At 43.1% G+C, this 144,179-nt stretch overlaps 2 protein-coding genes, 1 long non-coding RNA gene, 1 other non-coding gene and 1 pseudogene across 11 annotated transcripts in view; all 5 read right to left on the reverse strand.

Annotated features, from left to right (window-relative positions):
* Positions 1 to 14,283: 14,283 nt before the first annotated feature.
* On the reverse strand, positions 14,284 to 93,769 carry JHY (junctional cadherin complex regulator). The gene is made up of 8 exons (XM_087828762.1): positions 93,441 to 93,769; positions 80,272 to 80,800; positions 61,566 to 61,678; positions 42,440 to 43,102; positions 30,604 to 30,895; positions 17,371 to 17,451; positions 16,483 to 16,611; positions 14,284 to 14,868 (listed from the first exon to the last, which is right to left on the reverse strand). The coding sequence occupies exons 1-8, from the start codon at positions 93,767 to 93,769 to the stop codon at positions 14,671 to 14,673; spliced, it is 2,334 nt and encodes a 777-aa protein (XP_087684888.1). The 3' UTR covers positions 14,284 to 14,670.
* Positions 93,770 to 96,650: 2,881 nt separating this feature from the next.
* LOC148090776 (uncharacterized) lies at positions 96,651 to 116,897 on the reverse strand. 8 transcript variants are annotated; one of them, XR_015716234.1, is made up of 5 exons: positions 115,902 to 116,897; positions 102,705 to 102,798; positions 101,239 to 102,576; positions 100,053 to 100,151; positions 97,367 to 97,869 (listed from the first exon to the last, which is right to left on the reverse strand). It is a non-coding gene; the product is annotated as an uncharacterized LOC148090776 (long non-coding RNA). The 8 variants fall into 8 exon arrangements; XR_015716233.1 differs by lacking the exons at positions 102,705 to 102,798; positions 115,902 to 116,897 and adding an exon at positions 96,651 to 96,893 and having other exon boundaries at positions 97,507 to 97,869; positions 101,239 to 102,678; XR_015716235.1 differs by lacking the exon at positions 102,705 to 102,798.
* LOC107540602 (putative ribosome biogenesis protein RLP24 pseudogene) lies at positions 102,807 to 105,514 on the reverse strand (annotated as a pseudogene).
* Positions 116,898 to 118,545: 1,648 nt separating the features above from the next.
* Positions 118,546 to 118,649, reverse strand: LOC148090777 (U6 spliceosomal RNA). The gene has a single exon (XR_015716271.1). It is a non-coding gene; the product is annotated as a U6 spliceosomal RNA (small nuclear RNA).
* A 22,046-nt stretch (positions 118,650 to 140,695) lies between these two features.
* The window catches only part of GLB1L3 (galactosidase beta 1 like 3), a 33,941-nt gene continuing 30,457 nt past the window's right edge, over positions 140,696 to 144,179 (reverse strand). Inside the window, exons 16-19 of the mRNA XM_087828763.1 lie at positions 143,887 to 143,974; positions 143,473 to 143,584; positions 140,966 to 141,082; positions 140,696 to 140,823 (exon numbers count right to left, since the gene is read on the reverse strand). Of these exons, the coding sequence (XP_087684889.1) occupies positions 140,758 to 140,823; positions 140,966 to 141,082; positions 143,473 to 143,584; positions 143,887 to 143,974 (383 nt within the window). The 3' untranslated portion in view covers positions 140,696 to 140,757. The remainder of the gene's footprint in view (positions 140,824 to 140,965; positions 141,083 to 143,472; positions 143,585 to 143,886; positions 143,975 to 144,179) is intronic.

Below are 144,179 nucleotides of genomic sequence, written 5' to 3' on the forward strand. Positions count from 1 at the left end.
CTAGTGATTATATTACTTCTCTCACTTGGCATCTGAAAAATGAGGAGAGTGCCTTATAAATCAGTGAAGAATAGAGAGGAGATGTGAGGTAAGAGATACAAAAGTACCTACTGTGGGATCCTGGGTGAAAGTGCTAGAGGAAGGCGACGAAATACAATATAGATCTGGACCTATCAGTTTGGTTCTTTTTTTTTTTTAAATATCTTTATTGATTTCAGAGAGAGGAAGGGAGAGAGAGAGAGAGAAACATCAATGATGAGAGTCATTGATCAGCTGCCTCCTGCACGCCCCCAACTGGGGATCAAGCCCACAGCCTGGGCATGTGCCCTGACCAGGAATCAAACCCTGATCTCCTGGGTCCTAGGTCGACGCTCAACCGCTGAGCCATGCCAGCCAGGCTCAGTTTGGTTCTTGACATGGAACTTCGTAGGACTGTTGTAACCACAGCGTTAACTAAATGGTATTAGTCTTGTGCTCCATCACCAGCATTACAAAGGGGTTATTATGTTCCTTTCCAAGGAATTTTTTTTGTAGGTTCATCTTATTTCCTCTTTGTCAACGTCCCACTGTGTGGCCTGAGAGTGGACAGGTGGGTCCTGGGTGCAATAGTCAGAAAGTTTCCTTGAGGATGCTCCTTGGACGGCCCCTAACCTCACCCCGCCCCAGCCAGCGGCCTGCTCGCCCTGACAGGCTAATCCTATGAAGGGAGGGAAGCGAGAATTCAAATCCATGGAAACCTTCTTAAAAGATAAATAACTGCCTCTGTTTCCAGCACAGAATCTTCCAGGAAAATCCAGGATTTAAGCTTTCTTCTTAAGCTTTTAAGAAAATGTTTTAGTTCAAAAAGACACACCTTAAGAATATACCTCTGCAGCAAGAATTAGCAAAAGAATTGTTTAAAAATATTGACTAATACAACCCTTGGGGATTATCTGAATATTTGTAGCATCCATTCTCGCCCCAGCCTCCATGGCTACGCATAATGCAGTAATTACGTACACTTGCCAATATTCTAGCCAAAAGTTAAAGAGAAGCCTTTATTCTTGCCCAGGGCTCGACTGGGGCCGGGAAATAAACCGCAGAAAGCGATGGGATGAGGGGTAGAAGGGCGGCTCCACGTCCCGAGTTTCAGGTGGGAATAATTTACAAAAAAAAAAGCAAAAGCAGAATACTAATACTTTACGCTTGCTCTGATCTTTTCCCATCTATTTTTTCTCTTTTAACTTCTAAGTTCTCTATTTTTGATTTTAAAATATTTGAGCTTCACCATTACCTATGCGCACTGTTCGGAGAGTCCCGCAGCCCGGCCAGGGGCCTTTGGCAGGAGGAGCCGTGCCCTGCCCTGCCCTCCCTGCCCTCCCTGCCCTGCCCTCCCTGCCCTGCCCAGCCCAGCCCTCCCAGCCCTGCCCTGCCCTCCCTGCCCTGCCCTCCCTGCCCTGCCCTCCCTGCCCTGCCCAGCCCTGCCCTGCCCAGCCCAGCCCTGCCCTCCCTGCCCTGCCCTCCCTGCCCTGCCCTCCCTGCCCTGCCCTGCCCAGCCCTGCCCTGCCCAGCCCAGCCCTGCCCTCCCTGCCCTGCCCTCCCTGCCCTGCCCTGCCCTGCCCTGCCCAGCCCTGCCCAGCCCTGCCCTGCCCAGCCCAGCCCTGCCCTCCCTGCCCTGCCCTCCCTGCCCTGCCCTCCCTGCCCTGCCCAGCCCTGCCCTCCCAGCCCTGCCCTGCCCTCCCTGCCCTGCCCTCCCTGCCCTGCCCTCCCTGCCCTCCCTGCCCTGCCCTCCCTGCCCTCCCTGCCCTCCCTGCCCTGCCCTCCCTGCCCTCCCTGCCCTCCCTGCCCTCCCTGCCCTGCCCTCCCAGCCCTGCCCTGCCCTCCCAGCCCTGCCCTCCCTGCCCTGCCCAGCCCAGCCCTCCCAGCCCTGCCCTGCCCAGCCCAGCCCTGCCCTCCCTGCCCTGCCCAGCCCAGCCCTGCCCTCCCTGCCCTCCCTGCCCTGCCCTCCCTGCCCTGCCCTGCCCTCCCAGCCCTGCCCTGCCCAGCCCTGCCCTGCCCTCCCTGCCCTGCCCTGCCCTGCCCTCCCAGCCCTGCCCTGCCCAGCCCAGCCCTGCCCTCCCTGCCCTGCCCAGCCCAGCCCTGCCCTCCCTGCCCTCCCTGCCCTGCCCAGCCCTGCCCTGCCCAGCCCTGCCCTGCCCTCCCTGCCCAGCCCTGCCCAGCCCTGCCCTCCCAGCCCTGCCCTCCCTGCCCTGCCCAGCCCTGCCCTCCCAGCCCTGCCCTGCCCTCCCTGCCCTGCCCTCCCAGCCCTGCCCTGCCCTCCCTGCCCTGCCCTCCCTGCCCTGCCCTCCCTGCCCTGCCCAGCCCTGCCCTCCCAGCCCTGCCCTGCCCAGCCCAGCCCTGCCCTCCCTGCCCTCCCTGCCCTGCCCAGCCCAGCCCTCCCTGCCCAGCCCTGCCCAGCCCAGCCCTGCCCTCCCTGCCCTCCCTGCCCTGCCCAGCCCAGCCCTCCCTGCCCAGCCCTGCCCAGCCCTGCCCTGCCCTCCCTGCCCTGACCGCCTCACACAAGCAACAGCTTCAGGAGTGTCTGGTTGTTTCCAAATTATTTCACTGAATTGCTGCTTTTTGGTATTTTTACGGCTGCTTGTTGGTGTTTTTATCTTAGGAATTACCTAGTACTTTACGTTATAAAAAACCGAGCTTTAGTTCTCTCGCTGCCCTGCGCCTCCTCGCCCGCGGCCCCCGCCCCGTCTCAGTCCTGTGGTCGTGGTTAGTCTGTTATTACGACGTGTGTGTAACTGTCAGCTAAACTGGTTAATCCACTATGATTACTTTTCTTGTTCTGCAAGACGTTTTGTTTTCTTGGAGCTAATACGTGTCTGGTTTTATTTTTTATTTTTGACGTGCCTGTGACTAGCTTAACCCCAAGCTCGGCACCACTTGTCTCTACCCCCCCCCCCATCCGTGAGTTCTTGACGCTTCGTTTTCCTGAATCGGCCTCTCCCGAAGCCTCTGGTCTGCTTCCTTCTCCCTTCCCTCCGTCCCCGGGATGCCTTTCGCTTTATTGTTGTTTCCTTGCCTTGCTCTCTCCGGGTTTAATCTCTCATTTTGGTGAAAGAGGCTACAGTTTCCTGACCGGTGTGAAAGGCAAATGTTTTGAGATCATCCTTGTCTGAAACGTTCTTTATTCTAGTTTCACGCCTTGTTGGTTTTTGGCTAAGTGCAGAATTCTAAGTGGGAAATCATTTCTGAATACTTTGGAATAAATCTGAAGGCATCGCTCCGTTGATTTTTAGCTTCCAGTTGCCATTGTGAAGTCTAACGCCATTTTCAGTCTCGATTCTTCGTGTGTCTTGTTTCATTTACTCTTTGCTCTGAGGCTTGTAGGATGCTGTGTGTGCAGCTATTGCACGGGATTTCATAATTTTGCGCCGTGGCCGGAGGCCTGTTCTTAATCACTGTTCTGGGTACTCAATACGCCCTTTTGATCTGAAAACTCATTCATTTCCATTATGGGGAGATTTCTCAAATTCATCCTTGGACGATTTCTATTTCTCTTTTTCTATATTTGTTCTTTACAGAACTCCTGTTATTTGGATTTCACCTCCTGGGTTTAGCCCTTAAATTTATTATCTTTTTGCATTTTTGCTCTGCTTTCTGGGGAAAGTCCTCAATGGTGTCTTCTAAGCTTTGGGTTTTTAAAATTTCTGCTGCCTTGTCTCTAATTGATGAGATCGCTTCCAATTTATCTTCCTGCTTTTTAAAAAAAATGTATTTTTATTGATTTCAGAGAGAGGAAGAGGGAGAGAAAGGTCAGTGGTGAGTCATTGATCAGTTGCCTCCTGCGCGCCCCCTGCTGGGGATCGATCGCAACCCGGGCCTGTGCCCTGATCAGGAATCGAACTGCGATCACCTGGATCCTAGGTGGACTCTCAACCGCTGAGCCACACCGGCCGGGCATCTCCCGCTTCTTTTGAATCATGTTTTGTCTAAGATCCTCAGAGGCGTGGGAGTCTGTGGCCGCCTGCTTATGCTTCAGGATGAGAAACGGACAAGCTGGCAGGAAGTGAGGATGCAGAGGACTTGTTGGCTGCGAGCCTGTCTGCAGGCCGGCAGGTCGAGTGCTTCAGCTGGAGAACCTCTGAAGTCAGAAGTCTGAGCACTTTCTCTCAGGCTGGTCAGATTCTCCAGAGAAGAATTTTCCAAATCCCTGTTTGCAGGATGAAGGCCAAACGCCCTGGGGGACGCGGCAGGAGAGCAGCAGAGGTCTCTGTGTTTGGACAGGTGTGGTCGCCATGGGCTGTGTTCTTCATCCTGTGCCTCCTAACAGAGCCCCTCCTGGGTGCTGTCTTGCAGAGGGGGGCCTTGTCATTCCTGTACCCGCCTCAACGCCTTTACCCCCACTTCCAGAGGCAACTGACAGCATCCCTTCCTGAGCACTTGGTGGTGTTCTTAGTGTAAATCAGATTGCTTCTTGGTTGTCCCCTTTGCTAGGTTAGAATTTAGTATTTTTGGAATTTTCCAGTTTTTTAAAAATAACTCATTTATCTGTTTTCCAGTTTTCAAAATTCCATCCATAGTCCTTCCTCCTGTTTTTATATGCTTATGTCTTAAAAACACCCTTTACTGTGATTTTAAAGGGAGCTTGCCAAGAGAGTGAAGTAGATGTGTGTGTGTGTCCAGTGTACTGCATTTATCCAGGAACCCCAAGATTTGAATGTCATGTTATTTTGTTCTGGCTTTTCCTGTGAGTGAGGGAGGTGTTGATCAGTTACCTTGATGTTTCTTTTATGTAACTGAGTTTGTCGAGGTTCAGGAGAATTGCATCGTTATTAGAACAGATAAAAAAAGGCTGACTTCCCCGCCGAGGCACAGAATAGCCCTTCCTACCTCAGAGGCAGTGATGTGGTGCAAGTCTCTTGGGATCTATCCTTTGAGAGCACTGGAAGTTGGAATTAGTCTTTAAGAATCTTTGTGGAAGGTCCTGAATAATTTTACAGGACATTACAAATTTTCAAGGTGAGGGAATTTATGTTATTTCATTTTCCTTGGTTCAGATTAATTTAAATCCTAGGTCCCTAATTCTCTGAGTAAAGAAACAGAAGGAATACACAGAGAAAGTAAGACAGAACTACAGAAACACGCACACGCACACACACGCCTAGACACACGTACGCACACACGCGCACAAACACACGCACATGCACATGCCCAGACACACGTAGGCACACACGCATGCACACATGCACACACGCATGCACGCACACACGCACACACACACGCCCCTGAAGAGAATGGTGCAGACAGGACAGGGAGAACTGGAAGGTGATCAATTAAAACATTAAGTGTTTTGTGACACATGGACGCATCTGCATTTTGCCCTGATGACAAAGCCATCAGCTCATTTTCACAGGGCTGCCGTCTTCTTCAGCTCAATCCGCAGATCAAAGAAACACTGTCTGCTTGCATTTCCCGATCAGAATGGGGATGCTAATTTATACTCCTTAATGTGTGATGGTAAGAGACTCCTTCAATTAACTGAATTCTATAGCCAGCAAAATAAAAGGTATACAAAGAGGTGGAGGCTGAAAGAGCCGAAATTCTCGTTAAATCAAAAGGTCCAGTATTCATTACCTCGTGCATCTGAGGCTAAACACAAAATATGGGGATCATCAAAGGAGGTATAATGGGTTAAATTGAGAATATAATCTAATTAAAATATTAGACATGGCTAAATTGTTCTTTGATATTCATCTAAAGGTTTCATTAAAAATAGGTGCTTGAGATTTGTATGATAGGAGATTATCAGTCTTAAGTAGAGACAACAAATTTAGGGGCTTCATCAGCCCCACTTCACAATGTTGGCATTGTAGGAAGCAGAGGAGATGGGAAAAGGCGTCTGCCAGGTGGCCGGCCGGAGGTGTGAGGCCAGGCCAACCCGGCTCCCTGATGGTGACTTTGGTAGTTGTCTGGATGGCAAAGTAAAATAAATAAAATAAAATAAAATGTAAAATAAGAAAAGGGTTAATTTGGGAGACACAGTTCCCACAGCGGAAGCCATTCATTGGCGCCCCGTTATTTAGTGTAGAGATCGACACTAAACATTCAGTTTTATTCACTGAATGTTCATTCTGTTCTCTATTTCCTTTCCTGTGTACTTTTTGGATTTTAAACTCCTGAAGGTTGTTCCCTTCACTGTCCGGTTTGCACCAGGAGGATGTCTGCTATTTCAATGTCTCTTGCAGAAGCTTGGGACCCTGGTGACGGAGGGCGCCCTGGGCAGCTGGCTCAGCAGCGCCAGTGTCAGGCTGGCCTCTGAGCTGTCAGCGCAGTGAAGGATATTTATGAAATCTTGTCAGATATTCCCAAGGCTTCACTAAATGTATTTGCCTGAAATGCTCATATCATTGTGATCCTCTCAACCCGTTAGACCATTTAATAGCAGAAGACCATCTATGAGCTTATTGAAGATTAATTACTTACACGGTGAGGGGGGAATGAAAGGGCAATGGAGAGGCGGCAAGGGGCACGAACCCTGCCCACCGAGTTCCCTTTCCCTCTCTTCACCATGCCCACACTGAGCGGTGGGGAGGGCTGAAAAATCGGTTCCCTTTGCATCTCGCAGTGTGGTGTTTTGGGGAAGCCCCAATTTTCCAGTTATCTCACTAAGCTGAAATTAAGTAACCAAACATGGAGAATAGGCCTCTTTAAGACTGGGGAACAAGACAAAAAAAAAGAAATGAAAAATCTGCTTTCCAAAATCTTTTGCTTTTCATGGACCAAATGTTTGCTTGGAAAATGGAGACGTTTTGTTTTCTTAGTACCTTTGTGAGAAAGCTGTGTGGTCTTGCTTAATATTCTCTCTATGGGGGTGGGGGAGGGAAAAATATTGTACTTAGTCTGGAGGTAATGGGGTCAGGGGACAGTTCTGAATATCAGGTTTTTAGCTACTGTGAGATCCTACTTTAATATATTTTAAAAAGTGGAATAAATGCCTAAATAAAAATTTTACTAGGGCACACATTTCTCCTTTATTTGCTTTTATAGTGTACATGTTTTGTCTGGCAATACAGACAGCCCCGTATAATCAGGGACAGAGGGGGAATGAGACACTATAAATGAACAAAACCAATACTATCAACTAATTTCGCTTTGTGCTACTGTTTTAAATCTTTCCTCACTGGGAAAACAACTAAAGAGGCAAATGGGGCACCCATGTATCTCTCTGTCTCTATGCCCTTAGGAATAGAAGTTAGGAAAACACACAGCATCAGGGGGAAGTCCTATAGTAATCCTATGAATTCTTGAAAGTTGGATGAAATATGTATCATTCAAGACTCTTACTCTAATAGGAGAAATGAATCTTTTAAAAAAGTGTATTTAGGGGAGCCACTTTGCTTTTTCCTTAAGAACTTTATATTTTCAAATGCTACTTCTAATATAATGGTAATAGATGTTTTGAAGAGAATTAGCTAAACTTGCCCTGATATCTGCAGACTATCATGCAAACTTAATTCATTTCCTACTATTTTTCAATAAGTAATTAAAAAGGATCCCTCCTGAATTTATCTAGTCTGCTATTGTAGACCATTTGCTATCAACTCAAAGTTCTCAATTAGGTCTAGTGTTGTTCTAATTACTGGATGTATTTTCAAACAACTCCCAGATAATAACTGTTGGGATGAAGAGTCATTTTCCCACTATAGACTAGGCTATGCACGCCTGTGCTTGCTGTGATGTTTTGACAATGATTCATTAACCAATAATAAGGCCCCAATTGGAACCATTAGGCATTGGTGCCTTTGCTAGGCTTATTTTTTATTTGTTCCTCAACATTGTCTTTTCTTGAGTTGGATTCTAGGTAACTCCCAAGAGACTCCTTTCTGTACAAAACAATATCATGAAGACAGCTGTCATTAAATGCAGCTACTTGTAAAAAGCTGCTCTCATTGGAAACTCAAGCTGAAACAACACCATAAAAGGGGGGGCTACAAGAAGAGATAACATGCACTTTAAAGGTCCTTTATTACCCCCGTTCATAGTGATGAGGCAGATTAGGCACTGGGTCTTTCAATGGCTTATATAACATCTGATAAAATACAGGCCCTCCATCTTATATCGCTCAAGTTTAAAGTCCCTTGCTTTCTAATACGCAGATTGTTTTTACTTCTTAAATATCTGAAACAGAAATACTATAGAAATTGATCACTGATCCACATGGGTCTATACAAGATCAATGTTATTGTCATTAGTACAATTAACTTTAAAGGAACAGCAAAACTGTCATTCACTGTGTTTTCGGACTCTCTTCCCAGTCTTAGTATCGTGGTAGCTTAGTGACAGCCTGCTGGGTCTTACCACTGTGAGATGACTGGGGGCCAGGAGGAGGCCTATGTTGATCCATTCTTTTATTTCAACACCAAACGTTCAACAAACAGGCCCTATTTCTTTAGCCAAAGTAATTCTAGATGCCATTTGTCACTCTAAATATTTGCATACAGAGAACTTTGATGTTCTACAGTCTTATAGACTGGAATGACAAGAACTTGCCTTGAAAGTAAAGATCCCATAAAATGTTGTTTGACAATCAACTGAATTATTTAACTTGCTTCAACTAAGTGTGGGTTCTTGATGGTATGTGTGAAAATGCTGGGAAGGATTTAACAATGCTTAGGCTAACAGAGAAATGGTTATAGGAAGAAGATTCTTAAAAGTTCTGGAAAAAAAATTGAAATAGCATCTCTTTTATTGGTTAACATCTGAGTTGCTTTATACATGTCTCTTAAACTTTATCAGTGTAGTAACGAAGTTGCCAGACTCTACATGTTAAAAATATGATAAGGTGCATAGTGATGCAGATTTTTGAATATGGAACTTAATTATGGAAGTTCAGGTCTAAAAGTGAAATTTCTTTCTTTTTTTTAAATATACCTTTATTGATTTCAGAGAGAGGAAAGGAGAGGGAGAGAGACAGAAATATCAATGATGAGAGAGTCACTGAACGAGCCCACAACCCGGGCATGTGCCCTGACCGGGAATTGAACCCCAATCGCCTGTATCCTAGGTCGACGCTCAACTGCTGAACCATGCTCCTAGCCCACAGTAAAACAAGAACTTCTCACAGACAAATAATCCAACAGCGCTGTCCTTGGTGCTGATAGATTGGAGTTTGGACCTGGTTGCTCTTCCATTACTATCAGAAGGACTGATGGACTTCAGTATGTATCCTTTCTTCTTCTTCTTCTTCCTCTTCCTCTTCTTCCTCCTTCTCCTCCTCCTCCTCTTCTTCTTCTTCTTTTTAATCATCACCCAAAGATATTTTTTCCATTGATTTTTAGAGAGTCATAGAAGGGAAGGCAAGAGACACAAAAAGAGAAATCTTGATATGAGAGAGACACATCGATTGGTTGCCTCCCACCCTCCACCAAGGGCAGGGATAGAGACTGCAGCTGAGGTAGGTGCCCTTGGCTGGAATTGAACTCTCAGCCTTCAGTCAGTGAGCCAATGCTCTAACCATTTAGCCAAACCTGCCAGGGCATGTATCCTTTCTTGATCTCCATTTCCTCTTCTAAAAAAATTGACTGTTGAACAGGATAAACCTCTTCCAAGCTCTAAATTACTCTAAGATACTCTAATAGAAAAGAAATATTTAAAAAATTTACCCTGTTCATTTAATATAGAAATAGGGAAGTGTCTCTATATGCATCATTTTACCTTCCAGAGTAAGTTTAAATTTAAGGCCATAAAAATAATTCCATGGCATATTTCTTAGAAAAGTCCTCACCATGTACCCTAAAGGTTTTTCTTCTTTTACAAATATATTTTAGGGTCACTTGAGCTGTGACTTTTCTGAAATAACTCCTCATGTATGATATGATTTTCCAAATACCACTGAAACATGATTTGTCAGTTTTCTGTTTAACTTCAGATACTTGTTATCTTTCCAGGCTTGCAATTCTAATTGCTTCCAGTTTTAAGACAAAGTACAGGCAGATTTTATACCGCATCATGGCTTATGTAAAATGTATACAACATAGGAGTAAATCTCCATAGCTAGTCCTATGCCACCTGTGTAGATAAAGAAATCTGTCTTAAATTATTGTTAAAATGGCCCTTTCTGGATATGGCCATCTAAGGATGTAATGAAAATCTAATACAAGCAAGTAAGAAAAACTTAAATCATCTAGAATTATTTTAAGACCTGGGAATTTTATAATCTTCATTCAATTTCACAAGATTAAAAAAGTACAAAATATTTATTGACATTCAGTAGTAAACTATGGAATGCTTTTGTCTTTCCTAATATTTTTTATATAAAAGCACACATTTGATAATATTTTAAGATATTTGTAGTGGCCAGATGTCTAGCAAATTTATAACTTGGAATAAGTATCTTTTAAAAAAAGGTAATTTTTTAATCTTTTAATTACAGTTGACATACAATATTATATTAGTTTCAGGGGATTAGGCATTAGCTAACTCACTAAGTGATCATCCAGGTAAATCTTGTACCCATCTAACACCACACATATTTATTGGAATATTATTGACTATATTCCCTATGCTGTACTTTACATCCCCATGGCTAGCAACTACCAATTTGTACTTGTTAATCCCTTCACCTTTTTCATCCCCAATGCCCCCCCCCTCCATCTGTCAACTGTCAAAATGTTCTCTGGATCTATGAGTCTGTTTCTGTTCCACTTGTTCATTTATTTTGTTTTTTGTTTTGTTTTGTTTTACATTTGTTGTTGTTGTTAATCCTCACCTGAGGATATTTTTTCCTTTGAGTTTTTTTAGAGAGCATGAAATGGAAGGAGGGGCCAAGGGAGAGGGAGAGAAACATCAATGTGAGAGACACATCAATTTGTTGCCTCCCATATGTTCCCTGACTGGGGCCAGAGATCAAACCTGCAACCCAGGTATGTGTCCTTGACCTGGAACTGAACCCACAACCCTTCCGTGCATGGGCCAATGTTCTAACCACTGAGAAACACTGGCCAGGGCTATTTTGCTTTTTTAGATTCAATTGCTGATAGATAACTATTTATTGCCATTTTATTGTTCATATTTTTAATCTTTTTTTTCTTCTTCTTAAAGAAGACCCTTCAACATTTCATGTAATACTGATTTGGTGGTGATGAACTCCTTTAGCTTTTTCTTGTTTGAGAAGCTCTTTATATGCACTTTGATTCTAAATGATAGCTTTGCTGGGTAGGGTCATCTTGGTTATACGTTCTTGCTTTTCATCACTTTGAATATTTCTTGCCACTCCTTCTGGCCTGCAAAGTTTCTGTTGAGAAATCAGCTGACAGCCTTATGGGAGCTCCTGTGTAGATAACTAGCTGCTTTTCTCTTGATGCTTTTAAAATTCTTTTTGTCTTTAACTTTTGACATTTTAATTATGATGTGTCTTGCTGTGGGATTCTCTGTGCTTCCTGGACTTGTATGCCTATTTCCTGGTTAGGGAAGTTTACTGTCATTATTTTTTCAAAGAGGTTTTCAATTTCTTGCTTCCTCTCTTCTCCCTCTGTCACCCCACAATGCGAATGTTGGGCTGCTTGAAGTTGTCCCAGATGCTCCTTACACCATTCTCATTTTTTTAAATTCTTTTTTCAAGCTCTTCTGATTGGGTGTTTTTTGCTTCCTTATCTTCCAAATCACTGATTTGATTCTGAGCTTCATCTGCTCTACTGTTGATTCCCTGTAAATGATTCATTTCGGTTAGTGTAGCCTTCATTTCTGACTGTTTCCTTTTTTATGGTTTATATGTTCTTTTTTATGCTGTTGAAGTTCTCACTAAGTTCCTTGAGTGTCTTTATAACCATCGCTTAGAACTCTGCGTCTGGTAATTTGCTTGCCTCCATTTCATTTAGTTCTTTTTCTGAAAATTTCTCCTGTTTTTTATTTTATTTTTTAAATTTAGGACCTGTTTCTTTGTCTTCTCATTTTGTCTGCTTCCCTGTGTTTGTCTCTATGTACTGGATAGAGCTGCTACATTTCCCAGTCTTGGTATAGTGGCCTTGTGTAGTAGGTGTCCTGTAGGGTACAGTGGTGCAGTCTCCACAGTCACCTGAGCTGGGCACTCCAGGTGCATCCCTATGTGGGCTGTGTGCACTGCCCTGTTGTAGTTGAGCCTTGATTGCTGTTGGCATCATTGGGAGGGATTGGCCCCCAGGCCTATGGGTTATGAGGAATCACTGTGACTATAGAAGAGGAGTTTCTGTGCAGGAGTTGACCCTACAGAACAGGACTAGCTTCAGTGGGGCTTTGGTGCTCACTGAGACTGCCCCTTAAGTGTATCACTTGTGGTGGTAGTAGGGTTGTAATCTGGCATGGTCTGAAGCTGTCCATGGGGTGCACTGGCTCTGGGGCCTTCAGGGAGATGCAAGGTCAGCCTCTGCCTGTGCCCTGCCTGGGACCACTTGGCACAAGCTACAGAGCAATATGCAGATAGCTACTTGTGCTGGGCTTGGAGGTACCCCAGGAGATGCCAAGCTGTGAATCAAGACAGCTGCCACTAGTCCCAAGCCTGGGGCCACTTATTGAGAGGTACAGGGTGTGCAGAGGCAGATGCTGCCTAACTGAGAGATTTGAGAAAAGTCCAAAGCATGAGGCATGAGAGGCCATTTGTATGGAAAAGCCACTGGAAATGGCTTTGATGGGCCTGCAAGTAGGGAGGGGCAGGACCTCACGAAATCATCAGGGTGGGTGAACAGTGTGAACCTACTTGATGTAGACTCATATATGGTGCCCATCTGCCAGTTTTGTGAGTGATGGGGGTCTCAGAAAAGGGACATGCCCTCTACCAGAATTTTTGTGTGGCAGAAAGCTGCCCACCCAGCTCTCACCCTAATGCCAAACAATTTAGTTCCTTCCCTTATGTCCCCAGTTCCTTTCAAGCTTCTGCCCAGTCCTGGAGCTCAGAGGGGGTCTGAGTAAGTCCATATATGAGCCCTTTAAGAGAAACTTCTTGGGATTCCAGCAGCCCTCAGTCTCCCTCAGCCTTAATCCCTGCTGGTTTTCAGAGCCCGAAGTTATGAGGACTTCTCTTCCTGACTCTGGAACCCTGGGCTTGGGGGCCCTAGTGTGGGGCCTGGGAACACTTACTCCTCAGGGTGAATCTCTGTTGCTGAGGCATTCTTCCCAATTTTATTTTATCAAAGCAATTTTTTTATTGATTAATTTTTTACACGCACAGAAAAAGAGAGAGAGAGAGAGAAAGAGAGGGAATCATCAATTTGTTGTTCCATTTATTGATGCATTCATTGGTTGATTTTTGTATGTGCCGTACCTGGGGATGGATCCCACAACCTTGGCATGTGGGGATGATTCTTTAACCAACTGAGCTACCTGGCCAGAACCTTCCTGATTGTAAACCACCACATGCGGGAATGGGATGAGCCTGTTTCACATCTCTATCCCTTCCACCAGTCTCAATGTGGCTGCTTCTTTAAATCCCTAGTTGTAGGACTTCCATTCAACTGGATTTCAGGACATTCTGAGTGATGGCTGTTCTGTAGTTTATTTATTTTTAAAATATGTGTTTATTAATTTCAGAGAGAAGAAAAGGAGAGGGAGAGAAACATCAATGATGAGAGTCATTGATAGGCTGCCTCCTGCATGCCCCCCACTGGGGATTGAGCCCACAACCTGGGCATGTGCCCTGACTGGGAATCGAACCCTGACCTACTGGATCATAGATCGATGCTCAACCGCTGAGCCACGTCCAGCCGGGCTGCTCTGTAGTTTAGTTGTAATTCTGATGTGTTTGTGGGAGGATCCAAGTACCACATTTACCTATGCTGCCATCTTGACTGCAAGTCTGGAGTAAGTAGATTTGACAAAGTGTGGTTCTCAGAGCTGCCTGAGTTGGGTGTTTCTGGACTCAGAGGATTTCTAATTAATGTCTTGATGCTCTGATAGAACAACATTGGAATTTATTCTACTTGAGTAGGCACATCTAGATGTATCTTCACTTCTTCCAATTTTATTTATTTATTTTTATTTTATTTTTATTTTTTATTGGGATTTTTTTTAGAAAAAGGAAGTGGAGGGGGTGGTAGGGAGGGAGAAAGACAGACATTGATTGGTAGCCTCCTGCACACACTCTGACTGAGAATCTAACTGCCACCTCTTGGTGTATGGGATGACACTCCAACCAACCAAGCCACACAGGCCAGGGCTCTTCCAACTTTATATATAAACACTTGGCTAAATAAAAATTGTAGAGAAATAATATTTTGGGAATGGTATCTTCAAATATACTGGTGATTAGCCCAATATGAGTTCACTTAGTAGAAATTGTTTATAATTTTTTTATTATCAGGAATGTAAGAGAGACAAACACAAGTTGATAAACTTATCTCTGGGTAATTTCATGGTTTTCATTATGCTAAAGAAGGGTACAAATTGTTTAAGAAGTCAAAAGATCCAATATAAAACCCAAAGGCTTTATTCCCTAGTTCTTACTAAGCCCAAATTCTAACTGGTTTGAAAATAATTTAAAAGTTTTCTTCCTAGAAAGTAAAATATGGCACCATAATGTAATCAGGCCCCATATTTTAAATCCCAGGCGGAGCAAACAAGAACTGCAGTCTGATGATGATGATCGGTCATCACTCTCTGCAGAGGGGCTGGCTGGCGTTTCCGTGGCCCACGCCCATTCCCTGGGCAGTCCTGGTCTCCCACACTTGGCTATACAATGTGAAGGACTTTGAAAGCAGCCACAGCTTGCTTTTCCCTCTCGTGTCTGCTCTGCAGTATTTCCAGCAGTGAGATTTCAGGTAAAGTGTCTTCTTTTCCAGCATAGGTTGGATTTTTCTTTCCCTTTTGCGCTTGATCAGTCAGAATGGAAGGTTTGGGTTTTGGGATGGTCTTAGCATATTCCAACGCCTGAAATCATAAAGGTAAAATTTTATTGGAAATGGGAAATGAGCCCTGGATTCCTTAAATTAAATCTAGTCTTAGGAAGTGTTTATTGATAATATAAGCAAAGACTTTTCCTACAATAATGTACTAAGATGTATATGGAAATGGAGATCAAATGGAAAATGCAAACCTGCAGTATAACTTCCAGTTTAAACAAAATAAATTAGCCATGTGAAAGTTAGCTGTGAAAAAGTGTTGAGAAATGGTACATACAGTTGTACCTTCCAATGTTTTCTTTATTCAAGAGTTTTATCCAGTGTTTGAAACTATATTTCTTGGGTGTTTGATCGTTTTAGCTTCTGGTAGTCTTATTAAAACCAAATTTATTATAAGAAGATATTAACAGACCTTTGAATCCAAAATGACTTGTTACCGCTTTAGACTAAAGATTCACTGTAGAAAACTGTGCTGCCTTTATTACACCGATTATTCTTGTTCTGAGGCTCTTGGAAATCTAGCAAGTGTTTATTAGAGGTTAAAATTATTATTTTTCTTTTTGGCATACTCATATAATAAACCTAGATACTGAAAAAGGCAGTATTTTTTTTTCTTTTCTGAGTGATGTCAGTTCTGAAAAGCATTACAATAAAAATGAAATCCCTAGATACGATTTCTAAATCTGCCTTTATATCCAGTTTATATCTTAATAAGAATTTCTTGATGGTTAAAATAGGAATGGATGGTATATTTAAGTTCTAGAAGGGAAAAAATACCCTCAAAACAAAAACACTCCAGACGTCTCAGTATGTGCAGGTGGCTTCTGCATGAATTTCAATTATAGACTTGTTGCCTTGAATCTGTTTGTGAAAAAATAATGGATTGGAGGGAAAAAAAGAAAAAGTGGCACCATGATAACTCATGTGGATTGAGGTCTTCCAGGTCTGAGGAAGTAAAAAAATGAGGGTCTGGGAAAGAGAACATGAAGTACAAATTCGTAACGGCACCCAGGGGCCCCTTGTCCTTACTGGGACGAGGCAGAGGCTGGCTCTGCAGAGCTCGTCTCCACAGAGCACGTTTCATTCACCTCATGCTACAGTTGGACGACTGTGACTGAGAGGGAGGATTCTGTATTTTATGAAATCATTTTTTTTTTTGGACAGGGGAAGCTATATCTTACAACCCCTTAGGGAAAATGTAGGAGAAGGAATTTGAGAGAAACAATGAAGGGCTTTCTTTGAATGGCCACCCGTAAGCAGCGCGAAAACACCATTTCCAAGACTTATTCATTGGGAGAGAAAGAAACTGACAGAGAAGCTCCCAACCCTGATGAACCTGAAGTCACCTTACTGCTCCGTCTTTATTGTGGGACAGACTTGGAATGCTACACTCAGAAGGAAACCTTCGGGGAAAGCAAAAGGCGAACCTCCCAGCACCGTGTGTGTGTGTGTGTGTGTGTCTGTGTGTGTGTGTGTGTGTGAGTCCTACACGTATCTGTGAATGAGGGGTGGGTGCAGGAACGGTAGCTGCTAAAACATCCCTGTGTTCAAAAAATGTGGGGGATCCATTAAGTTACGAGATAATAAAGGTTTCTTCTTAATTCTAATCAGAGAGGTCACTGCCTTGCGGAGAATGTCTTACCTTCTGCCTAGAGATGGCCGATTTGTTTTCAGCGTGTGTCGCTCGTGGCTTCGACGGGAGGGACAGCGCCCTCATGTTGTGCTCCTTAACCTGTTTTGCGTACTCCTTTTGCTGTATCAATTTCTGCATCTGCTCGGAGAAACAAAGTTTCAGGGACTCGCTGGTCCTGCTAGATGTCTCTGTTCTCTGCTTAAGGTGACAGTGACCCCCGTGAGCGGGCGCTCTGCCGGCAGCAGGGGGAAGGGGACCGCCGCCTGGGGGGGGCACTGAAACGGTTAAGTGGGTTCCTCCCGACGCAGCCCTCCGAGGGGGCCGCCCTGCACAGCGCCCAGTGCTTCCTCAACATGGCTAAATCACATCCAGCCTCTTCTTTGTTGCATTTACCCAATTTATTTTCATTTTTGCTTCCAACTTTGAACTGTACTCTCTTTTTATGCCTTGAGTGCAACTGCAGTTAAAACACATTAAATGAAGATCTCCTTTCACTGGAGGAAAGAGAATAAAGTGGATGCACTTTTCCTGGGCTGGGAAACTCTTACCCTAAGTGTCTTCCCTGCAGCCACTGTTCAGAATTACCAAGAGAACTCTATTGGGAAGGACCCACAACCACATAACACGCAGCTCTTTTCATGTGCACTGCCCCACTTTTCTGCTCGGGCCTTCAAAACAGAAAGGTGGACACGAAAAACAACACTGGCTAAGTAATTTTATTTTACAGTAAGAGAAATGCCTGGGACTCTATTACCAGTGATATTTCAGAAGCGTCTCTATTCAGAGTGAGGCATTTGAATTAGAACTTGGTTCTGGGGGCATCTTACACATCTTTGCTAAAAGACAAATGGGCAAATCCAAGCCTGAAAACACCACATGCACACACATCGCACTCACTTTATCTCTGATGGACTCAAGGTCAGGTCCAAGGCCTCCAAGCTTCACGTCTCTTTTCTGATAACCGTTCAGCTTGGAACTCTAAAAATACATCCACAGAGACAGTTTCTTTTGAGGACTCCATGCTCCCCGACGCTTCACGGCCGCCACCTCAGGAGGGACGGAGAGTGGAGGGTGGTGACTGTGTGCAGTTTGGAGGATGGGGCTTCTCCTGGCAGCTCTCCTGCTTTAATGGGAGTTCCTGATAATATTTCTTTGGTATTATGCAGCGGGTTAGCTAACATGTTTTGACCTTTCTACTTCTGCAATTAACAAGTTTGAAATCTGAACATGATAAATAAAAAATTTCAAGTGAGCAATGTGCTGTTTTGTTAACATTTTTAATACGACATGTACATGACCACTCCTGCCACCGCTATTATTACTCGGGTCTTGTACAGCTCCCTAAACCAAATGACTTCCCTGGAAGAGGCAATCTAAGCGGGCCAGGTAAGCACGTTACTTCAGAATAAGAGCACCAGCCCTGCTGGCGTGGCTCAGTGGCTGAGCGTCAGTCTATGAACCAGGTCACGTTTTGATTCCCGCCAGGGCTGTGGGCTCCATCCTCAGTGGGGGGGTCATGCAGGAGGCAGCCGATCAGGGGCTCTCTCTCATCACTGATGTTTCTCTCTCTCTCCTCCCTTCTTCTCTCTGAAATCAATAAAAACATAAAAAACAGTAAGAGTACCCTGTCTAATGATGCCATAATATTCAAAAGACAGTAAACATTTAAGGGTCAAGAGTCTAGGCGTGACCCACCGAGAAACTCCTTTTCTTTAGTGTGATTTGGATATTTTAAAGGGTACAAATAATTTTATATAACTCTTAATAGTATTTTTATCTTTAAGGGGGGGAGTGAACATGAGGCAGTTGATTATGACACTTGAGCACAATAACAGGCAGGGAAACTCTAATGCTCTCCGGACTGTAATAGGTTCGGATAGTCTTCAGACTGCTGCTTTTGACATCAAAACCTACTTGCTTGCAGCAGATGCCCTGTGGGGAAATCAAGCCATTTTTTTGTTTGAGTTTGTGAGTTTATTTGGTGTCCTTCCTTGGGAAGGGTAGGAGGACAATACCAAAGAGGTGGTTTGGATGACAGTACTGATCTCAGGGCACATCGAGGGCGGTGCTGGGATGGCGGGGTGGAGGAAGAGCAGCCGCACTCCAGAGGCGGCACTGCACTGACTGTGTGGTACTGTGTGCGAAGGACAAGGCACGGTATGGCTCTACATGCTGAAAGCTCCCTAAGGCATACACCATATCTAATGTGCCCCTTCCTTAGACAGAATCTGGCAGATAGTCCAGAGACTTAAAAATACTCACACCATTTCATCATATTAGATAGAGTTACTGCGTATAACTCCCAAACCTTAACAGTGAACTTATGTCTACACATTGCATCAACCATTAGAAGGATGTGTTCTACTCACACGGCCTATTGACTGACCCAGAGGTCATACCCATTAGTGTCTCATTGTATTTCCCATTTTGGAGGCTCAGAGCCAAATGTTCTTTTGCCCAGACCCCCAGCACTGAGCTCTGGCCCATGAAGTATGAGTGGACGTTTTCTGGGTTGGATAGAGGGGGCATCTTGGAAAGCTGGTGCAGACCCTCCCCTTTCCCTTGATCTTGACTGGAATGTGGATGTGATTCCTCGATTTGGAGCGTTAGAGGCAATCTTGTAGCCAGGAAAGGAAAAAAGAACAAAAGTGTCCTATAAATACTGGTTCTGATGTTTTGAGATGTTGAAACATTATGCTAGCCACTACTTACTTGTAGATTAATTGTAAGAAAAATGAACCTGTATTTTTGAAGTTGCCGTAAATGGTAATTCTGTGACTTGTAGCTTACGGCAAAATTTCTATGCTACTACACAATTTCTTTGGTACGTCTCAGTGCTTCAAAGGGCCAAATCATGTGTCAGATAGGCAACACTTCTACACTGCAAAGATTAAGAGTTCTGACAATAGGATTTTCCCAAAAGAATGTTAAACATTTATAGTCAAAACTCTTTCAGTGCATCTAATTCTAAAAGGTGAGAGAAGATCCTTTCCTAAAGAAGCCTTTGGACTAAAATCATTAAAAATTAGTAACAACAAAATATATAGAAGAAATATTGTTCATTGATGGCATTTCAAAACCATAAATCTCCTTCAAGAAAAGTCACCCCCCAGCAAAACCATGACGTTGCTTCTGCCCTTTAGATCTATTTGTTCATACATTTATAAAATTGTTACTATGACACAATTTATTTTATTTTATTCACTAAACAGTTTGGCATTACACTGAAATTAACATTTCCTATTACAAAATGTTTTTTGAAAATGTGTGTGTGTTTTTGTTGTCTAGAGAAGATATTTAAAAAAAATTTAAGTATAGTTGGTATACTGGTTAAATATTGGTTATATTGGTTTCAGTGATTTGACATTCTTATACCTTACAGTGCTATCACCCCACTAATTCTAGCAATCATCTGTCACCATGTGAATTTATCACAATATTGTTGACTATTTCTCCTTCCCCTTTTCACCCTCTCCCCCATCCCCTTCCTTCTGCTAACCATCCTTTTGGTCTCTGTTTCTATGAGTCTGTTTTTTTTTTTTTTTTTTAAGTTCCACATATAAGTGAAACCATACTGTATTTGTCTTTCTCTGTCTGACTTATTTCACTTGGCATAATACCCTTGAGATCCATCCATGTTATTGCAAATAGCAAGATTTCATTCTTTTTTATTGCTGTGTAATATTCAATTATGTAATATATCTATATCTCATCTATATCTATCTGCACCTCACACCTTCTTAATCCATTATTCTATCAATGGATGCCCAGGTTGCTTTCATATCTTGACTATTGTAAACAATTCAGCAACAAACATAGGGTGTATATATCTTTCTGAAATAGTGTTTTCATTTTCTTTGGACAGTGGCTGCACCAATCTGTATTCCCACCAACAGTGCACAAAGTTCCCTTTTCTCCACATCCCTGCCAAAGTCAACTTGTTTGTTGACTTTTTGATGGTAGCCATTCTGGCTGGTGTGAGGTGATATCTCATTGTGGTTTTGATTTGCATTTCCCTGATGATTAGTGATGTTGAGCATCTTTTCATATGTCACTATTTGCAGATAACATGATACTATATATAGAACACCCTAAAGAATCCACCAAAAAATTAAGAGAATTAACAAAAGAATTCAATCAAGTGTCAGGATACAAAAGTAATATACAGAAATCCGTCATATTCATATACACTAATAATGAACAATCAGAAGAAGAAATGGAAAAACAATACCATTTACAAGTACATCAAAAATAATAAAATACCTAGGAATAAACATAACCCAGGAGGTGAAAGACCTACACTCTGAAAACTATAAGACACTGAGAAAAAAAACTGAAGAACCAAATGAATAGAAGCATATACTGTGGATATAGGGAACCACAAAAGACTCCAAAAAGCCAAAGCAATCTTGAGAAAAAAGAACAAAGTTGGCACACAGCCGAGCATGACTCAGCGGTTGACCTAGGATCCAGGAGATCGGGGTTCGATTCCCGGTCAGGGCACATGCCCAGGTTGCGGGCTAGGCAGCCGATCAATGACTCTCTCATCATTGATGTTTCTATCTCTCTCTCTCCCTCCTTTCCTCTCTCTGAAATCAATAAAGATATGTTTAAAAAAAAAAAAAAGAACAAAGTTGGAGCTATCAGGCTCTCCGATCTCAAACTATACTATGAAGCTATAATCATCAAAACAGTAAGGTACTGGCACAAAAATAGACATGTGCATCAGTGGAACAGTATAGAGAGCCAGAAATAAACCCTCACTTATAATGTCAACTAATGTATGACAAAGGAGGTAAAAATATACATGGGAGCAATGACAGTATTTTTAACAAGTGATGTTGGAAAAACTAGGCAGATACATGCAAAAAAAAAAGAAAAGAAACTGGACTACTCTATTATACCAAATAAAAAAATAATCTCAAAATGGGTTAAAGACTTAAATGTAAGCCCTGAAACCATAAAACTCCTAGAAGAAAACATAGGAAATAAGCTATTTGACATCAGTCTGAGTAATATCTCTTTGACTATGTCCCCTTGGGCAAGGGAAACAAAAGCAAAAATAAATAAGACTACATCAAACTAAAAAGCTTCTGCACAGTGAAGGAAACATTCAATTAGACAAAAAGGCAACCTACTGAATGGGAGAATATATTCACAAACAATATACCCCAGAAGAGGTTGATATCCAAAATATATGAGAAAAAGATGGCGACAGACTGAGTGGAAGCTACAATGACACTCTCCCAGGAACAAACTGGAATTACAACTAAAATAGAGAAAAATATCCTGAATAATCAACTGCAACTGAGGATGAGCTGGAGAGCACCCTCATAACCAAGGAGGAAAAGTGGAGACCACACAGAGACTGGTAGGAAGTGCAGAGGTACAAGAGGGCTGGCTGGGCTCCCACAGGCAGCAGCTGAAGGTGATGAGGGATATCTCAGCTGTGGGGGGTTCCCACTGAGGACTCTGGGGCCTAAACCCCAGGCTGGGCTTCCTAGCCAAGAGCACCAGAACTGAGAGAGGTGCCCACATAACATCCAGCTGTGAAAAGCAGCTCGGTTTCTGTCTGCCAGGGAGAGGTGTCTGGAAATGCAGGCATCCTCTTAAAGGGTGCACAAAGTGTCTTGTGCAACCACTCACCTTGAGCTCCATCAGAGGAAGAGCAGAGTGGACTGGAGCTGTGTGAGGAGTATCTAAGGTTGTGGCTCCTGAGCTAGAGCTGAGAGGGCACCCCTCTGGATTCCCGTGCTGAGTCATTCCCCCATTCTGCAGAGGACATCTTTCAGAGGCAGACATTTACCTTCTAAGCAGTTTTTGCATAAAGGGGGAGCAATTGCCCCACCCTGCTGGGAAACCTCTCACCCTACCCTGTGTAGTTTCTACAGCTTGCGGCTCATTAAGAGGCTAATAACAATCAGCCATCCAAACCTGTGGAGTTTCTACAGCCTGAGGCTCATTAAGAGAATCAGATTAATCAGCCTGCCAGCAGAGGCAGACCTCAGAGTGCTTTGAGTCTTTGCCTCATCTGTTCCTGGACCCAGGCCTTGGAAAAGCAAACTTTGAATGCATCTTGGTACTGTCCAAATGCACCCAGCCCCAGCAGAGGAGACCTCAACCCATGGGTTGTTGATAGCTCCAAACAGGGTACTCAAGGCCAGTCACAAACAGCGTCTGACATTGGCCTGCACCAGAGACCTTCCAAAAAGACTGAGGGTCCTAGAGGGCTACTTAATACATAGAAACAAATCCAAATAGGCAGCCAAAATGGGGAGACAGAAAAACAAGCCCTAAATGAAAGAATAAGAGAAGTTTCCAGAAAAAAGAGTTAAATGAAATGGAGATAAGCAATCTATCAGATATAGAGTTCAGAATACTGATCGTAAGGATGCTCAACAGCATGAAAAAAAGATATGGAAACTATGAAGGAAACTAAGAATGACATAGCAGAAATAAAGACTACATTGGAAGGAATAAACAGCAGATTAGAGGAAGCTGAGGATAGGATCAGTGAATTAGAAGACAGGGTAGAAAAAAATCACTCAATCAGAGATCCAAAAAGAGAAAACAATTAAAAAACAGGAGGATAGTCTAAGGGAGCTGTGGGAGAACATGAAATGTAACAATATTCACATCATAGGAGTGCCAGAAGAGAACAAGGGTTAGAGAATCTGTTTGAAGAAATAATGGCAGAAAACTTCCCTAACCTGGTCAAGGAAAAGGCATGCAAATTCAGGAGGCATAGAGCATCCCAAGCAAGAAGAATCCAAGGAGGCCCACACCCAGACATATCATAATTAAAATGCCAAGAATTCAAGACAAAGAATCTTAAAGGCAGCAAGAGAAAAGCAATCTGTTACCTACAAAGGAGCTCCCATAAGGCTGTCAGCTGACCTCTCATCAGAAACTCTATAGGCCAGAAGGGAATGGCATGAAATATTCAAGGTAATGTAAAACAAGGATCTGAAACCAAGACTACTCTATCCAGCAAGGCTATCATTCAAAATAGATGGTGAAATAAAGAGCTTCCCAGAAAAAAAAAAAAAAGGCTAAAGGAGTTTATCACCACCAAACCAGCATTGCCGGAAATGTTTAAGGGACTCCCGTAATAATAATAAGAAATAGAGAGAGAAACATAGGCAGAAAGAATTAAAATGACAATAAATAAGGACCTATCTATAATAACCTTAAGGACTCTAAGGGAGAGATCAACAGCAATACAGTCAAAGTCATGGATTTTAACACCCCACTTTCACTGGATAGATCTTCCAGACAAAAAGTCAACACAAACAGTGACTCTAAATGGCACATTAGATCAGATGGATTTAAATGACATTTACAGAATATTTCACCCCAAAGCTGCAGAATATACATTCCTTTCAAGTGCACATGGGTCATTCTCAAAGACAGACCACGTGTTAGGACATAAAACCAGTCTCTACAAGTTCAAGAAGATTGAAATCATATCAAGCATCTCAGATCACAATGGCATGAAATTAGAAATCAACTACAGTAAAACACTCAAAAACATTCAAACACTTGGAGGCTAAATAACATGTTATTAAACAATGAATGGGTTACCAATAAGATCAAGAAAGAAATAAAAACCTTCCTGGAAACAAATGAAAATGAACACACAACAACCCAAAACCTATGGGACACAGGGAAAGCAGTCCTAAGGAAGAAGTTCCTAGCACTGCAGGCCTACCTCAAAAAGCAAGAAAAATTTTTAGTAAACTAACCCTAAAACTTAAAGAATTAGAAAGCTTCCCTGTGAAGCTGTCTGGACCAGGGCTCTTGTTTGCTGGGAGTTGTTTTTTTTTTAATTATTGCTTCAGTGTCATCAGTTGTTATTGGCCTGTTCAGGTTTTCTGATTCTTCCTGATTCAGTTTTATATGATCTCACTTATATGTGGAATCTAAACAAATAATAGACTGAGGAACAAAATAGTCTGTCCCATGTTCTGGAACAGACTGAGGGATCTCAGAGGGAAGGCAGGGTTGGGGGAGTGGGTGGGGAGAGATTAATCAAAGAACTTACATGCATATATGCATAACCCTTGGACACACACAATAGTGTGGTGAAGGCTGGGGGTGGGAGTGGGGGATGGATGTGGGGTGGAGGGGATCAATGGGGTTAAAAAAGAGGGATATCTGTAATATTTTCAACAATAATGATAAATTTAAAAAATAAAATAAACACACACACACACATATATATATATATGACGTATACAACTCAATAACAAAAAAAGAAACAATGTGATTGAAAAATGGGCAGAGGATATGCAAAGACTTTTCTCCAAAGAAGACATAGACATATAAAAAGATGCTCAAAATCACTAGTCTAAATGTGGTTTTTATGCATAACATCCTATTGTCTAATTATAGTTGGATTATGTAGCTATTCCTCCAGATTTAAGGTCATTAATGAGCATTTCCATTAAAAATGTATAAGAATGCTCTTTTTGAACAAAATAAATGAACAAACAAAATTGAAACAGACTCATAGACATAGAGACCAGACTGATGGTTGCTAGAGGGGAGCTGGGTGGGGATTTGGGTGAAAAGGTGAAGGGATTGAGAAGTACAGATTGGTAGTTACAGAATAGTCGTGGGGATGTCAAGTACAGCACAGGGAATATGGTCAATAATATGAGAATAACTGTGTGTGGTGCCAGGAGGGTACTGGGGATATCAGGGGGAACACTTCGTAAAGTATATGATTGCCTAATAATTATGATGTACACCTGAAACCAATACAAAATAATACTAAAAATAAACTATAATTGAAAAGTAAAATATATATATATATATATTTTAAAGGTTAAAAAAAAAAAAAAAGAACGCTCTTTTGTCTAAACCCAGATTATGCTGGGTATTATCACATTTTAAAACCTTTGCTAATTTTTAATAGGTGAATGAACTCACATATTCTTTGCAATTGCAAATTTGTTCTTTTTCTGACATGTGTCTTCTGTACCATTGTTTTGTAATCACAAAGTTGCTATTTGTCAAAGTAAACCAATAAAAAGGAGAGAATCCCACTTGTATCCAAGTCATATACTGAATTTGTCCAAAACTGATGAGAAAGAAATGCTCAGGGTCCATAATCACATCCTTAGTCTGAAGCAGCTCAGCTTTAACCATTGCAGGGACTCACAAGACACATCATGAAGCCTGAACCCTGCTCGCTGCTCCCCAGGCCCAGTTCTCACTATCCCCTTGATAAACCCATTTCGGCTGGTGTAGATAAACAGAGCCGAGGGTCCAGCCTTACACACTGACAGGAAGGAAAGTGTGGCCCCAAAGGACCGTCTCCAAATGACATCGGCCCCTCTACAGGACAAGCTGCCTCTAGCAGAGACGCCTGTCGAGGGAGAGCGGTGCCTCCTAACAGAGTTTGTTCTGGGTGACTGGCAATGAAAAATCCTGGATTTACTTAACTTGGGTTCAAGTAATCTTGATTGGTTCCCAGCACTGCAAGTTTGTTTGATCTCTTTCCATCAAAAGTCTTTTTAACAGCTTCACTGAGATATTTCACATACCACAAAATTCACCCATTTGAAGTCGTACAATTCAACAGTTACTTAGTATACTCATGGAGCTGTGCAAACATCACCACGATCAATTTTAGAACATTTTCATTACCCTAAAATGAAAGGCCACACCCATTAGCAGTCACTGCCCTCCTCCCCTACAAATCCAGCCCTAGGCAGCCACTAATCTACTTTCCATCTCTTCAAAAGGCTTTTATAATAAAATAATCCCTGGAATTTACTTTGATTTACTTCTCCTTGGCTGTTACGAGATGGAAAGGTCACAATAGCATGATGTCCCCCCGCAAAAAGACCAACAATGGTAGTTCTGTTCGGTCTCCCCACACAGAGGGCGGGCGGACAGGCCTGGCCCCCGCACGCCCGGTCGGCCCGCTGCTCGTCCCTGCATCGGACGCACAGACTGGACCCGAGGACCTGGCTCTAGCGGCTGGTCAGCTCTGACGTGTTGTCCCTGCTGTGGGGACACAGCAGGGCTCTTCTCTACACGTTCCTCAGATGTGCAAATGTGAGACAGTTACTAAAAAACAGGACAAATAATGCCTCCAATACTGGGGCACAGCAAAGGAAGGAAATTCGCTCTGCGGTTGCTAAACTTAATCCAAATAAACCTCCTTAGAAGCAGCCAAGCGCAAGGCCCAGATTGTCTGTGACAACGAGCAGGCGGGTTGATTACCGCAGCTCAGCCCCGCGGTCCGCTGTCAGAGGTCTCCTGAGCAGTTATTTTGTGGTGCGTTACGATAGGTATTTTTGGACTGTCATCTCCTGCATTGTGTTAACCTCTTACTACCTGACATCTGGATTTAATGGCGTGGACAATGCTTAGTATTCATAAGTCAGTCGCCACAGGACAGCGAGGAGAGGAATGACGCCTATTATCTTGACACATCCTCAGACTTTTAATGGGATTCAAGTTGACTCCCTTGGAAACCACAAGATTTGCTGGCTAGCAAATGCGCGCGACCTGGATAACGAGTCCTCCTGTCTGGTGCCTCGGCTACCTGCTGTCCTATACAAATAGCTCAGTTCCAAATCAGTTTAACTTCTGGAAAGCTCAGCGGACAAAGGGGGCTTCTGTGCATTTGTCAGAAGAGGGCTGGAGGAGACGGGTGCATGGATGGTAACATTTCTGAAAGAAGGCGGAAGGGAGGGGTTTTCCAAGTTGGAAAGAGGGCTTGGGAAGCAGTAACCAAAGTCCTCCTTCTGCCTGTCGCCTGCCCTCGAGCTCTTAGATGGCTGGCGGCGACGCTGTCGCAAGTACCTTCCTCTGCCTCTTCTCAGTAAAACATGGATTTAGACTGTTAAGGAAAGGCAACTAACATTTAGTTGATACCTGCTCTTTGCTAGCTAAGGTTTTAATACATTATTTAATTTAATTATACCAAATCCACAAAAAGAAAGAACAGTCCTGATTATGCATAGGAGGCTCAGGTGAATTAATAACTTGGCCAAGTCATGGAGACATTAGGTGACAGAGCAGAGATGCGAACCTGGGAATCGCGGAGTCCACATGTCCCCTGAACCCTGCAAGTATTGATTTTAAAGCTGCATTTTCTTTTTTTGATGGTCAGCATTTTTTAGCAATAAAGTATTTTTTTTAAAACATATCTTTATTGATTTCAGAGAGAGGAAAGGAGGGGGAGAGAGAGAGAAACATCAATGATGAGAGAGTCACTGATCGGCTGCCTAGCCCCCAACCCGGGCATGTGCCCTGACCAGGAATCGAACCCCGATCTCCGGGATCCTAGGTCGACGCTCAACCACTGAGCCAAGCCAGGCCAGGCTAAAGTATTTTTAATTAAGGTGTGTACATTGTGTTTTCAGACATAATGCTATTGTGCACTTAATAGACTACTGTAGAATGTAAACATGACTTTTATATGCACTGGGAGAAAAAAAAAAGTGCTGTGACTCGATTTATTGTGATATTTGGTCTATCGGGGTGTCTGAAACTGAACCCACACCGTCCCCAGGCCTGCCTGTGCTCTGACCCTGGCTCCTGCCTCCCTCTTCCACCTTCATGGACCCTTCCAGTTACATTGGGCCACCTGAGTAATCTGGGCAGCCTAGGATAGCCCAGGATAATCTCTTTTTCTTCCTGTCAGCTGATTAGCAACTTGAGGAATTAAGGTGCTACCTTCATCTGCAGGGAAAGCCCTTATTTCCAACAGCAGCCTCTAGGTGGCCAGAGCCCCGCTGGAAGGCTCTCTGGAGGCAGTGTCCTGGGCTGTACCCTAAGGCCCTGGCCGCACAGAAGCTCAGGAGTGAACAGACCATCCCCACCTTGAGAATGTGTTGGCCCCAAAGCTCTGGATACATTTCCCTATAGAGATAATAATATGCATGGTGTCTGGCTTCCTAGTCTCATCTACAAGCCTATTTTATTTATGAAGTACTTGAAAATGCTACTAATGGTACCTCAGAACCTACCATGTAATGATGCTTCTGTGGGGGAAAAAATTACTTGTGATCCCAGAAACACATTTCTTACTTACAGTGAAACTGGTAGAGGCTCCCACAGGCTGGGCAGGGGTGGACCCCGCAGAACAGAGGGTAGGAGGGAGTGGAGTCAGGGTGAGGAGCCGGGAAGCCCCCACCGGCATGTGAGGGAGCTGAGGCAAGGGCTGCCGGCTGCAGTGGGCCGGTGACCGGCTGCAGGGTGAGTTGCGGGAGCAGGCTGGGTGTTCATAACCGACAGCCCGGAGGCTGTATCTCGCCCAAGGCAGTCTTTCTTTCCTTTTTAATACGACCCACTGTCTATTCTAGTCCAGTTTTCCCTTCTCTTCAAAGCCACACTTTTCTTTTCCTCTGAAGGCCCCCCGTGAGAGTCCACTGACTTGATAATCCCCAAAGTTTCTGGAACGCGTTGCTCCAGCCTGCAAATCTAATCATGGCTGACACTCCTCAGTTGTGTGTCGGTCCCTCCTGGCCCCACCCCACAGAACAAAGCCCTCCTCTTTCAAATGATTAGCAAGCTCCATCCAAGCCTGACCTACTTCCCCACACTCTCAGCACCCGGGTCAGTTCCCAGCCTGCGGCCCGCTGTCTCAGGTTCCTCAGGCTGGCCCCTCTGCCCAGAATGCTCTTCCAGCCTTTCTTCTTCTGTTAACTCGCATCATCTTCTAAGACCCTGCTCACAAGTATCTTCTGAAGCTGCCTGACCCCCAGCAGGGATGTGTCTTCTTTTGTGCTCCTCTGTGTTCCCCGGGCATCTCTCCCCCACCCCTTTAAATGACAACATTATACTGAAGCCATTTACATGCATGTCTTCCCCAGTTCCATGTAACTGAGCTTGCTGGGGACGGTCATGCTCATTCTCTTTACATCCAGCACCTGCCACAGCTCCTAGCCGGAATTCAACAAATATATGCCAAATTGGAGTGAGGATGGCTTCCTAAAACTGCTTGTAGTGGATGCCCCCCTGCACGAGGCCCTCACTCCCCCAGGCGCCGGGCGTGCTGTTGGCTATCGCTCACAGCCCAGTCCCTCCCGGTGCCCAAAGTTACAACCCTTCCCCAGGGGCATTTGATAGCCAATGGCTGGTTCATGTGGGGTAACAAAGCCTGGATCCTCAGCCTTTGAGAGCCACTCCAACTTCAGATCCTCACAGGCTTGGCTGAGGCATCTGTCATACCTGCTCTGCAGTGTACCCTTCCTCTTGGCCCAGCCCTGCCCGCCTCCCTCCGCAATAACCCTCATGCATGCAAGTCTCCATTGCAGCGTCTGTTCCCACAGACCCAACTCACCGCAGGCCTGCTGCTTCCACCCAGGTCTTCGCTGGCTGCTTGTTGGACACAGTGCCTTTTCCTGACTGTGCAACACTAGAAGCAAGTGATCTTTCCCGAGGGGACTCTAACTGCTCTAACAGTGAACAAATACAAAGGCCATACACCGGCTCCTTCAATGCCCCCTCATTTCTTCCTGGAAACATTTCACTTTGCAGCTCCCTCCCCTAGTTCCCCTTATTTTACAATATAGACCCAATCGGAAAGATTTAAGTGCACAAAGGTGCTAGTGATGGTGAATCTCACTGTGAACAAAGAACTCAGTGAAGATCAGCAAACATTCAGAAGAGTGCTCAGTCAGGGGCTCCACTGAGGGTTTTACTGCAGGAGCTGAGGTGAGGTTGGGGCCTGGCTGAGTTTGCAGGAGGCAGGGAGACTGTGTATGGAGGGGACACGCTGTGTCCACTCACTCAGCCCCCTGCCTCTTCTTCTTGGCTATGAGAGTGACCTGAGACACAGTCCAGACAGGGGTGAGGTGGTGTGTGGGGAGCTTTTCTGAGGGTATGATGTTTAAGCTTGTGCCAAAAAGGGACTATTGCCTCTCCGCAGATGTAGACTCTTCCCTGAGATGGAGCAAAAAAGAGGTGGAAATGGGCAACAGCTCCAGGGAGAAGAGGAGGGGAACTCCAGGCAGGAGCCCGGGCTCCAGTAAAGAATTTCCTCCAGTTGTGGTGGCAGCTTGGTGGTGGCCATCCCTACTCCAGGGCTGCAATGATGGGCATGAAAATCAAGGTTCATCTGCATTACCAAAATGGAATGGTTATTTGGTAAAAGGCTTGTATTACCTTAATGCTGCTTTTTCTACGCTTTTTTCCCCTTTCCAGTTGAAACAGATAGCCTTCAGAGTTGGCACGACTAATTTTCATCTGGTTTCTCTGGCTTTCCTCTGAACTGAGTTGGGATTCGCTTTCTCCTGTTGACAGTATGGGTGGGAAGATGCTGCTGGCTGAGGCCCCCGCACTGGGCTGCACCTCAGCCAGCTGCTTTAAGGCTTGCTGATGCTGCTCCATGAGCTGCGTGAGCCGGGAGCCCGGGGACGCTCTAGCAGGTGGGCCGTCGGAGGAAGAGTGGAATTTCCTTAATGGAAAGAAAGTGCAAATCTGTTAATAAAACCTGGGTACATACACAGAATAAAAGTCTTTATGAACTATTATTTTGATGTATTTATTATTCTGTAAGTCACTTTAATGAACATTAGCTTAACCTTTTCATAAATACATTAACTTCTTATCTTAAAATATTTATACTTGTTTTCTTTAGGATAGTCTAGCTTTTATTTATAACTATCACTTAACATATTTTAAATAGAAAAAAACAACCATTTTGAAAAATCAAAGAACTTTCCACTCCAAAACACCTAAAAATGTTGGATTAAATTAAACAAAAATCCTTTTCAATATATAGTTGAATTTGTAAGAGAAGCAGAGAATCTTCAAAGACCAAAAACTAAAGAAAAAAGGCAACAACCCTATACCGAAAGCAGGTTTTGCATAAGCGGAAGCTATGGGTTTCTTGGTAGAAGTTTTAGACCTAATAGCTTGAATTTTAAGATTTAACACTGGCACTGGATAGTGAGATCATGGCCCACGTGGGGCAGGGAACCAGAACTGAGGTGCCTACACAAAGTCTGTAACCCTTGAAGAGCTATGTCCTCAACAAAAAGGTGGATTAGTGAAAAACTCATTCATCAGCCTTGAGAAACAACAGGGCAAACCTAGCTGTCTTGATCTAGGCTCTGAACTGGAAAAAAAAAATTCCTGTGAATTTCCATGGGAAAATATTTAGGGTTCAAATTTACTATACCCACATAATCATGTAAATTTAACACCAAGAAATTAAGATAAAAATGATCCTGGAATAGAGATACCTCTGTAATAACTGGTGGAAACAAATAAAAAAAGTTATCTGGAGGGATACACTCTCACACAAGTCTGCCTAGCAGTCTACAGGAATGATGGATAAACATAAATTCACAATCCAAAATCCTAGGACATATGGGGAAATATTCTACCAAGTATGAGAGTCAGCAGACATACACGCATACACACAAAGCAGGAGCAGATTTCTAAGAACTCCAGATAATAGATAACATTCATAAAGTGAGCATGTTTAAAATTATTAAAGACAGGAAAGAAAAAATCAAAACTCTGAGAAACATATTTGGGAAAAAGAGCAGGAAGGTTTTAATCAGAACCAAATAGAAATTCTAGACATGAAAATTACCCTCATTAAAATTTACAACTCAACAGCTACATTCACGAGCATGTTGAGCACAGCTGAAGAGAGTTATTGCATTGGAAAACTCATCAGAGGAAATTCCTCAGGAGCAAAGAGAGATAAGAGCTGGAAAATAAGGAACAGTTAAAAAGACACAGAGTCCAGAACAAGATAATCTAATGTACATGTATTTGGTGTTTCCAGAGGGAAAATATAGCAAATGTGAAAGATAAATATTCAAAGGGAAAACTGGTGGTAATTTTTCAGAATTTATAAAAGAGATGAATCCTCAGATTTAGAAATCACAGAATAACAATAAGCAGGACCAAAAATTTCATACATAGATAAATCACAGTGAAATTTCAGAACACTGAAGGCAAAGGAGAGGCCTTAAAACCAACAAGAGAAAAATAGGCAAGTTATGAACAAAATAAATAATAATTATATTGACAAAAGATTTTGAAAAGAAACACAAACTAGGAGATGGAAAAATAATGTTTTAAAGAGTTTAATTCTTTACCAGGTTAAACTGTAAGATAAAGGATAAGGTAATTTCAGGTAAGTTTACCAATACACACACTTGCTGAAAGAACTTCTACAGAATCTACTTCAGGAAAAAGGAATAAAATGGAAGAAAGACTATGAGGCAAAAGCATTAATAAGCAATTAGTTAAATCTAAAACATCATTGAACAAGGGGAACCAACATGGCAGTGGAGTAGGTGGAAGCTACACTCACCTCCTCCCAGGACCAAACTGGAATTACAACTAAATATAGAGCAGTCAACCTGAGTAACCAGCTGAAGACCAGCTGAACAGAAGTCTTATAACCAAGGCTTTACAGAAGAAGCCACATGGAAACTGGTAGGAAGGGTGGAGCTGTGAAAAGGGATGGCCCGTACCCACGGGTGGCAGCTGGGATTCTGGAGGGATGTCTCAGCTGCAAAGCTTCCCCCTGAGGAGTGTGGGGTCTCAACCCCATGCTGGGATCCTCAGCCCAGAGCACCAGAGCTGGGAAGAGGCACCCACATAACATCCAACTGTGAAAAGCAGTGGGGTTTCTGTCTGCCAGGGAGAGACAGAGTCTGCTGGAGGTACAGGCACCCTCTTACAGGGCCAGCAAACAACATCTCGTCTGCAGTCACTCGCCCTTGGCTCCAGTGGAGGGAGTGGAGCAGACTAGAGTCACAAGAGGAAAGACTATGGTATGTGGCTCTGGGGAAAAAGATGAAGGGACATCACTAGGATCCCTATGCAGAGTCCCTCTCCCACACCACAGACACCATCTTCCTAGGCTGGAGCACTCTCCTCCACATGGCATCAGCCATGGGGAATGTAATAGCCCCATCCTCTGGACTCCTTGTTGCTGCACCCTTAAGAGCTGGTGCCCTGCTGAGGAGTTAGCTGCCTGGGCTGGGGTGTGTAGAGGTCTGGGGAGACTTAGGGGGTGTTAATGATGGAGTGGTGTGGCTTTGGGGCAGGGGTCATTCCTTCCACTTTCCCATGAACCTGACTGGTGTCCCCCCTGTCAGGAGATCCAATAGACCCAATCTTCAGGCTCCTGGAAGCAGCACCCCTCTCATTCCCCACCTCCATTCCTAGTGGCTCTGCCCTGATGAGGTCTGAACAGAATCTGGTACAGACTGCATTGTATGGTTCTGGGGTGGGGGACACTACCCCCATGGTCTCCAAAGCCTTACTGGCACTTGCCCCTCAAGGGAGATCCACTAGCACAATCCTCCTGACTCCCGGTAGCCATGTCCTATAGAATCTGGGACAGACTGAGTTGTGTGGTCTAGGAGAGGGGCCATTTCTCCCTCCCATGCCCAACTAGAGCAGAGCCCTCTCTTCTTGGTCTTCTTGGGATTGATCAGCTCTGCTGGCCTAACCCTGATGACTCCCTGAGACCCTGCTCCACCACAAAGTTGTGAAAGCAATCAGCAGGTGTAGATAGAACTGAGTATACCCTGGGACAATTGCTGAGTGGCCTTAGGCTCAGCACTAGCACCAGGTTTGAACCTGTACAGATCTGGTGAAGACTTCTTGTCCTTACCTGGTGACTCACTGAGAACCTACCTCATGCAACTCGAGTAACACCAGAGGCTCTTTCAGTAAGCCCAACAGGCAGCTGGCAGGCAGAGGGAGGCAGAAGCAGATCTCAGGGTTTGTTAGGCCTTTTGCTGACCTGCCCACAGGCTTGGTGCTGGTGGAAAAAGGCCTTGAGGCGCAGCTTGGTTCTTCACACACCCAGGCTCAGCAGAGACAGCCACAAATTGTGGATCACTTTGTGCCTCCAAACAGGTTGCCCAGAGAGCAATGTCTGACATTGGCCTGCATCAGAGTCTCTCCTAAGAGGTCGCAGAGCCAACACACACAGTGGCCAGCTTCAGACAACATCAGAGCAGAATCCAACTAGCAACACAAGCGGCATATCCACAGGGAGATCTGGGCAGGCTAAAGACCCTGCGGAGGGGAATCCTGCTTTCTGTGGTCAACACCTGCACAGCAGCTTATACACTATGGTCAGGGTTGATCCTTAAAGTCAGCCAGGCTGAGGGTCAACCCCACACACAAATGGGCCAATCACAATCAAGACTCAACTACAACAGGAGGGCCCACATAACCCACACAAGGGATATTCATGAAGTCCCCAGCATAGGTGACCGAGGAGACTGTGCCACTGGGTCCCATAGGACACCTACTACATAAGGCCATCCTACCAAGATGGAAGTCATAGTAGATCTGTTTAATACATAGAAACAAACAAAAAGAGACAGCCAAAATGAGGAGACAAAGAAACATGCCCCAAATAAAAGAACAGATGAAATCTCCAGAAAAAGAGCTGAAAGAAATGAAGGAAAGCAATTTATCAGATGTAGAGTTCAAAACAATGATTTTAAGGATTCTCAAGAAACTTAGAACTATAACATCATGAAAGTTGACATAGAAACCATAAAAAGAGCCAGTCAGAAATGAAGAATACACTAGAAAAAATAAACAGTAGGCTGGATAAAGCAGAGGATCTAATCAATGATTTGGAAAAAAAGGTAGCAGAAAACACCCAATCAGAGCAGCAAAAAGAAAAAAGAATTTTTAAAAATGAGGATAGATTAAGGGACCTTTGGGACAACATAAAGCACAACAACATCCTCCTCATATGGGTACAGGAAGGAGAAGAGAGAGAGCAAGGGATCAAGAATCTATTTGTAGAAATAATGACTGAAAAGTTCCCAAACTTGTTGAAGGAAAAAGACACACAAGTCCAGGGAGCTCCAAGGGTCTCGAACAAGATGATCTCAAAGAGACAAACACCAGGACATAATAAAAATGGCAAAGGTTAAAGACAAAGAGAGAATCTTAAAAGCAGCAAGAGAAAGACAGTTACTTACAAGGAGCACCCGTAAGACTGTCAGCTGATCTCAACAGAATCATTTCAGGCCAGAAGGGATAGGCATGAAACATTCAAAGTGATGAAAAGCAAGGACCTACATCCAAGACTACTCTACCCAGCAAGGTTATCATTTAAAATTGAAGACAAAATGAGCTTCCTAGACAAAAAAAAAGCTAAGGGAGTTTGTTACCACCAAACCAACATTACAAGAAATGTTAAAGGGCCTCCTTTATTAATAATGATAATGACAATGCAGAGGAAAAGAAAAAGAAACAGACAAACATAGTTGAAAGAATAAAATGGCAATAAATACATACGTATCAACATTCATTTTAAATGTAAATGGATTAAATGCTCCAATCAAAAGACATAAGGAAGCTAAATGGATAAGAAAACAAGACCCATATATTTCCTATCTACAAGAGACCAACTTCAGAATGAAAGATACACACAGACTAGGAATAAAGGGATGGAAAAAGATATTTCATGCAAATTGAAAGGAAAAAAATTAGCTGGGGTAGCAATACAAAATAGACTAAAACAAAGGCTATATATATAGTAAGAGACAAAGAAAGTTATCATATAATGATAAAGAAAGCAATTCAATAAGAGGATATAACCCTTGTAAACATTTATGCACCCAACATAGAAGCACCTAAATACATAAAGCAAATCTTGATGGACATAAAGGGAGAGATTGATAGTAATACAGTCATAATAAGGGATGTGAACATGACATTGATATCAATGGATAGATCTTTCAGCAGAAAATTAGCAAGGAAACAGTGGCCTAATATACACACTAGATGAGGTGGATTTAATTGATATCTTCAGAGCATTTTACCACAGAGCAGCAGAATATACATTCTTTCCAAGTGCCCGTGGAGCATTTTCTAGGACAGACCACGTTAGTACACAAGACAGGTCTCAATAAACTTAAGAAAACTGACATCATATCAAGCATCTTCTCTTACCCTAATAGTATGAAACTAGAAGTTAATTATAAGAAAATTGAAAAACATTAAAAAACATAGAGGCTAAATAACATATTATTAAACAATGGATGGGATAAGAATGAGATCCAGGAAGATATCAAAAGATACCTTGAAACAAATAAAAACGAAAACACAACCTAAAATCTATGGGACAGAGTGAAAGCAGTCCTAAGAGGGAAATTCACAGCACTACAGTCTTATCTCAAGAGATAAGAAAAATCTCAAATAAACAATCTAACTTTACACTTAAAGGAATCTGAAAAATAAAAACAAATAAAGCCCAAAGTAAGTAGAACAAAGGAAATAATAAATATCTGAACAGAAATAAATGAAATAAAGCCTAAAAAAATACAAAAGATCAATGAAACCTAGAGCTGGTTCTTTGAAAAGATAAACAAGATTGATAAACATTTAACCATACCCATCAAGAAAAAAAGAGACCCTTGGTTAGTGCAGCACAGTTGGTTGGAGTGTTGTCCCGTGCACCGAAGGGCCACAGGTTCAGTAACCGACTGGGGCACATACCTAGGTTTTGAGTTCAGTCCCTCATTGGGGGTAGTATGGGAAGCAACTCATTGATGTTTCTCTCTCACATCAATCTCTCTCTCTCTATCCCCCTTTCCCTTCCTCTCTCTAAATCAGTGAGAAATACATCCTTGGGCAAGGATTTTAAAAAGTAAAAAGAGAGAGGACCCAGATAAGTAAAATCAGAAATAAAAGAGGAGAAGTAACAACTGACACCAAAGAAATACAAAGGATTGTAAGAAAATATTATGAACAACTCTTTTCCAATAAATTGGGCAATCTGGACAAAATGGATAAATTCCCAGCAATACAATCTTTCAAAATTGAAGCAGGAAGAATCAGAGACTCTGAACAGACAGGTTACAGCTAGTGAAATTGAAGCAGCAATAAAAAAACTTCCAGTCAACAAAAGTCCTGGACCAGGAAGTTTCACAGGTAAGTTTTACTGAACATTCAAAGAACTAACACCTATCCTTCTCAAACTATTCTAAAAAATTCAAGAGGAGAAAAGACTCAAGCTCATTTTATGAAGCCAACATTATACTAATTCTAAAATCAGATAAAGAAACTACAAAGAAAGGAAAGTATAGGCCAATATCCCTGATGAACACAGATGCTAAAATGCTCAACAAAATATTAGCAAACTGGATCCAGCAATACATGGTCATACACCATGACCAAGTGGGACTTACTTTGGGGAAGCAAGGTTGGTACAATATCCGCAAATCAAAAAGTGTGATAAAGATAATGAAGGACAACAACCACATGATCATATCAATAGATGCAGAAAAGCATTTGATAAAACCCAGCATCCATTTGTGATAAAAACTCTGCAAAGTGGGAACAGAGGGAATATAGTTCAATGTAATAAAGGCCACATATGACAAACCCACAGCCAACGTCATACTCAATGGGTAAAAACTACAAGAGTTTCCCTTATAATTGGGAACAAGACAGGGATGTCCGCTTTCACCACTCCTCTTCAGCATAGTACTGGAAGTCCTAGCTATAGTAATCAGACTAGAAGAACTGAAAGGCATCCAAATTGGAAAGGAGGAAATAAAAAACTGTCATTATTCGCAGATGACATGATGTTGTACATAGAAAACCTTAGAAACTCCACTGAAAAGCTATTAGGTCTAATAAATGGATTCAGCAAAGTAGCAAATAAAAAAATAATATTTGCAAATCAGTGGCATTTCTATACACCAATAATAAACTATCACAAAAAGAAACTAAGAAAACAATTTCATTTACAGTTGCATAAAAAAATGTTGATGTAAAAGACCTTTACTCAGAAAATCATAAGACTCCATAGAAAGAAACTGAAGCAGATACAAATAAGTGGAGGCCTATACCATGTTCATGGATAGGAAGAATTAACATCATTAAAATGTCTGTACCACCCAAAGTTATCTACAGATTCAACAAAATTTCTATCAAGATACCAATGGCCTATTTCACAGAACTAGAACAAATATTCCAACAATTTATATGCAATCACAAAAGACCCTGAATGGCCACAACAATCTTGAGAAAGAAGAACAAAGTTGGAGGAATCATGCTACCTGGTATGATATTGGCATAAAAACAGTCACATAAATCAGTGGAACAGAATAGAGAACCCAGACATAACCCCACACCTTTATGGTCAATTAATATTTTACATGGAGGCAAAAAATATACAATGGGGTAAAGACAGTCTATTAAATAAATGGTGTTGGAAAAATTGGACTGATACATACAAAAATAATGAACTAGACCACCAACTTACACCATACACAAGAATAAACTCAAAATGGATAGAAGACCAAAAATGCTAGACTCAAAACCATAAAAATCCTAGAAGAAAACATAGGCCATAAAATCTAGCGCATTTCTTGTAGCAATGTTTTTTCTGATATATCACCTCAGGCAAGAGAAACAAAAGAAAAAATAAACAAGTGGGACTACATCAAACTATACAGTTTTTGTACAGCAAAGGAGACCATCAACAAAATGAAAAGACAGCCCACTGGATGGGAGAATATTCACCAATGATACATCTGATAAAGGCTTAATATCCAAAATTTATTTTATTTTAATTTTTTAAAATATATCTTTATTGATTTCAGAGAGAGGAAAGGAGAGGGAGAGAAAGAGATAGAAACATCAATGATGAAAGAGTCATTGATCAAGCCCACAACCGGGGCATGTGCCCTGACCGGGAATCGAACCCCGATCGCCTGGATCCTAGGTCGGCTCTCAACTGCTGAGCCACGCCCGGCTGGGCAATATCCAAAATTTAGAAAGAACTTATAAAACTCAACACCAAAAAACCCCAAACAACCCAATTAAGAAATGGGCAAAGGTCCTGAATAGACACTTCTCCAAAGAAGACATTCAGAAGGCCAATGGACATATGAAAAGATGCTCAACATCACTAATCATCAGAAAGATGCAAATTAAAACCACAATGAGACATCACTCCACACCTGTAAGAATGGCTATCACCAATAAATTCACAAACAGGTGTTGGTGAGGACCTGGAGAAAAGGGAACCCTTGTGTGCTGTTGGTGGGAATGCAGACTGGTGCAGCCACTGTGGAAAGCAGTGTGGAGTTACTTCAAAAAATTAAAATTGGAACTGCTTTATGACCCAAAGATTCTACTTCTGGGAATATATCCAAAGAAACTGGAAACACTGATTTGAAAGAATACATGCACCCCTATGTTTCTTGCATCATTATTTGCAATAGCCAAGATTTGGAAGCAGCCCAAGTGCCCATCAGTAGATGAGTGGATAAAAAAAGCTGTGGTACGTTTATACCATGGAATACTATGCAGCTGTAAAAAAGCAGAAAATCTTACTCTTTGCAACAGCATGGATGGACTTGGAGAGTATTGTACTAAGTGAAATAAGCCAGTCAGAGAAATACAAATACCATATGATTTCACTTATATGTGGAATCTAATGAACAAAATAAACTAACAAACAAAACAGAAACACACTCATAGATACAGATAACAGACTGACAGCTGTCAGAGGGGAGATGGTTTGAGGGGCTGGGTGAAAAAGGTGAAAGGAATAAGCAAAAAAACCCCACAAAAGTCATAGACACAGAAAACTATGCCGATTACAAGGTGGGAAACGGCTGTGGGAGAGGTAGGAGCATAAAGGGGGGATAAATGACTTGAGGTGGTGAACACAAAATATAATATAAAGATGATGTATATATAACTGTACACCTGAAACCTATATAATTTTATTAACCAATGTCACCCCAATAAGTTCTATAAAAATAAAGAATAAACATCATTGACACTATACAACAATAATAAAAGTAATGACTAATTCTGGAGATATCAAGTTTTCGATAAGATACTGAACAAAAATAATATGTGTGGCAGAAATAGTGATTGGGTAATAATGACCCAGTGATTCTGAATATGTTCTGAAAGAGAATGGAAATGTTAATTTTACACCAGACTGGTTAAGTATGTAAGTTACAAAATGATAGAAAGAGAATATGTATTTCAAATTACTACAAGGGAAAAGTCACAGAAAATATTCTATCAGTTCAACAGAGGATATAAAAAATGATGCAAAGAAAAAGGTGATTATAAAGGACTAGTCAAGATGGTAGAAATAAATCCAAATATAACTATCACAATAAATGTAAATAGCTTAAAGTGGAAATCTGCCTACAAACAATAGAACAAAGTGAAACAAAAAATACGTATGACTTAAATAGTTTTACAAAAAAATTCTATGAAACCTTCAAGTAATAGAAATATCCGAGAGAATGTAAAATAGGGGAATATTCCCCAACTCATTTTATAAGGCTGGTATAATCTTGATAACCCATCTAGATGGGGCCAGTGGCAAATAGGAAAATTTTAAGCCAATCTCACCTCGTGCAGGTGTGTTAAATACTAAACAGTGCTAACAAATCAAATCAAGCAATTTATTAAAAATAGAGTATGACAAGTTAGGTTAATCCTAGGAAAAAAGGATAGTACGGCATTAGAAAATGTTAATATGTTTAACCACATTAAAGGATTAGAGGAGAAAATTTTTCAATTGATGCAGAGAAAGATTTGATAAAATTAAATATCCATTTACGATAAAAGTTCTTTGCAAAAGGAATAGGAGAAAATTTCCTACATATCTCCCCTCCCTATCTACCAAAATGAGAGATTATTTTTAATGGTAAAAATGTTAGAAGCAATCCCTCTAAAGTCAGGGGGAAAGGACAAGGCACTATCTCTTCTAGGAAGCTGACCCTGAGTCTCACTGAGTACGTTCCATCCCTGCAACTGTAGCACTTAAATGTCTTCTGATCGATTCACATGTGTAAGATTGTCTCTCTGCTTTGAAAATAAGCTCCTTGAAGGTACCCATGCATCATGCTACTTTTGTATCTTCTATAGCATTTTAGCACTAAATTCAGTATATATCAGGTGTGTAATAAACACATTTGATTGAATGGTATCATGACATGTCCCCTGAAGTGATTTCTAAAAATAACTTTCCTTTTTTTCCGATTGTTGAAGTAATACAGCTACACTGTAGGAAACTTCAACAATTCAGAAAGTATAAAGAAGAAATTGAAAATAACCCCAATTTCTATTGCCAGAGATAGCCACTATTACTATTGACATTTTGGTGCATTTTTCTTCTTCGAGTCTGTGACATTTTAATCTAGTAGAGCACAAACTCCTTAGGAGTGATTTTGTACCTTACTATTTGCTGTTTATAGAAGCATTTCCTCATAACCATAACAATGGTTACACAATACTAAATATCATAACTTATCTAGACATTTCCTTATCATTGGATCTCTGTTGTCATTTCTGTAAATAATATATATATTTTTTTAAATATATCTTTATTGATTTCAGAGAGAGGAAAGGAGAGAGAGAGAGAGAGAGAGATAGAAACATCAATGATGAGAGAGTCATTGATCAAGCCCGAAACCCGGGCACGTGTCCTGACCGGGAATCGAACCCCGATCGCCTGGATCCTAGGTCAACGCTCAACCGCTGAGCCACGCCCGGCCGGGCTAAATAATATTTTTGTGCATACATCTTTTTCTGTATTTTAGATTATTTTCTTAGCATAGGCCATTACAGTGTTGGAGATCATGTGTTTCCTCCAAACATTATTGTAACCCTCAAAATACAGCGACCTTTATTGACCGGGTCTTTCCTCCTGCGCTCCTCCCCTCCCTCCAACCTCTGGTTTAACTAGAGTGGAAAAAGTAGAGGAGACAGGGAAAAAGAAAATAAATACATAAAAAGTGGACTATTTTAGGCAAAAATTGGAGCCAAGGACGTTGTTAGGTAAGTAGGTAAGTTTTTCCCTTCATCTGACTATCCCATGACCCCTGCCCCCTGCAACTTTCCATGACCCCTGACCCCCACAACTTCCCATGACCCCCGACCCCACAACTTCTCGTTCTTCCTCTCTTGTCTTTCTCTAGAAAACCACTTGAGAAAAAAGCATTCTTACCATAATATTTCCAAATTCTTATATTTTGTTTCTGTATAAGTTTGTTTGGGTTGCTTCTTATTTTCAGTCACTCTGTTAACATTTACGTTGGAAACAGACTGGGAGCCTTTGTGACTCAGGGGCACTTGTCTCTTAGTAAGTCCATTAGGGTAGTTCAAGTCCATATTGGAAAGAGTGTTCGTGTGTAGCTGCTGGTATGAAAATATTGTCTCTTCTTGGTCTTTGCGTCTTTTTTCCTTATTAAAATTCATCTCTGAGTGGTGTCCAGCATTTCTATATAACACCTTGTCAAAAGCGCGCTGTGGTGGGGCAAACCTGTTGGAGGCTCCTTTGGGATCCTGGCTCCTAAGTGCACTTGAGTGTTGTAAATCACTGCTAGGGTCATTCATAACCACAACTGCCTCATGCTTTATTGAATTATCAATACTCCTATTTTGATTTTGTTGCTGTCTGGGAGTGTTTTTCTGATTTCCTAGACCGAAGACCAGCTCTTCAGTCATGAAGGACTTCAGGCCACGGCTGTGTTTCTGCTGTTTTCGAATCTTGTGCTTGGCTGGTCTCCTGGAAGGTTGCTGCTGACCACTGGATGTTTCAGAAGATTGACGTCTTAGTACAGTACTTGATTTTGCACTTTCATATTGAGACCAGTGTTCCTGGTAATTCCAAAAAGATATTTTTGGTTAATGTAAAGTTAAAAGATTGGGACTCTTCACAAATTTTAAATTAGTATTTTTCAAACTGGGAGTTGAGACTTGTAGGAAGGTGACAGTGGAATTGAAAGGAGATGAAGACTACTAGGAGAAGATTCTTTCCTATGTCAGGCACAGAGAGGGGAGTTAGCTGAGCGCCTCCTCCTGGCGATTATACATTTTCTAGGAAGAAGTAGAGAGTTGAGAATGGGCTTTATATCAAGGACAAGTCTTTGAGTTAAAATGCTATAAAATGAAGTGTTACCAAGTTAGGGCAGGGAGAAAGCTTTACCTCTAAAGATCTGCATGCAAAGAAAGGGAAAATGTACATCAAAATATTCAAGTTTACTTTGACTATTTTAAAAATACTAACCAGAAAGAACATCAATGATTTGCTTTGCCAACTAAGCACGAGTTTAATATGAAGTACAATTCATCTATCAGATCTTTTTACTCATATAGTTCAGAAGCTAGAAATGACCTCTTCACTGGATGAAACAAATTAGATTTTATAAAAGAGTCCGCACTCTGATAGGACGCCTGTGAAACCACAAGGGCTGTTTTGCTTCTGTTCCTTAATACAGCCTGTACTTAGGCAATCAAACACCTGGGGGAATACTTCAATTTCACAACAGTCTTCATGCTTTTCAAAGTCTCGTAACAACAAAATGTACTCCTGATATAATAGGTACACTATGTGACTATATGGTGCTATGCCATTTGGAAACATTTCCCAAGGAATGAAGCACTCATTACTTTGTAAAAAGCTAGCTGAGTTAAGAGGCCTTTGGAAGGACTGATTAAATGCTTACTGTGAACAGTAAGATGACCATGTGCATCAGCACGTTACATAACTGCACACATTTCTCCTTTCTGAACGCATGCACATGAAACCTCTGTGGTCTGTACCCATAAAACATTCATCAAATTATGCAAGTTACCCGGATCGTTTGAGAAAAAAGCTTGAAGTAAATAAATCATGTTTTTGCTTAAACTGTTTGTTTTAGCTTGCTATGAAGAATGATCGAAGTACAGCAGTGGGTTCAACTTTTATTTCACTTTCCTGATATAATCGCTAAGGCTCATCCTATTCCTATATAATATTAAGTGGTATTGTATTTTGAATGAAATCTCATTATAATGATAAGGTTGAGACTATTTAAAACAGTAATACACAATGTTACTTCTTACATCAGATTTTTAAGTAAGAATGGCTTATAATTTGAAATTTAGAGTATATTCTCTTTAGAATTTGAGCCGTCTGGAGGATTGGCCAAATTCTGATTAGCAACTCTAAACTTTAATTTTTTACCTGTGGTGCTCAAAAAAAAAAACCACACAAAACACTTCCTTTTCTGTATTTCAATTAAGATAGGATGTGGCCCTGGCCGGGTAGCTCACGTGGTTGGAGCGTTGTCCCAATACACCAAGGTTACAGGTCCAATCCCCAGGCAGGGCACATATAAGGATCAACCAATGAATGCACAAATAGGTAGGACAAAAAATTGATCTCTCTCTCTCTCTCTCTCTCCACAAAGTCAATTAAAAAAAAAAAAAAAAGACAGGTTCTTCCTCCCATGCAGTATATTGAGCAGCACGGGGGAAATGTGGGCAGGAAGGCTCTGCAGACAGCCCGACAGCGTCCTTCCTTGTAGTGGATCCAGAAGAAAATTGTTATTTTACAGTCTTATAGGTTTGTTCATCACACACACACGGCCCTTTTCATGGCTGTCATCACTGCTCATGAAGGGCAAAAACCACCCCCTTTGCTATGACCTATAAATATTTATTGATGCTGATCAGGTCATTCTTTTTAATATGTGTCCAGTCTTTTAATTGCTAGAAAAATAAGTGACCAGAAACTCTTTTTCTGCTGCTTTGCAACTGTTCTTGTTTTAGTTCTATCTTCTCATTCCCACCAAAAAAGAAAGAAAAACCTATTAGGAATTTTTTTCCTGGGCACCAGACCTGAAACCTTAGGTCACCACTTGGCTTTCGTCACGTTATAACTTTGCTGCTGGCAATTCAGGCTGTAATTGTATTCTTCCCAGGGTGCTTTGTCAACGAGGCCAAGGGCTCATCGCTGTATGAAACGTCAGTCACCTCAAGTGCTACATTCGCTATTCAGGTAAATGTAAGTGCCCAGAGATGGCATTTCAGTCCCCAGACAGCAAGACATTTATGGGCTTGACGCGATTTCTTACTTTCCCAGCAGTCTATTGAGATCTGTGGTTTACTGAGGATTTATCACCCTACGATTGAGGCATCAGGTGTCACTCTCTAGGTGGCAAGACCTGAGTTCCCTGAAGTTAATGTACAAACCCATTCTCAGGCTATTTCATCCCCATCAGCACTGAAATCCTCTATTTCATCCGGCTCTCACTGGGGTTCTTTTGTTACCAACTGCACAGTCAGCCCATGCTGCGTGCACTCAGACTAACGGCCTAATGGCAATAGGTTTCCCTGGCACACATAGGGCAGGGTCCTTGGCTGGGCTGTTAGCATCGAGGAATCCTGATGCCTAAAGCTAGGGTGATATTTTCATAGTAAAACCCATACTTAGTTATCAGTGTTTGTTCCTCCTGTGCCATCTGAGGGAAGTCTGCCCCAACCCATGAAACGCTGCACCCAGGGGTGTCCTCTTTCATAGCTTTGCTGTTTACAGGGCATAAGCAGAGGGGAGAATATGTGCTCTGGTCTCAACCAATCAGTTCATTTGTTTAAAAAAAACACCTCATCCTTACTCTCAAGGTGAGCACACATACAGCTTTCTGCCTCTTCAGCAGTTACCCTGATCAACCCTGGAGTCTTGAGGGTTGTGTCTGGGCTCCAAGATGAGTTTTGACATAGAGAAGTTCTGTTGTGTTTATTAACAATCAACCTTCCAGTCAACACAGCGGCGTAGTGAACATGGTATGCACCTCCTCCCACAACCACATCAAAGTTCCAACTAAACTACAAAACAATCATCTCAGAACTGCCTGAAATCTAGCTGAATGGAAGTCCTACAACTAAGGATATAAAAAAGAAGTCACATGGAGACTGTTAAAGAGGCTAAAACATGCAACAGGCTGGTCCCACAACCACATATAGCAGTTAAAAATCAGGAAGGATGTCTTGGATGTGGAGGTCCCCACTGAGGAGCAAGGGGTCTCACCCCACACCAAGCTCCTCAACCCAGGATTCCAGTTCCAGGAAGAGAAGTCCCCATAACTTCTGGCTGTAAAAACCAGCAGAGACTGGGGCTGAGTGAGACAGAGGGCTGCTGGAGTCCCTTTTAAAGGGCCTGCACATGGACTTATTCTGACTCACTCACTCTGAACTCCAGGGCTGCAGAAGCAGCTCAAAAGCTACCAGGGACATACGGGGAGGAACTGAATTGTCCAAAGAGAGCTGGAGGGGCAGTTTTCTCCAAGACAGAAGTGCTGGCAGAGGTCATAGTTTCTTTGCTGAGCCCTCCCACATAGAGCCAGCAGGTGAGTCTCCATCAACTTGGCTCACACTGTTCGTCCCACCCTAATGATTCACTGAGACCTCACCCCACCCAACTTGTGGGCCCACCAAAACTGCTTCCAATGGCTTTTTCATACAAACAGCCTGTCTCTGCTCACTTGTGGACTTTCCTAAAGTCTCTAAAAGGTTCACAAACCCCAAACAAGCAAGATCAGGCTTCGGTGTGCCCCATACCTCTTGCTAAGTGGCCCTAGGTTCAGCACTGACAGAAGCCAGCCTTGCTTAGCAGCTTGGCCTCTTGCAAATATGTCCAAGTCCAGCAAAAGTAGCAGCCATCTGCAGATCACTTTGTAGCTCCTGATTACCTTGGGTGGCTTACCTTGGTCTCCATCTCCCAGGAGACCCTAGCGCCAATGTACCTGGTGGACAGCTTCAGACCATGCCAAAGCACCACCCAACCACCTCCACAAACAACACACTCAAGGGGATTTTAATTATGATGTGTTTTGGTGTGGACCTCCTTAGGTTCATCTTGTTTGGGACTCTGTGCCTCCTGGATATGTGTCTTTTCCCTTCACCAGTTTAGGGAAGTTTTCCATCATTATTTTTTCAAATAGTCACCAGGCACCAGAGCTCCACTGAATCATGTCCTCCTATGCGGGGTGTTCCCATGCACAGTAGACCCTCCACTGTGATTGCGACCAGTCCTCAAAACCAATAGGCCTGGTGGGTAAATACCTCCTATTGACATGCCAACAGCAATTAAGGCTCAACTACAACAGGAGGTTGTACACAGCTCACAGAGGAGGCGCATCTGGAGTGCCCAGTTTGGGTGACTGGGGAGGCTGTGCCACTGGACCCCACGAGACACTTACTACATAAGGCGACGCTACCAAGACCAGGAGACATAGCAGCTCTACCTAATACACAGAAACAAACACAAGAAGCAATCAAAATGAGAAGACAAAGAAACATCACAAAGGAAAGAACAGAACAAAACTCCGTAAAAAGGACTAAAAATGGAGACAACAATCTACCAGATGCAGAGTTCAAAGCACTGCTTATAAGAACGCTCAGTGAACTTAGGGGAAGAGTAGGTGAGCTTTAGTGAGAACTTCAACAAAGAGACAAAAAAATAAAAATGGAGACAGAAAACATAAAAAAGAACCAGTCAGAAATGAATACAATAACTGAAGTGAAGAACACATTACAGGGAATCAACAGTAGAGCAGATGAAGCAGAGGACCAGATCAGTGATTTGGAAGATATGGAAGCAGAAAACATCTAATCAGAACAACAAAAAGGAAAAAAGAATCCAAAAAAACAAGGATAGTTACAGGAGCTTCTGGGACAACTTTAAGCATCATGGGGGTGCCAGAAAGAGGAGAGCAAGAAATTGAAAACCTATTTAAAAAAATAATGCTGGAAAACTTCCCTAACCTGGTGAAGAAAAAAGACACACACATCTAGGAAGCACAGAGAATCCCAAATAAGATGAACCCAAAGAGGCCCACACCAAGACACATAATAATTAAAATGCCAAAGGTTAAAGACAAAGAGAGAATCTTAAAAACAGCAAGAAAAAAGCAATTAGTTACCTGCAAAGGAGCTCCCATAAGACTGTCAACTGACTTCTCAGCAGAAACTTTGCAGGTCAGAAGGGACTGGCAAGAAATATTCAAAGTGATGAAAAGCAAGGACCCACAACCAAGATGACCCCACCCTCAAAGTTATCATTTAGAATCGAAGGCCAGATAGTTTCCCAAACAAGAAAAAGCTAAAGGAGTTCATCACTACCAAGACAGTATTACAAAAAATTTTAAAAGGTTTTATTTAAGAAGAAGAAGAAGAAGAGGAGGAGGAGGGAGAGGGGGAGGAGGGGGGGAAGATTAAAAAATATGACTAATAAAATGGCAATACATACATATCTATCAACATTTACTTTAAGTGCAAATGGATTAAATGCTCCAATTGGAAGACATACAGTGGCTGAATGGATACAAAACAAGACCCATACATATGCTGTCTACAAGAGATCCACTTCAGACTGAAAGACACACACAGGCCGAAAATCAAGGGGTGGAAGAAGATATTTCATGGAAATGGGAATGAAAAGAAAAAAAAAAAAAAAGGCTGGAGTAGCAATACTTATACCAGACAAAATAGACTTTAAAACAAAGACAAAGACCTAGCAAATCCACTTCTGGGTATCTACCCAAAAAACCCACAAAACATTAAATTAGAAAGACATATACTGTACAGCTGTATGTTTTTGCAACATTATTTACCAGAGCCAAGATATGGAAGCAACCTAAGTGCCCATTATAGATGACTGGATAAAGAAGTGGTGCAGATATACAATAGAATATGACAGCCATAAAAAAGAATATCTTGCCATCTGCTAAAATACGGATGGACCTAGAGGGTATTGTGCTGAGTGAAATAAGTCAGACAGAGAAAGACAAGTGTCACATGATTTTACTTATATGTGGAATCTAAAAAACAAAATAAACCTCATGCAAAACAGAAACAGACCCATAGATACAGAGAACATTTTGATGGTTGCCAGATGGAAAGGGGGTTGGGGTGGGTGGATGAAAAGAGAAGGGATTAAGAAGTACAAATTAATAGTAACAAAACAGTCATGGGTGTATGTAAAGTACAGCATAGGGAATGTAGTCAATATTGTAAAAACTATGTATGGTGGCAGATGGACACTAGATTTATTGGGGTGATCACTTCATAAGTTATATAAATGTCTAATCACTAGGTTGTACACCCTAAACTAACATAATATTTTATGTCAAGTGTAATTTGAGACAGCATGGAGGGGCCTGGAGAGTATCGTGCTAAGCGAAATAAGCCAGTCAGAGAAAGACAAGTATCACATGATCTTATTATATTTGGAATCTAATTAACAAAATAAACTGATGAACAAAATAGATCCATAGACATGGAAGCACAAAACAGACTGACAAATCTCAGAAGGAAGGAGAATGGGGGAAGAGATTAACCAAAGAACTTATATGCCTATATGCATAACCCATGGACACAGACAAAAGTGTGGTGAAGGCCTGGGGGGGTGGCAGGGGTGGGGTGGAGGGGTCAATGGGGAAAAAGGGGGAACACCCGTAATACTTTCAACAATAAAGATAAAATTTTAAAAATCACCAAAAAAAGTATTAAAGAAACAAATACATGAGTACTTTGAGGTTGGGTTATAAGTTCCACCTGATGATATTAAGAAAATTTAGAGCACTGTCTCTAATTTATCAACTGGCTAATTTTCAGCATCAGTAAGGAAGGACTCTATGTTCAGATTTAAAAAGAAGCATAGTTCTATGGGTGGTGTTAGAGGCAAAACCAAAGTAATAGCTCTTTGGAAACTTGGGAAGATTCCATAGGATATGATCATAAGGACTTTGAGATTAATCAAAGATCCTCACACCTTTCACACTCATTCCTTTTCCTTGCTTACAAAGTCAAGAGTAATTTAAGAGTAGCAAGAAAGAAAATGTCCTATTTCATCCTTTTGAAGCTTCACTTAACTGAAGAACTTTCTTTTTCTTCGTTGAAAACGTGTTCCTTGCCTAGGAAGGATCTTCTGCCGGTGGGAGTGTGCTCCTTTTCACTCCTAGCAAGGGTTGGACCCTTAGCTAAGTACTGTGTCCAGTGCTGGGTACACAATGGAAGTGGAATTTGGAAAATCTGTGAAGATTCACAGGGGGCACAGAATATTTTAGGACAGCAAGATCTACAGGGAAAGGTAAAGTGAAGAGCGATTATTTGGCTCGTAAGAAGAAAAGAGTATGATGATGACCATCAGTTATCAGTATTTTTAAAATGAAAATACATAGGCTTAAGTGGTCTCAGAGACCTTGTTTCCACCATATCTTCTTTCTTCCCTTACTCTTTCTCTAGTTTCTTTTTTTTTTTTAATATGTCTTTATCGATTTCAGAGAGAGGAAGGGAGAGGGAGAGAGGGAAAGATACATCATTGATGAGAGAGTCATTGATTGGCTGCCTCCTGCACACCCCCACTGGGGATCGAGCCCGCAACCCGAGCATGTGCCCTGACTGGGAATTGAACCACAATCTTCTGGATCCTAGGTCAATGCTTAACAGCTGAGCCTCGCCAACTGGGCTAGTTTCTCTTTTTTTTCCCCCCAGCATGTAAATGTGTTTAAGTCTCTTCTGTTCAAAAATGAAAGAATCTCTCACTTGATCTCATGCTCTGCCTAAAACTCCTCTCTTCACCCACAGCCAAGCATCCTGGAAGTGTAGGCTCTGCTGGTCTTCGTTTCCTCATCTCTCACCTGACTTCTGCACCCTGCAGTAGAGCATTACTCTCACCACTACACTAAAACTGCTTTGCTCAGGCCACAAATAACCTCTCAGTTGCTAAATACTATGGGTACCTTTTTCTTTAACTTTTTATTTTTCAAAGTTACAAAATTATTTAAAATTTACAGAAAAAAATGCAAGAATAGCACAGAGAGCTTCCAAATATTCTTACCAATATTCACCAATTTTTAACTTTTTGCCACATTTTATCATTCCTTCTCTGTGTCTCCATATATAGACACACAGATTTGCATATATGTCATTTATTTTATTGTTCGTGTTGTTACTTAGTTTTCTCTGAATCATTTGAAACTTTGTATCATTCCCTTGTCATCGCACCTCTTTCCGTGTCCTCTCTGCAGTTTGACTTTGTTCCCTGATTTTTCTTTCTTGAAGTTTTCATGTCTCCTGTTTCATGACACTGTTTTATCCCAGTCCGCTTTCAACCTCTCTGGCAACTTCTTTGTAGTCTCACCTCCTCTCACCTCTACCTCTGCTCACCCTTAAAATTCTGCCATTGTCTACAGAGCCCTGTTCTTGACCCTTCTCTCTTCCACGACCTAGAATTCCTGGGGCATTTCAGCAATTCTGACAGCTTCAGTGCACCAGTGAGCTCTAAGGATGCAAATGCATGTTGCTAACTCATATGTCTCTCCTATGTTCTGTGCCCAAATCAGATACAGGCAACTCCAAACTCAACTTCATGCCCTCCCCGCTTTTAGCCCAGCACCAAGGCCCTCCTTTTCTTCCTCAGTGGAACTGATACCACTGATCAGACACTTGGAAACTTAGATTTTGCTTTTGGGCCTAGACCTCAGCCTAGACTCAAATAAACTCTAAACCTTTCTTTAGGTTTGGAATTTCTTTCACCCACATCTACTTGATGGTGTGAACAGGATTCCAAAGAAAATCACCCAGGAGCATGCTGCGGACACAGACCTGGTGTTAGGTGCCCGCAGGGCCCATTATGCCACACCAGCTCCTAGTTTCATATTGGGTGCCCTTGGGTGAGTTCTCTCTTGGAACCCCAGATCTTCCTGCTTTTGGTTGCAGGTCCTGACTTTGTTTTGAGTTGTTATTAGAAAATCCTCAAGGTAGCACTAAAAGGTAAAGGTTGGTTGAATTAAAATTAACTCAGGGAATGGAGGAAGGGGTGTCTGTTTTTATGTTTTGGTCTTTCAATTGGGATTGCTTTCTGAGAGTCTGAATAAAAAAAATATTTGCTAGTTAAATGAGAGGCTGAACTCATTCAGCTCCAAAGGAAAGGGATACCTACTCCTTCCAGCCCCAATTTTGGGTAGTCTTTAGTAACTAAAAGTCATTGTGGGGGTGTCTGGGAAATCTCAAGGATAAAGTGGTACCACAGGGAATTCCAGTACATTTTAATTAAATAATTGACTTGTCTGTGGACACACACATAGGGACTGGTCATTCATTGCTCCAAGTCGTCATGGTTGTATTAGACAAACAGAGGAAGACACCAAGGCACAGAAGAGGGTTTGAGAGACTCAGGAGGTAAAAGCCCCAAGGAAGTCAACCCACAAGCAGCACACTGTAACCCATAACATAATATTTCTAGAAGCTTATTCAGATTCTACAGATTTCAAAAGAAAATTAAATTCAAAATGGGAAATTATACCTCCAAGGCCAACAAGCCCCCAAATGGACAGCCACCTATTAGTACTCTGGGAGGGTTCATGTACAATTCATACAGAGCTTTCAATTGTAAGTATGTAAAGAAATGGGAAGATTTAACTAAAAATGATCTTAGCTTAAGATGGCTAAAATGGGGAACTTTTGATATACTAGAATTGATTTTTTTGCATGCACAATTGGAAAAAGCCAGCTCTAAAATTAAACAAAATGAATGGGAAGCTTACTTTGATTGAAAATTAGGAGCCTCAAGACGAGGCACAGATAAACTCTCTTTTCTCCAGGAGGTTAATAAAAAAGTTTTAGAGACTGTCTCTGAATTAAAAATGGCTTCCAAAGCTACTCACTGCCACTACCTACTTCTCCCCCTTTCCCAGCTACTCCGTTAGAGCCTTTACTCTCAGAGCTTTCCTGTGTGGGCTCATTTTCCTTCCTCCTTCCCCTCCCCATTCTTCTCTTCCTTCTCTGCTGCCTTCACCTTTACAGACTGAAAATGAAACTAAAAATAGCTAAACCAGAATGCACTAGAAAGACCAGAAACTCTGGTGGCTCCCTTTTGGGAAAAGCCAGTCCCAGGGAGGGGAGAATAGGCAAAAATTTATACTGCTTTGGTTAGAACAGAATTAAGAAATCTAACCAAAGATGTTCCTGATCCCCTCCAAGACCCCGTCAGACTTGCTAAGGAATTTGATTGCACTGTCAGAACACATGATCCTGGTTTTCCAGACCTGTCTTAACTGATACACTCTTCGTTTATGAGAGTAAGGCAACACAAAATTTAAATAAGGCTTGTTGGGAAAAAACCCGTAGAAGATTTTTTAAGACACAGAGAGACTGAGATGAATGCAGGGAATTAGCCTACTGGTTTTACCAAGCCACTCCTGAGATCCGCCCCCCAGCCCCAAAGAGAGTGGACTAAAATCGGGCAATGTAAGTGAAGACCCGATGAAACCATACTTGATTTCTTAGAACACTTTAAGAAAACTTCCAAACAACATTCAGAACTGTCTCCATACAATTTAAATAATCATCAAAATCATCCATTTCTCAAGTTGCCATTTTTGAAAGGATTAGATGAAGAGTTTGTAATTGTGATTAAACAGCGTAAATTAAACTGGCCTACTATGCATACTAATAAGCTAGCAGTTCTGGCTGATCAATTACCCAAAGTTATTCAAAAGAAGGAAAAGGGTGAAGCTGCTAAAATCACGAATTTACAGCTCCAACAATTAAGCGATCAGGGCAGACCTTCCCAAAGGACTTTCAACAAGCTGGCTGTTTCTTGTCTGGAAAGCTCTTTATTTCGCCTTCAGTTTTAAATGATGCCCTTGCTGGTAAAGTAGTCTTGGTTGTAGGTCCTTGCTTTTCACCACTTTGAATATTTCATGCCAATCCTTTCTGGCCTGAAATGTTTCTATTGAGAAATCAGCAACAGTCTTGTGGGAGCTCCCTTGTAGGTGACTGTCTTTCTCTTGCTGCTTTTAAGATTCTCTCTTTGTCTTTAACCTTTGCCATTTTTATTAAGATGTATCTTGGTGTGGGCCTCTTTGGGTTCATCTTGTTTTGGACTCTCTATGCTTCCTGGATTTGTGTGTCTTTTTCCTTCACTAGATTATGGAAGTTTTTAGTCATTATTTCTTCCAATAAGTTCTTGATCCCTTGCTCTCTCTTCTCTTTCTGGTATCCCTATGATGAGGATATTGTTACACTTCATGTTGTTCCCAAGTCTCCTTAAACTGTACACATTTTTTTAGTTCTCTCTTTTTATTGCTCTGATTGGGTGTTTTCTGCTACTTTGCCTTCCAAATTGCTGAATCAATCCTCTGTTTCATCCAACTACTATTCACTCCTTCTGTATTCTGTATTCTTCATTTCAGGTGTTGTGTTCTTCATTTCTGACTGGTTCTTTTTTATGGTTTCTATGTCTTATTTTATGCTGTTAAGCAACCTTAAAACCATTGCTTTGAACTCTATATCTGACAATTTGCTTGCCTCCCTTCATTTAGCCCTTTTTCTGGAGATTTCTCCTGTTCTTTCATTTGGGACATGTTTCTTTGTCTCCCCATTTTGGCTGTCTCTTTTTGTTTGTTTCTATGTATTAAACAGATCTGCTATGACTCCCAGTCTTGGTGGAGTTGCTTTTTGTAGTAGGTGTCCTTGGGGTCCAGTGGTGTAGTTTTTTGATCATCTGCACTGGGTGCTCCAGGAATGTCCCTTGTGTAGGTTATGTGATACCTTGTGTTATAATTGAGTCTTGATTGCTACTGGCCTGTCTGTGCATGTGGTTGACCCTCAGACTGACTGTGAGGCTCAACCTCAGCCATGGTAAGTTGCTGTGCAGGTGCTGAATTTGCCTTAGCTACATCTGGTGTCTGCCAAGACTTCTCTTTGGATATGCTGCTTGTGAAGCCTATTGGATCCTGCTCTGATATTGTCTGAAACTGGACACTGAGTATGTTGTTCTGGGCCTCTTGGGAGGAACTCTGGTGCAGGCCAATGGCAGATGCTATCTGTGACTGGCCCTGGGCACCTCTTTGGAGCTCAAGTAATCCACAGGTGTGGGTGCCTCTGCTGGGCCTGGGTGTTCATAGGAAGGACCAAGCTGTGCACCAAGGCTAGCTTTTACCAACTTCAGTCCCACGCGCAGGTCAGCAAAAGTCCTAAGACGCTTTCACCTGCCCACTGCCTGTTAGGCTCAGTCACTGAAAGAGCTTCTGGTGGTACTCAAATCAAATGAAGTATGTTCTCAGTGAGTCGCCAGGTAGAAGTGGTGTTCACCAGATTGACACAGTTTCAAACTCAGTGCCAGTGCTGGGTCTGAAGCCACTCAGCAAATGCCCCTGGTTATTCCAAGTCTAGCTGCCACCTGCTGAATGCTCATACACCTTAGACTCAGGGAGTGGTAAGGGTGAGGCCAGCAGTGTTTATCAGGCCCAAACAGAGCAAGATTTTGCCATGTAAAGGGTGAGCCCTGCTTTGGTCAGTTGTGTGAGGAAATAATAGCCCCTGTCCTAGCTCCGCACAACTCAGTCTGTCCCAGATTCTGCCAGGAAGAGATGGAGCTCTGCAGGGTGGGGCTGCCAGGAGTTGGGAGGATAGAGCTAATGGATCTCCCCTGAGTGGGAAGTTCCTGTCAGGCTTCAAGGAAGCTTGAGTGTGTGAACTCTCCCTGAGAGCCACACAATTCAGTCTGTCCCAAACTTGGCAGTGTGGAGCCATTAGGAGTTGGGTGGGTGGGGCTGCTGGAGCTTGGAGGGTGGCTCTAGTTATCTCTCATGAGGGGGAAGCACCAGTTAGGTTTATGGGAAAGTGGGGGAAATTGCCCCCACCCCAATGCCATACAACTTAGTCTGCTCAGACCTCTACACACTGGCCAAGGCAGTTCACTCCTCAGCTGGGCATAAGCTCTGTGGAGTGGGGTGAGAGGGAATCCAGAAGGTGGGGCTGTTGCTTTCCCCATGGCTGATGCCATATAGAGAAAAGTGCTCCACCCAAGGAAGATGGCGTCTGTGATGTGGGAGAGGGACTCAGCACTGGGATCCTGGTCACTGTTCTCTGAACTTCCTCCCCAGAGCCACAAGCCCCAGTCTCTTCTCACACGACTCTAGTCCACTCTATCCTCCCTCCACAGGAGGCCAGGGCGAGTGGCCCTTTAAGAGGGCACCTCTGTCTCTAGGAGACTCCTCTCTCTCCCTGACAGAGACCCCGCCCCTTTTCACAGAGGCTATGTGGGCGCCTCTTCCTGGCTCTGGTGCTCTTGTCTGGGGAGTCCAGCCTGGGGTTGAGACCCCATGCTCCTCATGGGGAACCTTTGCAGCTGAGACACCTTTCCAGAGGTAGCAGGACCAGCCCTTTTCACATTTCCTCCTTTCCTAACAGTCTCGATGGGGCTTCTTCTGTAAATCCTTCATTATGAGACTTCTGCTCAGCTAGACTTCAGTTGGTTATTCAGGATGATTTTTTTCTATAATTTAGTTGTAATTCCAGTTTGGTCCTGGGAGGAGGTGAGTGTTGCTTCCACCTACTCCATCATCATGTTGGATTCCCCCTCACTGTGATCTTTTACCTGCATACCTCTATAAACTATGTGTGTTAGATGTTAACTATCCTGCACCCACCCATGGAAAAGAAACATGTATTCTCCATTTTGCTTTTATCCAATCCTATAGATTCCCCCCATTTTACTTTCCTTGCCTCCTTAATCTGCCACCAATGCATTTCATGTAATCTTCCTTATGTTTTCTCCTTTGATTGTAACATATAAAGTGAACTGCAACACTGCTGTTCCTGGGATCATTTTCTCAATCCTTTGAGACTTTGCTTTTTGGTCTGGTCCTCAGCTTAGGCACAAATAAACTTTAAACCTTTGTTTAGGTTTGGAATTTCTTTTGTCAACAAAATCATTCTCTTTCTCTCCCTTCCATTTACCTTGTATTTAAGCTATTGTTAAATTTGTTAGGCAGGACTGAGGGGGATCAGGTGCTGTCCTGACTTGCAACAAGTTTAATCGAGCCAGTGGAACGACGTACAGCCACCAGATTGAAAAGAGAACAGTGACAAAACCAGAGTAAGTACTGCCCCCTTCCAGTTCTCTCATAGTCTCTTGCAGAAAACATAGCAAAAGCCACCTTACTGGTTCCACTGACTCTGCCATTTTCTTCCTTCCAATCTATTCTTCAGACCATGGCCAGAATGAATTTTCTAACATTCAAGTCTGATTATGTCACGAACCTGCTTAAAAATTTTAATGGCCTCCTGCTGTCTATCCACAGGATAAAATCTGAAATCTTTTGATTGACATAAAAAGCCTTTCAGGGTCCCCTAGCCAACCAGCACAGCCCCGCGTCACACCACTCCCCATCCCCATTCTTTCTCCTTTAGTTACTGACCTGCATGTCATCCTCAGAACATACTATGCTCTCTTGCATTCTCATACCTTTGTCACATCTGTCTCTTGCATACTTTGATTTATCCCTGGGGTCAGCTCAAATCCTGTCTATTTTAGGGAGGCTTTTCTTGTCCTTTTAAGGCAGAATTAGCTCCTCTTTTACTTACACTGCATTTTGCACCTACTTTTATATTATTTCATTATGATTACATAACTTTTTTCCCACTAAAGTTCTAAAACCCTTGAGGGTAGGAATCTATTTCATTTTTATTCTTTGAAAAAGATCTTTTATCAAATTTTGTTTATTGTCTTGAAGGGGTTTTATTGGGGGGGTTGTTTTGTTTTGTTTTTACGATGCCTTTTGGGTTAGGCTTCTAAAACCTAGTGCCTGCAATATAGTAGGTACTGTATAAATATTTGTTGTGTGAATTAGTTTGATTTTATGTAAGGATCTTTCCCAATGAAAGCTATTCATTGTTAGAGTACGTTTACTGAGGGGATAGATAGAGTCTTTTAAAGTCATCTTTCAAAAAAAATTGTCAAGCAAGGCCCATTTTCACTTGGAGAGTCACTAAATGACTTTTTATTTATTTATTTATTTATTTATTTATTTATTTATTTATTTATTTTTATTTATTTATCCTCACCCAAGGATATTTTTTCCATTGCTTTTCAGAGAGAGTGGAAGGGAGAGAGAGAGAGAAACATCGATGTGGGAGAGACACATCGACTGGTTGCCTCCCACATGACCAGGGCCGGGGACTGAGCCTGCAACCAAGGTACGTGCCCTTGACCGGAATCGAACCTGAGACCCTTCAGTCTGCGAGCTGATGCTCTAACCACTGAGCAAAACTGGCCAGGGCACTAAATGATTTTTAAATGTTTCTTTAATCAACCAGTAAGTATTTACTAAGATCAACTTTATACAAAACATTGGGCCAGGAGATACAGGATAAAATAAAATGCTACCGTTCAGGGAGCTGATAGTGTGGTTGTTACAAAAGAAACACAGACAGCACCTAGTGAGGCACGGCCAAGCATAAGAAGCCTGGAGAGTGTGGTCCCGACCACAGGCTCAATAAGCCGTGAGAGAAGGGGCAGAGCACCAGGGTGGGGGAGGCTGGGAAATATTCAGTCTGGGTGTGTGTGGGGGGGGGGTGCAGAAAGAAAGGCATTGGATTGGAAAGATAAAGAGGAGAAAGAAAAGCACCCTGGAGTGTTTGCACACCCAGTGCCTAGCCACCATGTAGGAGGCAGAGGCAGTTAACAAATCCTCTCTGGATAAAGTGAAACATCCTTGGGGCTACTCTATTGCTGTCATTTTTGGTCTAACAATCTTTAGATGTTTGTCTTCTCTTTGTCTTCATTCGGGACTGGGTTATGCACAAATGGGTCCTAGTGCACATAAGAAGAAACAACGTTCCTTTGGCTTTCTTCTGATTGTCTTCCATACAAAGCTTTGTTTTATTTTTTTTACTGCTTGTCTAGGTCCATGCCATAAATCAAGCATTGTGATTTTACCATGATTGTTTTATTATTGATTGAGAATGTTACAATTTTTCTTAGTAATACTTATGAAAGCTATAGTCTGCAAGAATCTTACATGCTTCAAATATATTTTAAATGATAATTTAAGTAAAGGGTGATAGAATCATAGCATTTTGCATCTAGGATGGGCTTTGCAGTTCATTTCAGCCAATCCTTTATTTAAAGAAGAAGAAACTTAAGGCTTGAAGGAAGCTGAGATTTGCCCAAAGGTACTCCTCAAGTGAACGGCAGGTGAAGGCTCAGAGGTTAATGTCTTCTGACCCTGTCCATCACCCATAATGCAGGACAAGCATTATGGTGCTATCCTTTGTTCTCTGCATCCCACTGGCCAAGCTCCCTAGGCTCTCTGCCAGGTCTGGTACTAGATTCTGTTCTCTACATCCCACTGCAAGAGAAATTTCAGTCTCCACGCTCTCAACTTCTGGGTGTGTCCTCAGTGACATCAGCTTTCAGAAAGCTCTGTGTGATTAACTGTTTGTACTTCTTCCTTTTCAACTCTAAGAGTAGCCTGGAGGGATGCTAAAGTATATTTCATGAAAATAGAAATGAAAAAAAAAAAAAGCTGGAGTAGCAATATTTAAACCAGACAAAATAGACTTTAAAACAAAGGCTATTTATTATAAGACACAAGGAAGGACCCAACAATTCCACTTCTGGATATAACTTATGAAGTGATCCCCTCAATGTCTACTACTCATTTGACACCACATATAGTTATTACAATATTATTGACTGTATTCCCTGTGCTGTACTTTATATCCCATGACTGTTGTACCTGTCAATTTGTATTTCTTAATCCCTGCAACTATTTTACTCATCCCTGCCCCCCACAAACCCCAACCATCAGAATGTTCTCTATGACTTTGTTTCTGTTTTTCTTGGTCATTTATTTTGTGTTTTAAACCAAAACACTAAATCAAAAAGTCATATGCATCCATGTTCACTGCAGCATCATTTACAATAGACAAGATATGGAAGCAGCCTAAGTGTCCCTCATAGATGACTGGATAGAGAAGTGCTGCATATATACAATGGAATATTACTCAGCCATAAAAAAGAATGAAATCTTGCATCTGCAACAACATGGATGGACCTAGAGGGTACTGTGCTGAGTGAAATAAGCCAGACAAAGACAAATGCCATATGATTTCACTTATATTTTGAATCTAAAAAACAAAATAAATGACCAAGAAAAACAAACAAAGTCATAGAGAACATTTTGATGGTCAGGGTTTGGGGGGGGGGGGCGGGGATGAGTAAAATAGTTGAAGGGATTAAGAAATACAAATTGGCAGGTACAACAGTCATGAGATACAAAGTACAGCACAGGGAATACAGTCAATAATACAGTAATAACTATGTGTGGTGTCAAATGGGTAGTAGACATTGGGGGGATCACTTCATAAGTTATATAAATGTCTAATGACTATGCTGTACACCTGAAACTAATATAATACTGTATGTCAACTGTAACTGAAAAATAAAAATTATTTTAAAAAATTAAAATTAAAAAATCCCTGGCTGGTGTAGCTCAGTTGGTTGAGCACTGTCCTATTCACCAAAGGCTCACTGGTTCGATTCCCTGTCAGGGCACATGCCCAGGTCATGGGCTGTCTCCGGTAGAGGTGCGTGTGGGAGGCAGCCGATTGATATTTCTCTCTCTCTGCCCCTCCCCCTCCCCCTCTCTCTAAAATCAATTTTTAAAAACATAAAAAACATAAGAATCCACTGGGGAAGAAAGATGATTTAGGCAATCCTTCTTTTCTAACTTCTCTGAAATTGGAATGAACTTAATTATTTTTCTTATTATTTTCACCACTGTACATAGTTTTAACTGATGATGTCAACAGGCTCTATAGGGCCTGGATGATTTTAAAGGGATCATTCCTTCTTGAGCAGAGATAAAGTCTGGTCCACTAGTGACTGCTCCACACAACTCCAGACACTGGCTTATGAAATCACCTGCTAGCGCTTTTCCCGATTCTTCCAGAAAAAGTCAGTGGGGACTTTTTCACAAAAATCTTCCCTGAAACAAAATATGTTTCAAAGTAGTAAGCCCATGGCCAAAGAAGGGTGCCATTCTGCTAAATTACTGTTTGTGGGCTTCCACGTTCTGCAATGAGGATTCAGTGAGGCTCTGGGGTAGTGTTTTTGGGTCACGTTCCCTCTCACCCAGGGACTCTGTGTAGCTGCCAATTTCAGAAGGAAACAGACTCAGCAGCACAGCATTGGACAGTATTTTGGAACTGTGACATTTCCCTTGCATTTTCTCCATGCCTTTCTTCTCTAAGGGGTTATAACTTTGCATGTTTAGAGAATGAAATAATGATTTTCCTCTAGAAAATAGAACCTTTGGGAAAATGGGTAGGGTTGGCTGGCTGAGAGAACAATGGCCCATCTGGGAAAAAGCCAGTCTTACGCCTAGGAGGGTGGGTAACTATTTGCAGGCACAAGAATAAACCCTTAAGTGATAAGAAGTCAGTCATAAACATTACTTATATTCAGCAGTAAACTCTTGAAACACATTTAAAATTTAATCCAGCAAGTAACCTTTAGCTGCTGGGCTCTGTGGTGCCAGTTCTTTTCAGGATCGATGGCAACCGTTTCCATCTCTTTGGAACTCTGGGTGGACGTCTTGTCAGTTACTCTGACTGGGGAGGACATCTAAGAGGGTGAAACATACAGCATGTTAACTGGATTCAGTTTAGTCTTAGAGCCACAGGGCTCAAGTCTTTAGAAAGAGGGTGGGTTTTATTTTCAGTTCATTTCAAGGATTCATGTTAGTCCTTAGGGAGCTAGGCTGTTCCCAAGAGAAATGGGAATAAACAATGTTTTCTCTTTCAGGCATGATCTGAAAATTGGTGCTTTGAGATCACACTACTCATTGCTTTTAATGCTCTATACGTATACTCAGAGGGCCCAATTTTATAACGGTTATCTGAACAAGATTCTGCAACTAAAGTTTGAGTATGCCAAACAAAACTACATGATGAAATAACACTACACTGCAAGGGGATGGTGACAACAACAGAAATAAAAGTATTTTTAAATTATTGTTGAAAGTATTACAGATGTCCCCTTCCCCCCCCTCATTGATCCCCTCCACCCAGCATCCACCCCCACCCTCCACCCCCAGGTCTTCTCCACACTATTGTCTGTGTCCATAGGTCATGTATGTATGCATCTAAGTTCTTGATTACTCTCCTCCCCCCACTCCCCACCTTCCCTCTGAAATTCATCCAACTGCTCCATGGTTCTATGTCTCTGAATCTATTTTGTTCATCAGTTTATTTTGTTCATTAGATTCCACATATGAGTGAGATCATGTGGTGCCTGTCTTTCTCTGACTGGCTTATTTCACTCAGCATAATACTCTCCAGTTCCCTCCATGCTGCCCCAAAGGGTAAGAGATCCTTCTTTTTCACAGCTGCATAGTATTCCATGCTAATAGTATTTAATATACAGTGAATGCTTACAGTATGCCAGTTGGTATCCCAAGCACTTAGCATCTATCAGTCACTCTTCAAACAACCTTATTGGGTATGTACTATTATTACCACCTTTTGGAAATGAGAGAAACTGAGGGATAAAGAGGTTAAGTACCTTTTCCAGAATCAACAGCTAGTAAGCAGAGGAGCCGGGTAGTATAACTCCAGAGCTTAACTCCAGTCTAACAGCTTTGAAACTAACTCACTCATTAGGAATATCATCTTCAACTTGCAGAATTTTTTTGTTTGGCACTCAGTGAATTTGAATGATCTAGATCAGTGGTTCTCAACTTTAGTAAGATATTAGAATAAGCTAGAAAGCTTTTTAAAAATATCAATGCTGTCCCATCCCAGACCAGTTAAATCAGAAGGTCTGGGGGTGGACTTGAATATCAATATGATTTAAGCACCTCCCCTTATGTAGGTCTTTCTGCAGCCAGGTTTGGGAACCACTGATAAAGGGAGCTATATAAGGTTTATGTCCCAAAATTATTCATGGAACTTAGGTCCCCAAATTATGAAGGCCTTTCATTGCCTCCATTAGCTAGCTACCTGTTTTAAATTTAAAAAATTAGATTGTCTCTGCCCGGCCAGCTTGGCTCAGTGGTTGAATGTCGACCTATGAACCTGGAGGTCACAGTTTGATTCCCAGTCAGGGCACATGACCAGGTTGCAGGCTCGATTTCCAGTGGGGGGCATGCAGGAGGCAGCCAATCAATGACTCTCTTATCATTAATGTTTCTGTCTCTCTCTCCCTCTCCCTTCCTCTCTCTGAAATCAATAAAAACATATTTTTTAAAAAAAATCAGATTGCCTCTGTCCTATGTGGCATTCTAGCCATCAGGTAGCATTTCAGAAAGCAATGTTAAAGTTATACAGTCTCAATATCGGAAAGGATTCTGGGGTGATCTAGTGCAACCTCTGGTACTTCTATCCCATCCTGGCAGATGTGCATCCACTTGCTGCCTAAACACATGCCCCTCTCCTGGCAGAAGTTACCTGTTTGTCAGTGTTAGTACAGGTTTAAGAATCTTCTAGGAAGGAAGGGAGAGAAAAGAATAAGGCAGCTTGCGAACATTCCCTCTCTGTGGGAGACCTGGTCCTTTCGGCCAACCCTTGGGGTAAACGTTAGATTTTAGTCTCACTTCATGGGTGATGAGCGTGACTTCCATCAAGGAGCAGCCTACATACTACAAGGCTCTTCCTGACAAGGGCAGAAATATGTCTTCCTTTCATTTCTACCCCCTGCCCTCGGAAATAGCATGGAACAAGTCAACCCTTCTTTCAGAAACCCCCAGGAATGGCGAGAGGCTGACTAAAATGTCTTTCCTGAACCCTCTCTCATCAGAGGAAGTCCCGAGATGTCTTTGCCACCCCTCCTGGGAGGGGTTACTCAGGGTGGGCTCCTTTGGCCACTCTGTGTTATCACCTGTAAATGCTTGTCTCCCCGTTTCTAATGCGACTGATCTCAAAACATAGATACAGGACTTTATATCGGCTTTGCGGAGCTCCCCCCTGGCAGGCTGTGGAGCAACACCAGGGAGAGCACAGGCTTAGCGTCCGTCGTGTCTGTGTTCAAGTTCTCCATCGCCGTTACTTCACTTCATACTCACACAGACTAGTGCTCAATAGGAAAACAAGCAAAACTATTTATCAAATGTTAAGTAACAAGCAAACACTTGACAATGAAGATAACCTCACTCCTACCACTCAGTGTGACTTCTCTGGCACCAGGAAGACAACATTTTGTTTCCTTTATTTGGAATGTAACCTTCTCTACCTGAATATCTACTTATCACAATCACTGCACATATACGTGTGTGTGTGTGTGTGTGTGTGTGTGTGTGTGTGTGGCAAGTAGATGGTGTGGAAGTTTAGATACTTAAAGGTTAATCTGACAATGGGAAAAAGTAAAAATAAAACTTTATCAGGCTTGAATTTTCACTCCTAGTACCAGGATCAAAATGGACTATTTGATGATGGAATTTTCCTGCTAACAAATGGAAGCGCTCAACGGGTTTGGGGTGGTACCACTCTGCCAATGGAAACCTCCACGTGAAATAGCTGAACTCGCGCTGAAATGGAGGGTTTAGAACTACACAACCTGCTGCTCTGGTCAGGAACCATTTCTCAGGCTTGCAGCTGGGTCCCTCTCACAGAACTGGCTCCAGAAACACTGCACGACTATAGAAGTGTTAGGTTTTACGACTTTGTCATCACCATTACCAAGGTTTCAATCCCTATTGCCACAATGTTAAAAGAAACACAGCTCCCTTTAAAGAAAAATCCACTCTATCCAGGAGGAGAAATGAAGACTAAGATTGTAAAATAATATCTAAATACCCTGCCTAAGCAGAAAGGAAATAATCCCTTTTCAGGCCTCAGGCACACAATGTCTTGGATGAGCTGTTACCTGGAGCCCAGGAGAAAAGCTGGGCCTGTTCCTGGATCTGCCATGGGCAGTTCTATTTCCTGGATGCTGTAAAGGGGACTTAGTTTAGTTAATTCAGCTTTTCACCGGTGATACTGTTTGATGGACAGTGATGGGATCATTATATAGCTTTGGTAAAAGTTTACAAATTGAAAATACACTGACTTACGCTTCCTTCCCCAGAGAATGTTGGACGCACGATATTCCCACCCCACGCTGCTTTGTTGGAACTCGGTGTCTAAATCGGCGCGGCGAGCCCCTGGGCAAGCAGAGATACTTCCACATTATCTCTTTGAAAGTGGAGTGGGACACAACCTCTGCCAGCTATTTTTTTTTTTTTTTTTGTGAACCATTCTATTAATACCAATCAAATTGAGAAAATGATCGAATGAAATTGCATTTTGAGCATCATAAGCTGCGTAATGTCTATTCTGTTAAATTGGGGCCTATAATTGCTTCTCTACTGAAAAGATACAACAAAGACAGCAATCATGGCATGTCATTATCCCGGACTGGAAACCGGCCTCTGCCGGGAGGACTTCAAAGGCTTGTGGTTCTCGAATTGCATTTGGCTGCTATTGTGGAAGAGCAGGCAATCTTGATTAGGTGTTTATACCGAGGGAAGGCACGGAGCAGAGAGCCTGAGTGCCTGGGTCTAGAGCCATTAAAAAATTGTACATTATGTTCCTTGCTTTGAAGTGAGGGTTTGTAGGTAGGAAAGCAACTCCGATTGAGCACAGCTGAGCTAGACTGGCTGCGACTGCTCTCCGAGAAACTCATCAGGTTCCCAGGGACTCAGCACCACACAAAAAGTTGATGCTTTACAAGAGCTACATGTGAATTAATGTATCTGCATGGACACTGAAACAAGTTCAACTAGCATACTGCCATTAGGGTCTGCCACCACCCGGGAGTTGCGTCTGTCCTTCCTCTTGCTGTTTTTTTTATTACTGACCTTCTATTCAGATGTTGTGAGGAGCTCACATTAATTTACCAGGTTCCTTACTGTTCTCATTCCTTGATGGTACTAACAACTAGCACATATCCAGATAAAAACAGACCAGATTCTGATTGTTAAAATGTAGTATTTGCTTACCAAGGCTCCAAAGCACCTGCTATTTAATCCGCCTCTTCGGGGCACACACTGGATGCAGTGTCAACTTGCCAAATGAGGGATCTGCAGTATGAATTCTCTGTCTCGGCTTCTAATACATTTTGCTGTGTTGGTTTATGTCCCTCACATCAGCAGTGCACCCTGTGTTTATACTTGGTGAGGCTGAGGCAGGACAATGCAGACTGTCGCTTTGTAAGGCTCCAATGTGGGTTTTTAGCACAGCTATCTGAATTAGCTGAGGATGCATATTAATTATTCAGTTCTTTAGAGATATGAAATACGTTGGTTCTGTGGTTGGCCACTTTCTCCATTCCAGAACATTTAATCATGTATTAGCAGGTGTGTGTGCAATAAAAGTCAGGTGACGGGGAAACTTTTGGCTATATTATTTTTTACATTCATTTTCCATATAAGCTACTCAAGTTGTACAACCTAAAACTAATTATGCCAGTCACCTACTTAACACTTCATTGCCTTTCCTTTGCCCTTAATCTTTAAAAATTTATAAGGCCTCCCCCAAATAAAATAAAACTACAAAATAAAAATGTACAAGGCCCCGCACCCTCTGCTCTTCAGCCTCAACTCTTCGCTCCCTAGTGTACTTTTTCTGTTCTGGGGGTGGGCCACATGTACCATCGTCTCTGCGTCTGGCATAGGCCATTCTTTGCCTGGAAACCCCTTTTCACCACCAATCTGACCAATCTCATTCACTGTTCCAGGTTTGGCTAAAGTGTAACTTCCTCCAGGAAGCCTTCCCTGACACCAGAGGTTAAAATAGATGCACCTGAGCATCTGTACTTAGAACTTTGTAGTTTCCTTTTTGTAACAATTGTGTTTGTTTCTCCTCTAGATTGTAAGTCCCATGAAGGCAGGAAAATGATGGATTCTGTGGGGGCTGCTGAGCTGTATAGCTCCAGGCACCCTACGCATGCAGCCTACATAGTAGCTCTATGTATGCCTGGCACATATGTGCTCAACAAGTATTATTGAGCGAAATTAATGTGCATTGCTCATTGAACTCTCCATTTCCATCAGTATACATATAATCCACTTGTTTATCTGGCCAGATTTGTGTTTCTATTAAAGCCAGGTAGCCAACTGTCAATAAAATAAGGTGGAAACTGGGCCCTCATCTTCCATTTCTTTCCCTTGTTTGCTGGGCCACAGGCCCACTGGCCCTTCAGCCCTTTGTACTTGCTGTTCCCTTTTCTAGAATGTTCTTTCCTCAAATATTTGCATGGTGAGCTCTCTCACCTCCTTTGTGACCTATTTAAAATCATTAGCCCTTATATCACATATCAATACACTCATTTTTCTATTTTGTCTATTGTCCAACTCCTGATAGAAAGTAAGCCCCACAAGAGCTGGGATTTTGTCTGTTTTGTTCAATGATGTATTCTAATGATGTCTCCTAGTACAATGCCCGACACATGATAAGCTCTAAAACATATGCCAATGATGAAGAAATTAACCATTTTCGAAAATGTGAGAGATTGTTAGGAATGTCTCGTGTAACCTATATGAAGGTTGACTAGCTAGCAACCTGAACTCCCCACAACACAATTAAGACTAAGTGTGACGTGTGATGTCATAGTATTCAAACTGCTCCATTGCTAAAATCCTCCAATTACTCCGAATCACGCAGAGGGAAGGCTCAGCTCCTTAGCACAGTGGTTCCCAAACTCGAGCATGTATCAGCATCGCTTAGAGGGTTTGTTAAAACACAGGCGGTTTTTTTTACATTCACTAGTATTTTATATTAGTTTCAGGTGTACAGCATAGTGGTTAGATAATCATACATTTTAGAAAGTGGCCTCCCTGATATCTCCAGTCCCCACACACAGTTATTACAATATTATTGACGTATTCCCTGTGCTGTTTATATCCCTGTGAGCATTCTGTAACTACCAACCTGTGCTTCTCAATCTCTTCACCTTTCTCACCCCCTCCCTCCCCTCCCATATGGGAGCCATCAGCCTGTTCTCTGTACCTATGAGTCTGTTTCAATTTTGTTTGTTCTCTCATTTGGTTCTTTAGATCCCACATGCAAGTGAAATCATGTGGCATTTGTCCTTCTCTGACTTGTTTCACTTGGTGTAATACCCTCTAGGTAGATCCATGCTGCTGCAAATGATACAGTTTCACATATACATTGATATACAGGGTGGGGCAAAAGTGGGTCTACAGTTGTGAGTACACAAAACTTGAGTTTATTCCTGTATTATTTTTTATTATTACATTATTTTCCATATGAACAACTGTAAACCTGCTTTGCCCACCCCTGTATGTACCACCTCTTCTTTATCCACTGGTCTATTTAGGGGCACTTGGGCTGCTCCCATGTCATGGCTATTGTAAATAACACTGCAATGAGCACAGTGATGCATATTTCTTTTCAAATTAGTGTTTTTTAGTTTCTCTGGATATAAACTCAGAAGTGAAACCATTGGGTCATTAATTTCTTGAGGAACCTCCATAATGTTTCCCACGGTGGCTGCCCCAGTCTGCATCCCCACCAGCAGTGCACGAGGCCACCACGTGCTTGTTGATTTACGGATGATAGCCATTCTGACAGGTGTGAGGTGATATCACTGGGGTTTTAATTTGCATTTCTTTGATTATTAGTAACATTGAGCATCTTTTCATACATCTATTGGCCATTTGTATGTCCTTTTTGAAGAAATGTCTATTCAGGTCCTTTGCCCATTTTTTAATTGGATTGTTTCAGGAGTTTTTTGGTATAGAGTTGTATAAGTTCTTTATAAGTTTTGGATATTAACCCCTTATTGAATATATTATTGGCGAATATCTTCTCCCATTCAATAGGTTGTCTTCTCGTTTTGTTGATGGTTTCCTTTGCTGTGCAAAAACTTTTTAGTTTGATGTAGTCCCATTTATTTTGTTGTTGTTGTTTCCCTTGCCTGAGGAGATATATCAGAACAGTACTGCTACAAGAAATGTCCGAGATTTTACGGCCTATGTTTTCTTCTAGGATTTTTTTGGTTTCAAGTCTTACATTTAAGTCTTTAGTTCATTTTGAATTTATTCTTATATATGGTGTAAGGAGGTGGTCTAGTTTCATTTTTTGCACGTATCTGTCCAATTTTCCAACACCATTTATTGAACAGACTGTCCTTACCTCATTGTATGTTCTTGCCTCCTTTGTCAAATATTAATTGACCATATAGGTGTGGCTTTATTTCTGGTCTCTCTATTCCGTTCCATTGATCTATATGTCTGTCTTTATGCCAGTACCAGGCTGTTTTGATTACTAGAGCCTTGCAGTACAGTCTGATATCAGGTAGCGTGATTCCTCCATCTTTGTTCTTCTTTCTAAAGATTGCTGTGGCCATTTAGGGCCTTTTGTGGTTCCACACAAATTTTTGGAGTATTTTTTCTAGTTCTGTGAAATAGGCCATTGGTATTTTGATAGAAATTGCGTTGAATCTGTAAATTGCTTTGAGTAGAATGGACATTTTAATGATGTTAATTCTTCCTGTCCATGAGCATGGCATAGGCTTCCACTTGTTTGTATCTGCTTCAGTGTCTTTTTTCAGTGTCGTATAATATTCTGAGTACAGGCAGGTCTTTTACCTCCTTGGTTAAATTTATTCCTAGGTGGTTGTTTTTTTGATACAGATGTAAATGGGATTGCTTTCTTAGCTTCCCTTTCTAGTCGTTTTTTGATGGAATCTTAGGGTTCTCTCTCTATAGACAGATCATGTCATCTCCAAATCAAGACAGTTTTACTTCCTCCTTTGCAGGTTGGGCGCCTTTGATTCCTTCTCCTTGTCTGATGCTGTGACCAGGACTCCGGTGCTATGTTGAATTAGAGGGTGAAAGCGGACACTCCTGTCTTCTCGTTAAGTGATTTACTGGATTAGGCAATACTTTCCAGGCCTCCTTTAGATGTCCTAAATAATGCCACAGCTGAATGCTCAGGGCTGGTCAGCTACTTGTAAGTACCCCTTCGCACTTCTCTTTCCACTGGTTAAGCCGTATGTTTGTCAAGAGTCTTTTACATTTGTTCCCAAACCTGTTTATTCCTATAGAATGTATTAAAATTATGGGATTTACTTAAAGATTAGATCACGTGGAAAAATCTAAATGTGAATGGGGTTATCTTCATGAAAACTAAGTGAAATAATTTAGAATGACTCAATAAAAGCAAATGGCAAAATAACACATGGAAGGAAAAAAGTGTAAAAGATTAGTGGAATCACAAAAAAACTATAAAGATTATGTTCTTAGATTGTTTCTAAATGCTATTTAAGTCTTCACTTTCCTTTCAAGAAACCAGTCGTGGAAATCACAGATGCTCTCAAATTGATACAAGAGAGACAGTGCACGACCCCAACCAATGGGATATGCACCAACAGAAACAGCCTTGGCTCCTCAGGAAAAAACTGGCAAATTCATGTGCATTATATATTTTAAGTTTTATAGTTATCATTTTTCATTCTGCTTTAAACACATTATTTGATTAATTGACTATCAGTTCTTAACTAGTACCACAGAGGTCCCTACTGTACCAGTGAGCTTCTACTTAAATGGTACCTATATTCATGCCTTTATACCAGTGCTTATGCTCCTTTTGCCTACAATACCTTTGTTGTACACCTACACCTGTTATCTTCTGCTTCTTTCTTTAAGATTTTTTAAATTGATTTTTTTTAGAAAGAGAGGAGGGGAAAGGGAGAGAGCAAGAGAGAAACATTGATGTGAGAGCGAAACATCGATCGGCTGCCTCCTGCACGTCCTACCTGGGATTAAGCCCACAAGCTTCCTCCCAATGTGAGATCCGCTGGTGTCACTCTCCCAGTTCTTGGTGGCCCCACCCTCTTGACTCTTGGTGGCTCTGCCCTGCCGCAGTCTGGGCAGAATCCAGCACAGACTGAGTTATGTGGCTCTCAGGTGGGGGGCCACACCCCCAACTTCCCCCAAGCCTGACTGGCACCTCCCCCTTTCCTGACACACATTGGCTCTGCCTTGCTGAGATTGAGCTCATGGCAAAATCTGGGCCAGAACGAGTTGTGTGGCTCTAGGATGGGAGAAATTTTTCCCTTGAACAACCAACTGGTGTAGAGCCTTCCTTTCACACAGGCCAAATCTTGGTCTGTTTCAGTTGCATAAACTCTGCTGGGTTCACCCTGACCACTCCCTGAGACTCTGCCTCACCACAAAGGTCTGCAAGCACCCAGGGGGTGGCACCTAGACCTGGTGTACCCTGGGACACTTGCTGAGTGGCCTCAGACCCAGCGCTGACAGCAAGTTTAAACCTGTATAGATCTGGTGAACGCCTCTCACCCTACCTGGTGACTCACTGAGAACCTACTGCATGTAACTCAAGTTATTGTCAGAGGCTTTTTCAATGACTGAATAAAACAGGCAGCCGGCAGACGGAGGCAAGCAGAGGCAGACCTTGTGGTTCCTAGGGGCTTTTGCTGACCTGCCCCCGGGCCCAGTGCTAGTAAAAGCTGGCTTTTGTGTAGCTTGGTCCTTCCTGTATATTCCAAGGCCCAGCAGAGACAGCCACAAACTGTGGGTTGCTTTGTAGCTCCAAACAAGTTGCCCAACACTGGTCATAGGTAGTGTCTGACATTGGCTTGCACCAGAGTCCTTCCCAAGACGCCCGGGAACCAACACACCCAGTGGCCAGCATCAGACAACATCAGAGCAGGATCCAATTAGTTTCACAAGCGGCATATCAAAAGGGAGATCTTGGCAGGAATCAGACCCTGCTGAGGTGAATTCTGCTCTGTGTGGTCAGCAGATGCATAGCAGATCACATGATGTGGTTGGGGTTGATCCTCACAGTCAGTCAGCCTGTGGGTCAACCTCACACACACAAATGGGCCGATAGCAATCAAGGTGCAATTACAACAGGTGTCCACATAATTACACAAGGGACATTCCTGGAGCATCCATTGCAGGTGATCAAGGAGACTGTGCCACTGGGTCCCACATTACACCTACTACATAGGGCCACCCTACCAAGACTTGGAGTCATAGCAGATCTACCTAATACATAGAAACAAACAAAAAGAGACAGCCAAAATGTGGAGACAAAGATACATTCCCCAAATGAAAGAACAGGAGAAATCTCCAGAAAAAAGCTTAAAAAATGGAAGCAAGCAACCTAACAGATAAAGAATTCAAAACAATGGTTATAAGGATGCTCAAGAAACTTACGGGAAGAATGGATGAAATCAATGAGAACTTAAAGAGATAGTATGCATAAAAAAGGACATAGAAACCATAAAAAAAAAGTCAGAAATGAAGAATACAATATCTGAAAAGAATACACTAGAAGGAATAAACAGTCAGTTGGATGAAGTAGAAGATTGAATCAGAGATTTGGAAGACAAAGTACCAGAAAACACCCAATCAAAGCAGCAAGAAGAAAAAATAATTCTAAAAAATGAGGACAGTTTAAGGGAACTTTTGGGACAACATGAAACATAACAACATACTCCTAATGGTGGTATCAGAAGGAAAAGAGAGAGAGAGAGCAAAGGATCAAGAAACTATTTGAAGAAATAATGACTGAAAACTTCCTTAATCTGGTAAAGAAAAAAGACTAGTCCAGGAAGCATAGAGAGTCCAAAATAAGATGAACCCAAAGCAGCCCAAACCAAGACACATTATAATTAAAGTGACAAAGGTTAAAGACATGGAGAGAATCTTAGAAGCAGCAAGAGAAAAAGTTACCTACAATGGAGCTCCCATAAGACTGTCAGATGATTTCTCAACAGAAACATTTCAGGCCAGAGCAACTGGCATGAAATATTCAAAGTGATGAAAACCAAGAACCAGCACCAAGACTACTTTACCCAGCAAGGCAATTATTTAAAACTGAAAGAGAAATAAAGAGCTTCCCAGACAAGAGAAAGGAAAAGAGTTCATCACTACCAACCAACATTAAAAGAACAGAAGAAGAGGAGGAGGAGGGGGAGGAGAAACAGAGGAACACAGTTAAAAGAGTAAAATGGCAATAAATACGAACCTATCAATAATCACTTTAAATGTAAATGGCTTAAATGCTCAAATCAAAAGAAGACATAGGGCAGCTGAATATATAGAAAACCAAAATCCATATATATGCTCTCCACAAGAGATCTATCTCAGAATGAAAGATACACACAGACTAAAACTAAAGGGATGGAAAATGATATTTCATGCAAAGGGAAAGGGAAAAAAAGCTGGGGTAGCAATACATATATCTGACAAAAAATACTTTAAAGCAAAGGCTGTGGTAGGGGACAAAGAAGGACACTACATAATGATAAAGGGATCAATCCAACAAGAGATATAGCCCTTGTAAATATTTATGCACCCAACATAGGAGCACCTAAATATGTAAAGCAAATCTTGATGGACATGAAAGGAGAGGTTGACAGTAATAAAGTAGGGGGCTTTAAAACCCCATTGACATCAATGGGTAGATCTTCCGGACAGAAAATCAACAAGGAAACAGTGGCCTTAAATGACACACTAGGTCAGATGGACTTGATTGATATATTCAGAGCATTTCACCCCCAAAACAGTAGTATATACATACATTCTTTTCAAATACACATGAAACACTGTATAGGATAGAAGACATGTTAGGACACAAAACAAGTCTCAGTAAATTTAAGAAGACTGAAATCACATCAAGCATCTTTTCTGAACATACTGGTATGAAACTAGAAATCAATCATAAGAAAACACTGAAAAACACATGAGGACATGAAGGCTAAATAACATGTTCCTAAACCATGTAATGGATTAACAATGAGATCAAGGAAGAAATCAAAAGATACCTTGAAACAAATGATAATGAAGAACACAGCAACCCAAAATATAATGGACAGTTCTAAGAGCTTTCATAGCATAACAGTCCTACCTCAAGAAACAAGAAAAATCTCAAATAAACAATCTACCTTTGCAATGAAAGGAATCAGAAAAGAACAACTAACAAGGCCCAAAGTGAGAGAAGAAAGGAAATAATGATTAGCACAGAAATAAACAAAATAGAGTCTACAAAAAATACAGATCAATGAATCCAACAGCCAGTTCTTTGAAACAATAAATGACATTGACAAACCTTTAACTAGGCTCAACAAGAAAAAAGGAGAGGACCCAAATAAATAAAATCAAAATGAAAATAAGTAAAAACTGACTCCACAGAAATACAAGGGATTGTAAGAAAATATTACCAACAACTATGCAGACTGACCTGCTGTATCAGCAACAGCCACAAAGGTGTGTTGATCCTCAGAATGGAAACTGGATTCTATATATGGCTTTATATTGTCTTGAAGGCTATAGGTGATTAGATAACCTTTCTATATCCATATTTGCAAAGTATCTGTAATTTCTTTCCAAGAAATTACAAGGAAAGAGAAGAACAACATGAATAAAGCACTTACTGCCCTTTTCTGAGCCTATTCTAAATTTCACCATCGTCAGTCTTCAAAGTCACATTAGAATCAAGATAGAAAGGTAGCTCATTTTTCAAGACGCACTTTCCTTTAATGGTAGATCATAAATTGACTCAAATTCTAATGAGTTTCAGACAAATACTTCTGGCTACTGAACAAATCATGAATGAAAGCAAGCACCGAATGTGCACCAGCAACGTTACTGTCCAATGGTGATACTTAGGTGCCCTCTAGTGTTTGCTGGTTTTTACATCAGTTCCTCGCTTCACACTTCATGTGACTGCGATCTTATCATGTATTCAAAGGTGACTTTTCCGGTGCATTTTAATGTACAGCGGATAGATCTATGAAAAATGGCCACGAGATTGTGGAGCAATTGAAATGAAAAATCAGTGGCTCTGCTCCGAGCCATTATTTACAGGGAAAAAATGCAATTTTGGTTACTGAGCAATCAGGGGGTGTGGAGCTACAGGGGCTCCTACAAAATGCTGAGGACTGTGGTTACACAGGCATGGTCAAAACTGAGGGCTACGAGGAGATGCGTGGTGCACAGTGTGCTCCCACCTGTTCCTCTCCACCCTATACAATTAACTATCTTTATCCTTCCAAAGTTTTTTATGTATACCAAGCAAATGTGATATATATTTTATTCCTCCCACCTTTTTATACTGCAAACACTATCCTACACCTTTAATTTCTCTCTTAGTAATAAAGCCTGATAATCTGTCCATAACAGTTCATAAAAATCACCCTCATTTCTTAACAGCTACTATCGTACTCTATTGCTTGGACACACTATAACTTACTTAAGCACTCCCCAAATGATAGGCATTTGGGTGGTGTCCAACATTTTATTATTACAAATAAGGGTGAAATAAATGATCTCATACAGGAGTTATTTCAAAATTGCATACATATAACTAAGATAAATTCCTAGGATTGGAATGTGTTGGGTCAAACAAAAATAATAATTGCTTACATTTATATAGTGCTTGCTGTCAGCTAGGCTTTGATCTACACATTGTACATATATTAATCCCTTTAGTCAACCTCCTTAATAGGATCATTAAGAATTATTATCTCCATTTTTAAGATGAGGAAACTGAAGCCCTGAGAGGTAAAACCATCTGCCCAAGGCCAGACGGCTAGCAGGTACCGGTGTCAACCAATCTGTCCCCAAAGCTCATACTCTTAGCAATCACACTTTATTTTCTCAAGGAGTGTATGTATTTGTATTTTAAATAGATGTTAACAAATCTGCCCCCCGACCCCATACTGCTATACTAATTTATTTTCTCACCAGGTTGACTGTACTTTTTGCCTACAGGTTCATCAAACTTGGGGAATTTTGTTGCTTTAGTTATTGGTAAAAAGTGGAATCCCAATGTGGTATTAATTTGCATTTTTTTTAATAATACCTGAGGTTGGATATTTTTTCATATGCTTAATAGACACATGTATTAGCTTTTCTGTGAATTATCTTTTCATATCTTTTGTGTATTTTTATATTGGAGTATTGGTCTCTTTCTAATTGATTCTAGGAGATCTTTAGATATTTGAGATATTAGTAAATTGCCTGTGGTATAAGTTAAAAATATTTTCCCTTGTTTGTTCTTTATATTTTGACTTTCATATGCTTTCTTCCTGTAGCAGCTTTTGATATTTATGTAGTCAAATTTAGCAATCTTCTATAGATTCTAGATTTTAAATAATTTTAAGGTCATAGGAGAATTTTCCTGTTTTTAATAGTTTTTTAATGGCTTAATTTTTAAAATGAAATATTTGATCCATTTGGAATTTATCTTGTATGATATGAGGTATGGATCTGACTTTATCTTTCCCCATGTGGCTTATCCCGTTGTTTAACTGAACAAGCGCTGATTTCCTCACTGGTTTGAGATACCGCCTTTATCAAGTCAGTCTCAGATCTTACATTCTCACATGGAACTGGTTCTCCTGCGAGACTTTCTGTTCTGTTCTTCCATTTTTCTATCATATTACCTTAATATTTAATTACTGAGGCTTTAGACTATACCATCAAGTAGGACTATTTTCTCTCATGATGACTCTTAATTTCAGAGCTTTTTTTGTTATTCATGCCAATTTTTCATATGAACTTCATAATCAGCTTTTCAAGTTTTATTTAAAAAAATAACTATTGACATTTTTATTGGGATGTTGTAAACTTCTTGGACTTACTTTCAGATTTTCCTAAATATAATACGCTGCTTAAGGCCCTTAGGTCGGATGCAGCCAAGCATGGTGCTTGCAGTGAAACAATGTATTAGGAAGCTGAGTTTTTTGGTTGTGTGTATGGTAATTGAGATTTATTTATTCACTCAGTTAACAATAGATGTTATTTATCCTTTCGATGTTCCTAGTTGTAAGACACGTGTCATCTCTTTCAAAGAAATTAGGAGGGGAAAAATGGATCATTCAAATGTGAAAAACTTCCAGAAGGATGCTACTTCATTGAAAACAACAGCCTCCAAACCTGTCCCCCCCCAACTCCACACCTCCTGCCCTCCCAAAGGAACACTCCTAACAGCCACTGAAATCGCCAGTGTCTCGTGGGCACTGACTTACCCCACTTTGGCTCTAAGTTTCAGATAAATGCTCTGTGTTCTTTACACTCTAGCCCCTTGCTACTCAAAGTGTGGTCCGTGGACCAGCAGCCTTGGCACCACCTTGGAGCTTGTTAGAAATGCATACTCTTGTCTCACCCAGGCCTGCTAGGTCAAGTCTGCATTTTAACAAGATTCTGAGGTAATTCATAAGCACCTTAAGGTTTGAAAAGCAAAAGATCAGCATTTCTCAAAGTGTGGGCCTGATGGCAAAAGTGGCATCATCTGGAACCTTGTAGAAAATTCACATTCTTGGGCCCCACCCCACACCTCCTAAATCAGAAGCCCTTGGGTTTGGTCCAGCAATCTGTTCTAGCAAACCCGCCAGATGATCCTCGCGTGTACGGATGATTGAGAACCATGCTCTAGGTCAGTGGTTGTCTCGGCCAGCTGGGGAGCTCTGACAACTCCCCATGCTTAAAGGGCACCCCTAATAAACTACCTCAGAATCTCAGGGCTTCCGGCCAAGGAGTCAGTGTTCTTAAACCTTTCCAGGTGATTCCAATGTGAAGTCAAAGGTGAAGATCTCTGCTCTGTCTTGAACAATGCTTCTCACACCTGGCTTCACATCAGAATCACCTGAAGGCGTGTTTTTTTTAAAAAAAAAAATACTGATGCTCAAGATCTCATTCAGAGTTGTAAATTGGTCCGGATGAAGCCAAGAATCACTTTTTTTTAAATTTTAGTTTCTCATATCCAGCCAGGATTTCAAACCACTGCTCTAGAAACATCATTTTCCCCCACATAAACTTAAAGTCATACTAAAGAGAATAAGTTTGCAAGTAATGGAAAAGATGCCTTTTCCCATTCCCATATATTTACTGAGTCTGTGATTAAATATAAGTGGAAAGCATAGTACCTGCCCATAAGAGAATATAATGTGTATTGGCAGAAAAGACTACACATTTTATATATAAATAATTATTCTAAAGTAATATATTCTATGCTATTGACTATAATATATTTTTTGAAAGTTGCATATATCATTATATCACTGTCAGGTCAAACTAACTTTTAGCTTTTTTAAAACAAGTAAAGATGAAAGAAAAATATGTTAGAAATGGTTATGAAACAATTTTGAATACAGTTAGCAATCAGCCCTTAGATAGCTGAACCTGGAGAAAGCAATGGACAAGGTCAATGGCCAAAGAATGATTCATGAGCTTAAAGACTGAGCAAGCATAAGATGCTTTAAAGTCTCCTCCTTGGCACAATGAGAACTATGCTATGGAATCACTGACCACTCAACCCAACAGCGCTTAGTAAATTAAGTTATCACTACTAAAATAATTAGCAATTAAGATATCAGCAATTAAAGAACTTATAATAAATATTTTTCCCCTTTTATTATTAGAAATACAACTTTTTGGCCTGACTATATGCCTCTCCGCTTCTCTTGAGAACACATTTGGAAATAATGAGAGATCATCGTCTGGGAGAAATAACCAGCTATAAACGTTGTCACATATATTGGACTGTCACATTTATTTCTGATTTTAAATGAGCAGTCAGAATTCAAAATTTCACATGTTTTATGAAACAAAAAAGCACATCAAACATCTATAACTGGGCCAAATTGTTGAAAACTCTGAATTCAGCTATTTGTTTTCATGATTCAGCTAATACACCACACCCCTCCTGGTCCGGTTGGTTACAGAGGCGAGGGCGTGACCTAAGCTTTAAGACTATAAAAGGGTTTCCTTTTCTTTCTTTAAATTTGAGGATCCAATTGGCTTTATTCAGCGATTCATGCGCAGCAGCCACGGAGCAACCGAAAGGTGCCCCCTCAAAACAAGTCTCTGAACCAAGACAATAGTCACAAAGGTTCACCCCATCGGAAAGCACAGGTTAAAGCAGGTCACGGCGCCCTCGGTGGTGCCAGGTTGGATCTGGACTCTGTCCGAGGGAATCCCCACTTAATGCGACACCTCCCCTTCGTATTTGAAAACGACCCCGCCGTAGGTGACGACGTCAAGCGGGACCCACAAGGGCGGCGGGCACCCGGAGCCGCGCTACCCCGCGCCCAGGGACACGCTGGGGGGGGGGGGGGGCACGGTCTCTATGCGCCCCTCAGGCAGAAGGAAGTTCACTGCTTCAGCCAGAGAAGGACAAGGGTCACATGGCCTCACATGAGGAATCTAACGGACAAAACAGACGCAGAGCCTCGGAGGCGGGGAGCTGAGAGCCTCAGCGGGAGGGGCGGGCGGGAGGAGGGTCGCCAGAGCGCGCGCGCAGCACGCACGGCCACGGCCACGGCCACGGCCACGGCCACGGCCCACAGCGCAGAGAAGGCGGGGGCGCGGGGGGAAGGGGGACATCTTTAATACTTTCAACACTAAAGATAAGTTTTCTTAAAAGTTTACTGGCTTCAGTAGGTTTTAAATCCATCACTGGGATAGAATTTACCTTCAAAACGGTCAGATGAGAATGGGAGGACATTCATTATTATTCTAATTTTACAGACGGAGAGACTAAGGTTTAATAAAGGTCAGTGTAGTGATTATCGAAGGGGGTTAGAAAGGCAAGAGAACCACCTGACTTTTAAATAAATACCCCATGTTGCGCGTGCTCCCCCCAAACCCCGTCGGTTTGCCGGATCCGACCGAGAGCCGCCCCGTAGGAGCCGCTGCTGCTGAGCGTGTCCCGTGGGTCGCCCTGGGCTCCAGCTAACACGGCCGCGACCCCGTGCGACCGCGGGAGCGAAGGCCACGACCCAGGGACCCAGACCTTCGGCCCTGCGCTCCACCTGTTGGGACCCGTGGTCTAAAGCCCCACGCTCCAGCCCTGCCCAGGGGGTGGCGCCGCCCGCCGGCTGAGGGTCCGGGTGCCGGCTCGACGCCCAGCCCTGGCCGGTGCGCTGGGGAGGCAGCCAGTCCAGGTGTCTGTCTGTCTCTCTCCCCCTTCCACTCTGAAAAAAGCAATGGAAAAAAGTATCCTCGAGCGAGGATAACAAAGAAATCCTATGGTTCCTTGACTGACGACGCTTGAGAGATGATAACCGAACTGCACGATTACAGAACCGGACGCCACCCGTGACCTGCGGAGCTCTCAGGACCTGCGGGACAATGCCCTCCGCGCTCCCGGCGGGCGGGGTAGGGCCTGGGCCCGCCGGGCGCCCCCCGCGCACGCGGCCGACTCGGGCTCCGCTCCGGGCGGGCTCCGGGCAACACGTACCTGTTCCGGGCGGGCGTCGTCCCTTTTTCTGCCGTGAAGTTGAAGGTAGGAGTCCGTCTTGGGGGTGGGCAGTCCCAGAGTCCGCTTGTTCTTCTCCACGAAGGACGGCCTGGGCCGCCTCCGCCGCGGCCCGCGGGGCCTGGGCAGCAAGGCCTCCCGGCGCGAGCGGGGCCCGCGGCCGCCGGACCCCGACCCGGCCCCCGACCCGGCCCCCGACCCGGCCCCGGACCCCGGCCCCGACCCCGACCCCCCCGGCCCGGGCCCCGACCCCGACCCCGAGAGCGCGCGGCTGCCGCGGGCCCCGCGCTCGCGCTCGTAGTTGGGGCTGAGGAACTCGCTGCCCAGCAGGGAGGCTTCGCTCCGGGGGCTCGGGGGGCTCGGGGGGCCGCCCCCCGCCGAGGGCTCGGAGGGCGCGGGCTCCGAGGGGCGGGGCGGCGCCTCGGGGGCCAGCAGCTGCCCCTCGCCTCTCTTGGCCCTCCAGTCGGGGTCGTATCGGAGGTCCGAGTATCTGTCCTCTCCGCACTGGTGGCTGCCCAAAGCAGAAAAGAAAGGTCAGGCGCTGAGTCCAGATTGCAGCCCGTCATTTTATTTCATACCAACCTCAGTCTTTCTCGTATAAACGCCCTTCTACTGTCGATATGCTAAAGACACACCCCGGGCTCAGGTCAGGCCTGCGCACTACGCGGAAGGGTACGAAGGCCTTATTCGAGTTTATTAAAGTATGGAATAAACACGGGGCAGTTCGCGCCCAAGTGCCGGGGACAACCGAACCACGCGCGCAACGCGACGCGGGCGGCGGCGGGCGGGAGAGCCGCGCTCGGGCGGGGCGCCCGCCTCCCGCTTCCCTCGCGCACAGGGCGGCGCATCCCGACTGTGACCCTCGGGGGCCCGTCTCAGGCTCCCCCTGCAGGGGCAAAGCGAGGCTTGTCCCAGCCGACCTGCTGCACAGGCTCAGCCTCCTTCCTTCTCAGTGACTTCACTCCTCAGTGCACTTTGTTTGCAGATTTCATGAAACTACTAGAGAGAGACGCCCAAGGTTGGGCACCAGGAGGTGGCTCACCGAAAGCCCGGGTCCTCTCTCTTGGTTGTCAGGGAACCCAGGAGACAGGTCCGGGACAACTTCAAGCTCAGGGCAGCCCTATCTGAACAGCAGGTTAAACGCATGGTCCTGGCTGAGGGGCATGAACTGAGGGGAGTCTATAACCAGAGCCTATGGCCCCAAATAAAGTCTCCTGTTTTCCCTGTGGCAATCTCCATGTGTAAAGCACCTCCTAGTCTTAACCAAGAAAGAAAAAAAACAAAAACGCTGGTAATATGGCGTATTTAACGGCTCCTTTGATCTTCAAAAGCTAAATGGGCGAGATTTTCCTTCCTTGAGTTCAGCAGATGCAATCCTCGAATCAAACAGGAAATGCAAATCAGCCAGGCTTATTACGCTATTTGATATTCCCGTTTACAGAAGACACAGTTTTATGCTGGGCAAACAAACTAATAGTGCCCCTAGTGCTAATTCACTCTTCCTAAGGTGGACCTGGAGTTGATTTGATGTAAAGCAAAAACTAGAGCAAGCACAAACTCCTCTGCCTTCCACTGTGTCATTTTGAATTTTTTAGTTTACATATTAACCTTTTGGGATAGGCTGCTCTTCCTTTGCCATCAGGAAAGAGTTGACATTCTCTTCTAGCAAAATGCCTGAATAAAGCTGGTTCTCGTCCACCAGGAAGCCAGGCACCAAGCTGAGCGACTCACCACTCCCTGCACACCAGTCAGCTGTCCCTGGGCTTCCGCGAGGTTTCCCTGTGATGTCTCCTCAGTGGAACTCACAGTATTTTTTGGCCCTGCCCTTTGCCTGTTCTGAGGGTCACTGGGTATGTATGAAGGGCATGGAGCGGTCTAGCAGGGCACAGCTGGGCTTGGGACTGGACAGACCTGGGTTTAAGGTCTGGGCCTGTCACTATCTGCCTGTGTCAGCTGGCAGACCCACGTCATCTGTGAGCCAGTTTCTCGCATCTGTAAGTAGGGACAAGTTATATTTATTGTTTATTTCTCAGGATTGCTTAAGGATCAAAATGGGGCATTCTGTCTGAATTAATGTTCTGTGTTTATTTCATGTCTCACTGTGGGGACTTTGTCTCCTCACCTAGTTAAGGTGGGCTGTGGGGACTGAGGGCCATCCTTCCTTCCCTCGCCTAGTACTCTGCCCTCTGCTGCAGAAAGAAGAGCCAATAAGTGTTTGTTAAGTAACTGAGCCTCTAAAACTACTCCAGCCAGCACAAATGTAGTATTGGATATTTATTTCTAATTTCAACAGTAGTAAATCAGAATCTAAACGTGCAGGAAAACGTCTTGCATTGGACCAAATGAGGGCACGGTTTTAGGGCTTTCCTTGCACTCAGATACAGGTAAGGGTGGTGTAGGTGGAAGAAAAAGATAAGAGTGCCTCAGTTACAGCTTCCGGTGAACAGAGTATAAAACGCTTTTTAATGAAGGAAGGTGCTGTTTCACCATATCTGTGATGTGTTGAGTGACTTCAACTCTCCTCACTGATTTGCTGGACTCAACAGAATTTAACTTGCCTTGCCCATCTGCTCACCCATTGAGATTCTACAGCTATTTACTGAGTTCTTACTAAGCTAGAGGAACACAGTGATGGACTCAGCCGAGTGGGGGATACAAACAGGAAACAAGCAATTTACAGTAGGAGCGCAAGGGCCCCGACATGGGCCTGGGGCCCTCAGAACTCAGGAGGGGGCACCAGCCCCACCCCAGAGGTCAGGGAAAGCTTTCTGGAGGGAGCGAGGGCTTGGCTGAGGCCCAAGGCTAAGAAGGGCAGGAAATGTGCCAGGCTGGGACAGCATGGGAAGGGAGGGGGAGGGGGAGGGGGGGGAGGGGGGGAGGGGGAGGGGAGGGGAGGGGAGGGGAGGGGAGGGGAGGGGAGGGAAGGGGAGGGGAGGGGAGGGAAGGGAAGGGAAGGGAAGGGAAGGGAAGGGAAGGGAAGGGAAGGGAAGGGAAGGGAAGGGAAGGGAAGGGAAGGGAAGGGAAGGGAAGGGAAGGGAAGGGAAGGGAAGGGAAGGGAAGGGAAGGGAACATGGTCCTTTCCAAGAACAAATTCCTCATAGATAAAATGGGGGGTGGGAGGAGGAAAGGGTGGGGAGCAGGGCTCAGCACTAAGGAGAGCCAAGGTCTTGAAGGGCTTTGTAAAATCTGTGAAGAAGTTTGGCTAAGCTAAGTTCATATGAGAGTTTGAATTTAATTAGCAAAAACAATTTCGTTAGAGAACAAAGACACAGTAATCCAAATACTTTGGGGCAGCGAAAGTGTTGAGTGAAAGGAATTATCTACAGAGGCTATAAGGGTTTTTTGTGGGTCTTTTTGGAAAATGTTAGAACTGTCCTTTGCATGGTTTGAAGCAGGGGTTGGCAACCTTTCAAAGTGACATGTCTCTTGGGGGTCACTGTTCTGCTACTTAGTCCTGGGGTAGGATGTGGGGTGCTGAATTGGGAATATGGCACTGATCACTGCATGCTGACCTGGGAAATGCTAGCGCTTTCCTTACAACAACCTTATGAGGGAGGCACTGTTATTATCCCCACTTAATAGATGAAGAAACTGAGGCTTAGAGAACTCATGTAACTTTCACAGGGTCACAGAGCTAACAAGTGGAGGGTCCAGGATATAGGCCTGGCTCCTGCCCATTAGGTTGCCCTTTATCACGCAGCTATTCCCCATGGGTGGGAGTGAAGCGCACGCTGTCAAAGGGCCTGCCTTATGCGAGTTAGTGAATTGATCAGTCACTCAGCTAGTCAACAAGTATGCACTGAGCAGCTCCCCCAGGAACTAGGCACTGGAGAGAGAGTGACAGGCAAGCAAAACAGAAGCAGGCTAAGGGAAGACAGGCTTTTTATACCAACTGTAACAAGTAACACATTAGGGACATAAAGAGATACAGAGTGTTATGGGTATTTAAGTGAGGACACACCCTTGTTTTTCACTGAAAATGTGATAACTTCTTACCTCCAGATTCACTTGCTAGGAGATATCACAGTCCATTCCACCTCTACTGTTCTGTGATACTATGATAAACTCACAGAGGACTCGATAACCAAGGAATGTCTACTATTAAAAAGATTAGTCTTCAGTGGTTGAGGGAAATGGATTCCTGACATCTATCTCTGCAGTCATTCTAAAAAACGGGCACTCAGATCGGTCATTGTATTTGTCACACCAGCTGACGGTGGCATAACATCTACAGTCGTGGTTCTAGACCCTCCTCAGTCCCATGAAATCTCCATGTGCTTTGCTTCTCTCAATAATAATCTGGAGTGTCTGGGTTCTGAGAAACGGTTTAGCAGAGTGTCTAAGGATGAGGGTCCTGGAATCCGACCGCCTGTCCTCAATTCCTGGTGCTGCCAGTTCCTGTGGAAGCCTGGGCAGGTTATTAACTTCCCTGTGCCTCAACCTCCTCACAACAAAATGGTGTGAATAACAGCAGCTACCCTGTGGTGTGGCTGAGGCATTAAGCAAATTTATATATATAGGGTGTCGCCAAAAATGTATTCAGACACTTGGAGTCATTCTAAAGGCAGTGTTTTTAAAATACATTTCATTTTCAAAATTGAGCTCTCAGCTGTTATAGTGTGTGTACATTTTGGGAGACACCCTGTATATATATACATGCTTAGAACTAACGTCCTGGACACAGTAGCATCCAGGGCAAGCTCTGAAAGCACGTCGCTGAGCTCTCTCGCTGGCCTGGGCCTGCTGTGTGTTACATTCGGTTGCCATGACACAATGTTGTGTACTGTGCTTCCTCACGGGGTTCTTCTCTCCCCAGAGCTTAACTTATTTCCAAGGTACAAAGTTGTCTTGTGATGCACTAAGTGGCACCTTAGTGGCCTGAAAAATTAACACATCTTTAAAAATCCAATTTTTTACCGTGACTTAGGCATCACGGAGAATCTGTTTGAACTGTGAACAGGAAATGGGATTAAGAAATGTCAGTGTTTCCACATGATGAACTGTCTAAAGAACTGCTGAAAAACGGTGCGCAGGATAAACCTGGGAGAATTAAGTTACGTTAGACCTTCAGAAACAGCTGTAATTTCTAGCCTCAAGCAAATGTCCATTCGGAAATGCCCATAGAAGCAACGTCATACACTACAGGGAAGACTGATGCTTTAAGTGGAACCTAGAAAATGCAGAGGGTTTTGACACAAATCAGACAACATGAATAGCTTTGGCTAAGAAAAATTGTTTGAAAAGATACTCTAATAATGTGTGTATATATATATATATATATATATATATATACACACACACACACACACACACACACACACACACAAGATAGAACCTGAAAAGAGATTAATTACACTGCACCATTAAAAGAGATTAATTACATTGCACCATTTATACCTATAATGACTACCTTAAAACATACCCTCTTCCCTTTCTAGGTGGAGATCACATGTTGAAACAAATGGGAGGTTATGTTTTGCCAAATCATGAGCATGGAAAGCTTTAATACTTTACAGAAACAAATCTGATGGTGAAACAGAACACGATCCTGAAGAACCCCATTGTTCGGAGCTTGTGTGCCAAGAAGCTCCATTGTATTTGTGTCCAGGTCAACACACTGGGACAAAGTGAGCTGAAGTGCCCTCCACCGGTGATCATCCCCACACAGCCTTTCCCTCTTCCCTCCCATCTGACGGAGACCGTGCAGCACAGTGAGTACAAACTCCTTTGTTACTGCTCGGACTGCAGATGCCAGGTCTCCTCTTCAGATGGCAGGGTTAGAAATGGATGCAGGGAGGAGGGGAGGGTGGTCTCGTATGCACAGGCCATGATATTTGCTGGCTTTAATGGACCATATTTCATTACTGACTGTGGCAACTTCAAACAAAATAAATTAAAATCTCCATTTAATGAAGAGCCTCATATTCAGTATAGTATTCAATCAAAAAATTACTAAAATTAGAGCATATTTCTAGTACAATTAACATCCTTTGCACACATAATAAAATATTCAATAACTGGCCACTTTGCCTGTTGAGGAGGTGAATAAAAGCATTGCTATTAATCATTTAGCAGTTATTTATTTGCTACTTTATTTTAAGTAGCCGGTTAAATTGAAATTGCACATGTTATTATTGATTTAGGTTTAATTTAATCCTTTTAAACAGAACAATTATTGCCAATTTATATGCCATTAAATCTTTCATGCATATGAACAGCAAATTCAATTTGTATTTAAGTATAAAGTTTTTAATGCCTCTTTAAGAACTATAAAATTGACAATTGTTCCCAAGGATTTCGGAACTGGATGCTCATCTTAATCTTTTATCAACAGCTTTTAAGTAAATAAAATGAAAAAAACAAACCCAAAAACCCAAAGGATTAAAAAATCACTTTTGCAAGTATGAAATAAAATCGTTCCTCAAATACACTGGGATGCTTTGGGAAGGTTATTTACAACCCAGGAAAATCATTTAATGCAGGTATGTATTCTGCCAAAAAAAAAAATGAACATTTTAATAGAAAAAAGGTGGTTTAATGAACTGAAGGCGAAAGATTGTCTATGGAAACACGCTAAACGAAAGGAGCTGGATTGTTATCTAGTGAAATTTATTTACAGCAAATATATAATTTGGATAATTCCAACTAAAGTCCTTTGTTTTCTTTCACAACAAATTTATGGCTGCAGAATAACCAGATATTTGCCCAAAATTATTAGACTTGTTAGTAACAGTCTTGATCAAGGACAATCTGGGAGTTAAATAAAAATAAACGGTCTAAGGAGGGCATGTTAGTGATTGCAGTGGTAAAAGTTGGAGTACCTCACTCCTACTGTTCTCTTTTGTGAAACAAAGGCTGTGCCTTACCCAAGGAATTTCTGTATGATACAGCCTTTAACAACTCAGTGCCTCTCACTCAGGGAGAGTCTCCAAGGCTCCTACTGGATAAGGGAGGAATTTCATTCCCTAGAAATAAGGGCGAAGATCGGGGACCCAGATTTATAAAATTTCCAGGTGTTACACTTTCTCTAGGTACAATTTCTTGTATTTTAAAGGACAGATATTAACAACACTGGAGTTTCAAGGCAGCTGTGATGTCATGGGAAAAACATATGGGTCTTGACATATATGGTCCTAGTCCAGATTTGCCACTGACCAAGCTGTGTGGACTTGGGTGAGTCTTGGCACCACTCTCGGCCTCAGGCTCCTCTCCCGTATAATAAGGGGATGGGCTGAGCTTTAAGAGCCTCAGCAGCTCTAAAAATCCACTATTAGTAACTGGGCTGGGCCCAGCATGGGAAACTCAGCAATCTATAGTCAATGGTAGGAAAAGCATTTATTTTAAAGTCAACACATTAAAAATTATAGTTATTAAAGCCTTCTATATTTTCAAACTTACACAGAGTGGAAATAAATGACAACAGTAACGGTCATGAATTAAACTCTCCTTTTAGGACCTTGGCAACAATCTTCTTAATCCTCTTGAACTCATAAGCTTACAGATGATATAAATTTAAATTCCGCTTGGTAGGGTTTCAAAACCACTATTTATTTACTTATTTTCACATAGTAATGCATCCCTGTTTTGAAATAAGCTAGAAAGGAACAGGCTGTTCTCTGGGGCAATATACCCAGGAGGTGCCCAGGCTGTGGCGCTTCTGGCGGGGACTCTGCCTTTAACAGACACAGCTCATGCCCTTGCACACCTTGGGTCCCATCCCTGACTGCTCATCCGTTCCGATGGCACCATGCCTGCTCAGAGGAGTGCACCAGGACTCAACTACTGCAGAACTTGTAAGCAAATAAATGAACGTAAAACAGAAATGACTAATACCTATAACAGAAACTCATGTCTCTGATGTAACTATTCCCATGTGGTCTGAAATAAATAACTAAAATGCTGGTAGCAATCCCTCCAATACTGTGTGACACCCCTAGAGTACAGTGTAATGCATGTGAAGAGGTTAGCCATCCCATCTATCTTAAAGACAATGGAAATCAACACAGAAGAATATTGCTAGAAACCAAAAGAAATGAAAGTTGACCCCTGGAAACTCTCAAATGTCCCTAATAATACTAGAATATCAGACCTAGCCTCAAGTGTTGTCTTTACGCTCCCAAACAATACCAAAAAAATCTCTACACCTATAAGAAAAAGTAATCTATCCCCAGCTTCAATATTCCAATGTGCTGTACAATACAGTCCAGGGTATCTGAGGGGTAATAAAAATGCTGAGTTTTCAGCGGTTGAGCATCGACGTATGATCCAAGAGATCGCAGTTCAATTCTGGGTCAGGGCACCTGCCAGGTTTTGGGCTCGATCCCCAGCAGGGCGCGTGCAGGGGGCAGCCAATCCATGAATCATCATTGATGTTTCACTCTCTCCCCCTCTCCCTTCCTCTCTTTGAAATCACTAAAAATATTTTTTTAAATGCTGGGTTTTGGTTCTTACCCACTATCCATTTTGGTTGTCTAGGACTATTATATAAGACCTAGAAATCATCATTCAGTACTTCACTTAATTCTTGTATTACTTATTTTTAAAATATATATATCTTTATTGATTTCAGAGAGAAGAAGGGAGAGGAAGAGAGAGATAGAAACATCAATGATGAGAGAGTCATGGATCGGCTGCCTCCTGCACGTCCCGAACTAGGGATCGAGCCTGCAACCTGGGCATGTGCCCTGACTGGGAATCAAACCGCAATCTCCTGGATCACAGGTCAATGCTCAACCTCTGAGCCACGCCAGCCGGGCTGATTCTTGTATTACTAATCTGAAACAATATATACAGAAGCATTTGAGAGAAAAAATTATATACCACCACAAGACAATAAGAATGCAGTTATTATTATTGAGTCCCTTTCTTACTTTCCGATAATTCTGGGTATTCAGTCTAATTTATAACTCCTCATGGTGCCTATCTCCAGCCCAGTGACTTCTGGCACAAGGTGTTTATTAGACAGAATGTGGGGTCTTCTGTGAAGGCTACAGTCCCCAGGCGATACCAGTAAGCCACTCGCGGGCCTCAGTGAACGGAAGTGTTTCTGTTTCCCAGGAGAGGTGTGACGAATATAGGTACCATGACCCTGCTGCCCTACATAAAATACAGGTAATGTTCATTTATTCTGAGGGCACTGAATCCTTTAAATATTTGTATGACTTTAATAAAATTTATAATTTCACATGCATCTGTACTCTGGTCTCAGTTTAGTCCACATTAAAATTGTTATATCTTTAATATTTGTTAGATAGTAAAATTGAATCTTTTATCAGATCAGCCTTTGATCACCTATGTAGAAATTTATAATTAGAGGCTCAGGCTCTGCCACTTGGTAGCTATGGGCACTTACACAACTCTCGAACCCTCAGTTCCTTATCTGTAAAATGGGGATCATAACACCTAAGAGGCTCCTCTAGGGTAAATGAGATAGTACGTATAAAGCAAATAGCTCTACAAATGGTAGCTAATTATACCGAAGTATTCTTGTAAACAAGGCTATACACATATATAAGCACATATACTGAGTACTGTACTGCTGCTCTCTGATGTTTTTTAAACACGTAAGTTTTCAGAAGACCCCAGGACTAAGCAGGTTCTTTCTAACGCTTTAGGAATTACACTGATCTCTTTCTCCACAAGCGCCGGGGGCCGTGAGACGGGTTCTGGAGCGGGGCTTAAGGGTTACCAGGAGAAGACCCTCTCCCCACTCTTGATTCATTTGCCGCAGTCAATGCAGCTCCAATTTCCATTAAGAAAAGTGTTTTCTCTAATCCATTTACACTGAACTGCGGCCTGACTTTGGTGAGATACAAGGAGTAATTGCTTTGAGGAGGTCCTAGTAACATCAAAACACACGATGGGGCTCAAGTGATCTGTCAGGCAGCTTTTAAAAAGGTTGTTTATAAAAGCAAGAAGAAAAAGAAGCTCCTTAGTTTTAAGGCAAGACTTTGACTAATTTAAACTACCACTCCCAGAATGCCACCTCCAGTACAAAATGAAAGCATACTTGAATTTTATATTGAGAGTCTGATATCAATTTGTCTACTTCACAGCTCATAAACTCCCAGATTTTTGCAACAACAGCTTCCCAAGACTTGAGTGAGGCAAGTGTTTAGTTATCTAACTAAACACTCACATGAATAATATTTTTGAGGCATTATTTGGCTAAATGCTTTAATTCTGTTTCCCTTTGTAGTGGAGAACTGTCCTCCTAATGTTCAAAGTATAACCCATTCTAACTCTGGGATTATCATCTATAATTAAACATCTCTAAGGCAAATCAATCTAAGGAAAATAGTATTATTTAAGGGTCTCTGAATCAGAAGACCAAGGCCCTAACCATAATTTTAATTTTTGTAAGTATTATTCTTGCTTTTGAAACATACTGAGTGGTATTTACATTGTCCTTGGGTAAAGAGCAAGGTTAAAGTTGGGTCCCTGAGCACTGACTCCAAGAAGAAAAAAACAACCCTGGGCAAGTGAGGTCCCCTAATGGATCCTTCCCTTGGCTTCCTCACCTTGAAAGTACAGACGAGTTTACCTCTCTGTGCGAGAGATCTTTCCTTTCTGATGCCCCCATTTCTGTAAATGAAACCACTACCATTGATCACGTGGGAGACCATGACTCCCTTAGATTCGAGCTATAAGGAAAGCACGGCCTGGGAGGTGGGAGAGGGCACAGAGGGGATAAATGGTGATGGGAAAATGAAATAAAGAAAAACATGGCTTAGAGCTCAGGGTCGGACACTCACTAGAGGTAAGAAATGGGTAAAATGTAACATTTAAGCCTCATGTACACTGGGATCATTACAGTGTCCACCTACCAGAGCTGCCACAGGGTTAAGTGAGGTAACACGCCAAGTGCTGAGCACAGGAGGGGCTCGTGATGAGCACTCTAACCGTTAGCTGCTGTTATGAGAATGTCGGAGTAATCGGGCTCCTCTTGTTCCTTCAGTCGTCACGTCTAATCTGTCACGGAGCCCTGTCAATTCTTCCATTTTATGTACATATTTCTCCACTACCTATAAATTACCCATGACAGAAAAAAATAGAAGACTGCTAAGAACAACATGTATTGGCTCTCTCTGAGGAGGAAAACTGGGCGATGGATTTGAGAAGCCGAACAAGAAAACTTTCTCTGTAACTTTTTATGTCTTTAAAAAATACATCTGAAACAATACAGTAATAGGGTTATAGGCATTTTTCTCGGTACTGTTCTATAGGTTAGAATTTTGTCAAAATTTAAAAAATAACCAGTATCAATAGCAAAAAACAAATATCCCCTCACAGCAACTTGATGTTAGACAAGCTACTCCATCTCTGTTAGCTTCATTTTCCTTATCTGTAAAAATGGGGATATGAACGCAGGATCACAATGGAGAAATTACAGATGGGCCTATCAAGAGAGATACTGTTACTGTTATGGTTGCCTTTCTTGTTGGATTTTACCATCTGGTGGTCTCTTTGTCCCTCGTGTGTTTATCTTCTAATTCAGCATGTGCCAGCTTGCAGAGCAATGCTCCTGAAACGCTGCGTTATCTCACCGCTCCCCAAGACCCTGCGCCCTCTCCCCCTGGCAGAGCCACCAACCCCTCAGATGGGGCTGGCTGGCTAAAGCCTTCCTGAACCCTTCTTTTGCCCTTAGCACTGTGGCTGCACCTTAGTGACAGCATATATCACTTGTACTGTACTTTGGGAAACATTAAAAAGCATATGAGCATGATTCAACTCGATATTCCCAGTGAAAGGCAGAAGGATGGAAAGAAGGAAGAAAAAGACTCAGGACCAGGCTCAAATTCTGTCTTTCAAAAGAGCCCTTGCTGTGACTATGTTCCTGGACGTGTCATTTGAGTTTTGTGTTCGGGGCCCTGTCGTTCGCATGAGCTGTTTTCACTCCACGATGGCCCCCAAGTCAGGCCCCTGCTCAGTCCACTTTCCCTGGACCAAGGAAAGATCCTCTGCGATCAAGCAGGGTCCCTTATCATGCCACACACGTCACTCTAATTCTGTTCCCTTTTTCCAAATCTACCTTGTCTCCAAAACCCTACCTGCCCAAGCTCTAGGACTTCCAATAAACTTTCCTCAATATATTTTACCCCTAATTTTAAAAAATCTAACACATATATAAACAGCCAGTCCCTGTTCTCAGTACTTTATGCATTTTATTACACATATATATTAATTTGTTTAGTGTCATGATAACTCTGTAAGGTAACCGTTATTATTATCCCACTGTTACTGATGAAGAAACTGAGGCACAGAGAGATTATGTGCTAGTAAGGGGATTGTGAACAATGGTCTGTTTGACTCTATGCACGGCCCCGCCACACTAAACCTCCTCCTAATCAATACCTTTGACCTTCTACACTCTATCATATCACTTACATTTTCATTAAAACGGAGTAATGTTGCATGATTTTAATTTTTCTTACAGTTTTTGGTAACGCATAGCATGAAGTTAGTGCTCCATCAATACTGATTATTAGAAATTGAATCTTTATATGATTATAGGGGTCCTGGGAGGTATATACCCCCTGGATGTGCTTTACTGACATTTATAGCAATCCTGGGAGCTAGGGAGGCTGGTTTATTTAACAGGTGAGAAAAAGTGAGATGCAAATTATACACTAAACAGCAGTGCCTGGACCGAATCTAGACCGCCTGACTCCACGTTATGGCACTTTTCTATACCAGCCTTTCTGGATTTCTCCAAGGTGAGGTCATAGTGGAGACACTTGGAATATGGACAGGAAATAAGGAGCATAAGAAAAGCAAATGCCTTTATTAAAACCTCTCCTTGTCTTTTGCACAGATTTTTAAAAAATTTTTTGGGAGAGAGATGGGTTGGTTGGTCCATTTATTAATGCATTCATTGGTTGCTTCTTATAAGTGCCCTGATTGGGGATCGAATCTGCAACCTGGCATATTGGGACTACGCCCTAACCAACTGTGCTACCTGGACAGGGCTCCCTGTCTTTCGCATATTTTTTAATAATAAAAAAAGAATGTGGCCCAAAGCCTGGCCCCCATCTCTCACACTGCAGAGTGCTCACCGTGAGAGCCTGTCCTCGCTCTCACTTGGGGCCCCAGTGATTATTTAACAATACATTTCAGAAAGCACTGCTGTCTGACATAAGCCAGCTGCTTACCGGTTGACGGCACCACTGTGCCGGGCACGGCGGCTGTCCTTGCCGGCCGCCCGAGCTGCTCTCCGGCTTGCTTCCTCCTCCGTCTCGCTCAGGCTGTCCTGCGGAGAGCTCTCCTCTAAGCTGTCAGGCTCCATACTGCCCTGCAGCGGGTCTTCAGAGTCAGACTGGGACTTAGCCTCTTGAGTGAGGCTCTCTGAATCAGCTTCCAGGGAGTCTTTTGAAATCAGATGTAAGTCTTCTTTCTTAAAAGGTGATTCTGTGGACTGGACCTTTAACTTGGCATGATAGACAGGAGATTGAATAGAGAGCTTGGGAATTAATTTACTCATCTTGAAAAAATACAAAAATTAACAGGATACTCTTGTTGATAGAAGCAGTTGGCTGAATATTTAAAGTTGTGGTTCACAAAAGCATTACCTAAAAAAATTATATTTATGTTACTGAAATCTCTTCAATTCTAATGTTAATAAAAAATGTAAATGAGGACCAGAATTTTGTTATATCACCTGCAGGCTTTTGTGTGCACCCTTCTGTGTGTGTGAGGAAGGTCTATTGCAACATTATTGTGTTTTTCAATCCAGGAACACATCTGATGAAGAGCTTCTAACCAGCTGAGAAATCAGGGCGGCCCCAAGGAGGAAATCAAATGGCTGTGTGGAAGCACATCCCTTCTCTAGCTTCCAGGGGCCTGCGCAGACAAGTCCGAACAAGCCAAGTGGTAACTATGGACAGGACTTTGGTGGCCTTGTTTCAAATACCCAGGGCACTGAGACAAATATGCCCTTGTTCAGTTGTCCTAATGGACAGAGAAAAGCAGGTCATGGTCTACCTTGTGGAAAGTACAGGAGGTAGAGAGGGAAAGAGTGTGGGCTGAGCAGTCAGAACTGTAAGGAGGGGAGCTGTATGCTACTGGGCCGTATCCGCCGCCTTCTCCGTCCGGAAGACTTCGATATACAGGCTGCTACTAGATAGGAATGTGTAATCTGGGGTGGGTCATTACATGGAGATCAGCCTCAGCGCAGTATATTTTTAAAAAAATGATTAAAACTGCTCAACAAAAGATTTGTCAGCCTTGTAAATTCTACCACAGAGCAATTCACAGCAGAGGCTGGATGTCTGCCTACCTGAAAGGGATGCTGTCCTGGGGAGAGCTGGGAGACTGGCCTGAAGAACACCTGGGATCTCCTCTAACAGGCTTAGGAGTGTCATCCCCAGTGAGCCCTCCCTGTCTCAAAAGGCTGCTAAAGGTGCTTTGAGTTCATGGCGGATTGAAAGCAGATGTTTTTGGATTGTGCTTCCTTTCATCTCCACCTAGCATTTCTCTTTGCTCTGTCTTCTATCTCACTGCCTTTATGCCTTTTTTCCCCCTGTAGGTCAGATAACAGAAACCTTCAGCATCAGAGATTACTGTACAGTTTGTTTTAAGGGCTTGCTCTTGTTTTTTTGGCAGGTCCTAATTTTAATTAAACAACATGACCACATATGTTGACTTTGTTGCTATGGAACATCACTATTCCCTGGAGGAAAGCACCCAACTAACAAAACAGACAAAAGGTAACATATTCACAAATTAGTGTCTAACTGCACAGGCTGGTTTGCTGTATTAAGTCACTTATTTTAAAAATACATCTATTTCACTCCACTGTATTATTTTAATATTGGTAAGCTGATTAACTTGCTTTTTAGGATACTTTTACAAAGCAGCAAATCCATCAAGTAACTGAGTTTTAAAACACCCATTTTACTGTAAGACATCAAGTCACTGTACTTGGGAATCTTAAAAAGCTTAATGTAATCGTTATATTTCAATTTGGAAATGCTCCTTCATGAAATTATTGTCTCTTCGATTTCCCGTCTTTTCTTAAATGAGAGAGATTAGTGGCGCTTGGAGTTAATCAATAAAAAATGTCCATGGAAGATAATACTTTGCTTGTCACCAGATTAATGAAGTTCGGGAGAGCGCGAAGCGAGCAAGCAAAGCCAACGGCCACGCACGGGGGCCTTGAAGGCCGCGGCGGGCGGAGAGAAGGGGCCTTGCGCGCGCGAGGGGCGGCTCCCAGCGGCTCAGCGGTTCCACGGGCAGGTCTGGCCGAGGGCGGGCACACGCCTGGGAAACCTGACCCAGGGCCGCCTAGGGCCCCGTCCGCTGGCCCGGGGTCACCAGCGTGAAGGGTGGAGGAGACGCTGCCCTTCGGGGGACAGGCCAGAAGCTGCCCCGAGGGGCGTGCGGATTTCTTTCCTCCCTCTGCCTTCCTCTGACCGACGAGCTGGGCGGCGGGGGCGGCCTGGCCCCGGCCCGTCTGGGCCGACCGAGGGCCCGCAGCGCGGGGCAGGTGCCGAGCCCTCCGACCCGGGCGCCCCGGCCCCGGCCCCGCCCCGGCCCCAGTGCTGTCGGGGGCTCCCCGGGTCCCCACCCGGTTCCCTCGGGTTTCCTCCCGTCCCTCCCGTCCCCGCCCCCCGCCCCGGGGCGCCGCCAGTCACCTGCCCGGCGCTCCTCGGCCGCCCCGCGTCCTCCCGGCCCCGCCGCCCGCCGCTGTCCTGGAGACCGAGGCCCCGCGCGCCGCGGGGAGGGAGGGGCCGGGGCGGTGGCGGCCTCCGCGTCCGTGACACCGCCAGCTCCGGCGTGGAGGTGGGACGGTTGTGACGAGGGCGGCGGGGCAGACCCGGGACCGCGCCGCCCCACCGCCCCCGCGCGGAGCAGGTGCCGCCCGCGGACGGGGACGCCGGCTGCGGGACGCGCCCGCAGGAATCTCACAAACCCAACGGCCAGTGAATACTTGCTGTGGACTTGAGGTGCTTAATGCGGCCGCAGTCAGGGCTAATGCACCCCGGCGGGTGCCCCGCCCGCCTCACCCGCGCGGCTTCGGGTGTCTGGCGGTGCGCGGCCGGGGGGGGGGGGGGGGGGGGGGGGGGGGGGGGGGGGGTGCGGGGCGAAGGCCCTCGGGCTGCGGATGGGAGGGCGCAGTGGGGCGGCCCCTTTGGAAGCCGGTCTGACCTTAGCAGGATTCGTGTGCCCTGTGATTCGGTAATTTCCCTTTTAGGTACTTAGCCTAGAGTGTGTGCTGATGTGCACCTCACTGGAAATAACGGGATGGTTCCTTAAACCGCGGTCCCAGCCCACGGGCATGCAGACAAGGAAGGAAGCGAAGCACGGCTACATGAAATGGCAGAGGCATCTTTAAAAATATAGAGTACCAACCCCCCAAATACATATTGTGTGGTTTTGCATATAAACATTTAAAACAGGCAAACTTCAACTGTATTATATTCATGGATGCATTCTTTTTAAAAACTTTATTTATTGATTTGCTGTTCCATTTACTTATGCATTCAGTGGTTGCTTCCTGTGTGCTCCCAGACCCGGAATGGAACCCAGAAGCCTGGAGTATCTGGACGATGCTCTAACCACCTGAGCACAGGGCCAGGGCCTGGATGCATTTTTGGCTGCGAAAACTATGAAAAAAGAGCAAAGTAGTGATTCTCATAAAGTTAGGATAGTGGTCAGCTCTAGCAGGCAGGAAGGGCGGGGGTTTGGAGGAGGAGTACTTTTGAGATTTTATTTCCTGATTTTAATGCTGGCTACATATTTATTTTATAATGAACTATACATGTATGTATGTATAAAATATTTCACTATTAAAAAAGGCTTCAAAGAGGAGTAAAGAGGGGAAGTGTTGGGAATTCTATTCACATTAAAGCCACAAGTAGATCTGAATAACTGACTTCATCAAGGCTAGAATGCTTTAATACCAGTTGCCTAATAAATGATAGGGAGTACAGAAAATTGGAAAATTTCAACCTGCTTTTATTAGAGTGAGTTTTGTTGTTGGTTTTGTCCAGATTTTTCTTACTTGGAATGACCAAAGACTGAAATAATAAACACAGTTGGCAGTCAGAGTCCAAGCAGGAGACAGAAGTCATACCAGTTATTTTAATGGAAATACTTTAATATGAAGATTAACTGAAAAGTTGAAAAGGAAACGTAGGGATCACGGGAGTGGTAACTACAGGAAGCAAATACCACCCCTATTTCTGGGGAACACAGGGAGAGTTTGGAATTGCTAACGTTCAGAGGTTTGGAGGAAGGGGCAAGAGCTGGAATCCAGGCCTCTGCGGAGGAGGAAGTCCCAGGCGGACAGGTGCTGGCCTTTGGAAAGGTATGAGGCTGGCTCTGGGGTGTTGGGAGGACGGGAGTGAGCTGCTGGGACGGAGAAACACGGCCAGGGCGGCGGGGAGACAGAGAACCGGAGTCTCCGGCCTTGTAGGCCCCTCTGGCGCCCTCTACTGGCGGAGCCTAGCAAGGAGCTGCCTGGCCAAGGAGAGCTGAGTTTGCAGGTTTCCTGGGCATCAGGAGAGTCCATTACAAGTGTTTGAAGCTGAGAGAGAACGATTTACTAAGCAGCGCAGTAATACTCTGTTCTTCAAAATTCTTCAGGACCCAAGAGTCAAAGAGTGCATACAAACAAAATAAAGACGTAAAGTGCACTGTTTTTGCCTGCTGTAATGGTAATAATGATGATAATTTGCATATGAATAACATTTTCCAGAGTCTGCAAAGTGCTTCTGCATATATCTAATTAAGCGGTCTTTTAAAAATTTCTGTCTTTATTGTTGGAAGTATTACAAATGTCCCCCTTTTTCCCCCATTGACCCCCTCCACCACATACCCACCCCACTCCGGCCTTCCCCACACTATTGTCTGTGTCCATGGGTTAAGCATATATGCATATAAGTTCTTTGATTAATCTCTCCTCACCCACTCCCCCACCTCCACTTTCCCTCTAAGATTCCTCAGTCTGTTCCATGCTTCTATGTCTCTGGATCTATTTTGTTCAACGGTTTATCTTGTTCATTAGATTCCACATATGAGTGAGATCATGTGATACCTGTCTTTCTCTGACTGGCTTATTTTGCTTAGCATAATACTGTCCAGGTCCCAGCATGCTGTCCCAAAGGGTAAGGGATCCTTCATTTTTACAGCTGCATAGTATCCCATGGTACAAATGTCCGAGAAGATGTCAATCTGACCCTGAACTAACCAAAACACAAAGAATGAGAAAAACAAGCACAAAAATGATGACGATAGGCTAATAGTACTGAACTGATTTTAATCCTGCCCCACCCTTCGTCCATCTATCGCCTTAACTCCTAGCCTTCTCTCCCTTTCCTAATTTGCTTCTTATGATCTGCTTGCAAGCCCTTTCCTCAACCCCCTTCTCTCCTGGTCTAACAAACTTTTACTCAGCCTATAAGACCTTGCTCAGTTTCATCTCCTTCAGGAAGAATTTTCAGACAGTCTCCGAACACTGTCCTCATGACTCTTGGATAAGGCAGTTCTCAACCCCAGGCTGATCTGTCCACGAGGGTACACTTGGCAACATCTGGAGACATTTTCTGTTGTCATTACTCAGGGGAGTGCTACTGGCAACTAGTGCAGGGGTGTGGAAACTTTTTTCTGCCAAGGGCCATTTGGATATTTATAACATCATTTGCAGGCCATACAAAAATATCAACTCAAACAATTAACTCACCCCTAATGTGATGGCTGGAACTGCTTCTCTTTGGTGAGGCCTTGGCAGGGCCAGACCAAATGATTTCTCGGTCTGGATATGGACTACAGGCCAGACGTTCCCCACCCGATCTAGTGGGTAGAGGCCAGGGATGCTGCTAAACATCCTACAGTGCACAGGGAAGCCTCCACCACTACAACAAAATTATCCAGTTCAAAACATCAGTAGCGCTATGGCCCCAAAGTACCCAAGTGCACACTTACTTCTATCCACACGTGTATGGCACCTAATAGATGCTCAATAAACGTTGAAGAAAACCCACAATACCTTACACTCTAACACTTGAATAGAAGGAAGGTAAGTGTAGCCCATCACACCTTTTAACAGAGATATACTAGTGTATGACACATAACTGGGATGATTAGATAATTAATTAAAACCCAGTATACAATCGAGAATTTTTAAAAGGTGCTATTAATAAATACACTAGGACAATGGGTATAAAGGGTCACCTGGGAACTTGTTTAAAATGCATATTCTTGGGCAATACCCCAGACCTGCTAAATCAGAAGCTCTGGTGGTGAAGCCCAGCAATCTGTGTGTTAGCAAGCCCTCCAGGGGATCCTGACACAAATTCAAGTTTGAGAACAACTGGTTTAATGTATCCCTCCCCACAGTGCACTCTGGAACTCGAGTCCTGATAGATGCTACCCACACACAAGGTTTCTGCTCTCATACCATGAAGACTGCCCACTGCAGCACACTACGTCTCCCTGGAAACGAAACAAGCACATTACCAATAAAGGCTCCATCAAGTCTGCAAAGTTACTTGTTTTACTTTGCTTAAGCCAATGTTTCCTAAATATCCGATGACAAATCTTTATTTTCTTTTAGATGTATTGCTTATTTACATCCTGTAGAATGCACTTTGAGAATTGCTGGTCTAATAAAAGGATTAAAGCAAAATATCAAAAAAATGATTCTTCTGATGGCGCTAGTGTTGTTACTGATGACTCTAGTTTTCTCTTTATTTTCACTCTCAATCTTACTGTTCTTCAAACAACAAAATGTAGAGTTGACATCCAGACACACATGGACTAACCTTTAATTCTAGGCCAATGCCCAGGGTCTTTAAGGCTTCTGCTTGTAGATAAAAATATGTGCTGGAAACCTTCGCACATGTACCAATCCAAGTCTTTCTCTAAAGAACAAATAACAGGTTTCAGACATGTGCATTGCCAATTCACTCACAGTATGCTACTCCAGTTACAGCTGAGTTTTACCTCCTTTACTCACTGTGCGCTGCCCCACAGTAACCGGTTTCACCTAACTTACCCACTGTGTGCTGCCCCACAGTTACAGCTGTGTTTTACCTACTTTATTCACTGTAAGCTATTCCACAGCTACGGTTGTGTTTTATACATTATGAGTGGAATGCTTTTTTGTATCCCTGAATAGGGTTCCTATTCTCATATTCTCTTGTTTCCAACCTGGCATATTTGTCCGCAAAAGCTAAAGCTAAAGATTAGTTTTATAACTGATCAGATTTTATATTTTAAGTTATCTATTTTTTCTGAAATATTAATGTAAAAGGTAAAAAAATGAAGAGTCACCATGTTAAACAATTGAAAAAGTATTAAAATGCATCCTGCATGAACAGTGCCCAGTAGAATCCCAAATGAGGAATGCTCAGTGCTCAGCCACTGCTGCTTCCACTGCTTGGTCTGACTCACAGAGAAAGGCCACAGTGAGTGTTTGGAAAAGAAATGAAAAAAGCCAGGATAAAAACAAACAAACAAAAAGCCAGGATGCAGTGGTCCAGGTGGACAGGAAAGCACACCCCAAAACAAAGTGCTCAGTGGCATCCTGCTTTCCTACAAGTGGTTCTATGTTCTAGGGAGAAAATGAAAGCAAAGAAACCAATACTTATGGAGCTCTGCCTAGGTACCAGGTGCGTGCTAGGTATTGTAAACAGGTTATTTTCTTCCATCCTCAAAACTACCCTGAGAGGTCGTGAAGAAATCTGCCACCAGGATAGACAAGAGCTCCACATTTAAACAGAACTACCAGTTAAAGCAAATGCTGAAATCTGTGAAGACTCTTATGTTTTATCCCTCCCTTCTAGACAAATGCTGTACTTTTTGAAAAGTAGGTTATCAGTCTTTTTACACAGAGCTTCTAAAGTCTGTTGCTATGACTCCAAGGTCCCCTCTTCCTGCAGAATGTCATAGGACTGCTACTCCCCTCCCTTCCCTATGTCACAAGGCCTCCCCATCCCACTGACTAACCCAATTTCTGGAGAAGGTCTTAGGTTGTCCATGAGTAAAATAGAAAGCCTGTAATTTGATGCATCTCTCAAGCTGAAGTTGAGGGAATTCAGCTCTTCAGCCTGTGTACATGCGTCTCTTCCTCCTGAACATGCTCTAACTGCGTTAAATCAAAGTCTGGGTTCCTCGTCCATGTAACAAACGGTATCACCACTTTCATTTTACAGAGGAAGAAACTAAGGTCAAAGAGGTGACTATAAGACACCTGACATTTGACTTGGGGCACCTGAAGTTCCTGCGGCTATTTAAGTTCAAACTATGCATTTTAACTATTTACAAAGTTCAAGTCCAAATTAATCAGGCTTTACCCCAATAAAATTTAATTAAAATTAATCAGGTTTTAGCCTAATAAAAATAGTCACTGTTAAAGGTTAAACAGGAACAGAAGTTGGCATTAGGCTCTCTCTCTGTTATTCACCAGAGAATGTCAATGTGTCCCACACAGACAGTTCACTAACATTCACACACGTCTACTTCACGTGTGTGCCTCAGAGCTCCTCGTGCAGAAGGACTGTCATCAGTCTGGTTTCAGGCTCGAGCATCTGGTCCTAGGACATCAGTCACAGAAATAAAAAGCTTCAGAGAGACTTCACCTCAGATTCTTCTTAATAGTGGTTAATTATACGCACTCACTGGATTAATGAAAGAGACTACCTTTCAAAGCACACCCAGGCTGAGGCTATTTAAGGGAAAATAACCTTCCCTATTTTAAAAGGCTGTGTTCAAAATTCAATGTGAGAAATGGATTTCTAAAAGTTGAATGTCCAGTTTAACTCTCCTAATCTGACAATTCCAGCTGAATCTTTTCAGAAAATAGCATTTTCCTTTAAAGCACAGAGAATCATATTCATAACAGGTGATAAATATAGAACAGGAAAATATATGCCAAAAGATGAGAAGAGATGTGCTTCTTTTGTTATTGTTATTTTTTTGCATAATAGTTGCTCCACTGGAAAAACAAGTCAACAATAAGGAGGGTAAAAAGGACATGCTTTATGACTCTTGCTTCCAATGTCTCCACCAATGAAACCCACTGTAATTCCACTGTGGATGGCCTGCCTGCTTAAAATCCTGGCAACTTATCTAGAATCTATTTTATTATTTTTTAAATTTTATTTTTGTTTAAAATTAGAGTCTATTTTAATATTCCATTCCACATCCCAAGTCATGAAGGTGAGAGCCATGACTGAAGAATCCTTAGCACACGTGAAGAGTTTACCAAGTTTTTCTTTAAGTCCCCGGTTAATGGCTTATATTTTAATATAGGAATAGCCTCATGCTTAAAATTTCCTTAGATCTCTACAGAAAACAGAAACAAGTTACTAAAAAGATAGCTTTAGTCCCAGTCAGTTTGCCTCAGTGGTTAGAACGTCAGCAAGCGGACTAAAGGGCCCTGAGTGGATTCGATTCCAGCCAAGGGCACATACCTCAGTTGCAGGCTCGGTCCCTGTCCCTGACAGGTGTGAATGCTAGAGGCAGCCAACTGATGCCTCTCTCTCACATCAATGTTTCTCACTCTCTCTGAAAAGCAATGGGAAAAAGTCCTCAGGCGAGGATTAAAAATAATAAAACAAAGATAGCTTTACATCTCCCCAAATATATTTCCAAGCATGTTCTGGAAGTATAATGAACCAAACTGTGAGTGCCAGAACCAATAATGGTAACATTTTGGGAAAATTATATAAACTAGAACATTCTGATTAACCTTTTTGTTGCCTTTCCATTCAAAATTACTCTGTACCTAAAACAGTGCCTAGAATATAGTAAACACTGAATAAATGTCTGTCAAATGAATAAACTTTTATTTCAAATCACTTTTTGTTTCAAATCAACCCTACAGTCAAATATATCCACTTTTCTCTGCACCCAAAACACACTTTGGAATTAAAAAGATCTGTATTTATTGGAATCAGCAATGCCTAAGGTCCACACCCTACTTTTCTGTGCCTGAATAATACTCTAAAACAGCTTTACTTATGAAATTATAAAAGGACTACTTTTTATTTTTAATCAAACGTATAGGGTTTTGGAATGGCCAAATGCTGAGTACAAGTCATCCCAAAGTCTTCAATTCCAAGTCTTCTCAGGGGCTGGTACCTATAATTCTGGTTCTCTCTCTCTCTTACACACAGAGAGAAAAGTATTGTCTTTTAAAAATTTTTACAAATGCCTTTGTTTGCCTATATATTTCCCCTAATTGTTACACCAATAATATTATTTACAAATGAGCCACATTTTGCAAATGAGAACACAACGGCAATTTCCTGGAATTCAGGTCTAACACCTGGTCCACTGATCTGTCCACTTTTTACTGATACTGAAATAAAAATTTAGCCAGTGCTATATAACTATATAACCCTAAGAATTTGTTATTTATTCTAAATTCTATCCTTAAAAAAATATAAAAATGAATTACCTAATACTCTTAACATACTTACTCATAAATGTAAAAATACAGAAGCATGCTATATATTTTCCTTTAAACATATCTCCTGCTTCAGTAGTACATATAGGTGGAGTTATTTTCTTCTAAGTAATCAATACTTCATACCTTTGTTTAGTACCTTTAAATAATATGTAGGCATTTACTGTAGAAATGATTTTATTTGCAAATAATATATAGACATTCTACCCATAAATCTGATTTTCCAAAAGCAATTAGCTTTTTAAAAGAAAACCACATGAAAATTTTTAAAACACTCTGGATTCCTCTGCTTCTAAATCAATGCTGAGCTGGAAAAAAATAAAGCTTGTTCTGCCAGGAATCTCAAGTTAGAATTTTCTCCAAAGTGGAAATTATAGAGAGGAGTGCATTTCACCAACAGACTATTAGGCTCTCACCCCAACACCCACAACTGCCTATCCGAACAGCTGAATCACGTCAAAACAGTCTAAGAGATTTGGGCTTCAATATATGAGGCCATTATGTTCTTCTAAGATGTTAATAAAACAAAAGGGAAACGCTTGAAACCCCAACAAAAGATACTTGATGCTAATTTTCACTCAGATTAATACCTTGTTGTATCTCCATTTTTATAATGTTAAAAAGGGGAATATTTTTACTGAAAATTTTATTTGGTATGTCACTTGTCATGAAACTTGTCATCAGTTATTACATAAATGCTGCCCGGTGCCATTGTCCAAGTGGCATGACCATTTTATGTCCACATTTCACTCCTATATTTACAGAATTTTCATGATTTACCTAAGGTTTAACATTGAGATGCAATCTGGCATCCAAAATACGTTGTTTTGCAGATAGCAATGTAGAAGAGATGTTTTTAATAGCCTTTTCATCTGCATCACCTTATGTAAAAAATAAATCAATAATTTAGACACTCCAAGTCTCTAAGGAGATTTTCCAATGCTCTCGCAGAAACGGTTACAGTAAGACTGCCGGGAACAACTTCCATGTCCACGTCCTGCTGTAACTTCTGTGCCACCTGCTTGCCAGCTGCTTCCCTTTGCATGCAAAAGGGGCTCAGATGAGAGGAATGTTTTGCTTAACTCCTCTGATGTCCTGAACTTTGTGTAATTCTTCACTGCCCTTAAACCCGTTTCTTATAAACTTAGCTTGTCGTTTGTTTGGTCTCTTCGACTCTCTTCACTGCATCAATAGGTTTACTCCACAGCTCTCGCTGGTACCGGATGGGTTGATTTCTGTGTTTTTCAAATTCAAATGAATTCTCCACTGGAAGGTCTTTAGCAGTTGCTTTATGGAATGCTTTAGTCCATTTGACCTTTTGAGAATTGGACTTGTTTTTCAAGTTTTTATGACACTTGAATTTACAGAATCTGAACACCATGCCTCACTGCAGACAAACACCAGGCCATGGCCAGGGTACATGGGGCCGAACAGAAATAACACCTGTGAATATGCATGTTGAAATCGCTTGGGGACCCACCAACTAAATGCCAATAAAAAGTATTAAGTCTTGATGGAAAAAGGTGAAGATTTTTAACCAAGAGGGAGCATTTATATTTATATATTTCTCTAAATTCAGATATTTTTAAATTTTTATTTATTTTTATTTATTTATTTTTAAAATATATCTTTATTGATTTCAGAGAGAGGAAAGGAGAGGGGGAGAGAGAGATAGAAACATCAATGATGAGAGAGTCGTTGATCGGCTAGCCCGCAACTCGGGCATGTGCCCTGACCGGGAATCGAACCCTGATCGCCTGGATCCTAGGTCGATGCTCAACCGCTGAGCCACGCCTGGCCAGACCAGAGATTTAAAAAAATATATATATTTTTTTTAACAGTTTATGGAGATTTAATTCACATCATGTACAGCTGACCCACTTAAAATGTTCAGTTCACTGGCTTTTACCGTATTCACAGGTAAGTGCTTTTATCACCACTATCAATTTTTTAAAAATTTACCTTTAGCGTTGAAAGTATTACAGATGTCCCACTCTTTTTCCCCCATAGATCCCCTCCATCCCGAATCCGAGCCCCCGCCCCTGCCTCTGCCAAGGCCTTCCCCATACTATTGTCTGTGTCCACAGGTTATGCATTTATGCACATGAATTCTTTGATTAATCTCTCCCCACCCGCCCACTCATCCCCACCTTCCCTCTCAGATTTCTCAGTCTGTTCCATGCTTCTATGTCTCTGGATCTGTTTTGTTCATCAGTTTATTTTGTTCGTTAGATTCCACATGAGTGAGATCATGTGATACTTGTCTTTCTCTGACTGGCTCATTTCACTTAGCATAATGCTCTCTAGTTCCCTCCATGCTGTCCCAAAGACGGATAAGAGATCCATTTTTTTACAGCTGCATAGTATCCCATGGTGTAAATGTCCCACAGCTTTTTTATCCACTTATCTACTGATGGGCACTTGGGCTGTTTCCAGATCTTAGCTATTATAAATTGTGCTGCTAAGAACATAGGAGTGCAAATGTTACTTCTGATTGGTGTTTCAGAATTCTCAGGATATATTCCTAGAAGTGGGGTCACTGGGTCCAAACGCAGTTCCATAGTTAATTTTTTGAGGAATCTCCATACTATTTTCCATAGTGGCTGCACCAGTCAGCTTTCCCACCAGCAGTGCACTAGGGCTCCTTTTTCTCCACACCCTCACCAGCACTTGTCATTTGTGGATGGTAGCCATTCTGACAAGTGTGAGATAATATCTTATTGTCATTTTAATTTGCATCTCTCAGATGCTTAGTGACTTTGAGCATTTTTTTCATCTGTCCCTTAGCCATTTGTATGTCCACTTTGGAGAATTGTCTATTTAGGTCCTTTGCCCATTTTTTAATTGGATTGTTTGTCTTCCATTTGTTAAGCTTGTATGAGTTCCTTGTACATTTTGGATATTAACTCATCAGATGTGTCCTTGGCAAGTATGTTCTCTCATACAGTGGGCTCCCTTTTTGTTTTGCTGGTTTCTTTTGCCGTGCAGAAGCTTTTTATTTTTATGTAATCCCATTTATTTATTTTCTCCTTTGTTTCTCTTGACCTAGGAGATGTATCGGAGATGGCTGAGATTTTGCTGCCTACGTTTTCCTCTAGGATTTTTATGGTTTCATGTCTTACATTTAAGTCTTTTATGCATTTTGAGTTTATTCTTGTGTATGGTATAAGTTGGTGGTCTAGTTTCATTTTTTTTGCATGTACCTGTCCAATTTTCCCGATAGCATTTATTGAAGAGACTATCTTTACTCCATTGTATGCTCTTGCCTCTGTCAAATATTAATGACCATAATGGCGTGGGTCAATTTCTGGTGTCTCTGTTCTGTTCTGTTGATCTATATGCCTGTTCTTGTGCCAGTACCAGCCTATTTTGATGACAATGGTTTTGTAGTATAGTTTAAAAAGCCATCTATACAAAGCCATCTATACAATGGCTTTTTAGTATAGATCCGGTATTGCGATCCCTCCAACTTTGTTCTTCTTTCTCAAGATTGCTGTGACTATTCAGGGTCTTTTTTGGTTCCATATACATTTTTGGAGTATTTGTTCTAGGTCTGTGAAATATGCTGTTGGTATTTTAATAGGGATTGCACTAAACATATCGATTGCTTTGGGTAGTATGGACATTTTAATAATGTTAATCCTTCCAATCCATGAACTCAGTACATTCTTCCACTTGTTTATATCTTCTTCTATTTCTTTTTGCAACGTCCAGTAGTTTATGAGTACAGGTCTTTTACATCGTTGGTTAAGTTTATTCCTAAGTATCTTAATTTTTTTGTTGCAATGGTAAATGGGATTTTTTTTTTTTAGTGTCTCTTCCTGAGAGATCACTATTGGTGTATGAAAATGCCATCGATTTCTGGGTGTTAATTTTGTATCCTGCTACATTGCCAAATTCATTTATTAAATCTAGTAGTTTTTTGGTGGAGTCTTTAGGATTTTCTATGTACAATATCATGTCATCTTTAAATAATGACAGTTTTACTTCCTCTTTTCCAACTTGGATGCCTTTTATGTTTTCTTCTTGTCTGATCGCTGTGGCAAGGATTTCCAGTACTATGTTGAATAATAGTGGTGAAAGTGGACACCCATCTTGTTCCTGTTCTTAGGGGAAATGCTTTTAATTTTTGCCCATAAAGTAGGATGTTGGCTGCAAGTTTGTCATATATGGCCTTTATTATTTTGAGGTATGATCCCTCTATTCCCACTTTGCTGAGAGTTATCAAAAATGGGTGTTGAATTTTGTCAAATGATTTTTCTGGGTCTATTGATATGTTCATGTGATTTTTGCCTTTCAGTTTGTTTATGTGATGTATCACATTTATTGATTTGCAAATATCATACCAGCCTCGAATCCCTGGAATAAATCCCACTTGGTCATGATGTATGATCCTTTTAATATATTGCTGGATCTGATTTGCTAATATTTTGTTGAGGATTTTAGTATCTATGTTCATCAAGGATATTGGCCTGTAATTCTCCTTCTTTGTAGTGTCTTTATCTGGTTTTGGAATCAGGATAATGCTGACCTCATAAAAAGAGCTTGGAAGTGTTCCTTCCTTTTGGATTTTTTGCAATAGTTTGAAGAGGATAAGTGCTAGTTCTTCTTTGAGTACTTGGTAAGATTCCCCTGTGAAGCCATCCAGACCAGGACTTTTGTGTGCTGGGAGTTCTTCTATTACTGCTTCAATCTCATCAGTTGCCATTGGCCCATTCAGGTTCTATGATTGTTCCTGACTTAACTTTGGAAGATTGTATTTTCCTACAAATTTGTCCATTTCACCCACATTATCCAGCTTGTTGGCATATAGTTGTTCACAGTATTTTCTTACAATCCTTTGTATTTCTGTGGTGTCAATTGTTACTTCACCTTTCATTTCTAGTTTTATCTGGCTTCTCTCTCTTTGTTTTTTGATGAGTCTGGCTAAAGATTCATCAATCTTGTTTATCTTTTCAAAGAGCCAGTTCTTGGTTTCATTGATCATTTGTTTTTTGTTTTTTTTTTTGTTGTTGTTTTTTTTTTTTAGTCTCTATGTCATTTATTTCTGCTTTAATCTTTATTATTTCCTTTCTTCTACTTACTCTGGGCTTTTCTTATTGTTCTCTTTCTAAGTCTTTAAGTTGTAGGGTTAGTTGATTAAGTTTTTCTTGTTTTTTTGAGGTAGGCCTGTAGTGCTATGAACTTCCCTCTGGGGACTGCTTTCATTGTGTCCCATAGATTTGGGGTTGTTGTGCGTTCATTTTCATTTGTTTCCAGGAAGTTTTTTATTTCTTCCTTGATCTTATTGGTAACCCACTCATAGTTTAATAACATGCTATTTAAGCCTCCAAGTGTTTGAATATTTTTGAGCGTTCTTACCGTTGTTGATTTCTAATTTCATGCCATTGTGATCCAGGAAGATGACTGATATGATTCCAGTCTTCTTGAACTTGTAGAAACTTGTTTCATGCGCTAACATTTGGTCTTTGAGAATGTCCCATGTACACTTGAGAATAATGTATATTCTGCAGCTTTGGGGCGAAATGTTCTATAACTGTCAATTAAATCCATCTGATCTAGTGTGTCATTTAGGGTCACTGTTTCCTTGCTAATTTTTGTCTTGAAGATCTATCTAGTGATGTCAGTGGGGTGTAAAAGTCCCCTTCTATGATTGTATTGCTTTCCATCTCTTTCTTTAAGTCCTCCAGAAGGTTTTTGTTATATACTGGGGTGCTCCTATATTGGGTGTGTATATGTTTATAAGGGTTATATCCTCTTGTTGTATCCATCCCTTTAATATTATGAAGTAGCCTTCTTTGTCTATTTTTATGGCCTTCATTTTGAAGTCTATTTTGTCATATATGAGTATTGCTATCTCTGCTTTCTTTTTTCGTTTCCATTTGCATGGAAACATTTTTTCCATTCCCTCACTCTCATCCTGTGTCTTTTGTTCTGAGGTGGGTCTCTTGTAGACAGCATATATATGGGTCATGTTTTAACCATTCAGTTACCTTATATCTTTTGATTGGAGCACTTAATCCATTTACATTCATAGTTATTATTCACAGGAACTTATTTATTGCTATTATTCTTATTTTATTTTTAAAATATTACAGATGTCCCTTTTTCTCCCCAATGACCCGTTCCAACCCGTCCCATCCCCCTCCCCACCCCTCTCCCCACCATTGTCCGTGTCCTTGAGTTGTGCATATATGCATATAAATTCTTTGGTTACTCTCTCCCCCTCCACCCACCCGCCCTCCTCCATCCCTCTAACATTCGTCAGTCTCATCTATGCTTCCATGTCATTGAATCTATTCTGTTCATCAGTTTATTAAGTTCTTTAGATTCCACATATAAGCGAGATCATGTGATGTTTGTCTTTTGCTGCCTGGCTTATTTCACTTAGCATAATTTTCTCCAGGTCCATCCATACTGTCCCAAAGGGTACGAGATTCTTCTTCTTTATGGCTGCGTAGTATTCCATGGTGTAAATGTCCCACAACTTTTTTATCCACTCATCTACTGATGGGCACTTGGGCTGTTTCCAGATCTTAGCTATTATAAATTGTGCTGCTATGAACATCGGGGTACATATATTCTTTCTGATTAATGTTTCAGGATCCTTAGGATACATTCCTAGGAGTGGAATCACTGGGTCAAAAGGTAGCGCCATTTCTAATTTTTTGAGGAACCTCCATATTGTTTTCCATAGTGGTTGCACCAGTCTGCATTCCCACCAGGAGTGTACTCGGGTTCCCCTTTCTCCACAAACTCGCCAGCACATGTTGTTTGTTGATTTGTTGATGGAGCCATTCTGACAGGTGTGAAGTGATACCTCATTGTGGTTTTAATTTGCATTTCTCTGATGATTAGCAACGTTGAGCATTTTCTCCTGTGTCTTTTGGCCATTTGTATGTCCTCTTTGGAGAAGTGTCTATTCAAGTCCTTTGCCCATTTCTTAATTGGGTTGTTTGTCTTCCTCTTGTTGAGTAATATGAGTCCTTTGTACACTTTGGAAATTAGCTATTATTATTCTTTATGCCTGTGTTGTTCCCTCTCTCTACTTCTTCTTACAGCAGTCACTTTAACATTTCTTAAAGTGGTGGTTTGGTGGTACTGAACTCCTTTAGCCTTTTTTAGTCTGGGAAGCTCCTTCTATTTCACCATCTATTTTGAATGATAGTCTTGCTGGATAGGGTAGTCTTGGTTTCAGATCCTTGTTTTGCATTACCTTGACTACTTCATGCCTTTCCCTTCTGGCCTGTAGAGTTTCTGATGAGAAATCAGCTGACAGCCTTATGGGAGCTCCTTTGTAAGAAACAGATTGCTTTTCTCTTGCTGCCTTTAAGATTCTCTCTTTGTCTTAAATTTTTGGTATTTTAATTATGATGTGTCGGCATGGGCCTCTTTGGGTTCTTCTTGCTGAGATGCTCTGTTCCCCCTGAAGCTGTGTGACTTTTTCCTTGAACAGGTTAGGGAAGTTTTCTGCCATTATTTCTTCAAACAGGTTCTCTATCCCTTGCTTACCTTCTTCCCCTTCTGGCACTCCCTGTGATGCAAATATTGTTACATTTCATGTTGAGTATGATGTTGGCTGTAGGTTTGTCATATGGCCTTTATTATGTTGACATATGATCCCTCTAGTCCTGCTTTGCTGAGTTTTTATTGAAAATGGGTGTTGGATTTTGTCAAGTGCTTTTTCTGGGTCTATTGATATGATTATGTGATTTTTGTCTTTCAATTTATGTGATGTATCACATTTTGTCTTTCAATTTATGTGATGTATCACATTTATTGATTTGCAAATATTGTACCATGTTGTCCCACAGCTCCCTTAAACTGTCCTCCTGTTTTTTAATTGTTTTCTTTTTTTGGTTCTCTGATTTTTTTCTACTGTCATCTAATTCATTGATCCGATCCTCAGCTTCTACTAATCTGGGGTTTATTCCTTCCAATGTATTTTTTATTTTTCCTATGTCATTCTTAATTTTCTTCATAGTTTTTGTATCTTTTCTCATGCTGTTGAGCATCCTTACAACCAGTATTCTGAACTCTATTATCTGATAGATTGCTTATCTCCATTTCATTTATCACTTCTTCTGGAGAATTCTCTTATTCTTTCATTTGGGCTTTTTGTCTCCCTATTTTGGCTGCCTGTTTGGGTTTGTTTCAATGCATTAGATAGATCTGCTAGGACTCCCAGTCTTTTTGGAGGGTCTCTGGTGCATGCCAATGTCAGACTTTGTTTGTGACTGGCCTTGAGTACCCTGTTTGGAGCTATCAACAATCCATAGATTGTGCTTCCCTCTGCTGGGGCTGGGTGCATTTGGACAGGAACAGGATGCACACCAAAGTCTGCCTTTCCAAGCCCCAGGTCCAGAAGTAGGTCAGGCAAAGACCCAAATCTCCCAGTGAACCACCTTTGCCTGTAGGCTGATTAACCTGATTGTCTTAATGAGCCAAAAGCTGTAGACCACAGCAAGAAATAAACTCCACAGCGTGGGGTGAGAAGTTTAACAATGGGTGGGGAAACTGCTTCCCCCTCAGGCAAAAGCTGCAGTATGATGTCCTCTGCAGTATGGGGGAATGACTCAGCATAGGCATCCAGATGGCTGCCCTCTGAGCTCTATCCCCAGAGCCAGCACCTCTAGATTCTCCTAGATCTAGTCCACTCTGCCCTCCCTCCACCAGAGCCCAAGGTGATTGGCTGCACATGAAATTTTATGTGTTGGCGTTGCTTTATGAGGGTGCCTACATTTCTAGCCATCTCTCCCTGGCAGAGAGAAACCCTGGTGCTTTTCACAGTCAGTTATTATGTGGGCACCTTTCTCAGTTCTGATGCTCTGGGCTGGGAAGCCTAGCTTGTGGTTTAGACCCCAGAGTTATCCGTGGAAACCCCCCACAGCTGAGATATCCCTCCAGAACTTCATCTGCTGCCTGTGGGATCTTGGCCAGCCCTCTTGTGCCTCTGCACTTCCTAATTGTCTCTATGTGGTCTCCACTTTAGGTCCCTGGTTATGAGGGTGCTCTCCAGCTAGTTTTCTGTTGATTATTCAGGGTGGTTTTTCTATATATTAGTTGTAATTCCAGTTTGGTCCTAGGAGAGTATCTGTGTAGCTTCCACTTAATCCACCGCCATCTAAATTTAGAGATTTAGAATGCAATGGATCTCCAGCTTTAGTGTAACTCGGTTGGAGAGCTGTCCCGTGCACTGAAGGGTCCCGGGTTCGATTCCCAGTTGGAGCACATACCCAGGTTGTGGGCTGGATCCCCGGTTGGGGCTCGTACAGGAGGAAATGGACTGATGTTTCTCTCTCTCACATCAATCTTTCTCTCTCTATCCCTCTCCCTTCCACTCTTTCTAAAATCAATTAAAAAAAAATAAATAACAAAGAATAAAATAACAGTCTCTAACAACAGAATTTTTGGAGTGCATTCTCTCCAGTCACAGATGCCATATTCAAAGCAGTTCTGATGGTCTGGATTGGCCACAGTAAGAACATAAGACAGGTCAGAATCCACACCACACAGTTACCCAACAGAAAAAGGTAAAAATTCTAAAGAATAGGCAAGGAAGAAATGCTTAAGATCTGGACTAGACAAAACGTGAAATAACTAAAGGTAGAAAAAGCTAAACATGCAAACTGGAGCTATAATTAAGTTAATGAATTGATTATACTGTGGACTATTATACAGTCAACTTAAATGTCCACAAATGCTAAGAAGGACACAGAGAAATCCTTAATTTAAGACAGGAGATTCAATAGCACTCACCCACATTTCCTTTCCCTTCCCACACATAGAAAAAAGAGACTAAGTGGAAGCACTGAAATGTTGTGTGTTGAGATTATTGGTGATTTTAACTTTCAACTTCATACTTCCCACTTTTCTACAATAAATCCGTTCTCATAATCATAAAAATCCATTAAACTCACACAATTGTAGCCTACGCCTTGTTAAATACTCACAAAATACTTTCAAAAATATCTATTGTACAAATTGGCCAGATTTAAGGCCTGAAAAAGGTTTTTCTGTGTAAAATATACCAAGAGGAATTTCTAATTTACCAATCCAGTAGGACTTTTTCCAAATTTTAGAGAATATCCAGAGCTTAAGAATGGTATACAGAGTAAGATGAAAGGCAATGAAAGGGGCAGAAAAATAAGGAAAGTTGTACCATAACTTCTATTCTTCGTAGGTGTAACTACTGTCTCATTAGCCACTCCCGCCCACTGGATTTCAACACCTCCACACTACAATATCACACTCCAGGGAGCACCTGTCACATCATACTTTATATGAAGACCATGTCTACATTGCCAGGAAGCCAAGAGTAACCACTGAGGTTGGAAAACACATTGTTTGTCTACCACAAGGAAGGCACTACATTCCTGGCCTGTATAAATTTGTCACTACATTCATCACAAGTTACTCCATTCAGGCTGACCGTCTTTCAAATGTGGAACTAGGCAGTGGTATTAGGATCTTTCAAGTAAAAAAAATAACTGCAGCAGATTTTATCAGACAGAAACGAATGGAAATGTTATCAAAGACAGAAATAAAAGAAGCAATTAGTTAATAGTTTAATTTCTACAAACATAGTATGATGACTTCATCTGCTATTGGCAAAAGGTCCAAGTAGACACGTCCTTCCTTCACTGTGTTCACATCCGCACTGCTGTGCAGACGCATTGGTGAGTAAATGCCAGTGCTTAACGTGCATCAAAGCAGACAGGATCAAATGACACATATTCAAAGTATAAAACTTGGTGCGTATCACAGCAATCAAGATAATGAACAGCCTTAGCCAGTTTGGCTCAGTGGTTAGAGCATCGGCCCATGGAACAAAGGGTCTCAGTTTCAGTTCTGGCCAAGGGCAGGCACCTCAGCTGCAGGCTTGATCCCAGGCCCCGGTCAGGGCATGTGTGGGAGGGAACCAATCGATGTTTCTCTCCCTCTCCCTTTCACTCTCTCTGAAAAGCAATGGAAAAAATATCCTCGGGTAAGGATTAAAAAAAAGAAAAGATAATGAACAGATCACCCCAACCACTCCATCAGAGGAGCACTTATCTTTTAGATATTCTGTGTGACTAAATGGAATTAGAAATAAGAACTTCCACTGCAGACAGACCAATGATTGTCTCAAGGAGCAGCTTTTGTGATTGAGTTGCAAGCTAAACTAACCACTTTTCTCAAGGGGAAAAAATTTTTTTTTTACTTGTTTCATATATTTTTTCTGTGTTTTTAGTTGTTTAGGATAGGAAGGTACATCTGGTTCCTACAACTCCATCTTGGCCAGAAGCAGAAGTCTACAGTTACTTTTATCTGTCCCAAATGTGCCTTACTTAAGCTGGTGTGGTAAAGATAGTATCTGCTCCTTCCTAGCTCTGTAGACTCTGAGCAAATCTTTTTCCAGAGAGAAGAGTCCTGGCATGTTTAGCCTGTCCAATAGGCAGGTTGCCCACACCCTTGATTATTTTGGTCATATTGCCCTGAAGGTGTGTAACCAGAATAGGACCTAGCATTTCCAGTGGGAAGGTAGCCTCATTTATCAAGGCCATGCAGGACAGTGTGACACTCTCTACTTTAAGAGGCAGGTGTGGTGGGGTAAAATGAGCACTGGAATCAGAAGACTCAGGTTCAAGTCCTGGCTTTGTACTTGTGTGACTTTGGCAAACTCACTCAATTGGTGACCCCTACTTGCTCCATCTATAGATAGGCATAATAGTATATCTCACAGGCTGTTATGAGGAGGAAATTAAATACTGGGTAAGAAAACACTTGGCAATGTGTAAGGTACTGTACAAAGATAAAATAATAATAAGCATATTTCCAATACTCCCACCAGTCCTCAATCTAACATTCCATCTTCCAAGCCTCTAAGCAAAACACATTAAAAACTCTTAAATAAGTATTAACTAAGAAAAAGAAATGTATCATCTTCTAAGCACAGTTTTAATTATTTTTCCTTAGACTATACAGTCCGAATCAGGAAATCACTTATATATATATGGTTCAACATAATTTCAAAAAGTCACCCTAAATCTAATTTACAAATTCCTTCACCTTTGTATAAGCACTTGAAGACTACTTACATTCTTGGAATTGGAACATCGCAAGACTGATAAAAACAGATCAATTCTTTGCCCCATATCAGGCTGAAACTGCAATATTTAAAACATAAACAAATTCATAGATGAGATCTGTTACTTACTTCTGTAATGTTGTAGCAAAAAGTACAAATAATATTTGCCTTCATCAGTTAAGACCCCAAGAGACAGCAGCACACTTAGGTACAGTGTTCTCTGAACTGTTACTGCAGGAGAAGAGGAAAACCACATTCAGTACATTGTACCTAAACAGTGCAGTCTGACTAGAGGGTTACCTGCCATTTACCCCATAAATAAAAAATCATAGAAAATATGAGAGGTTATTTATAAGTGCGGCAAATAGTTCAGTTTCTTGAGCAGTTTGAAACGGAATTAAACTATTAAAGTTTCTAAAATATACAATGGGTGAGGGAAAACATGAAAAGGTGATAGGGGTCAAATAGAAAAAAGATTGAGTAAGTAAAACTCCTTGAAAATGCTGTGATTAAAAAAGATGACAAGCCCCGGCTGGTGTGGCTCAGTTGGCCGGTCATCGTCCTCTGTACTGAAAGGTTGCAGGTTCAATTCCTGGTTGGGGGCACATGCCCAGGTTGGGGGGTTGTCCCCAGAGGGGGCGGGGCAGTGCATGAGGAAGCCAATAGATGTTTTACTCTCGCATGGATGTTCCTCCTCTCCCTCTCCTTTCCTCTCTCTCTAAAAAGCAATCGAAATAAAAAAAAATAAAAAGATGACAAGATTTAAGTATAGAGAAGACTTAAAAAATTATAAATAGCATGCCATTTGGAACTTCCTCAAGGACTCTGAAAACACCTACTTACCACAAAGATACTAGGTTTTCATCAGAGTTGTTTCATGTTCTGATTTACGCATTCAGCACTGTAAGGAGTGTCAACTATCCATGTACTAGGCATTTAACTAGGAGGCGAGGGCTGAAGGTGAGCAAACCAGACAGATCCCTGCTTACTGCACATACAGATTAGGGGCGCGTCACAAGGACCTACAGGCGTTACCCACCCGTCACTCAAACACCTGCTGAGCATCAGCAGTGAGCAAGGCTTCCATCCCCGCGGCGCTTCCAGAGACGCCCAGGCTGGCGCTCAATCCCTGACCCCCAGCTCTTGGAGCCTGGCATTATCCTTGATCTAATTAATACCATCAAAGGATGCATCTCATGTAGGACGTCAAAAATGAACGCCAGATTTGTTTTGGCTAGTTGGTAACGTTTTCATGAACCCCGGATTGAGAGCTATCTGGGGCCCTGCACCAGCCCGGGGCGAGGATTCCCAGGGACTGGCGGGGATTTCTGGGGCCAAGCCGCCAGACGGAGCCTCGTGGCACACAACCTCCCCGCCCCCCCAGCGCACCCTCAGGGGCTCTCAGCCCACCCACCCTTCTCCACAGCCTCTTCCAGGAGACCCGGCCTCTCCCCCAAGGACACCCCCGCGCCCGCCCGCGCCCTCCCTCCCCCGCCCTCCCGCAGCCTCCGCCCGCTCGCCCTCCCTCCCCCGCCCTCCCGCAGCCCCCGCCGGCCCGCCCTTCCGCCAGCGCCCAGCGGCGGCCGCACAGCCGGGGGCGGCCCCAGCCCCTCCTCCGCCCCGCGGTGCGGACGCGCCCGCTCACCGCCTCCTTCAGGCCCCGGGCCGCGCCGCCGCCGCCCCCCACGCCGCCGGGGCCGTTACCGGGGCAGCGAGCGCAGCTTCCGGGAGCGGCGGGAGCGGCTGCGCGGCCGGAAACCGCGACCCTGACTTAGGGTTCCGGGCGCCTGCGCCGCGGGGAAGCCTCCGCTCGCTCCCCGGCGAAGTCCCCAGATCCCGCGCCCCCTCCCAGAAGCGTCCCTTTCCAAGTCCAGGTAACGGGAACGCCCCAGGAAGAAGCCGGGCGGTGCCTAGTACGGGGCCGACGCGGGCCGGCTCCGCTCTGGCAGCGTCGGTTCCCCCGCGAGTCCCCCGCACACCGGCCCCGAGCCGCGCGGGCGGCGTGGGCTCCGCGGGAGGGAGCGCGGGCTGCGGGCTGCGGGCTGCGGGCTGCGGGCTGCGGGCTGCGGGCTGCGGGCTGCGGGCTGGGCTGCAGTCGCGGCTCTGCTCCCGGGCGCCCCCTCTGTACAGCCAGCTGTTGCCGGGAGCCCTGTCCCCGAGCCTCCGCTGAGCGCACGCTCTCGAGGTCAGCCTGGGTCGGTCCTTCCCGGGCGCGCCTGCCCGGCTGTTCACTGAGCGGCCCGGTTCCGGGTGCCGAGGGTTCGGCGGCGCGCGGAGCGACCCAAAGCCCGTTTTCTGTTTGCTCGTCACGGAGGCTGCGTTTTTGGGGGTAAGTGGCGGTGAGCGCCCAGAAACGCTGGGAAGGACAGCGGGAGCCCCGCGGGGGACGGGGGGCGGGGGCGGGAAGCGGGAGCCCCGCCGGGGGCGTCCTCCGAGGCCCGGAGTCGCCTAAGGGTCAGCACGGCGGCCAGGGAATGGCTGCAATAAGGAGCCAAGGGGGTAGAAAACGTGGTGGGGGCAAAGTGTGTTTTAAGGACTTGGACTTGGAGAAATTGGGGAGGCCGCTGGAAGAGGTCTATGATGTGACTTATGTCTGACAGGTCAGTCCGGCTGACGTGGGGAGAATAGACGGCTAGGAGGCAAACGCAGAAGTTGGGAGACAAGTCAGGAGACTCGTAAAAATGCAAACAAGTTATAACGATAGATTGAACCCGGTGAAGACTGAGAAGTAGACAGAATCTGGAAATACAGATTTTGAAGGTAGAGCCAGAAGAATATATAGGAACACTTCAAGAATTTGTGTGTCATCCTTGTGCAAGGGCCGTGCTAATCTCTGTATCATTCCAGTTGTAGTACGTGTGCTGCCAAAGTGAGCACCGTAAGGATATTTTGGTGGAAGAGAAGTGGGCTGTAAGAGAAAGGAAGGACTCAAGAATAGCTTCAAGATTTTTACCCTGAGCAACTGTGAGGGAAGGGTGAAGCTGCCATTGACCGAGTAGGGGCAGACTGGGTGGAACAGTTTGGGAGTGGGGCAGAGGAGGGATAACGATTTTATTTTGAACATATTAAGTGAAAGATAAATAGAGGACAGACAGCCAGGTAGGATGAGAGGGAAATTGGATATAGGAGTCAAATTCAGAGGCAAATTCTGAACCGAAGATACACATTTGGGAGTTACTTCTTTCTAGGTGGTATTTAAACAGACTAGATGAGATCACCAAGGGAGTAGCTCTTAATTTCATTAAATACCCACTAAATGCCAGGCAGTGTGCCAGCAATGGGGAAATGAGGGATACACAGGACAGAGTCCCTGCTTTCTAGAGGCACGCAGTCCAGCGGAGCAGTCCACCTCATTATTTTATCCTGGCTCTAGATAAATGCTCTTCACCAACTGCATCACCATGTCATTTACCAGGCTTGGCCCTGTGCAGCTGCAGACTCTTTCCAAGAAACCTTACACATCTTCAAAGCCTCAAGGATTGTCATATGAGCAGCTGATCATAAGCCTTTTCTTTTCTAGACCAGCCTTGATTTTAAATGTTGAAATATTAGAAAGGGGTAGTACTGAATGTCCAACTTAATAGGAGTTAGTGTGTTGAACCACAATAGCTACATGACATCAGGGATTTTTGTCTTTTTGTTTATTGCTGTATACCCAGGGCCTAGAACAGTTCTTAGCTCCTAGGATGTGATCAATAAACATTTGTTGAATGGATGAATGACTTTGTAAGATGTTTATGTATATGCAAGATATTTTAAATAAATGACATATCTTGATTTGAAACTTTGGACATGTGGATACACAGAAGTGAGTCAGAGTTTCCCAGCCATTCCTCAACAGAAAATTGAGTGCTATGAGAAAGAACACTCAGACTGCTTCGTAGAACATGTCTTCCTAGACTGTAAGACTTAGAGCTGAGTGTCCAGCAGAGAAGCTTTACTATGCATTTCTTACAGCCCCTGCTGCCAGTAAGATGCCATTTTTGGCCTCGGATTGGCACAGATGATTCTAATGGAAATGATCAGTGACAGAAGGGCACAGTGAGATGAATTTTGTCTAATGCAGGTAAGAGTAAATGTGGCAGTATTTCTGGTGAACAGTTCAGCTACATACAGGTGACACGGCTCAGTAACATTGAAGCAACCCCAAAAAGAAAAAATAGGGGAAAAAAGTTAGAACAGAGACAATAAACCTTTAAAGGGACCTAGAGTCTCTGTGCCAAGATTTAATTTACACCAAAGCCTAATTGAAGGTGTTAACATATCTAAAGAAAGACTGTAAATCAGAAGGAGATATATGTAGCCCTATGTGGCTAACAGCTGGAGAACCCAACCAAAGACCCCAGCACCACTGTGCTGCCCAAGCAGTTAATATACCCACCAAGAGTCCATACTTCTTCAGTGACAGAGGTAGAGCCTAACACTAACCATTACACAATTTTGCCAATAAGTCCAGGCCAATAAATTTGAAAATTTGAAGAGATAATAAATTCCTAGAAAAACTCAAGTTATCCAAAGGTATGTAAGAAAAAAATAGAAAATCTGAACAATCCAATATCTACTTAAGGAATCAACTCTGTAAATAGAGACCATCTCACAAAGAAAACCTCAATCTTAAATGGGGTAAAGCTGATAAATTCTATGAGGGTCTATTTTCTCTCAGAAACAGATGCAAAAGTTCCAAACTAAATATCAGCAAATTGAACGCACCTCCTTTGTTGTATTCAGCAATATATAAAGAGGAAAATAAACCAAACTCCTTGCCGAGGCTGGAACACAAGAGTTGCGCACAGGCCTGGGTGGTCCAGAGACAGCGCTGCAGCCTGGATTCCAAGCCTCCTCGTGCGTGTCCCTGAGTCCCCAAACTGCTCTCCTCAGTGCAGACTTTGCTCAGGACCCTCCCATGAGACCTGGGGTGCTGCAGGCTGGGTTCAGAGTTGCATCCTCCCGGTTTTGCCTAAAGCACTGACTCGGGCAGCACAGCAATTGAACTCGTCTTTCTGGAAGTAATGAGCTCTGAAGCCCACTGCTCACAGTGTGGCCTCCTTACCCGAGCTGCAGGCCCCACCCAGACCACAGGTCAGAACCTGCAGCTCGAGGGGAGCCCATGCTATAGGGGCATTACAGTGTGAGAGGCAAGAGAGTCCTCAGCCACTGGACAAAGGTGGCAAGTGAACTGCAGGTGGGGCATGTGCTCACCCAGCCTTCCCTGTACCGGGATCCGGGAATTCTCACGGCTTGGCCAAGGTCAGAGCCTCCTGACTCCCGCTGTCAGCCAGGCCTCCAACAGTCAGGGCCATGCTGGTCAGACAGTGCTGGGAGGGATGGAACTTCAAAGACCCCTGGGGTGTGCAAAGCCCTGCCATGGGCCGGAACTGCCTGAACCTCTTGCCTAGAGCCAGCGCTGGGAGTGGCCCTGGCTCCTCTAGATGTGGGGCTAGAGCTGGGGGCAGGACCAAGCACCCATCGGGGCAGGCCTGGTGTGGGAACAGCTCCGATGGAGCCCTGCAGAGGTGGGGAGCAGGCAACACTGGAACTGGTGGGTGGAGACAAGCACCTGGACCCTGACTCAGGGATGGCTCTGTGGGTGGGAGACGGGCGAGGGCCCACCACTCACCTGCTGCACAGCCAGGGCTGAGCAGGCTATAAGCAAAGCCCAGGACTGCAGGGCCCTGTTGGTACTTTAGGGGGTGACTGGGGGGCATTGCCCACTCCTGACAGGCAGGGGCCAGCAAGAGCACAGTCTGCAGGGCCCCACCAGCTGTTCACTGGGTGTGAGGCAGGAGGGCCAGGGCTGGGCTGGGGGGTAGGCTTTTACTGTGGGGGCTCAGGAAGAGTTTGGAGACCAGCAGTCTTTGGGGACAAGGCTTCCTGGAGCCCCTTCCTCAAAGCCCTGGACACCCTGTGTGGCTGGCCCTGGATCTCCCTCTGAGCCAGGCCACATTCCTGTCCCGCAGTCCTGCTGTCACCATCGGCCCTGCCAGCATTTGCGGAGTGACTGAGCGACCCCAAACTAGTTCAGGGCACTGGACTCACGGAGGAGCCTCAAGCACTAGGTGCTGCTGCCCCCAGATGGCTGTGTCCTGGAGGGCCCTCCAGGCATAGTAGCCTGGATCCCTATAGCCTCCCGGAGCCTAGTCTCCCAGCTGCTTGAATGATTAGGGAGCTTTCTGTCCCATCCCACTTGACTGATGTGGAGACTTCCCTGCAGGAGCACCTGGTATCTCATGAGTGACCCAGCCTCTGGAATCAGGCTGTGTTTCTGGTACTCTGGACTCAAGAGCCTTGTCAACAGGCGCCCAATTATATTTGATTTCAGATAAAAAAACATTTAGTCTTCCAGCAGTCATGCTTCATAAAATATTTTATGTGTTGACTTGCTATATCTGGCAGCCCTACTTGTCAGGCCATGGAGCTGGGCCTGCACAGCCCCGGGGGCAGGTCAGAAGCTGGAGGGACAGCTTCCAGGCCACCCCCAGGGCACCCCCCCAGGGAAAGGACAAATGACTGACATAATTTGACTAGGGAGTGACAGGGATTGTATTGGTTTTCTATTGCTGCCCTAACAAATGACCTCACATGGAGTGGCCCACACCACAAAGTGTGTGATCCCAGGTACTGGGGGTCAGAAATCTGAGGCAGGTTCATCTAACTGTAGTCCTCCCCAGAGGGTCCAGGAAACCCTGTCCCCTGCTCATGGGGTGCTGACGGGATTCTGTCCTTATGGGACGGTTCCCTTCTGTGTCCCTGCCAAAGCCACTCCCACCTTCCAGGGGCCTCCCGAAAACCTTGACCTGTGGTTTCTTCCTCCAGCCTCAAAGGGAACAGCGTGGGTTGTATCCCTCGCATCGCATCTCTGACCCACCCTCCAGCCCATATCCTACATTCAAGACACCTGGTTACACCTTCTGTGGGTAGCCTGGAGGGTATGAAGTTTGTTGGTGCTCAAGAAATGCTCATTCACTGATTTAAAAAAAAACAACACACAAGGAACACTGGGCTACGGTGGCCCAACTGCCATGGTTGCCAGGTTACCACTATGACCTATCTTACCACTGTGGGCAGACTTATGTTCTGTGACCTATTGCCACATGATGCCCCACAGGACTGGGTTTGGGCCCTAGCAGCGTGACTCTCCACCAGGCTCAGAGAAGGGTTCTCCAAGATCTTGTCATATTTAAACTCAGACTTGGCTGTTGAGATAGAGCTGGCCACATGGAGAACTGGGAAAGCGACCCCCAAAGGGACAGCAAGTTCCCCCAGGGCAGGGAGAGCCAGGCTGGCTGGGGTGCAGGAGAGGGCAGGCAGGAAAACAAAATGCCCTTGGTTGATTTGCAAATACTCTCACAACCAGTAAGGCTTTTAGTCATGAGAATGACATGATCTGATTTATATTTTTTAAAGATCACTCGTGATTTGACATTTGAAATGATATTTGAGAGGGTAGGATTTAGACAGATGAAGACGGTGAGATGCGCTTCAGGTCCAGAGAGTGGAAATGCGGCCTGGAGACCGGACAGATGAACACCGAGGACCAGAGCACACACCTCTCAGGGGCCTGTGAGTGACGACGCAGGGCAGGGAAACAGAAGACCCCCATGGAAGGGACGAAGGAGGGGGAAGAGGGGACCCTTCATGGAGAGTGCAGAGGAGAGGAGATAAGGGACCCTCCATGGAGCTGAGAGGGGAGGGAGGACGGGAGACCCTCCATGGAGGTGAGAGGGGAGGTCAGGGAACCTCCATGGAGGGGAGAGGGGAGGTCAGGGAACCCTCCATGGAGGTGAGAGGGGAGGTCAGGGGACCCTCCATGGAGGTGAGAGGGGAGGTCAGGGAACCTCCATGGAAGGGAGAGGGGAGGTCGGGGAACCCTCCATGGAGGTGAGAGGGGAGGTCGGGGAACCTCCATGGAGGGGAGAGGGGAGGTCGGGGAACCCTCCATGGAGGTGAGAGGGTAGGTCGGGGAACCCTCCATGGAGGTGAGAGGGTAGGTCGGGGGACCCTCCATGGAGGTAAGAGGGTAGGTCGGGGGACCCTCCATGGAGGTGAGAGGGGAGGAAGGACGGGAGACCCTCCATGGAGGTGAGAGGGGAGGTCAGGGAACCTCCATGGAGGGGAGAGGGGAGGTCAGGGAACCCTCCATGGAGGTGAGAGGGGAGGTCAGGGAACCTCCATGGAAGGGAGAGGGGAGGTCGGGGAACCCTCCATGGAGGTGAGAGGGGAGGTCGGGGAACCTCCATGGAGGGGAGAGGGGAGGTCGGGGAACCCTCCATGGAGGTGAGAGGGTAGGTCGGGGGACCCTCCATGGAGGTGAGAGGGTAGGTCGGGGGACCCTCCATGGAGGTGAGAGGGGAGGTCGGGGAACCCTCCATGGAGGTGAGAGGGTAGGTCGGGGGACCCTCCATGGAGGGGAAAGGGCAGGAGCACAGAATACTTCATGGAGGATACAGTGAAGGGGAACAGGAAACCCTCCATGGAGGGTACACGGCAGGGGCACTGGGGACATTATATTGAGGGTACAGGGCAGAGGGACAGGGGACCCTCCATGGGGGTGAGAGGTGAGGGGGACAGTGGAATTGGCAAGGAGACAGAAACCTCTATGGAGGGCACAGGGCAGGGGGACAGGGGAGGCTCCATTGAGGTGAGAGGCAGAGAGGACAGTGAACCCCCATGGAATGGAATCGGCAAGTGGATGGGACCCTCAATCCAGGGTACAGGGGAGGGGGATGGGTCACTCCATGGAGGTGGGAGGCTAGGGGGACAGGAAACCCTTCATTGAGGGTACAGGGCAGGGGGACAGGGGACCCTCCATGGAGAGAAGAGGGTAGGGGACAGGGTACCCTCCACGGAGGGAACTGAGCAGGGGGGTCGGGACCCTTCTTGGGGGGTACTGGGTAGGAAGGACAGGGAACCCCCATGGAGGGTACAGGGAAGGGAGGAGGGAATGCTCCATGGAGGGTACTGGGCAAGGGGGACAGGGATGGCTCCATTGAGGTGAGAGGGCAGGGAGGACTGTGAACCCCTCCACGGAATGGATTGGGCAAGGGGACGGGACTGTCCATGGAGGGTACAGGGGAGGGGATGGGACACTCCATGGAGGTGAGAGGTCAGTGGGACAGGGAAACCTCCATGGAGGGTACGGGGTAGAGAGACAGGGGACCCTCCATGGAGGTCAGAGGCTAGGGGGGCAAGGGACCCTCCATGGAGGTGAGAGGCCCAGGAGACAGGGGCCCTCCATGGAGGGGACAGGGCAGGGAGATTAGGGTTACTCCATGGATGGAACAGGGAAGGAGGACAGGGGAGCCTCCATGGAGCTGAGACGCTAGGGGACAGGAGACCCTACATGGAGGTGAGAGGCCAGGGGGACAGGGCACCCTCCATGGAGGGGACAGGGCAGAGGTAAGACACTAGGGGGACAGGGGACCCTCTGTGGAGGTAAGACATTAGGGGGACAGGAGATGCTCCATGGAGGTGTGAGGCCAGGGGGGCAGGGAACTCTTCATGGAGGGTACAGCGCAGGAGGATAGGGGACCCTCCATGGAGGAGCGAAGCCAGGCAGACAGGAGACCCTCCATGGAGGTGAGAGTTTAGGGGGGCAGTGGAATTGGCAAGGAGACAGAAACCTCTATGGAAGGTACAGGTGGGGTGGACAGTGAACCTCCCATGGAGGGAACAGGGCAGGGGGGACAGGAGAGGCTCCATTGAGGTGAGAGGCAGAGAGGACAGTGAACCCCCATGGAATGGAATGGGCAAGAGGATGGGACCCTCCATGGAGGGTACAGGGGAGGGGGATGGGACACCTGATGGAGGTGAGAGACTAGGGGGACAGGGAGCCCTTTGTAGAGGCTACAGGGCAGGGGGACAGGGGACCGTCTGTGGAGGTGAGAGGGTAGGGGAGATAGGGGACCATCCATGGAGGACCAGGGCTGTAGGGATAGGGGACCCTCCGAGGAGGTGAGAAGCTAGGGGACAGGGAACCCACCATGTAGGGAACAGAGCAGGAGGGTCGGAACCCTCCTTGGAGGGTTCGGGGTAAGAAGGACAGGGAACCCCCATGGAGGGAACAGGGAAGAGAGGAGGGAATGCTTCATGAAGGGTACATGGCAAGGGGGACAAGGGAACCCCCTCTGGCGGGGAATAGGCAAGGACATGAGGCGGCAGGGGGACAGGAGACCTTCCATGGAGGGCACAAGGTAGAGAAGACGGGGGACCGCTCCATGGAGAGGAATGAGGAAGGGGATGGGACCCTCCTTGGAGGTGAGAGGGCAGGGGGACAGGGGACCCTCCATGGAGGGTACAATGTAGGGAGGACAGGAAACTCCCCCATGGAGGGGAATTGGCAAGGAGACGGGACCCTCCATGGAAGGTACAGGGTAGGGTGCACAGGGAACCCTCAATGGAGGGTACACGTCAGGGGGCACAGGGGAGGCTCCACTGAGGTGAGAGGGCAGGGAGGACACTGAACCCCTCGATGGAATGGAATGGGCAAGGGGACGGGACCCTCCATGGAGGGTACAGGGGAGGGGGATGGGACACTCCATGGAGGGGAGAGGTCAGGGGGACAAGGAACCCTCCATGGAGGGTACAGGGTAGGGAGACAGGGGACTGTCCATGAAGGGGACAGGGCTGGAGGGACAGGGGAGAAAGTAGAGGTGACAGGGAACACTGTCTCCTCCATGGAGGGCCACTTTTCCCCCCATGGAGTGTTCCCTGTCCCCTCTACCTGCCCCTTTCCACAGTCCCCTGACCTCCCTGCCCTGCCCCTTCCCTCAGTCCCTTGTGCCCCTGCCCAGCCCCTCCCACATTCCCCTATCGTCCTGCCCTGCCAGCTCATGATGGGCCCCTTATCTCCTCTGCTCTGACCACTCTGTGCTTGGCTCCCCTTCCCCTCTGCCTCGTCCCCCCCATGGAGGATCTTCTGTTTCCCTGCCCTGAGCCCTCACTCACAGGCACCTGAGAGACGTGTGCTCTGGTCTCTCTGGTCTTCATCTCTCCTGCCTCCACGCCACATGCCCACTCTCTGTACCTGAAGGTATCCCACCCTCTTCATCTGGCTCAATCCTACCTGTAAAAGGACATATCTCAAATATCATTTCAAATGTCAAATCACAGAGTGAACTCCAGAGGGAAAGGGGGTTGGGGGCAGGCAGAAGAAGATAAAGGGGGGATAAATGGTGATGGGAGAAGACTTGACTTGGGGTGGTGAACACACAATACAATATACAGATGATGCATTATAGAATTGCACACCAAAATCCAATACAATTTTACTAAACAATGACATCTCAATAAATTCAATTAAAAATAAGTGAAAAGTAGGGCCCTTTGATCATGATTAGATCATGAGGGTGGAGTCCTCAGGAATAGGACTAATACCCTGTTAAAGGAGACCTCATACTAGACTTATCAAGGGGATCACTCTGTAAGTTACACAAATGTCTACCCACCATGTTGTACACCTGAAACTAATAGTGAATGTCAACTCTAATGGAAAGATTTTTAAACTTATTTTAACAAATTATTAAAATTTAAATAAAAATCAGAGTGATCTTTAAAAAATATAAATCAGATCATGTCACTCTCGTTCTAAAAGTCTTAACAGCCCCAGCAGTGGTCAGCTCCCCAGCCAGCCTTAGTGTGGCGCTTGGGCCTTCTTGCTCTCACTCAGGCCCAGCAGAGGCAGCCACAAACTGAGTTTCTTTGTAGCTCCAACAGGTTGTCCAGGGCCAGTCACAGGCAGCTTCTGGCATTGGCCAGCACCAGAGTACCTCCCAGGAGGCCTCAGGACCAACACACCCAGTGGCCAGCTTCAGATGACATCAGAGCAGGACACGATTAGGTTAAGAAGCAACATGTCCACAGGGAGATCTGTGTAGGCACCAGAACCCGATGAGGAGAATTCTGCTCCATGTGGTCAGCATCTGCACAAAAGCTTGAACACTGTGGTCAAGGTTGATTTGCACAGTCAGCCAGCCTAAGGATCGACCACACACACAAACTAAATAATAGCAATCAAGACTCAACTACAACAGGAGAGCCCACATAACACACACAAGGGACATTCCTGAAGCAATCAGCTCAGGGGAGCAAGAAGACTATACCATAGAAACAAAGACAAAGACGCAGCCAAAGTGGGGAGACAAAGGAACATGCCCCAAATTAAACAACACGAGACACCTCCAGAAAAAAAGCTAAAGGAAATGGAGGCAAGCTCTCTACCATATATGGAGTTCCAAAAAATGGTTACAAGGATGTTAAAGGAACTGAAGGGAAGAATGGATGAAATCAGTGAGAACCTAGAGAGAGTAAGCATAAAAAAAGAAAAAAAAAAGCATAAAGACGAACCAGTCAGAAATAAAAAGTACAATATCTGAAATGACGAAATAAACACTTGGTTTGATGAGCAGAGGATGGAATCAGTGATGTGAAGGATGAGGCAGCAGAAGAAACCCAGTCAGAGCAGCAAAAGGAAAAAAAAAATGTACAAACGGAGGAGAGTTTAAGGGACTTTTGGAACAACATGAAGCATAGCGACAACCTCATTACAGGAGTGCAAGAAGGAGAAAAGAAAGGGCAAGGCATCCAGAACCTATTAACAGAAATAATGACTGAAAACTTCCGTCACCGGGTGCAGGAAAAAGACACACAAGTCCAAGAAGCACAGAGTCCCAAACAAGATGAACTCAAAAAGACCCACCCCAAGACACATCACAATGAACATGGCTAAAGGCATTTTAACAAGTTAAAGACAAACAGAATCTTAAAAGCAGCAAGAGAAAGGCAGTCAGTTGTCTACAAGGGAGCTCCCAGAAGATTGTCAGCTGATTTCTCAACATTAACATTTCAGGCCGGAGGAGATTGGCATGAACGATTCAAAGTGATGAAAAGCAAGGACCCACACCCGAGACTACTCTCTCCAGCAAGGCTATCGTTTAAAATTGATGAAGAAATAAAGAGCTTTCCAAACAAGAAAAACCTAAAGGAGTTTGTTAACCCCAAGCCAGTATTACAAGAACTGTTAAAGGGTCAAGAAAAAGGGGGGAAACAGAGGAACATAGTTAAAACAGTAAAATGGTAATATATACGTACCTATCAATAATTAGTTTAAATACATATGGTTGAAATGCTTCAATCAAAAGCCATGGTAGATGAATGGATAAGAAAATAGGACCCATATATGTACTGTCAACAAGAGACCTACCTCAGAAAGAAAGCTATATAGACAGCAAGTAAAGAGATGGAAAAAGATAGTTCTTGAAAATGAGAATGAAAACAAAGCTGCAGTAGCAATACCTGTATCTGACAAATAGACTTGAAAACAAAAACTATATTAAGGGACAAAGGAGGACACTACATAGTGATAAAGGGAGCAATCCAGCAAGAGAATGTAACCCATGTGAAGATGTATGCACCCAACATAGGGGCACCTAAATATGTAAAGCAAATCTTGATGGACATAAAGGGAGAGACTGACAGGAGAACAGACAGAGTAGGGGATTTTAATACTCCATAGACATGAATGGATAGATCTTCCAGACAGAAAATCAACAAGAACATGGCAGCCTTAAATGACACTCTCGATCAAATGCATTTAATTGATATCTTCAGAGGATTTCACCCCAAAGCAGCAGAATATACATTCTTATCACGAGTGCATGAAACATTTTGTAGGCTAAACCACATGTTAGGAAAAACAACACGTCTCAATAAATTTAAGAAGATTCAAATCACATGAAGAACTGCTCTGACCATAATGGTATAACACTAGAAATCAATCACAAGGAAAAAACCTGATATACAGGTGATGTATTAAAGAATGTTACACACCTGAAGCCTATATAATTTTACTAAACAATGTCACCCCAACCAATTCAGTAAAAAAGAAAAGATAAATGAGAAGAAAAAAAAAAAAAAAAGAAAGTTCTGGAGGTGGATGTTGCTGATAGTTGTACAACACCAATATACTTAAAGCTACTGAATTGTATACTTACGTGTGGTACAAATTTTACATCTTAGGTTATGTACATTTTGCCACAAGGAAAATTATTATTTTATAGAATTAAAAACAAAAACCAAGGAAAACAAAAGCAAAATCTGTAAAACAAAGACATGGAGGCTAAATAACATGCTACTAAACAATGAATCGGTGAACAATGAAATTAAGGGGACAAACGTCAAAAGATACCTTGAGGCAAATGATCATGACAACACTACAAACCAAAACACATGGGACACAGGAAAAGCAGGCCTACGAGGGAAACTCATAACATTACAGGCCTACCTGAAGAAACAAGAAAAACCTAGAATAAATAATCTAACTTTACACTTAGAGGAACCAGAAGAAGAATAACAAACAAAGCTCAAAGTGAGCAGAAGGAAGGCAAAAATGAAGATCAGAGCAAAACTAAATGAAACTGAGTCTTAAAAAAAATTCAAGAGTTCAAAGAAGCTCTGGCCAGGGTGTCTAAGTGGTTAGAGCATCAGCACAACCACCAAAGGACCATGGGTTCAATTACCTCTCCAGAGCACATAACTGGGATGCAGGTTCAGTACCCAGCCCCAGTCCAGGTGTGTGCAAGGGGCAACCATTCAATATGCCTCTCTCACCTCAATGTTTCCCTCTCTCTCTCTCTCTCTCTCTCTCTCTCTCTCTCTTCTTTCCTCCTCCTTTCTACTCTCTCGAAAAATCAATGCAAAAAATATCCTCAGCTGAAGATTAACAACAGCAAAAAAGAGTGTGAGAGAGAGATCAGTGAAACCAAGAGCTGGTTCTTTGAAAACATAAACAAGATTGACAAACCTTTATCCACACTCATCAAGAACAAAAGAGAGAGAGAAGACCCGAATGAATAAAATCAGAAATGAAAGAGAAGTAACAACTGACTCCACAAAAATACAAAGGATCCTAAGAAAAGAGTACAAACAAGTATATGCCAACAAATGGATAAACTGAACAAAATCGATAAATTCCTAGACATACACAATCTTCCAATACTCAATCAGGAAAAAGCTGAAAATCCGAATAGACTGATTTCAACTGATGAAATTGAAGTGCTAAAAACAAACAAACAAACAAAGAAACAAAACCTCCCAACAGCCCTGGTCAGTGTTGCTCACTGGTTAGAGCACTGGCCAGTACAACAAAGGGTCTGGGCTTTGATTCCCAGTCTAGAGCGTGCACCGGAGTTGAAGGTTTGATCCCCAGGCCTGGTCAAAGCATGTGCAGGAGGCAACAAATACATGTCTCTCCCATATTGATCTTTCTCTTTCTTTTCTCTCTCTCTATCTTCCTCTATCCCTCCCACCCTCACTCCATTCAGAATCTCTAAAAAAAAAGAAAAAAAATTCAATGGAAAAAATATCCTTGGGTGACCATTAACAAAAAAAACAAAAAAAATAAGGAAACATACCAAAACGCCCAACAAGCAATAGTGCTGGACTGGATGGCTTTACAGGTGAATTTTACCAAACAGTCAAAGAGGAACAAATACATGTACTTCTCAAACTATTCCAAAAAGTTGAAGGCAAGGGAAGACTTCCCAGGTCATTTTATGAGGCAAGCATACCCTAATTCCAGAACCAGATAAAGACACTACAAAAAAATCTTCCAATAAAACATCAATATAACTGATGAACATAGATGCTAAACTGCTCAACAAAATATTAGCAAACTGGATCCAGCCATACGTTAAAAAGATCATACACTATGGTCAATTGGGATTTATTCCGGGGTTGCAAGATTGTTACAATATCAGCAAATCAATAAATGGGATTCAGCATAAAAACAAAACAAAGAATAAACATGACATGATCATATCAATAGATGCAGAAGCATTTGACAAAATCCAGCGCCCATTTATGATAAAAACTCTCAGCAGAGTGGGGATAGAGACAACATCCCTCAAGGTAATGAAGGCCATATATGACCAGCACATAGCCAACATCATACTCAATGGGCAAATACTAAAGTCATTTCCCTTAAGATCGGGAACAAGACAGGGAGGTCTACTTTCACCACATTTATTCAACATAGTGCTGGACCTCAGAGCTACAGCAATAAAATAATAAAAAAATTCAAAAAGGAAGAAATAAAAAGCATTCAAGTTGAAAAGGAAGAAGGAAAACTGTCATCATTTGAAGATAACATGATACTGCACAGAGAAAAACTGAAAGATTCCACCAAAAATTAGAACTGATAAATGAATTCAGAACAGTAGCAAGAGACAAAAAAAATCCAGAAATCAGTTGCATTTTTATATACCAATAATAAATTATCAAAGGGAAACTAAGAAAACATTCTCACTTTCACTTGCATGATAAAAATAAAAAGCCTAAAAATAAATTTAACCAAGATGTAGTAGACCCGTACTCACAAAATCATAAGACACTGAAGAAAGAAACTGAAGATACAAATAAGTGGACGCATATACCATGTTCATCGACAGGAAAAATGAACATCAACAAAATGTGCCTAACACCCAAAGCAATCTATAGATTCAACAAAATTCCTATCAAGATACCAATGTTCTGTATTTCACAGAACTATAACAAATATTAAAAAAATTGATATGGAACCACAAAAAACAACAACAAAACGTACAGCCATAGCAATCATGAGAAAGAAGAACAAATCTGCAGGTATCATGCTACCTGATATCAGACTATGTTACAAAGCCATAGTAATCAAAACAGTGTGGAAGTAGCAATGGAACAAAATGAAAAGCCCAGAAAGAAACCCACGAAGTTATGGTCAATTAATATTTGACAAAGGAGACAAGAACATACAATGGGGTAAAGATAGTCTATTTAATAAATGGTGTTGGGAAAACTGGGAAGAAAGGGGCAAAAAAAATGAAAGCAGACTACACTCTTATACCATAAGCAAGAATAAATTCAGAATGGATTAAGGACTTAAATATTAGACTCAAAAACCATAAAAATTCTAGAAGAGAACATAGTAAAATCCTGGACATTGCCCATAGCAATACTTTTTCTGATATATCTCCTCGGGCAAGGGAAGCAAGAAAAACAAATGGTACTACATCAACCTAGAGTTTTTGCATAGCAAAGGAAACCATTGACAAGATGAAAACCCACTGAATGGGAGGACATATTCACAAATACATCTGATAAGGGCTTAATATCAAAATTTATAAAGAACTTGTAGAACTCAACACCAAAAAACCAAAAATCCAATTAAAATTAAGCAAGGACCTAAATAGACACTTATCCAAAGAGGATATACGGATAGCCAAGAAACATATGAAAAGATGCTGGGTGTGACTAATCATCAGAGAAATGCAAATTAAAACCACATTGACATATCACCTCACACCAGGCAGAATGGCAGTCATCAATAATTCAACAAACAAGTGGTGGTGAGGACCTGGAGATAAGGGAACCCTTGTACACTGCTGGTGGGAATGCAGACTGGTGCAGCCACTGAGGAAAACAGTGTGGAGTTTCCTCAAAATATTAAAAATGGAACTGTTTATGACACAGCCATTCCACTTCTGGGAATATATCCAAAGAATCCCAAAACACTAATTTGAAAGAATAGATGCACCCCTATGTTCACTGCAGCATTGTTACAATAGCCAAGATTTGGAAGCAGCCCAAGGGCCTATCGGTAGATGAGTGGGGGAAAAGCCGCGGTACATTTACACAGTGGAATACTACTCGGCTGTAAAAGAGAAGGAAATCTTACCATCTGCGACAACGTGGGTGAACCTAGAGTGTATTATGGTAAGTGAAATCAGCCAGTCAGAGAAAGACTAATGCCATATTATTTCACTTATATGTGGAATCTAATGAACAAAATAAACTAACAGAATAGAGACAGACTGATAGAGAACAGACTGACAGCTGTCAGAGGGGTGGGAGGTTGTGAGGCTGAGTGAAAAGGGTGAAGGGATTAAGCAAAGAAACAACTCATAGACCCAGACAACAGGAATGTGATTCCATAGAGGGGGTGGGGGGAGGTTACAAAGGGAAAAGGGATAAATGGTGATGGGAGGAGACTTGACTTGGGGTGGTGAACACACAATACAATATACAGATGATGTCTATAGAATTGCACACCTGCAACCTATATAATATTATTAATATCACCCCAATAGATTCAATTTTTTAGAAAAGGAAAGACATAGTGGCACAGGCTACAACCTGATGGACCTTGAAGACATTCTGCTCCGTGAAAGAGGCAGTCACAAGAAGACAAATACTGTGATTCCACTCACTCGAGGACCTTCGGGCCGTCGGAGTCGGAGACAGAAGGTAAGATGGAGGTGACCAGGGGATGGGGAGCGGGATGGGGGCTTAGAGGGGCACAGTTTCAGTTGGAGAAGATGGGAACAGTGATGAGATGATGGTGGTGTCAGCCGCACAACAGTATAATGTACTTAACACCACTGAACTGTGCATCAAAAAGATAAAACGGTAAATGTCATTGTGTATCTTTTACTGGGATCAAACCATCCACAGAGAGAGAGAGGTCCAGGTCCTAAAAACAGAACAGTGGTGGGACATGCTCAGGCTCCCTGAACCCCTGCTCGCAGGAGGCCTCGGGACACACAGTGATGAGAAGGGCCTGGGGTCCGAGGTGCCTTGAGCAGCCTTGGACAAGCCTCAGTTCCCTCCTGTCTACTTCACAGACCTTATGGGAGAAGCAAAGGACGCCGTGTGTGGGGAGCGGCCACTGTGTGTGCAAGTGCAGAGGGGCACAGCCAGGCCAGCCACTGCCTTCTCAGGCCTGAGGACAGCCGAGCAGCCCCGCCCGATGCACAGCCACCTTTAGCTGACGATGGAGCCCCGCATGGCGACCCCGCAGGCCAGCAGCGCCACAGAGCTGCCCATGAAGGAGCCAGCTGAGAAGCGCCAACTGGGCTTAGAATGATGGCCTGTTTTATTTATTTATTTATTTATTTATTTATTTATTTATTTATTTATTTATTTTTATTGTTGAGAGTATTACAGGTGTCCCCCATTTGCCCCCCTCTCCCCTTCACCCATCTCTCACCCCACCAGCCCCCCACCTACCCACTGTGCCCATGGGCTTTTCGGTTATGCTCATAAGTTCTTTGGCTAATCTATTCCCACCCTCCTTCCCCCCTTCCCTCTGAGATCCTATTTTAAATGTTTACATTAATAAACGTTTTCACTGAACATAATTAATTCCATATGATAATTGTGCTATCATAGAAAACTGTAGAACTTACCTTGTAAAGCACTGACTCACAGGGCTGTACTGGTGATGTGTCCACCACAGGACACGTGTGAGAAGCAGACGGCATCATTGGTCAAGGATGCCCCTGTCTCCCTGGGACTTTGTTTAACTTCATCTGAAGATGGGACCAGAGGTCTAAATTTACGACCTTGAGCTTACAATGAAAGAATTCCCTTCCCGGGGCACCCACACTCATGCACACCCATTCACAATCATTCATACACATTGACATTCACAATCCTATAGAAACACACACAGTCACACACATGCCCACACACACTCACTGTCATACATGCTTATACACACAAACACATTCACACACTCATAGTCCTACACATTCATACATTCACATAGTCACATCCATTCACACACACACGCACACCTGTTGTGGGGCTGGGATAGACACCCATCACCAGTGTACCTGGCCTACCTACCGGTGCATATATTCTTTGAAATTCGTGTTTCAGGTTTCTTCACATAAGTTCTCAGAAGTGGAATACACTGGGTTACGAGGCAGTTCCATTTTTAATTTTCTCAGGTATATCCATACCACTTTCCACGGTGGCTACACCCATCTGCATTCCCACCAACAGTGCACAAGGGCTCCCTTTTCTCCACACCCTTGCCAACAGTTGTTGTTGGTTGGTTGATTGATAAGAGCCTTTCTGACCAATGTGAGGTGATATCTCATGGTGGCTTTCATTTGCATTTCTCTAATGGTTAATGATGTTGAGCATCTTTTCATATGTCTCTTGGCAGTCTGTATGTCCTCTTTGGAAAAGTGTGTATTCAGGTCCTTTGCCCATTTTTTAATTGTATTGTTTTCTTGTTTGGTGTTGAGTTTTATAAGTTCTTTATGAATTTTGGATATTAAGTCCTTATCAAATATATCGGCAAATACGTTCTCCCATTCAGTGGGTTGTCTTTTCATTTTGTTGATTTCCTTTGCTGGGCAAAAACTTTTTTTAATTTGATGTAGTCCCACTTGTCTATTTTTTTCTTTTATTCCATTGCCCAAACAGAGATATCAGGAAAAAAAATTGTTACAAGAAATGTCAAAAAATTTACTATCTTTTCTTCTTGGATTTTTATCATTTCTAGCCTCCTAACATTTAAGTCTTTATTCCATTTTGATTTTATTCTTGTGTATGGCGTAGGAAGGTGGTCTAGTTTTATTCTTTTGCATGACTCTGTCCAGTTTTCCCAACTCCATTTATTAAATAGACTATGTTTATCCCATTGTATGTTTTTGCCTCTTTTGTCAAATATTGACAATAAAGGCGTGGGTTTATTTCTGGGCTCTCTATTCTGTTCCATTGATCTATAAGTCTGCTTTTACACCAGTACCATGCCATTTGGATTACTATGGCCTTGCAGTATAGTTTGATATTAGGTAGTGTGATTCTCCCAACTTTGTTGTTCTTTCTTCAATTTGCTGTTGCTATTTGGGTCTTTTGTGGTTCCGTTTAAGTTTTTGGTGTAGTTCTGTGAAATACACCATTGGTATCTTGATAGGAATTGCGTTGAATCTGTAGATTGCTTTGTGTAGTGTGGACATTTTAATGATTTTCATTCTTCCTGTCCATGAGCACAGTAGAGCTTCCACTTATTTGTATTTTGTTCAGTTTCTTTCTTCAGTGTCTTCTAGTTTTCCAAGTACAAGTCTTTTACATCCTTGGTTAAATTTATTCTTAGGTATTTTATTCTTTTTGAAGCAACTGTGAATAGGATTGTTTTCTTAGTTTCCCTTTGATAGTTCATTATTAGTGTATAAAAATGCAACTGAATTATAGATATTTATTTTGTAGACTATTTTACTGGATTCATTTATCAGTTCTAGTAGGGTTTTGGTGGAATGTTTAGGGTTCTCTATATACGGTATCGTGTCATCTGCAAATCATGACAGTGTTAACTCTTCCTTTCCAATTTGCATGCCTTTTATTTCTTCTTCTTGTCTAATTGCTGTGGATAGGACTTCCAGTACTCTGTTGAATAAGAGGGTGAAAGCAGATATCTCTGTGTTGTTCCCAGTCTTAAGGGGAACACTTGTAATTTTTTCCCATTGTGTATGCTGTTGGCTATGGGTTTTTCATTTATGGCCTTTATTATGTTGAGATATGATCCCTCTATTCCCAGTTTGTTGAGAGTTTTTATCAAAAATGGGTGCTGGATTTTATCAAATAGTTTTTCTGCATCTATTAATATGATGGTGTGGTTTTTATCCTTTCTTTTGTTTACGTGGAGTATCATGTTTACTGATTTGTGGATATTGTACCAACTTTGCACACCCGGAATAAATCCCACTTGATGATGGTATATGATCTTTCCAATGTATTTGCTGAACTCAGTTTGGTAATGTTTTTTCAGGATTTTAGAATCTATGTTCATCAAGCATATTGGCCTCTAATTTTCTCTTTTTGTATCGTTTTTGTCAGGTATTGGAATTAGGATAATGCTGGCCTCATAAAAAGAGGTTGGGCCTGGCCAGGCATGGCTCACTGATTGAGTGTCAGCCTATAAACCAGGAGGTCATGGTTCCATTCCCAGTCAGGGCACATGCCCAGGTTGTCAGCTGATCTCCAGCAGGGGCCGTGCAGGAGGCAGCCAATCAGTGACTCTCTCATCATTGATGTTTCAATCTCTCTCTCACCCTTCCGCTCTCCAAAATCAAGAAAAACATTTTCTTGAAGAGAGGTTGGGAGTCTTCCCTCCTCTTGAATTTTTTGGAAGAGTTGGAAAAGGAGATAGGTGTTACTTCTTTTCTGAATGTTTGGTAAAATTCACCTGTGAAGCCATCTGGTCCAGGACTTTGCTTTGTTGGAAGTTTTTTTGTTATTATTATTACTGCTTCAGTTCCACTAGTTGTAATCTGTCTATTCAGACTGATTCTGCCTCATGTAGTTTTGGAAAGTTGTATGTTTCTAGGAATTTACCTGTTTCATCCAGATTGTCCAATACGTTGAAATACAGTTGTTCCTATTTTCTACAATTCTTTGTATTTCTTTGGTGTTAGTTGTTACTTCCCTTCTTTCATTTTTGATTCTATTTATTTGGGTCCTCTCTCTCTTTTTTTTCTTGATGAGTCTAGTTAAAGGTTTGTCAATCTTGTTTATCTTTTCAAAGAACCAGCTTTTGGTTTCATTGATCTCTAGTATGGTTTTTAGAGACTATTTTGTTTATTTCTGCTCTGATCTTTACTATTTCCTTCCTTCTACTCACTTTGGGCTTTGTTTGTTGCACTTTGTCAAGTTTCTTTAAGTTTAAAATTAGATTTTTTAATTTGTGCTCTTTCTTTTTTCTTGAGATAGGCCTGTTACGGTATGAATTTCCCTCTTAGGACTGCTTTTTGTGTCCCAAAGATTTGGGGTTGTTTTGTTCTCATTTTCATTTGTTTCAAGGTATCTTTTTGTCTTCCTTGATCTCATTGTTAACTCAGAAATTGTTTGGTAACATGTTATTTAGTGCGCGGCCTCCCCTGCCCTGCACGCCTGACTCGGGCAGCTCCGCAGCTTCTGCACAAGTGAAGCCTGCCTGGCCCAGTTCCTTTCCATTCTTTGTGTCTTTATTTGCAGCACGGTGGTCGAAACCTATTCCCAACATGTCTGACAACTTTTACTTTTTATTAGAGGAGTTGGTCAGTTTATAAAATTGACTGTGGTTGCTGATAAACTTGTATTTTCTTTATTTTCTTAATATGTGCTTCCTACTTGTGCGTATCTTTCTACACCCTTCTTCCCTCTTTTACCCTTTATTGGTAAGAGTTTTACTGCTGTTTTTTTAAAATTCTATTTATTCCCTTATTTTAAAGTTTCGTTTATGTACATTCTTTTAACAGTTAAGCTAAGTTTAGCAACATGTATATTCGATAGTCTAAACCTAACACCTGAACATTACAGAAAGCTTCCACCTCTCTTTTTTGGCTGTCACATCCCTCTAGTCTTACATGACATTTCCCCTTCATCTGACAATTTGATACCGATTTTAACCTCAAATTAGGAATTAGCTGATTTTTAGTGAATCCGTGTTTGTTCACACATACTTGCATACCACTCAGCATCCTTTCTTTCTCCATGTTTTCTTGAATCTCCGACCTTCCCTCTGGGGTCACTTTCTCTCTGCTGACAGCACATTCTTCAGAACATCTTTTCTCAGCTGTGTTCCGAGAGACTGAAGCTGCAGTGTTCCCTCAGGCACCCACGCTCTGTGCTCTGTAACGAGTTAACCTCCCTAAAGTGCAGCTAGAACGACACAACAAGAAACTAATCCCTGGAAACATTTCCTGTGAGCTTTAATTCTCCCATGGAACCCAGTGGAGAACGGCTGCTTCAGAATTTCCTTTGCCTGTGGGTCTTTTGATAGCAAAATCTCTCAGCCTTTGCTTGTCTGAAAGGTCTGTATTTTGTTTTGTTTTTCCTGAAAGGGACTTTTGCTGGGTAAAAGGCCGTGAGCATTTTTCCCTAAGCACACTGGAAGGCTATCTACTGGACAGTAAGCTTGCATTCTTATTTGGAAAAGGTTGACACAGCTATGGAGCTTAAGTGTAACAAATAAGATGTGAATCAGAGAGACATGTATTCAAACACCTTTTTAAACTTTGTGGGGAGTTTTTCTCTCTCATCTACAAAATAGATAGATACGTTGCATGGCTGTTACGTTTAGAAATGATGTAAATATTGCATCTGAAATATAACGCATTCTCATGATCTTCACGATTATTCCTTCTGGTTTTCTCTATTAGGCTACAGTTTATCCATAGATTTCGTGGGTTTCAGTCTAGAGCCCTAGAGAGTAAAGTTTTGTGTAGGAATTGTGTAGGTACATGATAGACCTCTCATTCGGCAAACGAGCCATTCAGATCAGTGCAGGAGACAGTCCGACTCCTCCGTCATCCCAAACAAGAAGGTTTCTTCCTCCTGTTGGGCATCAGATTATTTGCTACGTTTCTTGAAGCTTTTAGGCACTATTTCTAACAAGGTCATAACATTTTGTTATAGTGCACTGGTTTGAATTTAGGCCAAATGCTGTATTTCGATTATAAGAATGTGATTCGTTTTCAAAGGTGTCATTTGAAAGAATTGGTTGGGTTGCTCATGCACATGTGTCTCATCTCACTACTATCTGTCCAACCAGGTCGCTGGGGAGCAAGGAGACACAGAGTGCTCCCTGCCAGGCTTTGCTGGCGTACAAGTCAAAACCAAACAACCAAATATCTGTCGATCGTCTGATTGGATGTCATGCACTATGTCACCTTCCAGAGACATCCCTGCAGGGAAGTGCCTGAAGGCACCATTCACTCCCCCGGCATTCCCCCTCCTACACACACACACACACACACACACACACACACACCAGGAATTTGCTAATGAGCATATAAAACACTCTGGCATGGAGAGATCAGTAATTCTTATCCTCTCAGGCCAGAGACCCTTCACTTCCAACTAAGTATGAAGAAGCAGAAATACAGCGTTTTTACTTTATTCATATCTGCCTAAAGGCACATTTAATCAGAGATAAGAACCTGTTAAGGATTAAGCTTTAACTACATAAGTTAGTCGTTGAAGATTTGAAGACTTTTTAAGGCCTACAAATAGGCAGCATCTGATTATACTACAATATATATCACAATTTCCCTATTGAGTATTATTTTCACATATTTGCTATTGCAGACAACAGTGTGTTTGATATTCTAGACATCCCTCTTCCTCCTGACAAACTGCCTGTAGACAAACTCCAACAATCCACAAAGAATGTTACAACACCGTCTTAAAGCTTGGGTACATGCGTACTTTCGATGTATGAACCACTGTTGCTTAATTCAAACACAATGATCTAGGAAGAAAAGAAAGGCCAACGGTGAGAAAGGGGGAGCCTGTTCATCACAGGGTGAGAAAGACACAGGGATTTGCAACCTGGGGGTGAAGGCAGATCTGAGTATTTTCGAGACGTAAAGGGAGGGGTGGCGGTGACTCACCTCATTGTCATCTGGATGAAGCCAGGCACCAGGAAGGTAAAGTGTTTTCTGTGGTCCAACAAACCAATATCGCCCAAGGTTACGTCCATTGATAAACACACATCCGTGAGTCCATTTCTGGAAGGGATGGGGGCTTGAACATGGGGAAAGATTCACACTGCCAACGTCAAATGTAAGGCACTTGGGGAGTGAGCACAAGACTGAGATGCTCCGTGGCACTGAAAGTCAGTTTGCAATGGGATGCGTTCTAGAGGTTTCACCTGCTGTACTGGTTTAAGGACCCAACATTTTAATGCTAATTTTACTATTGTTCCTGCCCTATGATATATAATGCTATACATTTTTTAAAAGTAGGTGTTCTGCTTCCAGATAGAAGTACTTGGTAACAGAGATGAACACCACTGCTGACAACAGCAAAGAAAGCTACACAATTTTTTAATCTGTTTGCAATACAATTATAGCACCAAAATCTAGAAGAAAACTGAGAAGACGACGTGGAAGCAGATGCATGCGCCAGTGCTTCCCACTAGAGGATCTGCTTGTTCAGAAAGAGGTGGCCGAGAGGCTGGGCAGAAGCTTCAGAGCCTCACAAGTGTAGAGGAACCAAAAGTGCAAAGTGGAAACAGGGAACCTTATTAAGTAATATACACTCTGGGTTAGGAGTCTGGGGGCGAAAACCCTAGGAGAAGAGTAAACTAGAAGTAGTGCAGTCCCTGCATGGAAGCCTGGATTCACATCATTTCCGTCTTTGTAACTGTCGTAGGTCTAGTGTCCCTAGTCACCCCCAGACCTGGGGATCAATCTTCTGACATCATCTTAGGCCTTGAATTATTTCTAGCATTCCTCATCATGCCTGACACTCACCGAAAACATAAGCAGATGGGGAGGGAGGCAATATACCGAAAATGAAGAAGACCAACACGATGAAAGCAGATGCACAGAAGATGCCGAGAGCGGGTTTGTAAGAATCACAGGCCTGGAAATAACTGTCTAAGAAAGCAGGTCCAGAGAGGTAAACGAGAAGACTTAGAATGTGACAGAGAAGTGGAGGCTATAAAAAAGGCTGGGGGTTATTATCCAGGAGACAAGTACTAACGTGTTGGACAGGCTGTGGAGAAAAGAGACCCTCGTTCACTGCTGGTGCGAATGCCAACTGGCGCCGCCACTATGGAAACAGTAAGGAGGCCCCTCAAAAATTACGACTGGAGCTGCCATAGGAGCCAGCAGCCCCTCTTCTGGGTCCGCCCGAAAAGCTTGGGAACGTTCATTTGGGAAGATACACGTAGCTTTGTGTTCATTGCAGCACTATTCAGGGGGGCCATCGACGGAAACGTGGGGGTCCCCCGATGAGGGGTTAGCGAACCATGGGGATCGTTCCTCAGCCACTGAAAAGAGGAAATGCTGCCGCTTCCAAAGCACCGCTGGATCTCGAGAACCTCGTGCTGAGCGAAACCCGGCAGGTGACAGGACAGGGCTCCCACGCTTTCACTCGCGTGTGGGCGACAAAGCAGAGCAGGAGCCGCACGAAACAAACGAGCCGCCCACAAAGCCTCCTGGACTCGGGGGCAGCACGGTGGCTGCCGCGGGGGGTGGGGGCGAAGGAGAAAGGGAGTCAACCCCACGGCCACGGGAATCACGGGCCTCAGGGCGGCGCGGGCACCGGGAGCACACGGGGGATGCTCCATAATGCGTACACGTGCAACTCGCAGAATCCCATTAACCAATGTCACCCAAGAAATTTAACATACGATTTTGCAAATAAAAAAGGCTGTGATTATAGAGTAAAAATCTATAATGACAAAAATGTAATAATAAAAATTAAGAATTTAGCAGATGTTTTGAATAGCAGATTAGGTAAACTAAATAGAGAATACAGCTAAATAGAGAATTAGTCAGCTGAATATTAAGAAAAAAGAAATCTTCCAAAATAAAGCTCAGAGCGGAAAAAATGAGAAAAACCCATAAGACAAAAGATAGAGATGAGAGCGTTATAGGAAAATGGTCTCACATATGAAATTCGAGTCTCTGTAATACTTCCGTTTAAAAGACAAAAATTGCAAGACTAGATCTTAAATAAAGCAGTTATGTGCTATGTATAATAAAATAATCTAAACTATAAAGACACTCAAAAATAAAACAATTGAAAAGATTTAATAGGTAAACTTTAAGCAAAAGGAAGTGGCTATAGCTCTATAAACATCAGAAAAATTTGTCTATAAGGCACCAAGCATTACTAGCAACAAACACTTCCTGATAAAATTTTATATGAATATACATCAAATATAGAGAAGCTAACAGTATAGATTTGAAATAGGATATGAGCAACATTGATGGTATAACAGGAGAAATAAAATTCACAGCCACAAGTATTCTTGCCAGGGACATTATGGCTTTGACTCAAGACTCTCTAAGAAAGAACAGGTGTAACAAAAGAAAAAAAAGCAAAATAACTTCAAAAAGAAAGAATGGGTGTTTGAGAGACCAGAGAGAAGAGGGCACTCGCTTACCGGCAGGCTCAGGAAGGTGTCCTTGGGAGAAGAGCCGGCCTTCAAGGTACCAAGATAGAAGGCAGGGCCTGAGTGGTTGCTTTGGACAGGCTTCCAGGGGGCAGTGCGGAGCCTGGAAAAAGGGCCCTGCCTGAGGGAGAGGAAGGCCCTTCTCCAACTCCAGTCCCACTGCTGACCCCAGGTCTCCCCTGCAGGGACTCAGATTCTGCTTCAGAGGGACATGTCAGACTAGGGTCAGTCAAGTTATAAACGGGAGACGTGTTCTGGGCTTCCAGTCCTGATTCCTAAGACTCTATAATCCTGAGTAGGTCACTTCAATTCTCTGAATCTCGGGCCCTTCATCTGCAAAGTAGAGTTTGAAATCTGAGTTCCCTGCTCCCTCCAAGTGTCTACTGGGAGTAAGTGGGAACATACCTCTCAAAGAAGCTCATTTTCATTTCCAGAGAATAGATAGTGAAATGCTGCAGGGGAGTGTTATTGATGGTGACAGATCCAATTAATCCTGCAGGTAAGCGGTAGGAAAGAGATACGGTTAGGCACTGGGTAGACTCAGTGTCAGGGACAAAGAAATGTGGGCTGTACATGCCTTGTGACAAGGGGTCAGCCATTAGGGTGAACGCTTATCTGACTTGCTGGGACTCAAGGTTTCTGTATGTTTTCACACTACAGAGGAAGTTCCCCCTCTGAATATCAGAGCTTTCCTGAAA

Source organism: Miniopterus natalensis, chromosome 20, assembly GCF_054644295.1.
Source record: "Miniopterus natalensis isolate mMinNat1 chromosome 20, mMinNat1.hap1, whole genome shotgun sequence".
NCBI lineage: Eukaryota > Metazoa > Chordata > Mammalia > Chiroptera > Miniopteridae > Miniopterus > Miniopterus natalensis.

Coding starts and splice junctions, on each gene's coding strand:
- JHY (XM_087828762.1), bottom strand. CDS start 93,769: ATGAGTAAATTAATTCCCAAGCTCTCTATTCAATCTCCTGTCTATCAT. Junction 61,679..80,271: donor ACGACGCCCGCCCGGAACAG/GTACGTGTTGCC, acceptor TCACCCTCTTAG/ATGTCCTCCCCAGTCAGAGT. Junction 43,103..61,565: donor CACAGAGCCCAGCAGCTAAA/GGTTACTTGCTG, acceptor AATATCTTTTTG/GAATTACCAGGAACACTGGT.